This window comes from Heptranchias perlo, chromosome 8 (assembly GCF_035084215.1).
Source record: "Heptranchias perlo isolate sHepPer1 chromosome 8, sHepPer1.hap1, whole genome shotgun sequence".
Taxonomy (NCBI): Eukaryota; Metazoa; Chordata; class Chondrichthyes; order Hexanchiformes; family Hexanchidae; genus Heptranchias; species Heptranchias perlo.
In genome coordinates this window covers 80,863,555-81,007,733 of record NC_090332.1, presented here as the reverse complement: position 1 = coordinate 81,007,733, position 144,179 = coordinate 80,863,555, and the positions used below count along the sequence as shown (strand labels likewise).

At 44.1% G+C, this 144,179-nt stretch overlaps 1 protein-coding gene and 1 long non-coding RNA gene across 2 annotated transcripts in view; both read left to right on the top strand.

Annotated features, from left to right (window-relative positions):
* Positions 1-39,121: 39,121 nt before the first annotated feature.
* LOC137324251 (uncharacterized) lies at positions 39,122-113,293 on the top strand. Its single transcript, XR_010963571.1, has 4 exons — positions 39,122-39,185; positions 39,738-39,842; positions 41,226-41,332; positions 112,756-113,293. It is a non-coding gene; the product is annotated as an uncharacterized lncRNA (long non-coding RNA).
* A 26,123-nt stretch (positions 113,294-139,416) lies between these two features.
* LOC137324747 (complement component C1q receptor-like) overlaps positions 139,417-144,179 on the top strand; it is a 6,023-nt gene continuing 1,260 nt past the window's right edge. The window contains exon 1 of the mRNA XM_067989414.1: positions 139,417-144,179. This exon is cut by the window's right edge and continues 1,260 nt beyond it. Within this exon, the coding sequence (XP_067845515.1) occupies positions 139,978-141,858 (1,881 nt within the window). The 5' untranslated portion in view covers positions 139,417-139,977 and the 3' untranslated portion in view covers positions 141,859-144,179.

The following is a 144,179-nucleotide window of genomic DNA, read 5'->3' as shown; positions in this document are numbered from 1 at the left end:
GTACCACTGAACTCAATACTCACCCCCTCCACCACTGGCGCACTGTAGTTGCCGTATGCACGACTCACAGGATATACGTCAGCAACTCACCAAGGTTACTTTGACAGCAGTCCCCTCCCCTGTGACCTCTACCACCGAAAAGGACAACAGCAGCAATGTCATGGAACATCTTCGCCTCCAAGTTCTCCATCCTGACCTGGACATAAGTTGTCGTTCCTTCATTTTTGCTGGGTCAATATCCTGGAATTCCCTACCTAATACAATTATGGGAACACCATCACCACAAGGACTGCAACAGTTCAAGGAGAAGGCCCATCACAGGCTTCTCAGGGCAACTAGGGATGGGTAATAAATGTGGCCTTGCTAACGTCGCACGCATACAGAGAACAAATAAGAAATAAACATATGATTGCCACCTCAATTAAATATGCCCACCCATTATAGAGCAAAAGCTTCTGCCGCCATCTCAAAATCATGGCAGAAAATTGGACAAAAATACAATGTAACAGATCCCTTCTTCAATTCCCTTCCCCACTCACCATGGATGATATGAAGAGGAAAATCCAACTAAACCTGTAAAACTGAAACTCAAGTTTCCAAACAGAATCTTCAGTGGGATTGTAACTTCCTATAGTCAAAAAACCCCCCCCACACTAAACAGGAATGGAAAGACTTGTCCTAACCACAGTTGAAAACATACAAAAACAATTTACTTTCTTCTTCCCCCCCACCTCTCATTTAACATTGGCTGGGAATTTCCTAGGAGTTGCTCCTGCTCCACTGCCATAACTTCACCAGAAGAGCAACGGAGGTCCCGTTTACTGGCAATTAAATGTACGAGATTTAGAACGGAGGGCAGGAGAAACCTTTTCATGCAGTGAGTTGTGAGACTGTGGAATACACTTCCAGAGTTACTGGTCGAGCCAGAAACTATGTCAACATTCAAGATTAGATTGGATGGGGGGTGAAGAATAAGGGGTTGAAGGGATATGCGAACAGGGTGGGTCAATGTGACTAGAACTATTTGCTGGAGTGGAGGTTAAACTGGTTGGAACAAATGGCCTGTGTCCATGTTGAAACTTCTACGTAATTTTCCATTTCTTTAGCCAGTCCTGTGTGACACACCATCCCTGGAGAGAGAAGGAACAACCTGTTCTCAGACCTTTGCGTAAACCACTCTCAAACTCAGTAATCACATTGTTTTCCGTATTGTAGTCTTATATTGCTTAAGTAAAACTTGTTCCACAAGACTATGTGGTTGTAATGAGCCAGACTTATAATAGTGTGTGCAGTACATTCTCGGCAACATTCCTAGAGATTTTCTTTAATGTGTCTATTTATCTGGAAGCTGTGGTTAGGTGATGTAACATCAAGAACAGATGGTTAGGAATGTATTACAACATTGTAATCTACTCAAGGGAATCAGATGCTGACGTAACTTGTAAGAGCAAAGTGTAAGCAGTTGAACTTGTCATTCAACCTCTGAGTGTTGCACCTTGTGACACATTGTCAGTCATAGAATCATAGAATCGTAGAGCACAGAAGGAGGCCATTTGGCTCATCGTGCCTGTGCTGGCTCTTTGAAAGAGCTATACAATTAGTCCCACTCTCCTGCTCTTTCCCCGTAGCCCTGCAAATTTTTCCACTTCAAGTATTTATCCAATTTCCTTTTGAAAGTTATTATTGACTCTGTTTCCATCTTCCTTTCAAGCAGTGCATTCCAGATCATAACAGCTTGTTGTGTAAAAAATGTGGCCTCATCTCCCCTCTGGTTCTTTTACCAATTACCTTAAATCTGTGTCCTCTGGTTACCAACCCTCCTGCCAATGGAAACAATTTCTCCCTATGTACTCTATGAAAACCCCTCAAAATTTTGATCACCTCTATTAAATCTCCCCCTGACCTTCTCTGCTCTAGAGGTAACAATTCCAGCTTCGCTAATCTTTCCACATAACTGAAATTGCTCATCTCTGGTACCATTCTAGTAAATTGCCTCTGCACCCTCTCCAAGGCCTTGACACCTTTCCTAAAGTGTACAATACTCCTGCTGAGGCCTAACCAATGATATAAAGGTTTAGCATAAGTTCCTTGCTTTTCTACTCTATTTATAAAGCCACGAATCCCGTATGCTTTTTTAACAGCCTTATCAAGTTGTCCTGCCACCTTCAAAGATTAGTGTGTGTAAAACCTCAGGTCTCTCTGTTCCTGCATCTCCCTTTAAAATTGTACCATTTAGTTTATATTGCCTCTCCTCATTCTTCCTTCCAAAATGCATCACTTCACATTTCTCTGCATTAAACTTCATCTGCCATGTGTCTGCCCATTTCAGATTGTCTACGTCCTCCTGACATCAGCTACTATCCTCCTCACTGTTTACTACATTTCCGAGTTTCGTGTCATTTGCAAGCCTTGGAATTATGAAATCCCATGCCATGCCATGCCACTCCATTCCAATCTAATCCTCTTCAATCTATAAAGTTGATGATAGCAGCACAGGCAGTGTGTCAGAACTGCATAATGTGGGAATTTGTGGAAAACGAGACTGTCCTGGATGACCACACCTGTGGGAAACCTCTATGTCTTGCGTCACTTTGCCTCAGAGTTATTGAGTTGGAGGATGAGATAGGTACACTCCGACACATGAGGGGGTGGAATATCTGGATAGTTGACTCCAGAACACAGCCACAACAAATAGAAAGATAAAAATACAGGAACAGGGTTGTGAGACTGACAGTCAGCAGAGTAGGGGATCCTGCTGCAAACAGAGAAACAGGAAGCATAGAAACTGGCCTTGTCCAGCAGGTATTATTAACTGGCTATCTGCGGGGATAAGGAAAAAGGCTGCAGAAAGCATAACCAGAATGGTACCCAAGGCTTCATGGAGCAGGAGGCAATTCAAGGGGGAGAGCAGAATAGGAAAGCCATAGTCTTAAGGGTTTTGATCATTAGGGGGATAGAGGCAATCCTGATTGAGAGTCCAGGAAGTGTGTCGCCTTCTTGGTGCCAGCGTAAGGGATATATCAAAGTGGCAGAAAAGGAACTAGGAAGGAAGAACCATTGTTGTGGTCCATGTGGGAACCAACAACATAGGAAAGAACAAGGATGAGGTCCTTCTAGAAGTAACAGGAACTAGGAGCTAAATTAAAAAGCATGACCTTGAGGGTAGAAATCTTAGGATTACTATCCGAACTATGTACTAATTGGCAAAGGGATAAACAGATCAGGAAAGTAAATGTGTGGCTGAAAGACTGGTGCGGTAAGGAGGTGTTCCAGTTCATGGAACACTGGTACCTGTACTGGGATAGGAATGACCTATACTGCTGGGACAGATTGTATCTGAACCGGGCTGGGACCAAGGTCCTCGCAGAATGGATAAATAGGACTGTAGAAGGAATTTTAAACTAGTAAAGGGGGAGGGGGTCGCAGGGTTTGAGTGGAAATAATAATAACCTAAAGATGAGAAAATGAAGGGATGAGAGCAAAGGTCAGAGTATAAAAAGATTTTAAGATAACATAAATCATCATGGAACAGAAAAGGTTATAGGAATTCATCATAAAATACCCGTTAAAAATGAAGCAGGAGTAATGAAAAATAAGAGCATATTAAATTGCCTGTGTAGGAAGCAACCTTTACCAGGGGAGATGGGGATTCAGCAGCTAAAGGATGAGACGTTAAACCGAGGCCCTGTCTGCAATCTCAGGTGGATATAAAAAATCTCATGGCATTATCTCGAAGAAAAGCAGGGGAGTGCTCCCTGGTGTCCTGGCCAATATTTATCCCTCAGCCAACGTGACTAAAAGCAGATTATCTAGTCATGATCACATTGCTGTTTGTGGGACCTTGCTATGTGCAAATTGGCTGCCGCATTTCCTACAATACAACAGTGACTACACTTCAAGAAGTACTTAATTGTCTGTAAAGCGCTTTGGGACGTCCTGAGGTCATGAAAGGCGCTATATAGGAACCTGGACGAACAAAGCCACCATGGGAATTAGACCGAGGTGATAGGAGATGGAGGCACTACCTCTGCAGGACTGGTGAGAGGCTGCATCTGCAGTAGGACAGGATTAGAGGGGTGAAAATTCATTATAAATGTAGATATAGGAATTTAAAATGGGGAAAAAAAGTTGACACAAAAAGTGTGACAAAAACGTAGCAACAGGAAGTCAAGCAGTGCAGGCAGGAATTATACGCAGGAATTACATTTTTAATATATGATAGATAGACATGTACTCATTTCATCTTTTATCTGTAGACTTTTGGAACGTACTGCTTGTGCAGTTTTCTTACCTTTGCTAATAGGCATTAGATGTTTCGGTAGGTTATGACTGACACTTGTGAAATGCAAGCTGGAAGGGACGCCTCCCAACTGTTTTTTGTGCTATGTTGAAAGGAAATTGTATTGCTGTGATTAAGACAACAATTGAGTTCAATTGACAGAGTATCATATCCTTCTGCTGTTTCTAATCGAAACGATTGGGTGTGGTGAGTGGCTTCAGGAGGACATTACACATAGTAAAGTACACTAGGTTTAACCGTCAAAACCTCCTTTTACACAATTCTGTTTCATTTCCTACACTTTGACTCATTTCCCAAGCACCTCAAGTTCACGACATTGGAAGAAGCCCAACTTTTAATAATGACCTCCTCATTTACAATTGCTATTTTCAAGCTACATTTCTTTATGTTGTCTGACAAAGAGCTAAAATCTCCTGCCCAACCCTCATTGTGTGTGTCTGACCAACTTTAAGTAGAAATATCTTCCTCAATGCGGAGCATTTTCATGCCCAAGTAATTCAAATATAGACTGATTAAGGGGTCATCCACAATTCGTTTTATTATCTCAATTGTTCAGAACACATATTGGGAAGGGAGGGGAGAAGGACTATTAGGGTGGGACTCTTAATCTGATGCAGTGTTCTGGCTGCCTTACTGTCTCATGATGCTTTATGAGGGTTAGGGCTTAATTAGGAAGCATGGGAATAAATAGATAGGCAGACAGCAAGATGAAATATAACATCAAGGAAACGATGTGAAAGATCAGAGATCAAGAAAGGGGAAAAAGCTGGCAGAATTGAAGAAAGAATAAAATAAAATAAAGGGAAGTAGGGATCGAGAAGGAAGAGAGAGATTAATAGTGAGATAATTTAAAAGTCAGTTTAAGAAGGAGAAAGCAAGAGCAGAATAGAGGAAACCTATAACAAAAAACAAATAAAGGAAAACTAAAGAAGAAACAAGAGAGCAAAAAAAAAGACACAGAAATATAATTTTATGGCTCACTCATATCTGGGATGTTTGAGGACAGTGTGAATTGATATCTTTGACCACATTGCCTGCTCTTAGGCTCGCGCATGTCTACTTAAGTATATGAATAGAGCTCTATTCACTGGGTTTGTGGGTGAAATTTCTTATGTTAGAAATGAGCTGATGGAGGGAATCACAAAGAGTAGAAATTTAAACGTGAAACAGCAAGCTGTCTGAGTAGATGTTAACCATTGCATTCTAAAAAAGTTGACTTTGTGCCATTGTAGCTGCCGTGCAGCACTGCAGCGTGAGGCCAGTTTTACCACACAGGCACTAACGGGTCGAGTTTCCATTAGTTGTATCAGTGCAATCCAGGCGGAATCAGCCGAACCAGTGCAAACGATCAGGTAATTTTAAATATGTGAGTTATGCCCAAACCCACTTACGCTCATGTTTCCTGCGATCTTTCACACTGGTTCAAGATTCAATTTGCCCGGATCAGGCCCAGCCCACAAAACTGGCCCCGCTCCTAGGTCGAAATTGCGAGATTCGCAAAATATAGTTCTATAGTCTTACAATCCTAGTGTACTGCAAGGAATCAGGGAAAGGAATGCCACACTTGGATAATTTGCTAAAATCTAGTGAGAAACTGATCAAGACCCAAGGATGAAACAGGAAAAGTTCATTAATAAACCTCCCTTTTTCATAGCTTAACCCTTCTGACCTGCCTTCTCAACATACCCCTCAATTTCTTCTTTCTCCAGATGCACATCTAATTTCCTCTTCAATGTTTTAATAATGTTTGCTCAAAGCAGCCAGCAGTGAAGAGAAAAAGAATGGTCAAAACCCAAATTTATCAGTACATCAAAACTCTTTAAACCTTTAGTCCTTATTAGCTCAATCAAAGCTGGATAATTGTACACCAGAAGCCATTCTATTATCTCTTAAGATAGTGGGCTAAATCTTGCTGGTAAAACAACAGTGTGTTAACGACACCCCCCGTTATTTATGGGCAAATCAACCAGCAAGATTAGGGGATTAAGAGATACGCCGTGAGTTACGAATCTCCTGAACTTGCTGGTCAATTTACGTCTCCCCGTTATTTTTAAGAACTTGCTGGATTTGCACATTAATTGCCTATTAAACTCGCTGCAGAAAATTAAGGCTGGTAATTAAGACCATAAATACCCTTTAAACGACGTGATCATTGTTAATGCAGTGCCAATCAACCTCTCTGGCCCAGAATGGGAACAATTTAAACTGTGGAATCTCATTCCTTCAGGTAGTGAATTATTGTCCTTTGAGATTTAAAAAATTTAAAATGCAAAATTTAACTCTTACTTTTCCTTTCTGCCTCTTTTTTCTCGCTCTCTTAATCCAATCTTTCTTTCCCTCTCTTTATTTTTCTTTCTGTACCTGATTTTGACCCTAATTTACCCTCCTTCTCCATCGTTCCTCTGGTTTTTTTCTCAATCCTTAAATCTCACTGGTTAAGGAGATAGACTGTTGGTCCCGTCGTTCACTAAGGTCCCAGATGTCCCATTGCCGTCCCCGTTATCAGCTCACACTTCTAGCAAGTAGGTGCAGGTAAAAGTCTAACTAACAGTGTACACAGTGAGTTGACCAGCTCCAGTAAGATTTGGCCCAATTCATTTTCAGGGATCTGGTTAACATATTATCCTTTTACCCCTGAGCTCTGCTTCAAATCCAGCCCAGGCTGATGTGCTGAAGGGTTCTTGTATTACAACAGTGACTACACGTCAAAAAGTACTTCATTGGCTGTAAAGCGCTTTGGGACGTCCTGAGGTTGTGAAAGGCGCTATAGAAATGCAAGTTCTTTCCTTTTTTCTCTTTCGTTCTTTCACAGCTGGCTGTAAAGGGCCTCGATGCTAATGAGTTTGGGTGATCTCAACAAGGTTCCTCCTGGGCACGGTTCCGCACCACAAAAATTTGTTCATAATTGGCACTGAATTGTAAATCTCACAGAGATGCCAGGAGGAAATGCAAATATCACCATGTTGTACTTAAGGGCATTCTTTTGACATTTGAGCAAAGGCACATTGTTGGAGGCAGTTGTGGCCTGTGCTGCATCTGACTTGGGGGTGCTTGATACCGGATAGCTGAATTAGGAAATCATTCTACTCGCTGCTGCGGATATCCCTTGCCTTGTAGAGCACAGAAACTTCAGCAATAGCGTACCTCTGTATTTTAGCTTCAGATTGCAGCTTAATGTGCAACTTTACAATCAATCTAGAAAACAATTGATTAAAATGTAACTAAATCCCAGCGCTCTCCAGTTATATTAATTATCGTGAATGTTCATCTCAGATGTTTCTTATTTCTCTGATTAGAACAGTTTATCATTGTTTATTTGAACAACCTGGATTGTCACAATTCCTGTGAAGAATTATGTGCAAATAATGTAACTGATGGCTCAGCATTCCTGTCTAAAGCCCCCTACCTTGCTTATATATCAATTAATAAAAATAAACCTTTCAAAACATTTTATAATTACTTGTCAGCATACCCTTCCTATTTGGAACATAAGTATGCCAGCGTTTTTCAATCTTTTGGCTATCAAAATTAATAGCGGAGGAAGAAGCAAAAATGTAATTTTAACAAGTTTAAAAGCTGGGCTAAGTAGAAAAAAATTTGACATTACAAGAGCAAAAATGAGAAAGAAAAGAAATGACTGGGGAAGCAGAACAAAATGTTCATGTTTTGCTAGGAGTGTCAGCTGTGGCTCAGTTAGTAGCAGTCTGGCCTCTGAATCAGATGGTTGTGGATTCAAGTCCCACTCCAGAGACTTGAGCACAAACTCCAGTGCTGCACTCTTGGAGGCGCTGTTATTTCAGATGAGGTATTATACTGAGGTCCTGTCAGGTAGATGTAAACGATCCCATAGTGCTATTTTGAAGAAGAACAGGGGAGTTCTCCCTGGTGTCTTAGCCAAGATTTGTCCCTCAACCAACATCACTGAAACAGATTATCTGGTCATTATCACATTGCTGTTTGTAGAACCTTGCTGTACGCAAACTGGCTGTCGTGTGTCCAACTACACTTCAAAAGTACTTAATTGGCTGTAAAGCGCTTTGGGGCATCCTGAGGTCGTGAAAGGTGTCAAATAAATGCATTTCATTCTTTTTATTTTTAATTAAAATTGTTAATTTCAAATATTAGTATTCATATTACAGTAATAAAACCTTAGGCATAGACCTAATATGTTTTGAAAATATGGAAAAACATTGGATTTATATCCGGCACAGGCACGATGGGCCAAATGGCCTCCTTCTTTGCTGTATCATTCTATATAGCACTTCTTCTTGTCCTCAGAATGTCGCAAAGCAGTTCATAGTCACTGTCATGTAGACAAATACAGCAGCTAATTTGGGCACAGCAAGATGCCACCAATAGCGAATTAGATGAATGAGCAATTAATCTGTCAACAGAGTCAAGCTGACATTTTATATTAAAAAATGTGTAGTTTCTGTAACAAAGTAACATGTTTGCTATGTAGTGTACGGTGTACAACATATGTTCAGGGAAATATTTCAAATTATTATGCATATGAAGTGTACCAAAGTGAAGCCTGATGATGTAAGCTTGAAAGCTAGACAAGTAAGGCTGTATACATCATTAATACCTTTGGATGGTTCATGACAGAGTATGTGGCCTATTCTGTCTACCAACTGAGTAGCTTGCATTGCTATTGTTTTATTGCAGACTTCAACCAAACTAGATAAGGGGCCGGGAGAAAGGCTATGGTGAAAACCTAAGTAACTTTAAGTGGATGAATGCCTCATATCTCTGATGGCAGGTGATACTGAGCATCAGCATTTGCCTAAATGAAGGTAAGGAATGAACAAGTAGCTGATTTTTAGACTGGAGTGTATGCTTTGAATGTAAGAACAAGTTTTTGTTTCCAGTTTTGTCTTGTAGTAGAGATTACTTTTTTTTAAAATTCGTTCATGGGATGTGGGCGTCGCTGGTGAGGCCGGCATTTATTGCCCATCCCAAATTGCCCTTGAGAAGGTGGTGGTGAGCCGCCTTCTTGAACCGCTGCAGTCCGTGTGGTGAATGTTCTCCCACAGTGCTGTTAGGAAGGGAGTTCCAAGATTTTGACGCAGCGACGATGAAGGAACGGCGATATATTTCCAAGTCGGGATGGTGTGTGACTTGGAGGGGAACGTGCAGGTGGTGGTGTTCCCATGTGCCTGCTGCTCTTGTCCTTCTAGGTGGTAGAGGTCGCGGGTTTGGGAGGTGCTGCCGAAGAAGCCTTGGCGAGTTGCTGCAGTGCATCCTGTGGATGGTACACACTGCAGCCACTGTGCGCCGGTGGTGAAGGGAGTGAATGTTTAGGGTGGTGGATGGGGTGCCAATCAAGCGGGCTGCTTTGTCCTGGATGGCGTCGAGCTTCTTGAGTGTTGTTGGAGCTGCACTCATCCAGGCAAGTGGAGAGTATTCCATCACACTCCTGACTTGTGCCTTGAAGATGGTGGAAAGGCTTTGGGGAGTCAGGAGGTGAGTCACTCACCGCAGAATACCCAGCCTCTGACCTGCTCTTATGGCCACAGTATGAGGAAACACTTAGGAACATGATGTAAACTCCCTTCTCAATCATCAGGCGAACAGTCAAGCAGGTTTATAGGGACAGCCCATGGTTGATAATCCACTGCTCCGAGAAACTGATCCTCTGGAGGATCCAAATACCATCAAGCTGCCTGCAATTTTTTGAGAAATATGATCAATAATTAGCTACTATTTTGTTCCATTACTATTCCCATGGCTTTTCTTGAGGTGAGTCAGAGGAAACACCTAAAAGATGGCATCTGAACTATAACAGCTAAAGTGTAATAGGAAGTATGATACTTACAGAAAGTATGTGCTACATGCAAGATTTTTTATGTAGATATATAAACGATAAATCACTACTTTTTAATTGAATACTGTTAAGCAGTTCATTTCGGCAAAAATCGGGAGCCCGAGGAAGCCAAGGTCAAAAGGGAAAGGTCCCCTGCATAAAATTAGCCCTGAGCAGGGGCTTTGGAAAACCGATGCTGATGCTGGGAGGGAGGGGTTAGGCCGGGGGCTGTTGAGGTCCAAGAACTCCTTGTGGGGCCTGGTATTGGGGGTGGGGAGCTCTCCTGCCCCTCCTGGACCACAAGGAGTCCACAGAAAAGTGATTTTTTTAAACTTACCTCGGCCTCTTCTGACCACTCCGCGACTCACGCCGTGGTTCTGCTATCCGAGTTGGCCCCGTGAGAGCCACTCCGAGTCCAGAAGTTAAAATGCCATCGTGGCTCCGATGACGTCTTGTCATAAAGTAGGCCATCGCCAGCCAGTAAAGATGGTGGGAGAGCAGCAATGTGGCGTGACAACCCCCAGCATCTTAACCCCACCCTCCCCCACACACACACACACACACACACACCGTTCCTGCCAAGCGGGGGAGTTTAAAACCTACCCCAAAGTATGGCCCTTTGGGAATGTTACTGGCAGTCATGGAACCATACCATTACTCAACATCTTCAGGGAATAAAATGGACAAATCATCTCAAATACATGGACAAAAGTATGTATTTGTCAATAAATATGAACTTTATTGCCTCTTGCGCATCCCCGATTTTAATTGCTCTACCATTGGCGACCGTGTCTTCAACTGCCTAGGCCCTAAGCTCTGGAATTCCCTCCCTAAACCTCTCCATTCTCTATCTCTCTCTTCTCCTTTAAGACGCTCCTTAAAACCTACCTCTTTGACCAAGCTTTTGGTCACGTGCCCTAATATCTACTTATGTGGCTCAGTGTCAAATTTTGTTTGGTCACACTCCTGTGAAGTGCCTTGGGATGTTTTACTACGTTAAAGGCACTATATAAATGCAAGTTGTTGTTATTTAGAATAAGTAAGAAGGTTGTAATTTAACTACGGATTTGTTTGATGTCCTAAACCACAGCAGTGAGGCTTTAGGGATGTCGACTGAAACCTGAGATTAAATGACTACCTTTCACTTATTTGTACATCCATTAATTTTAATAATGGAAATGGTCTGACTCATTTATTTTTAAATAGTGAAAAATACAAATAAATTATTTTGGGTCATAATTTGCTGTAGCAAGGCATCTAACAGCGTCTGCCATTAGTTAGATTTGCCCCTGCACGTTTAGGTTTTAAAATTTTTTGCGTTGCAAGTTGCTGAAAGTGCGAGCCAGTAACATCGCAGCGAGAGAAACCAGGCATCTGCGACCTTAGTGAACAGGACAAGCAACTGTGTATTTCCTGAAGCAATCAGATTGAAGGATTGTGAAATAAACAGCACAAGGACTGAGAAGGAAGTGTAAATTAGAGTGGGTGAATTCAATGTTAAAGAGAAATAAAGAGAGGGAAAGAAAGATTGGATTAAGAGAGAGAGAAATTAAAACATGAAGGAATGAGATTCCACACTTGTAATAGTTCAGTGCCAGAGAGGTTGATTGACAGTAATTAACAATTATCATGTCATTAAGAGAGCACTTAGACTTGAAATGACAAGACTTAACTTTCTGTAGCGAGTTTAGTTGATATGTACGGTGCAAATACAGCAACTTCACGCCATTCAATGCACGTCAATGGTGAGGCAGGCAGCACGATCCCGTTTTCACAAAGCTAACAGCGGAGCGGTGCAACTCGAACAGCAACTTTTAGATATTCACGCATCGACCCCTCGCCTGAAGTTGCTGTACCATTTGCACATAAATAATGGCGAGTGCCATTAGCCTCACCATTGTTTTGACTGCAAATTGTGGCCCATCAATTGAAGAGCGTGAGATGCTGTTGTGAATAACACCACCAGATGGTGCTATTTAGAATTATTTTGCAGTTGAGAAGCTTCGTTATGGAGTTACAGAATAACTTCTACAAGGAGTGGTGAATATGCTGAAAGATCCGCAATGAAATGGCAATTATTGGAAACGATGGCAGGAACCTGAAAACCAAACTTCAAGAAAAGACCGAGCGGGAAGGGGAGAAAGTCATTAAAATTAGGGATATTGCATTAATAGTATGCTGCTGAAACCCTCCTTTAAAGCGAAAGAGATAATAGCGACAACTGTACTTATTGAGGTGGATTTTGACTCTGTGTGATAGTGTAAAATGGATGGTAACGAGTTGGCAGCCCGTTTTACATCTCTCCCCACGTGGCATCATTGTGATGAGTATGGTATGGTTCTACTCATCCTTTTCTCTCTCTCAAACCTTAGAAAAAAGCTTCGTCAGAGATCGGTAATGCAGATTGTGTCCATTAAAACCAATGTAACTGTGGCTGCATAATGCCATTGCTTATTAGTCTACTGTGCCTTCCTGATTTCATTCTCTGATCACCCCTCGCAATCACGTACCCAGTTTATCCCTCAGTTGGCTGTGGTCTCATGGTATTACACCAGGGTCCCTAATTTCCTTAAGGGTTCCACTGGAATCTCAGCCTAACCCCAACGGGATTCCAGCAGAATCTACCAGAATAAAGGAGGGACCCAGTTAAGCCTGCAGAGAACTTCCAGTTGACCTTGAAAGAGGCGGAAAATCTAACCACCCCTCACAAGGGAAGTGAGGCTGAGCCAGGGGTGGTGACTCACTATGTCAGGAGATCCTATCTCCGCAGCTCAGGAGGTTGCCGATGCGTTACTGGAGGCCCCGGTACATTGAGAGCGATGAACTGGCCTCGAGATGAGAGCAAGTGGACCCCATCTGGGGGCAGGGTGGGGGGTGGGTTGTGTTGTGGGGGGTAATGGGGCTCAAAAAAAATTCAAGTGGCCTGGACCCTGAAGAAAAGGTGGATACTTTTTCTTCCAAAAATTGGGATCAGCCCCCTTGCAAACTGTAGCAGGGACAACTAGATGAGAGAATACAATGGAATGCGAAATCTTTTAATCAATCAAAGGCGGCCAGATTTGGTGGTTCTTTCCTGCTCCTGAAAACTCTTATGTTGACCTTCCTGCCTTTCTGAGGTTACAGTCATTTAGTTCTCCTTTCCCTGTTGTTAGTGGTTGTTTATTCTTTCTTTTCCCCTCACTTCATTAAACTGTTGTTTATTTTTTTTTTATTGCAGAAGATGCAGATTTTATTTTCCCTGAGAAGTTTAATTTAAGAACTGGCAAAACATGAAATTTGTGCCAGTTTAATAGAGACAAATGGTTTACATCTGCCGCTGGCCTCTAGAGAGATACATGGAAGTTTCCTTCTTTTAGGAGCTGCCTGAATGCTCATTTGCATATCCATTGGTGTAAAACCAGTGTAAAACTGGTGCAAGTAGCTGAACCAACAGAAATCTTCTGTGCAGCCTTTTAATTTCAGCCTGCGCTATTCATCAGAACACTGCGGGAGAAGAAGGTCAGGCAGGAACATTGGTTGCTTCCTTCATTTCTCTGGGAAATTACTTCACTGCATGTCTTACCAATATTTTTTTATTAAACTTGGACAGAACTATGAATATTCAAGTGATGCCTGTGCCCAGATTGTAGCAGGACATGGCACCAAGCCAGAGGTGAAGAATACACATCACTCATTCAGACCTCCAAACCCTGCTGGAGGACATTGAAGGCAAGACAAGCAGACTATTGAGTGTGGGTGCCACAAAGTCACCCAGAATGATCACTTGTGCCACCTGGAGGGAGGTGGCACTGCCACTGACTGCCAACTCCCTCACCCCCCAGGACTCCAGACAATGCCGCATGAAGTTCCACATCTTTAGCGAAGCAGGGAAGGCAACACACTGCTCCCTTTTCTTCCTTGGGCACTGGCGCACTTGTTACCCTCTTAAAGCAACACTTCCACAACTAACCCTTCATCGTGCTCTCTGGTTGAGGGCACCTCCAATTCCCTGCCCTGCACTACAGCTACAAAGGTCTCCTAACACACAACAATTGCCTTGCACAACACCAATACCCCTTCCTCCACTTTAACACCCTCACATCCCCCCACATCTCTTACTGCACCGCCCCCATGTCATTTATCACACACTCCTTAACAGCCAGCCTTCGCCTCATTTACTTATCGCTTTGCAGGAGAAATGAGTGCACAATGCCCGCCAAAGGCAGGCCACCGGAGGAGGCATCCCCACCTTTAACACCCTCGCCTTCTTTAAAGAGAAAGCTATGGAGCTGGTGGGGACTTGTTTGACTCTTGTTGTGGGAGATTCTGAGGTCAACGGCATCTTGCCAATTCACGTCACTGACTGAGCATCCACACTGTTGCCCGAGCAACCCTGTGAAGCACCAGACAACCACAACCTTCCACTCCCTTCTCTATCGCCTTAATCCCAAGGGAGTGATGCTCACCCAATCTTACCTTCTACCCTCTCTGCTTGCAGATCCACCACAGCAACTGGCAGCGCAAGCAAGGAAGATAATGGTGAAAAGGATGATGAAGACCAAGCCATCCAGGAGTCGCAGCTGTATGTTGACGTCTCTAAGGATAGTAGCACATGCCAGGCCTCCAGCCACCCCCCTCAGAGCGCCATGCCAATGGAACATGGGAGGCGAGACCAGGCTTGTGCAGGAACACTCTCCAGAGCTGCAGCCCGCAGTGGTTCCATGTCAGGAGCCAGCTGCCATGGGAGGTGCACTCCTGCTCCTCTGGGCCCCACAAAAATAATTCAAGACTTGCCTTTAGAACTGGCACTGCATGCGTTCTGACCAGTTCCTACCTAAAATGGCAATCGGGGTCCTATTTATGACATAGGACGTGGATTTCAATATATAAAAAAAGGGACCTATCGCCTGAATCATTTTGAGGTCGCTACTGCCTCGTTAATGCCAGGCGAGGGCACTCAAGATCAACCCTATTCCGTGCAAAAGCACGGTCTGCTGGTGTAAAAGGCCTCGGGGGAAACAGCTGAATGCACTACTGCAAGAGGGAGTTGACAAAATGCCTTTCCTTGATTCCCCATACGTCTGAACTGCTCTTGTGTGAACCAGCCTGGCAGTCAGAAAATCCACCCCCCCCACAATGTGTATTGCGACTAATGTGGTTCCTGCATTTCGGTAATTATAAAAATGATTTAACTTACCAACTGATTTATTTTTATGATCAAAGTGTTAGCACACACCGGTAAACGTGTTCATATGTTCTGTAAGTACACATTTGGTGGAATAAAAATGACCCATTGAGGGATTCACTGAGCATAGTACAATGAGCACAAAACTAGATGTGGTTTAAAAGGCTTTAAGGCGGCATTTAATTCCTGGCCGGAACGGATGACAACCCTGCATGGGGAATCTTGATCAGAGGCCTGGCAGATTTTAACTGATGGGTTTTATGGACTACCACCGATCAACTGCTACCCATTTCGGGCGGAAAACAGCAACTGGCTGGCGCACGTGGGGGGAGGGGCGTGGTGCAAAGATTGGTGGCCTAGAGGCCAAGGTTGTGAGGGTGTCACGGCTGGTGGGGGTGGGGGGGTGTGGGAGGAGCCTGGGGCAGCAGAGGCCTGGACTTTCCTTGTAGAGCCCAGAGAAGCACTTCATCTTCTCCTGGCCCCACTAAGAAAAGTTTATTAATTTACTATTAGCAGGCCCCATTAACTTCCTGGACAGGTTCACCTAATGAGGCACCCATGGCGAGCGACCTGCTCAAGAACGGTTTAAAATGTCATTGATTTGCATTTGTTAACGAGACTGCAACTAAAACCAGCAGCCAATAAAGGGGAATCGGCAGAAACGGAGCGGGGAATGGAGCCCCTCCATTTTAACTGCCCTCCAGACTAGATGCAGGGAGGGTGTTCCCGATGGCTGGGGAGTCCAGAACCAGGGGTCACAGTCTCAGGATACGGGGTATGCCATTTAGAACCGAGATGAGGAGTAATTTCTTCACCCAGAGGGTGGTGAACCTGTGGAATTCTCTACCACAGAAGGCAGTGGAGGCCAAGTCATTAGATGTACTCACGAAGGAGATAGATATATTTCTTAATGCTAAAGGGATCAAGGGATATGGGGAAAAAGCAGGAACAGGGTACTGAGTTAGACGATCAGCCATGATCATTTTGAATGGCGGAGCAGGCCCGAAGGGCCGAATGGCCTACTCTTGCTCCTATTTTCCACGTTTCTATGTTTCTTTCCCGCCGATCGGGGAAGAGTTAAAATTCCCTCTTTATTTTTCGGAAGGTGTTCCAAACTCTCTCCCATTATCACTGTGCCAATTTTATCCCGACACTTTCGTGCTTAAATCGTCATTAACAGGAAAGAGCAGGAAAATGCTATGCTGCATTGTCATAAGGTTTGAATTTACAGTAATGAGTCTCAGCATGTTTATGATTCACTCCTATTGAAAGGCATTGGTTAAACTGTAATTTGTTTTAATAAAAACCGAAAATGTTGGAATTGTACAGCAGGTTTGTCAGCATCTGAAAAAGAGAAAAGTTGGGTTTATGTTCCAGGCGAAGGCCATTCATCAGAACTGAGATGTCATTTCCCTCCATATACTGACAGATTTGCTGAGTATTCCTAGGATTTTCTATTTTTATTTCCATCTGTAACATGCAGAGTTTTTTCTTATTAGTTCTGGTATCATTTGTTTTGGCAAGACTCCAACATTTCCAGGTCCAAATAAACAATTAGGTAACCATTTTAGTTGAAACTGGCTGATTGATGAAAGCATTCTCTATATTAATGATAGGAATATTGCATAGTTCCATTGTTTATGGTACAGTTGGGTATATCATCTGTCTTTTTGAGTGAGGCAATGGTTTATGGAGGGAACCATCAGGGATTTGGGTAATGGAGTGGAGCAGACAAGGACTCATTGGGAATTGTATCGTTGGAAATGCTGAATTTATAGGATACTGGATGAATGTATCTGTCTGGGCTGAGGTGGAGCATTATGCTTGGCTATCTACCTTTGTTTCCACATAAACAGAACAGCATACTACCAAAGTTAATGGCCTTTTTGTAGTCATACAGCAATATTGTCATAGGAGGTGGAGCTGGCCGAAATCCATGACTGGTTGAGTGTCCCAAACCCTCCCAACTACTTTTGTATAGACAATAATGACAGCTTGCTCCCGCTAATCTGTATGGACCTTGATCAGTGACTGTAAAACAATTGTGTAAGGAACTGCCTGACCTTTACCAGCTATACCCCAGTGGTGATAGTGTTGAGATCTGGAACTCAGCAATATGAGGGAGACATTGAATCAGTGATACCATTCAAATCTTCCCAGTCAAATTACTTTATTATTTTAAAACCTCGGATCACATCCTCACCCATTCTTCTTTTCTCTGCTGGGAACAAATTGAATTCCCTCATCTCTCTTTATAGTTTTGTCATTATAAACCTAGGACCTCCCACTTTTGGTTGTCCTTGAATTAGCCTGTAAGAGCCTGTTTGGATTTTACATTTAATTTGGAGTTTGTTCCAGTCATCTGGAGAACACATGCACACATCGAAACCTAGTCAAGGATGGTGGAAAGCACAAAGGGGAATGAGTAGAAAATAGCTACTTACTAAAATAAACCCGAACTGAAAAGCCGACATAAACAAAGTACTCAGTATTTAGGTGCCTGCTGCTCAATCAGAATTAATTAAACCATGTAGTGCAAATGCTTGGATATAAAATTACGAAGTATCAAACAATAACAGAAGAGCAGCACAGTGAAAAAAAGATTTGCAGACATTCTGAACGACCTCTGACCTGCTGGTCCTTACTTTGTCACAGAAATCTCCACAATGTTGCAGTCAAAAATATAAACACAAATGTTATCTTATCTTGTACCTTTGATCAGTGAAAGTCAAAGGGAATGCAGCCAGCATAACATTTACAAATGTCATCCTCCACAGGAACTTTGAGTATTCTTTTATTTTAAAAGTGGCCTTTAAGCTCATTTAAAGGATTTCATAGAATGATAGCCCTCGATGTTAACCGCCCCCGCCCCACGACGGGCGGGAGAGGGTCAATTGGGATCCTGATTTGAAATTTACTGTTACTGCACGGTTTCCCAGGGGTCGGGAAACTCGGCAGTGAAAAGGAGTCAGGAGTGGCTGACTCCCAAAGGCAAGTCCCTCTTTCAGCAGTCTTTGTGGGCCAGGAGGCCTGGGGCCCGTCAAGGAAGCCTTCGGCCTTCCCCAGCCCCGATTGCCGACATCCCCCCAACCCTCCCGATCGTGGGCCTCTCCCCACTCCTGATCTCAGGCCTCTCCCCTCTCCCAATGGCTGGGGACCGTTCCCAAGGATCCCCGGTTGCGGCCTCCTGCCGCTGGTGTTCCCTCCCACCCGGTGACCAGGCTGTCCATTTGGCCGGTGGGCGGGCGGGAGACGGACCTACAAAATATTAATGGCAGGACCTCCGTGTCTCCAGCCTTGCCGGGTTCTTTGGCCTCAACCGCAATCACCCTACCTCATCGTAAATATCAGCGCCATGGAATCGTACGGTGCAGAAAGAGGCCATTTGGCCCATCGTGCCTATGCTGGCTCTTTGAAAGAGCTATCCAATTAGTCCAACTCCCCAGCTCTTTCTCCATCGCACTGCGATTTTTTTCCTTTTCAAGTATTTATCCAATTCCCTTTTGAAATTTACTATTGAATCTGCTTCCACCACCCTTACAGGCAGTGCATTCCAGATCATAACAATTTGAGGGCAATGGAGGATGAGAATCCTTAATAATTCTTAGCAAAATATGAACGCTCCATCTAACAAAAGGAGTTCCAAAAGACACGTACACAAAACTTAATGGAACACTCTATTTTAAACTCTAATAATTGTAATTACAATTTAACAATTTGTACACAAAATATTATGCAATGACTTAGCATTTCATTATGATTCTGCATTTTAAATCTACAGCATTTAGCCTATGGGGATCGAGTTCACAAGTCTATGCTGCTGAGAGGGAATCTCGCCCATCAGAAGATTACATGAGAAATTCCAACCAATTGTGGGCAGCACATTCCTGAGTCTTCAATACATGCTGTCAACAGGCAAGGCTCCCCACCAGCCAATCATAGAATCATAGAGCTCACAGCAAAGAAGGAGGCCATTTGGCCCATCGAGTCCGCACCGGCTCTATGCAAGAGCAATCCAGCTAGTCCCAATCCCTGCAAATTTTTTTACTTTCAAGTACTTATCCAGTTCCCTTTTGAAGGCCGCGATTGAATCTGCCTCCACCACCCCCTCGGGCAGTGCATTCCAGATCCTAACCACTCGCTGTGTAAAAAAGTTTTTCCTCCTGTCACTTTTGGTTCTTTTGCCGATCACCTTAAATCTATCTCCTCTGATCCTTGACCCCATCCGCCAATGGGAACAGTTTCTCTCTATCTACTCTGTCTAGACCCTTCATGATTTTAAATACCTCTATCAAATCTCCTCGCAACCGTCTCTGTTCCAAGGAGAACAACCCCAGCTTCTCCAGGCTATCCACGTAACCAAAGTCCCTCATCCCTGGAATCATTACAGTAAATCTCTTCTACACTGTCTCTAAGTCCTTCACATCTTTCCTAAAGTGCAGTGCCCAGAATTGGACACAATACTCCAGTTGTGGTCGAACTAGTGTTTTATAAAGGTTCATCATGACTTCCATACTTATGTCCTCTATGTCTCTATTTAAAAAGCCCAAGATCCTGTATGCTTTTTTAACCGCTTTCTCAACTTGCCCTGCCACCTTCAATGATTTGTGTATATATACCCCCAGATCTCTCTGTTCCTGTACCCCTTTTAGAGTTGTGCCCTCAAGTTTAAATCAGGTTCATAAGATCAGCCCAATTCGAATACATGGGAATATCAGTGTTATTAATTTAATACTGGAATAAGAAGGTTATCCATCCACCTTTGGGGGTTGGGGATTGCGTCTAACTCAAGAGGGACATATCATGGGATGAGTGTGTCCTCCCTGTGAGCTAGAAGCATCCTAGGTGAAAAGAATTTGGGCAGTCTCAACATCATTTGAATACTGGGCACAAAATTGCCCTGAAGCACAAAACTGCCCACAATTTGGCTCAAAGTAGCATCAAAATTGATGATCTCACTCAGAGAAGCTGTCAAGATGGCTGCGTAAACAGATTTTAAAAATCCATACTATTGCTGTTGGAGGTTTCCATCAGAAGTTAGGGCAAACCACATTGTTGTGGTTGCTGTGGGTTGCCCCAGTGTCATCAATAGAGAAACACATTTGAATGCGCCCCTTTGTTTTAGAGGAAGTACAGCTAATAAAAGAAGTAAAAGGAAACTTATAAAACAAAATCATAATGTTATTGCGTGTGTTTATTCGACACTTTATTCCATGTGGTACCCACCGGTCACGGAAGGCCTCAAGTGTACCGATGAACATCGCATGCTCCCTCTCCAGGGCCGGGAGCATCTGATACTGACGCTGGGAGACGTTTTCCTCTGTGTGCTAAGTCATAATTCATTTCCTAAGCTGACATTATAAACCAATGAATGCTTAGTAAACTATATTTTCTTTAACTTTTATAGAGGATAAGACCATAAGAGATAGGAGCAGAAGTAGGCCATTTGGCCCTTTGAGCCTGCTCCGCCATTTAATGAGATCATGGCTGATCTGATTTTTACCTCAACTCCACTTTCCCATCTTTTCCCCATATCCTTTGACTCCCATGCTGATCAAAAATTTGTCTTCTAAATTATATATATATATATATATATATATGGGATATATGTTAATGTACCCTTGGTGTCAAAAAACTGCTCCTTCCTCAGAATTAACTTCCCTTTCCTTCATGTCTCTACAAATTATACAGGGTAAGAAGGAAAGGGAGGGAAAATGAACAGTAAATTAGTAATAAAAACAGAAAATGCTGGAAAACACTCAGCAGGTCAGGCAGCATCTGTAGAGAGAGAAACAGTTAATGTTTCAGGTCGATGACCTTTCATAAGAATTTTAAATTCATATTATTTTATGTTTCTATTTCGAAGCAAAATCACAAGCATGAAAAGCACCAATAAAAATCTAAATTAGAAAAAAAGGAAAATAAATAAATATTGTAACATTTTAGGATTATTGTCCCAGCGCTCCTTTTAAATACTAGGACAATTCCCACAAATTATGGAGCAGAACAGTTTATAATTAAGCGCCCAACCCTTCGAACACTCCTACTTTACCTAACTAAGAGACGCATCAACCCATCCATCTTTGCATTGGGCTACCAGGGAATACCTGTTGTATATTTTTGTAGTACACTTTAAAAGGAAATAAAGGATTACCCCATTCTACTTGGCTGGAGGAGAGAGGGCGCCAGAACTGAAGGAATCTCTTTCATAAATAATTTCTCAATTCCAGTATTCTAGTAATAAGTAACCAAAATGGTCCCATATTTGACCTCAAAATCAGCATCAGGCACTCCCAGGTCAGATATACCACAACTACACGCAGACCAATGCTTTCTGTTTACTCGCATTTCAACAATGTGCTTTGCCCTTAACCTCAGATAAAAGTGCTCTACAGCGACAGTATGGCTTCTCCTACTTCACATACAGCATGACGATGGCCACTCGGAGTAAAGTTGCCAACTTCTTGGCACTTTGAGCTAAATTGTAGGCGGTTTCACTCCATGGAAAAAGAATGATTCAGCTGCTGAAGTTGTGAAACTTTCTATTTGCATATCCCAGAAAGTAGGTGATGCAAATAAGAATTTCCTTGCCAAATGATTAGATTAGGTGTGCTGTTTAATTAGAGTTGACAACTTTTTCCAAGTCCAAACTGAGATAAGGGAGAAGGGCAGGGGAAGTGGGTGGGGCAGGGTGGTAGGACCCTGCCAGGAGTGCTGATGTCCGCTTTACTGTTGATCATATTTCATTGACGCACTTAAAGTTTTCTACCTTTGCATTGTAAAGTAGAATGGATGTCCGTTTTAAATGGACGACTATTTGCTAGTTACATTAAATTGTTGCTTTTAATGTTAGAACATTTTTTTTGGTTCCATAATTGAGCAAGTTGTGAGCAAGAATTCATGAGAAATTAGTGTTTTATCCTTACAGTCTCAGAATAGGATATCGGGGAAGAAGTGTGAGAGCAATACAAAACTCATCTTAACCATATCGTAATTCTCATTATTGATGGAATGTTGAAGCTTGGGTTTAAACACTGAATATTGCTCGGTTATCATTTATTCTAGTATCATGTTGGGATTGTAACTGTACAACCAGCTTCAAACATTATGAATAACGAACTTGTTTCTGTGGATTTAGGCTGGCAGATATACTTACTTTTTTTTTATTCGTTCATGGGATATGGGCGTCGCTGGTGAGGCCAGCATTTATTGCCCATCCCTAATTGCCCTTGAGAAGGTGGTGGTGAGCTGCCTTCTTGAACCACAGCAGTCTGTGTGGTGAAGGTTCTCCCACAGTGCTGTTAGGAAGGGAGTTGCAGGATTTTGACCCAGCGACGATGAAGGAACAGCGATATATTTCCAAGTCAGGATGGTGTGTGACTTGGAGGGGAACGTGCAGGTGGTGTTGTTCCCATGTGCCTGCTGCCCTTGTCCTTCTAGGTGGTAGAGGTCGTGGATTTGGGAGGTGCTGTCGAAGAAGCCTTGACGAGTTGCTGCAGTGCATCCTGTGGATGGTACACACTGCAGCTACTGTCCGCCAGTGGTGAAGGGAGTGAATGTTTAGGGCGTTGGATGGGGTGCCAATCAAGCGGGCTGCTTTGTCCTGGATGGTGTCGAGCTTCTTGAGTGTTGTTGGAGCTGCACTCATCCAGGCAAGTGGAGAGTGTTCCATCACACTCCTGACTTGTGCCTTGTAGATGGTGGAAAGGCTTTGGGGAGTCAGGTGGTTGAGAGGTTGTGATTGTCAGCAAGAATGATGCAAGAGACAGCCCACGAGACCGACCAAGGGTTAGTGCACGAGTTAAACCAGAAGAACGTGAGGCAGAAAGTCAGTGGATTGTTAACCTCTTACCACGCAGAATGTTGGGGGAGAATTAACCTTTCAGTGTTCATGTAGCAGAAGAATTGGCCATTCTGAATTTCGAATTGTACTATGGATTAAAAGATTGTATGCATCTCCAGCTGTAAACCTGTACGGTTTAAAGTGAATAAACCCTTTAGTTAGAAAAGTTTAAAGTCTGGTTGATCTCACCTCTAATTACCCTAAAGAGTTAAGAGAATAAAAACAAATAGATTACTGTATGAACAATTAACATACTGAAACCCCTCTCTCTACTATTTGCACAGAGGCCTCAACCCACTTATTTTATTTAAAACATATCTGTTTTCCATTCCGTGGGGGGAGTTTTAAAGCCTGAACGGGAAGCCATCAGTGCATGAGGGATGCCTGGCAGGAGCTGCAGGGGGAGGCCTGGTCCATTTTCATGGCCAAGCCTCATTGACATCCGGCTGGCCAGCTGCCCACTCCAAACGGACATCCAGAGGCAGCTCGCTGGATTTGGGCCTACGAAGATCGGGTGGCCCAGAGACCACCAGGCTGACAGTCAGTGGGGGGAGGGGGGTTTCAGGAGGGTTTTCCAATGGGAAGGGCAAGCCTGGGGCAGCAGTGGCTCCTCCGGGCCACCCCAAAATAAGTTTGGCACTTACCTTACAGGTCTCCGCTTGAGTCAGGTTTTACTGAGAGGGGAATCCGCACCAGGCAACGCACTCAGTAGGCAGTTAAAATAGCATCTGGGTCTTATCTAACACATAGGACCCTGATTTGCATATATGATTACTGTTGTAACACTGCAGATTATTTGTTAACAGATTGCAGACTAATTTCAGCTGGCTGAATAACAAATTGTCTGCTTTGATTGGCCACATTTTTCCTGGGACTTCAATCTTCCACTGAATGGTGCCTCAGCCACCCAAGAAAACAGTAGCGTTAAAATAGTCACAGGGCAGGAAACGTGCGGTAAGTGTAGCACTTGGATTTTAACTGTCATTCCGCCCGGTTTCCATTGGGTGGAGGGAGTTAAAATTCCCCCAATATCTTAAAATGTGATGATGTTAATCACTAAGGGCTTCAATGAGCTATGAACAATAAAGCAAATATCAGAACTCAATGCATTTCATGGTGTAATATCAGGGCTGTATTGTTTGATTTGTGGGAGTCATTAAGTGATTTACCAAATACTGAGCACTATGGTTGACAGCAATTGGCTAATTTCCTGCCTGTTGGCTAATAAAAGTTCCAGGAGTTCACAAGTCATGTGTACGGTGAGTGTTTCAAAAAGGAGTGGGAGAAATTAGACGGAATCACTCATGCTGATGTAGTAAGGAAAAGAAAACCAAGCAGATTACATATAAACTGACAATTCCTTTAATCCTTCTGATTTAGATGTTCTGTTTCAGATTTCAGGCAGTGGGATTTTAACCTAAAGTCTGAATTCATTCCAAGTGTGTTCTGTAACCTGACACAATTGACTGGCTGTGGTAAGCAGAGTGAAAGACTTTACGAAACAGATATCTTACTACCCACTGAAAATTGCAATGACTAAAGCTTCTGTCAGTAACAAGAAACCGATCTTAAAAACCTCTTGCTTTTATATGCAGCATTTTGAGAGAAAGAGTTGTGACTAAAAGGACAGATTTTTTTTAATGTAGAGACTGCCATCATTTGATATAATTCTTTGGGTCATAAATCCAGTGATATTTTGGATTTCATTAATCACTCCAATGACTAAGTTATATTTAATGACATTCCATTCAGTAGGAGATTGAAAAACCAGGAAAAATGTGGTCAATCAAAGCAGACAATTTGTTATTTAGCCAGCTGAAATTAGTCTGCAATCTGTTAATAAATAATCTGCAGTGTTACAACAGTAATCATACATCTTACAGAACTACAGTTCTGATGAAGGGTATCCACCTGAAATGTTAATTTGTTTTTTCTCCTTTTGGATGCTCACTGACCTGATGTTTATTTCCAGCAGTTTCTGTTATTATTACAGAACTATACACAGTCAAACTCTGATGTCGTGGTGTTGGTTGAGGGATAAAGGTTGCCCAGGAGATGTGGATAACTCCTCAGCTCTTCTTAGGATAGTGATATAGTATCTTTTATGTCTACTCGAGAGGGCAAATGGGACCTTGGTTTAACATCCCATCCTAAAGACAGCGCCTCTGACAATGCAGCTCTCCCTCACTACTGCACTGAAATGCTAACCTAAATTAGGTCTCCTGGAGTTGGACTTGAACCTACAACCTTCTGACTCAGAGTTGAGAGCACTATCACTGAGCCAAGGCTGAGACTTAAAAGAGAGAAAGGGAGGTTGAGAGAGAAAGAGCTAGAAATAAAGACAGACAGAGAGAGAGAGAGAGACATATACACAACAACTTGCATTTAAATAGCACCTTTAACGTAGAAAAATGCCCCAAGGTGCTTCACAGAGGTAAAATTTTTAAAAATGGACACCAAGCCAAAGAGGGAAATATTAGGAGGGGTAAGAGGTGAGTTTTAAGGAACCTTTATGCCAATTGTTTTAATTTCCCCTGGCTGGGGGGATCCAGAACGAGGGGTCACAATCTCAGGATACGGGGTAGGACATTTAAGACTGAGATGAGGAGAAATTTCTTCACTCAGAGGCTGGTGAATCTGTGGAATTCTCCACCACAGAAGGCTGTGAAGGCCAAGTCACTGAATATATTTAAGATGGAGCTAGATAGATTTCTAGACACAGATGGCATCAAGGGGTATGGGGAGAGAGCAGGAATATGGTATTGAGATAGAGGATCAGCCATGATCATATTGAATGGTGGAGCAGGCTCGAAGGGCCGAATGGCCTAATCCTGCTCCTATTTTCTATGTTTCTGAAACTCCCCTTTGAATTTCACTTATGTGCAATCAGTAGTATGCTCCCTACACTCAGTTAAATCTGCAACTACATTTATGCATAATTGTGATAATGCACTGCCCCTCAGAAAATTGGGTGCAAATAGTACACTTCCATTCGTGTCAGTGCAAAACCCATTTCTAACCATTCAGGTGTAAATTGCACCCATATTTGGAGGAATCTAGGCTAATGTGGCTTCCTACCCTGCCCCCACTTTGCCTTGGAAAGTTTTAATGAACTGCCCACTGTCACTTGCATATGCATTTTTTTCTTGTTTGCTCTACTTCAAAGTTTGAACTTGTAGGGAGAGACTTACGGTTTGGGTGGCAAACGGGCGCGATATCGGCAATGTGCCCACAGTGCCCGTCAACGTGGCAGTCGAGCAGCCGGGAAAATCGGGCGGCTGTAGCACGCAGCAAGCCAGCAGGTACGGCCTGTCGGGTGAACGGATGCCGGGTGGGGATACGAGAACGGACCGGCTGTGGGCCGGAAGATTTTTATAGGGCCCAGGGGAGCACTCCTACCTCTTCTGGCCCCCACAAATGTCTTCAAAAATAAACCCTCCACAAAAACTTAACTTTTTGGAGACATCTCCAGTGGTCCCTTTAAGGATCGCCAATTAAACAGCGCTGGCACGCACCCCGCAAGGTCTGCTCATTTCTTTTAGAAAGTTGCAATCGGGGGGCCTACAATAGGCGTCGGACCCCGAGTTGCATAACTGAACAGCTGCTGCCTGTTTTGGTTGAGTGGGCACCCATTTAAAGACCCGTCTGAAAGTTAATTCAGTACACAGTTTTATGCCATTAGCAACATGGATCATCTCACTGAGGATGTTAATTAGGATAGTGGCAAGCAAAAACCCAAGGATTAATCCTTCTGGAACTTCACTAGTTTTCACTCCTTCCCATCTCAAAAACTCCCCGGTTACAATTTCGCTCTGCCTGTTATTACCCAAATAATCAGTTTCCAATGCTACAACCTGTAATCTCTTGCGAAGGCCTGGTCAAACTATTTTTTTGAAGTCCTAATATATCACAGCAGAAAACTCCGCGACTACATTGATTTGACCATCTGCAATGAAAGAATGACTCAAAGAAGGGGGGGGACAATTAATCATTGCCATTGTGGATGAACATTGATGGAGCATAAAATATAGGCTGGCAGGCTGGAGTGGTAGGAATCACTAAATTACAGTGCTTTCACTTCCTGGGATTAAATTTAGATTATTAATCTGAATATAACAGCACACCTATTCACAAACAGCAGTCAAGTATTAAGTGGTTGCTCCTGGACAAATGCAGGAACTAATAGTTGAAAAGTAAGGAGTTGAACAACTGCAGAGGCTCTCCCCTAAAGTGCGTTGCTGCTAAAGGGATCAGGTCGAGTGAAGTCTATGTGAGGTGCGTTCGTTCTTTGGTGCAAAGAAAGGTCGATTTATATGGACATTTATACAAGAATGGAATCGATTCTGCAGTTCTGTGACTGCAGCAATAAAGGTAACTAGGGTGATGCTATAAAGTAAAGCCACTGATTGGATTCGGCCAAGGCTTTTATTCCCTTCTGAGATGGATAATTCAGGCATCAATTTTCTTCTCTGAATGAATATCAATTTTCTTTTTTGGTTAAGTACATTTTGTTCAGTATTTGTGATTGTCCAATTCTAATTGGTTATTTTCCACTTCCATTATTTCCGATCATGTTCCACAAAAGGCTATTCTTTCCCCACAAATTTCGGCGCAATTATATGGGTAGAAAAAGCACTACCATGAGCAGCGGTTGCCATGGCGTTTTCACACCCAGACAACTAGAGCTCCCTCAAAGGGAGACGGTCACAAGAAGAGAGAGACCTAGGCCTAAATTTTAACTTGGAAAAATGGGAGGGTTGGGGGCAGGGGGGCAGTAAAAATTTTAAAAATCTGAAACCCGCGCATTTCCGGTTTTAACGGAGGTGGGACAAGGTTGGGCGACCAACCCACTCTTAGGAGGCGGGTCAGTCAGTGAAAGCTTTCAAGAGGCTTCGGGCCTCCATTTTTACAGCTGTTTGGTTTATACCCCCTGGGTTCCCTGGCCTTCTACTTCATGTCATGTCAGAGGAGGCAAGAAGGCCCAAAACAGCAGGAATGTACCTTTATAGCACTCCCCGATGACCCCCAATGACCCCAGCCCCAACCTCTGATGACTCCAACCCCGACCCTCCCGATAACCCACGGCTCCGATGACTCAAACTCCGATAATTCCCCAACCCTGACCCCCAATGACTCCCGACCCCAATTACCCCTGACCCCCCGATGATCCCCGATGACTCCCAACCCCCCGATGACTCCCGATACTGATCCCCAATGACTTCTGACTCCCGATGACCCTCGACCTCAAATGACTCCCGACCTCCCCAATGACTCCCCTCCCCAACCCCACCGATGGCTCCTGACCCCCCTCCCCACGACCGACCCCCACCCCATCTAAGACTTACCTTCTCGCATCCGTTTCCTTCCTCTTCTCCTGTCCGACCGAGGCCAGCCTGTCAATCTGGCTGGCCTGTCGGGCGGGAAATCGACAAAAAAAAACCTACTCCTAACCCGTACTTCCGGGTTTCCTGTCAGGAATTTCCCTGCCTCCCACCCACCCTCTTCCTGGCTCCGTGTTCAAATTTAGGCCCTAGCTTTTTTTTTCAATTTTGTCTGCAAATAATGTCACAACAAATCAACATTTTACATACATTTATATGGATTTTTTTGCTTTTTTTATTGTTTTTTTTAATTGGGAGTTTTATTGTCTGGGTTTATGGGATCGATTTTAACTCCCGGGCAGGAACACGGCCTACTGAGTGGTGGGCTCGCCCGGGATCAGCAGCGGGGTGGCAGGAGGCTGCTGGCAGGGACCAGGAGGGGAACGGTCCCTTTCACTAAGGTAGGTGGTAAAGTGGTGTAGGGAGGGGAGGAGAGTCTGGAGGCCATCACTGTCAAGAAAGGGAGACTAAAGCCTGGGGCAGCAAAGTTCCTTCTGACCAGCCACGAAACTACAGAAAAGTTTAAACAAACCTACCTTGCTGGGCCTCTTCTGGCCAAGGCTCCTGTTCACGACAGGTTTGATCTGACAGGAAAGCCACACAGGCTTTGGAGTTAGTATTGCAGTCAGCTCCTGAACTGCATATTTAAACAAGGACCCCACCAGCTTCCGGCAGGTGTCCTTGGTGCCTGTCGACAGGATCGAGAGGGACGCTACCAGTAGCTTCCCGCTCCATTTTAACAGACTCCCCACCCCCCCCCCCCCCCCCCCCTCACCCCAACCCCTGGCTTCTGCCAGGCGAGGAGGGCTTAAATGTCCCCCTAATATCTTCTGCCACCAACTGGTACCATTTTGGTTACCAAATCTTACTATAGGGTTGAATTTGAAATGACCACCTCGGGCAGGAGATGGCCCGATGGTAGCAGTCAGAGGCCTCATTATCATTCCTTTGGTGAGTTGCTCGCAGCTGTACCATAGACCCCAGCCAGTGCAGGTAAGATAAAGGGAGGGGGGGGGGGGGGGGGAGGAAGGCAATCCCAGGGGTGAGCCTCGAGGAGAACGATTTTTGTGAGGCCAAGATGAGCATTCATGTTCTTCCTGGCCATACAAAAATTGTCTTAAAATCTCTTTTACAATTTTTCTTTGAGCAGCCTTTTAAGGATTGCTGCTTAACGACACAGGAACATAGCAACAGGAGTAGGCTATCCAGCCCTTTGTGCCTGTTCCGCCATTCAATTAGATCATGGCTGATCGGTATCTCAATATCTACCCGCCTTGGTTCTGCAACCCTTAATACCTTTGCCTAACAAAAATCTATCAATATCAGTTTTGAAATTTTCAATTGACCCCCAGCCTCATCAGCTTTTTGTGGGGAGAGAGGTCCAGATTTCCACTGCCCTTTGTGTGAAGAAGTCCTTCCTGACATCAATGCTCCCTGAACGACCTAGCTCTAATTTTGAGGTTATGTCCCCTTGTTCTGGACCTCCCCGCCCACCAGAGGGAATAGTTTCTCTCCATCTACCCTATCAACTCCTTTCATCATCTTAAACACCTCAGTTAGATCACCCTTTAATCTTCTATACTCAAGGGAATGAGTCTGCTGTTGAGGCCGCTCAATGCCAAGTACTAACAGGCGGAGCCTGCAAGGTGTGCGCTCCACCCATTGGTAATTCAAAATTGCACCGGTGTCCTGTTGATGTCATCGGGCCCTGATTTACATGGGCTAATGAGGTTCCCACCTCGTTCCCGTTTCAAAGCCCCCACCAAAATGGTGGAGAAATGGATGTTGGCGGGAACTGGGGGATAAGTGCTGCACTGCCATTTTCAGCGCTCTACTGCTCTTGGCGGGGGGGGGGGGGGAGGAGGGATGGGATGGAATTGGCCCCAATATGTTTTTGCAACATGTCAGCAGAAGGGAAGGTGTTGTACACATTAAAGATCGCGAACCAGAGTTACCATTTTATCAACTGGCAAAAAGAAAGGATTTTACTGAGAGATTATCCATTGTGGAATTTTGGAGGTTTATCATAATATAAATTATGATCATAATTTCACTTTATCTCAGCTCAATAGGGTTTGGGAGGCACGACTGGCTCATTTCCAGGCATTGGACTGCAAAATGATTCAAACTGAATGGCTGTCTGAGCAAAATAACTTTAGGCTGGAATGAAGCCCTGTTTCTTGTCATTTCACACTTATTTTATTCCCCCTCCCCCCTCCCTTCAGGCAGGAAGAGTGAAAGTAACAACAGGAATCCACTCAGTTGGCAGCATGCCAAGGAAGCTGCCCTACCCTCTGTCACTGCCACCATCAGCCTGGGCATGAACGCAAACAAACTGCGGCCACAATTAGAATCAGCTTTTGGCAAAACAAAATCCAGATCGAGACTTCAATCAAAACCTTCAGGAAAGCGTAATGTAACACAAACAGACTTGCCCTGTTTGATAGCTCCTTTCAAACAGCATGTCCCGAGCACTCATCCACTTCCTGTAACTGGGATGCAGGAGCCACTCTGCATAATAGGTCATTTTTTTCCTCAACAAGGTTTCTCAGGCTGCATGGACTCTGGCATATATCACAACAGGCCACTTGTGAGCAACACCTCACAGCTGGCTCAACAAACTCACAGCCCAAGGCCTGGGTAAAAATGTTTGAGGTTTGGGTGTCAGCCTCTAAATAGAGCAATGGTCTTTTTTTTTAAAGCAATAGATCTGAAATTCCGTTCCAACCCTTCTTGGCCGGACAAAATCTCCAGCCCACTTCCACCCTATTTCCCTAACCGCCTATTTTTTTGCAAGCCAAAACAATGAATCAAATCCATCAACAAATGTAAACAGAAGAACAGTCCTTTTTAAAAAAAAGAAATGTTAATGCCAAGAATTCAACAAATCAGAGCTATTTAATGTAGTTATGAAATATTAAAATATTTTACAATTTTGACTCTGACAACAAGATTAAAAATATTAGGACTTGCACAACACCAGGTTATAGTCCAACAGTTTTATTTTAAATCACAAGCTTTCGGAGCTTTCCTCCTTCGTCAGGTGAGTGAAGGGTTCTAAAAACGCATAGCATATATAGTCAGAGAACAATGCCTGGTGATTACAGATAATCTTTCCAACTGCCCCCTATCACATCTCGGCTGGGAGATGATCACAGCAATCAAAGGTGTCGTTGGTGTTCAGACAGGTTAGCCACGGAAAACATTACATCCCAGTATACTGAATACACAATGGGTCAGATTACAAAGACAGAGAGAGAAAGAGACCCGAAAGGCAGAGAGAGAGAGAATGTCCAGTTGTATTAAAAACAGATAACTTTTTTTCGCTGGTGGGGTTACATGTAGCGTGACATGAACCCAAGATCCCGGTTGAGGCTGTCCTCATGGGTGCGGAACATCCTATTTGTGCAACATTCCTAAATGTTGACCATTTTACTGTCTAAGTCATGGGTTAGATTATTTGAATCTGCTGTTATTGCTTTGACATAGACATAGAATTACATAGACTTTAGAGCACATAAACAGGCCATTTGGCACAATCGGTCTATGCAGGAGTTTATGCTCCGCACGGGCTTCATCCCACCTCACTTCATCTCACCCTATCAGCATGTGCTTATTTAGCTTCCCTTAAATGCATCTATGTTATGCTATTTAATTGAGGTGTATAAAATTATGAGGGGCTTAGATAGCGTGGATAGGAAGGACCTATTTCCCTTGGCAGGGAGGTCAACAACCAGGGGGCATAAATTTAAAGTAATTGGTAGAAGGATTAGAGGGGAGTTGAGGAGAAATTTTTTCACCCAGAGGGTGGTGGGGGTCTGGAACTCACTGCCTGAAAGGGTGATAGAGACAGAAACCCTCATCGCACTTAAAAAGTACTTGGATGTGCACTTGAAGTGCCACAACCTACAAGGCTATAGATCAAGGGCTGGAAAGTGGGATTAGACTGGATAGCTCTTTTTCGGCCGGAACAGACACGTTGGGCCATTTGGCCTCCTTCTGCACCATAAATTTCTATCATTCTATGATTCTTTTCACCTTAACTTCTCCATGTGGTAGCATGGTCATTTACAGTTTGGCAAAGGGAGATTACGTTGTCATTTACATGGTCTCACTGGCTGGTGATCAGTGACAGACATTTCAAAATTTGGCCACTGTAAAACATTTTTTTCCCCACAAAATTTCTCATGGACTGGAAAAAAATAGTTACAACGGGTCCTTGAGCCAGCCTGACAACCAAATGAACCACATTTTTTGAAATGGTGCAGGAGGTTTGACAGGCCCTAAATCGAAGAGCTGAATTTTTCTTAACTTTAGGAGGGCGTTTGTCCTTTCAAAGGATTTCATCCTGCTCCTTTCTTTTTCCCTGAGATGCCATGGACTTGTTGCCAGCTGAGATATTGACCACGCAATCTGTTCTAAAATCTCTACTTACTGGTCTCTTTTTTTTACTTGTTCTTAGGATGTGGAAGATGCTGATAGGGCCACATTTCTAACCTATCCCCAGTTAGTGATGGGCCTCCTCACCACTTTTCCTTCACAACTTAGTGGCTTGCTAGGCCATTTCAGAGACTATTAGAGTCAAGCACTTAGAATCACACATATGCCAGACCAGGTAGGCTCCCTCCTCTGAAGGACATTCATGAACCAGTTAGGCTTTATACAACAATCCAGCAGCTTTAAAGCTCATTTTTTTGGGTGCAAGCCACCAAGTTACCAGATTTATTTAAATTCAATTTAACAATTTGCCATGGTGGGATTTAAACTCATGACTTCTGGTTTTGCTAGTCCAATACCACAACCACTGTATCACCATACCCAACTTGTGCTAGATCCTAGGAGACATATGGGAAATGACTGTGTCACCAGTGTTCCTACCTGATCTCTGTTCTGTACTTACCCAAACCATCGCACTCCCTCAAGATTTACATGTCACCATAGTGGGAATAGCAAGCTCAGAGGCACGTTTTACTACCACTCCATGGAAGATTGTAATGGAGAACCGGTGTACAATACTGTCACCATAAGAAAGTTTATTTTGATGAAAAGAAACATGTTATCAAACCTTTATGGAACCCACTTTTTTGACAATTAGCAAAAAACGGTCGAGAGATGGTGAAACTCTTTAGATCAACATAATTCACTAAGAGAAACTGGGGTTGTTCTCCTTAGAGCTGAGAAGGTTAAGTGGAGATTTAATAGAGGTGTTCAAAATCATGAAGGATTTTGATAAGAGTAAATATGGATAAACTGTTCCCAGTGGCAGAAGAGTCGGTACCCAGAGGACACAGATTTAAGGTGATTGGCAAAAGAACAAGAGGGGAGATGAGAAGATTTTTTTAATGCAGCAAGTAGTTATGATCTGGAATGCACTGCCTGAAAGGGTGGTGGAAGCAGATTCAATAATAACTTTCAAAAGGAAATTGGATAAATACTTGAAGGGGAAAAGTTTGCAGGGCTATGGGGAAAGAGCAGGACTAATTGGATCGCTCTTTCAAAGAGTTGGTACAGGCCAGTTGGACTGAATGGCCTTCTGTGCTGTATCATTCTATGATTGAATGAACATAGAGAGATCTTGGGTTAATGGCCTGCAAAAGCACTCGTGGTCCACATCCTCGATACTGACATTCATTAAACACATGGTTATATTTCTACCCTCTCCCTCTTTTATATTTTTTTTGTTTTACTGGTAAAACTGATAAAGAATCAAAAGACAAATATCTAAATTTCAATTTTGAATGCACTGTACGAACACTGATTACAGACTTGGCACATGCTGCACAGGGCAGGGGAGACCTTTCACAGTGTGTACAAGGGTATGAAAACATCACCACCCAAAAATGATAACAGAATTGAACAATGGCAAATTCCTGGACAACTTTGGTACATATAAATGCTGATCTATTGAAAACATTCACTCTATTATTTATTTTTATTTAGTGGGTCGAGAACAATGAATGATGAATTCCAACTGATCTGTTCTGATTAATATTTCTATGCAGGAGCGAATTGCTGAGTTATGGTAAAATTAAATTTCACAGTGGGATATCATAGTAAATTATAATAAATAACAGAAAAGTTAGTTATAGCTAAAGGAGGATAAAGTGACAGGACCTGACGAGATACATCCAAGGCTCCCCTGGGACCTACAAGGCCTCCTTCCCTGATTGTCTCCCAGACTCCCTCCCAGCGACTTACCTTTGGTCCCATTCGTCATCCAGCTGCCATTTGCCCACTGGTTTGGGGCAGGAACCTGAATGAGTCTATGCAGATGAGGCCCAGGATTTAAAACCTCCGGGGCCTCACATTGCCATGGTAGGGGCAATTTGCAACCCAACTCGGCCCCCGCCCGCAGCCCCCATCCTCCCCTCCCCCGGCCCTGATCGCAGCTCCGTCCACAGCCACCATCCCCCCACCCCCACAGCACCCTCCCCATTAATATCAGGGCCAGGCCAGACTGTTTCTATTGTTTGAAGGGCCTAGAACGAGGGACTATAGATATAAAATTAAATGTAAGGGAATTAATAAGTTTCATATCTGCCATATGTTTGATAACAAAAATGTAGCCAACACTTTCTTCCCCAGGGTGTGTTGTGTAAACATTGTATTTTAGTGTCTTTCTATTTTTAGTTTTAATTAATTGTTAAAAAAAGCATTGTTGACAATACTTTTTACATATTAAGCTATAAAAGCAAACAGAGCATTAAATGCCCATTAAAATTGTCCACCAAGAACACCATTTGGGTACAGATGACCCTGCTCAGAACAACTCAATGCCAAATACTCGACTATAATTATGTACTTGTTAAAGTCGACAGCTTCATTTATTTGAAACGTGGGAAGCAGCTGTTCCACAAGCAGCATTTTACCAGCTGCATCAAAACTCATTAGGAGGGAGGCTGACAATTCATTTTAGACTCACCTCTTTACTGCCAATACCCGTAACAGACCTGCGTGATATGTTAAAGGAGCTTCCAGCAGACTCACTTAGCAATCCAATAATTTATCTTTAGAGATACTTGAACGAAGAAAAATAATGTGATTTGAACTATCCTAGTGGTTCCAATTGTAAAATGTGCTACCTAATGTAGAACAAGCCACTGAGAGCTGGAAGGCCCTGCATACATCCCTGGTCTATGGTGAGTACTGACAAGGTAGCAGTAGGGCCTCAGGTTATCTCATCTCAGCTGGTGAGGGGGTACAATTAGTCTCAATACTCCTGGGATGGAAGATCAAGCAGTTCCCTTTTATCCTAAGTGACTCCCATGAGTCAAAATTGGACCTTATTACAGGTGCACCCAAACTACACCTGAAAGAGATCCAACCCGGGACATATTTCAGGCGTTTCTGGCGGCTGCCTAAAACAGGTTTAAGTCCCTTACATAGGTAGATGGGGGGGCTTAAGGCCTGGTTTTAGATCCCTTTAGAGAAATTGGCCTGCAATTCAACCAATTTTTCTTAGTTCATGTATCTCTAAAGAGAAATTGGCCTGCAATGAGTGGGGCAGGCATCAGGCCTAGTCCTCTTAAGATTCTTCACAGCCACTAGCAAAAGATTAGTTTTTTGGAAAAAAATTCTGAAAACGTTGCTGTGGAGCCAGGAGTGCTCCCCCCACGATCGGCCCACACCCACCCAGTCACATTACCGCTAAACCCCCCATTTCGGGACTTACCTTTGGGCCACTGCCGGCGAGGCAAGCAGCCTGACATTCGCGCGTGCAAAATGGGCGAGCTGCACGCGAAAGTGCCAGCAACTCACCCAAATTTAGCATATCGAGTTACATCAAAACTACAGCACAGAAACAGGCCATTTGGCCTAACTGGTCTGTGCAGGCGTTTATGCTCCATACGAGCCTCTTTCCTCGTGAGGCCCGAGGCCCAATTTCGGGCAAGCCTCGGGCCTCCTGGTTGGGGCGCATGCTCCGTATGCCCCCAAAAACAGGCCATAACCAATTTCTACCCCCTAGTTTTGGATGAAGACAGGATCAGACTCAGCTGCGATGCCCCCACAATTAAATAACCTGTCAACACTCACAGATGAAGAATGGTCACTTGGGCGGGTTATCAGAGGGCATTTGGCACCATGGAACCATACTTAAGGAGTTAAAGGAGAGAAAAATAATATAATGAAAACTTCCTTTTAGCTCCCTGATACTGCCCAGTGTTGCTATTGTTATTCTTTCAAGTGATAACCAGTGCCACACAATTCTCATGAAATATGCCAAGTATAGATTCCAGCTTCACATTGATTGACTTTTGTCTTGCTAGGTATCTGTGCTTCTAGTATCCAGATCTGCCTAATCATGTATTCAGAAACCTTGCTTATACAACCAGCTTCATACAGGTGTGCAAAACTGTGCTTTTGAATCCAGATCTGGACCTCCAACCAAGTACCTTACTTTTCATTCATTACTGTGTCAAATGCAAGGAAATATCACAAATCCATTTAATTAAAGCTCATGCCTAGCACACAACCATAGCCTCTCGCCTTTCAATGGCATCGCACCTGAAAGTGCCACACATCCAAGCAAAATGTTAGCATTGGTTCAAATAACGTATTTGTTAAGGGTACCAATCAAGTATCCAACTGGCTAAATAAGAATGAATCAAAACTAGCAAAGACACCAATCTGGAACAAGTAACTTTCAGAGGAATGAGCAATCAAATCCCTCATTTTTGTTTTCCAAACTACCCCTTTGTAGAAATACATAAAGAGATACTTGACCATGTTAATGTAGAAATGCATGAACAGTTACTTGACCATAGTAAAGAAGAAATGCATGTTAACTCCTTGGCTCCCATAATGGGGTAGCTACAGCACACACACACAGAAAGACACAATTGTGTAATTATGTTTAAGCCTTGGTATGTTGATAATTAAGTTGGCTGTGCAGGTGCTTAGTACTGTCTGTCCCCCCCAAGCAGATAAGGGTATTGCTGACTATAAAATATAATGAGAATACAGTTTCTTGAGAGGCCATGTGGCCTTGAGACTGACTTCAGCCCTACTGATAACCAGCTTTAGAATGTAGGGAGGATAATGTGCTCGGGCCTACGAGGCCTACATGCCAATATAGGAATGAGCTATGGACGTCCAGAGGGGGCAGGCTCACTACTTGATTGACCAACTACCTGAACCAATAAAGAATGTACATGTATGCCCATATTCTATGACAGGTGGACATTGCTAATTAAACTGTATAAATGTGAACTGTTTCCTTTGTTCAGTGAAGAGGTTATTCTGACCATTGTTCAGAGTACAGCTTCCCTTGTATACAAGTCAATTAAAGTAAAACTTTTCCCTTTGTGATACTGGTCTGAGTGTGTTAGTGCATTGGTATAGTGTTAAGTTTCGACACCTTCACAAACCAAAAAAACCCGACCAAGTCACTCATTTCTTCACGCTGTCTTAGGCTGCCATTCTACATTCAGCAAGAAATAGCAGAACAAGCAGATGACAAAATACACAGTTCTGACAATAAATCACTACATTTTCTCGTAAAATTGCTTAATTGGCAATTTCACCTGGGCTGTGGGCGCTGGGTATTTCCAGCTGCTGTGGACAAACTCCTTGTTTACGAGAGAGAGGTGCATCATGGATGTGTCTTCTGCAGTGGTCTATTTGTGGATTCAGGTTATGATTTTCATAATTGTCTGTGCTCTGATTCCCTGGCAGCCCGGTGCTGGCTGCTCATTTGATTTGTGTTCAGAAAGGTCGGAGGAATGCATACAAGTTCCGTGCCCACCTCTTGAAGGAGAAATTGGAGTTTCTTCCTGGTCATAACCGTTCATGGGGCAGCAGTGAGATAAAACCAATGGCTCGTACCAAGTGCGCATGATGTGGTGCCAAAGAGATTTTGAATGATAGTTAAGAGAGGACTCCACACTGTAGGGTTACAACCTTTTAGTGAGTCAAAAAACATTGGCAAGGGTGGGCAATACAAGAATTGAATTGATGTCCGTGAAGTATCTGGATTAATAATTAAACAAAAGTTTACATATCAGTCTTGTTAACAGCCCAGGCCACACACATACATCTCCCATGCCATGCGCTGTATGTCTACCATGTATAACAAGCTTGCTGCATTCTTTTAAGTTGCTGGCATCCTCTAGGATTGGCATCCTAGAACAAAAATTGACAATAATGTGGTAGTTTCAACTATACATCACTGTAAAAATGGATATTTATATCTTTCTTGTGCTTTTGGATACTTGATTTATTTGCTGTTGGCAATGATGGGAAGACATGAAGCCATGTTAGAAACTTAGGAGAATATTAATTTTAATAGTCAATTCACAAAACAGGACTGAATAATTTAGCAGCTCTCGACTTATTTGTGCTATGTACAAAATTACATTATAGGTGCAGTTTCAAAAATAGTTAAATTAAGGCTTTGTTAGAATATTGTATACCTTTTTTGACCTCTTTTGTCATCTCAGTTTACAAGAAGTTTCATGGTGACAGAGGCACCAACTAGACTAAGCAAAATGCACACTCTTTCCACTTTCAATAATAGTTTGAGGAAGTAAGTCACAAGCTAAGCTTTACATATTAAATAAAGCCAAAGTTATTTATCTCATTTTCTGTTTATAGAATCTTGCTGTACACCAACGGACTGCCACATTTGCTACTTAACAACAGTGACTTCACTTCACAAATAATTAATAGGCTGGAAAGTGGACATCCTGAAGGTATGATAGAAGCTACATGTTATGTTTTTCTTAATGCAATGCACAATATAGGGCAGATTTCCCTCTCATCTGGGCATTAAATACTCTTCTGGGCAGAGCACATGCCTGTAACAGAGCCTGTCCAATTTTCCATACAATAATCTAAATGCTGTTTATTATATTCTAATATAGCAACAACAACTTGCATTTATTTAAGCACCTATAAAGATAAAAACATTATAATTAGCTTCACAAGAGGGGTTGATGCTGAACAATGAGAGGAGAGATTAGGAGTAGTGATTGAAAGGTTGGTTGAAAAGATGGATTTTAAGACGATTTCTAAAGGTGGAGGGAGAGGTGGAGAGACAGCAAGGTTTGGAGAGGGAGTTCCATAGAGCAGAGCTGAGGCAGCTGAAGGCTTCTTGTCAAAGAGACGGGGGGGGGGGGGGGGTCCACAGAAGCCCAGAGTCGGAGGTCTGAAGGGGATATAGGGCTTAAGGGAATTGTGAAATGAGGTCATCAAGGAATTTTTTATTTGAGGATTTTATATTTAATGGCCTAAATTTTTACTAGGAGCTGGGAAGACGATGGGGTGGAGTTCCTGATCCGAAACCTGGAATTTCGGGTTTCGACAGCCTCAGTCGGACAGGAGAAGAGGAAGGAAACGGATGCGAGAAGGTAAGTCTTAGATGTGGGGGGGTCAGTCATGGGGGGGGCTCGGGGTCATCGGGGGGTCGGTGGTCATCAGGAGTTGTCGGGGGTCATCAGGGGGTCAGGGTCGGGAGTCATTGGAGTCAGGGGTCATCGGAGGTCGGGGGTCATCGGAGATCAGGGTCGCGAGTCATCGGGGGTTGGTAGTCATCGGAGTCATCGGTGGGGGGGTCCGGGTTCGGGAGTCATGAGGGAGTCGCAGATCGTGGGGGGGGGGTTGGAGATCATTTTGAGGGGGGCTCGCTGCAGGTAGGTTTGTTGGGCCTGGGGGAATCACTCCTGCTCATCCGGGCCCACAAGCTCTGCTATAAAGGCACTCACCTGCACTTTTGGGCCTTCTCGCCTCATCTCACGAAGTAGAAGGCCCGGAAATCCCGGCCCCCAGGGGTTAAAAAAAAAGCTGTAAAAATGGAGGCCTACAGCCTCCTTGAAAGCTTTTAGTGACCGACCCGCCACCTGAGAGTGGATTGGTTGCCCGCCCCTCGTCCCGTCTCCGTCTAAACCGGAAATGGGTGGGTTGGAGGCGGGTTGGGGGTGGGTTTTAGATTTTAAACATTTTTACTGCCTCCCCTGCTTCCAACCCACTCATTTTTCCGAGTTAACATTTAGGCCAATGTCTTTTGTGACAGGGAGCCAAAGGTAACGGGTGATGTTAAGGGAGATTTACTGTGGGACAGGATTATGGCCAGCTGAGTGTTAGACAAATCAAAGTTTAAGGAGGATGGAAGGCAAACAAAAAAGACATTGTAGTAATTGAGAGAATAACATGGATCAAGGTTTGGCAGCAGAGGGGCTGGGTGGAGAAGGGGAATGCTGCAGAGGTGGAAATTCAGGGTCTGATGATGGGATTGGAAACTTATCACAGATCTGAACAGGACATCAAAGCTTTGTTGTTTAGTTCAGCCTGAGCAAGTAGTGAGGAAGGGGAGGGCGTCAGTGGCAAGGGAGCAGAGTTTGTGGCGGGGTCAAAAACAATGGATTCGATCTTCTTGATGTTCAGTGGAGGAGTTTATGACTCATCTTTCCTTTAATGTCGGACAAGCTGCCTGACAGTAGGTCGTCTCACATTATGCTGCCAAACTATCTTTAAAATGATAAATATCATCACATAAAAGAATTAATTTCTTTATTTGCAATCAAAGAGTAAAATGAAACATAATATTTGGCAAATACTAAAAGCACAATTATAAATATACACACAGTGAGAAAGTCTGTCATGGATCAATTATCCTTTGTAGCAACAGCTTCAGGGTTTCTGATAAATGTCAAGCAAAGTTTCATTTGTGAATGGCAGTCTCAGCCTGCTTTTTCTCCTTGTAAATCTGACGTATCAATGTTTTCCTCGAGCAGGGAGTGAAACAGAGCCCTTTGCTGAAGCAGGAAGGAAATGACACTCGAGGGTCTCCATGGCAGTGATAAAATTGGCATTTAAAAAACAAAGTCGCAAGAACTATCTGGTAAGAGTATAGTTTTCTTCGATAAAAAGGGGAAGTACTTTGAACATAAAGGCACTCCCCTGCACTTTCATTTCTCTTGAGTACATAGTTTTGATTGATGCCTTCCTTGGAACAGAGGGCTAGTCTTCTCTTGGCAGACGGTATACAGCTCAATTCTTGAGTAATATCAATCTGCAGGTTATTCATGTTACCACTCACATCAATGTTGACAGTAATCAATTATCGCTGAACATACAATCAGGGAGGGTTGTAGAATTATTCATGGAACTCCTAAATTTTCTTTTTCTTTTTAAATGGCAGTGGGGGTCATTAAGCCTTTGGGTGATAGTGTAAATATTGGATATTGGATATACATCTCTCACGATTTTCATTTTTGTTGACTTCAATGTATAATGGCAGCTGATTCAATATCAGCCATTTTACACTATCACCCAAAGTCAAAATTACCTCCCCGCCCCCCCACAACGAGGACAATAAGAAGTTGGCCTTAGTTGTGCGCCACTGCGTTTTGACAAAAATAGTCTCACATCTCTCCAGCACAGGTGGAGTCCTGTACTCAGTACAACAAAACTCCAGCCGTCTAATGATACGGGAGGTTGATGACAGCAAATTTTCTTTGTTGCAATCCAACCACTAACCAGCAATTGGGCCAGACATTCCTCCGCCTGTCTCTGCAACTAATGGGTGCCCATATTTTGGGGTTAAATGCCACCAAAACACCGCTCAGTAATCTTTGCATATCTTAACATAATGATTTGTGAGTGGTGCGTGCTGACCAATGCAGTGAGCGGTGATGGTGATGGGGGCAGGGGGGAGAGGAATTAAGCTTTTTGTTCTGATTATTATTCAGTGTATTTGACTGTTAGATATGGATTGACTTGTCTTTGACTGCTATGGGACTCATGGTCGAATAATCTGCCAATACTAATTGTCCAGCATCACACATATTGAATGATCACCTGAGTGAGGCACCACAGGACTACTGAAACCCTGACATAAGCGGCTGCCTCCTGGAGAGTGCATGCGCACAAAGAAAACTGGAGAAGAGGGAAACAAAAAATGAATGTTGATGCAGTGAATTTCTCGGACCAGTGTTATTGACAGGGCAAAGCGGGCCCCTTCATATGCATCGACATCTTTTTATTTTTAAAACTGTTAACGGCACAGCAGGCCTTGTGAGTTTCAAAAGTTTCACTTAGTGATGCTCGCGAATTTTTGTAAATTTGCTGGTCACCTTGGAAAAGCTTCCCATACTTCTAGTAGTGAGGCACTTTGCTCATTTCTAGGGCATATACCAAGAAAACACCGCCCATGTTTTTATTTTCTGCTCTGTCACTGAAGTCACGTGTCTCTCAAGACAAGAGTGACATCAGTGTATTAAACCCATTATCCATCCCTCCTTCACTCTCTGTCTAAAATATATTAAACTTCTTGCAACTTCATGTGCTTAATATTGTCATGCTTTCTTACTTCCTGTGTTATGATTTTGTCGCACCTTCTGACATGAGTAACATCTACAAAGTGTTTGCATTAGTTTTACTGAGTAAAGCTGTACATGACTCCATTGCAAACTTAGCTTTCAAGCCTATCAGCCTGACATCCATTCTTGGGAAGATGCTGGAAGCGATCATAAGAGATGCCCTTTATGATCACTGGGAAACAGAAGGGGCCATTAGAAATACACAACACAGATTCTGAAAAAATAGGTCGTACCTAACAAATATGATAGAGTTTTTTGAGGAAGTCACTAGGGTAGTGGATGAGGGCAATTCGGTAGACATTATCTCCCTAGACTTTCAGAAAGCCTTTGATAAGATACCTCACACTAGGTTACTTCACAAGATATCAGTAGAAATTTGAAATACTGAAGTAGGAATTGGCTCCAATCCCACAGCCAAAAAGTTGTAGTTAACGGATGTGGTTCAACCTGGAGACATGTTACTAGTGGTGTCTCCCAGGGATCGGTCCTAGGTCCACTACTCTTCACTGTCTTTATTAATGGCTTGGACAGTGGTGTTGGGAGTATGGTAAGTAAATTTCCAGACGATACCAAAATCTGTGCAAGGGTTAAGACGGTAGAGGAGTGCAATCAAATCCAAAAAGATTTAGATGTGCTGGGAAAGTGGACCATACATTAGCAAATGGTGTTTAACTTAGATAAATATAGTGCCATGCATGTTGGTAGGGCCAACACAGAATGCACATATCATTTGCAGGCAACAATAGTGAAAGAGGTTGAGAGAGAATAAGATCTTGGTATTATTGTTCACAGATCACTGAAGGTTCACGACCAATGTAGAGAAACCTTAGCTAAAGTTATCAAGGTATTGGGTTGTATTAATAGAACCATTCAGTATAAATCAAAGGGCAACATTTTGATACTATACAGGCCGCTGGTCAGACCGCATCCAGAGTATTGTGCCCAGTTTTGGTCCCCCCACATGGTGAGTGATATAGTGCCCTTGGAAAAGGTTCAGAGAAGAGCTACAATAATGATTCCTAGCTTAAAGAACTTCAGATACTCAGATAGGCTCAAACACCTTGGTCTATTAACTTTAGTAAGGAGTCACACAACACCAGGTTATAGTCCAACAGCTTTATTTGAGTGACTTCACCTGACGAAGGAGCAAAGCTCCGAAAGCTTGTGATTTCATATTAACTTTAGAGCAGTGTAGACTTAGAGGTGACCTGATAAAGATCTATAAAATAATTAAAGGGCTGGATACTGTCCCTATTTATAGGTTATTCCAGTTTAACAGATTGGGGAGGACCAGGGGACATGAGTTTAAACTGTGGAAGAGTAGGAATAGACTGGATGGTAGTCCTTTTCCCAGGGAAATGTGAGCATCTGGAATACATTGCCGGCTGGTGTGGTGGGTGCGGACTCTCTGCCTTCAAGAGTGAGCTGGACCAGTTCCTGACTGGGGCAGAGATCGCATCACATAGAAGGTAAGTGTCTTTATAGATAACGCTTGGCCCATGTGATCTCCTGGACTGGTTTCGATCGCCTGAGGTGGGGGTCAGAGAGGAATTTTCCAGAGTATTTTTTCCCTTATTAGCCCTGGGTTTTTTCTCTGTTTTTTTTGCCTCTTCCAGGAGATTACACGGCTGCTGGGGTGGGTGGGAGGTAGGAAGGGTGAGAAGAAGTGTTTAGTCATGACAGACCGGCCGTCATAGTGTGGGGCGGGCTTGATGGACCAGTTGGTCTTTTCCTGCCTGTCAATTTGGTATGTTGGTAATCCTTGTATACTAGGCAGTGCTGTTTCCATTCTTTGATTCTAATACTTCTCTCCTCGAGAAGTTTCTTCCCTCCTCACTGCAACAAAGTTGAAGGTATTTCAATTTTGAAACAGCCTCTAAATTATTTCATAATGATAGCTTTAAAATATTTTAAAATGATATTTCCCAGGTTCAACCAGTTGACGCCACCGCAAAAAAATAAAAAAATAACGCACTGTCCCTGTAGCTGCTGGTTGCTTCGTGCATAAACAAAGAAAGCAAGCATTTGGAAGATACTTTTACTTTTGTTTCTTGGTGTATAAAAGGTCTTGGAGAAACTAAAATGGGTACCGATGACCAACAGATTTTGTGTCACTCATTTCTTGCTTCAGTTCGTGTTCATGTTTCTATGTACAAGGCACAGAGTTTCAGGTGATTTCTTTTTTTAAAAACTTAAGATAAAAATCGAGTAAAAAAGTAAAGAAATAATAATTAACTGATGAGAATTACTGATTTTCAGATTCATGGAAAAATAGCCAGAATTGTGGAATTTGACTCCCAAAGCACCAGTAAGGCTCCATGATTACCATCTATAATATATTAAAAATGGGAGTGATCAAAATATTCTAATGGAATTGCATCTATAGGTGATGCTCTGAGGGTCAAGTTATGTGTTTAATGAAGTGGGACCACCCTAACGTTATGTGACAACCTGCTGGGCCATTCCCCAGCCCTCCAGACATTGGATAGTGGCATCTATCCTTGTGCTTAAATTCATTCACCCTTCCGCAGTTGACATGTGGAACCAATTCTTCAGCTTAAATTCCATGCGATCGGCAAACATAAAACTTCCGAGAAATTCTCCAAATCACTTTTTCAACTGATGCTGCAAACGGCAGCATGAAGATCTGGCAGCAATTGAGCCACTCTTAAAAGTCCTTGATGTGAACCACATCAAGCTGTAAATGGATGGCCTTGACCGTCCATCCAAAACTCACTTGGGTGAGCAATGTCGACTCCCCTGTCAGATAAAACCTGACGGCTGCCAGATCCTGGGCCAGAAGAGGCCCAGAAGGTAAGTTTGAAATTTATTTTCCAGGTTTTCTTTTGGGGCAGGAGTGCTCCTCCAGGTCTCCCTTGAACCAGACTGCCCCTGATCGTGGCAAGACCACTCCCCACCGCTCCCCGCCCACCCTCCCCCGGCCCCGATTGGTGACAGACCTCGCCCCCCCCTCCCCACCTCGATTCCAATCGCAACTCTGTTCACAGCCCTTCCCTCCCGGTCGCGGCCCTGAGCCTCAAGCCCCGATCCCCACGGTCCCTGGCTGTGGCCTCCTGCTGCTTGCTTGTGCTGCCAGAGCCTCCACGTCTCCAGTCTTGCTGGGTCCTTTGGCTGATACGACCTCCCCCGCACCCTCCCCATCTCCCCATTAATATCGGGGCCTTAATGTCCAGGGGGCAACTGGAGTTGGGCAATAAATACGTCCCTGCTAGCATTGTCTACATCCCAACAACAAAAATATCTAAAAACTGTGCATTTAATTCACCCTGGTGAAACAAATCCTCTATCTGCCGAACATCAAGCAGAAACTGGTAAATACATGAACTTTCACCAATTTTGATATCCAACACCTGCACCTCTCCAACCGGGATAAAGTCCAACTTTCTGCAACCCCACCCAACCGAAATGGAAATGGCCCTGGCCAAGTGAAGCCCACCCCTTCCCTATTTCCCGATGCTCCTCCTCCGCCCCTTATCCCCTCCTCTTTCCTTGTCCATCTCTCCTCCTCTCCCTTTCTCTCTGTCCACACCCCACTGTGAAGAAAATGGGCCCTGGCCCATTGCAACCCCTTCCCATGGAGAACAAAATCAGCTTTGGCCCAGTTTGGGCTTTTCTCAATCAAAGTGTGCTGGCACAGTGGACTGCCTTAAAATGAAGGCATTGTGACAGGTTCCTGGGAGACTGAGCATTCACTTGCATTATGCCGTGTCGCTGGTCTCAAATGATCTGAGAGCGGAACCTCTCCTGTTTATATAGTTTGGAGCATTGAGCATAGGGCCATTTGGCTGCAATCTAGGAATCCTGTCATTCTGTAAAAAGCAGGAGCCTGTCATGCTTCTATGGATGATCCAATTCCCTTTTGAAAGTTACTATTGAATCTACTTCCACCACCTTTTCAGGCAGTGCATTCCAGATCATTACACTCACTGCATAAAAAGTGTTTCCTCATATTGCCTCTGGTTTTTTTGCCAATTACCTTAACTTATCCTCTGGTTACTGACTCATCTTCCAATGGAAACAGTTTCTCCTTATTTATTCTGTCAAAACCATTCATGATTTTGAACACCTCTATCAAATCCCCTGTTAACCTTCTTTGTTCTAAGGAGAACAACCCCAGCTTCTCCAGTGTCTCCACATAACTGAAGTCCCTCATTCCTGGTACAATATGGTCAACCAACCTTTTTTTTTAACATATATTCCCGTTTAACCTTTCTAATCTCCCTTTTCACCTCCACACTACACTTCCCAGATCCCTCACCACTTTCATCAATTAGGTCTAACTTTATCAGATGCCTCCTTTTTGTGTTTGCTTACTTTAATCTCTTTATTTATCCATGGAAGTCTTTCTTTGATGGACCTCTTTTCGCCTTATAGGAATCTATTTCTTTTGTACTCAATCTTTCTCGTATTTGTACATTTACACTACTGATCCATCAACCTGTTTACCCATTTGCTAACTACTCGGCCCAGTTAATTTGGGCCAGACTATCTATCTTGCTGAATTTTGCCTTTTTTCTAGTATGGCACCCTTATCTTTTTGTCTCTGTCTTTTTGTATATCTTCCACTTTTCCCATCCCTCTGTCTCTCTGCCTATTTCTCCGTGAATGTTTCTCACTCCCTCCTTTGTCTTTCACCTCCCATGGAGACCTGGAACCACAAGGGCACTAATCCTCTCACCGATGCAGAAGCAGCCATGTTTCTCCCTGAGTACCAAAAGGAGAGAAGGAAAGAGAGGGCCTGGGCCTGCAGGCTAAAGCCAGGAGGAGCTGGGGCTTGGGAGGGAATGAGGGACCTTCACCTCTTCTAAGATCCTCTTCTACCCTGGACTTGATGGTCTGTTGCTGTTGCACTGAATCGGAAGAAATGGCTCCCATCAGTACTGGTACATCTGGGAGCTCCTGCAACAGATGTGGGTTCCGAGCCTTGAGCTGGAAGGCAGCTGTGGGCGGCAAGTGAGTTGGGACCTGAACTGGGAGGGAGCAGGGACTAGGAGTTTGGGATTGACGTCGGGCATGGAGTGAAGGGTCTCTCTTTTTCTGTCTCTGTGTGTTTCTCTGTCTCATCCATCCAGGAGGGGCTGCAACAGATGTCTGGGTGACATGGAAACTGAGAGCCAGGGTCTGGGATTGAGCAGGGGCACAGGCCAGGATTGAATGGGAAGCGCAGAGCATGGAGCAGAGATCTAGGTAGGGGAAGGGAGTGGAGCATTGGCCCTGGATAGGGAGTACAGCACCTCTGGGCTGGGAAGCCAAACCCCACTGAGCTGGGTGGCACTGCTGAGTCAGGGAAAAATCTTTTCTGAGATAGGGAGAGGAGCACTGCTGGGCCTGGGAAGAGAACCGCTGGGTGAGGGGGCCAAGTTCTACAGCGCTGGGTAGCACTGCTAGGTCAGGAAGCACAACACTGTTGGGCCAACAACAGTGCACTGTGAAATTTCCCAGGAGCTAACGTGTCAGCCTTGGAAATGGAATTTTTAGAGCAGTCTGTTTCTGGTAGCTCCAGGAACTGAGGCTGTTTGAAAACTTGACAGGGTCGTGGCACGAATTAATGGCCCCTGGAGTGAGCTTCATTCGCAAAGTGCCAGTGAAAGGATTAAAGTAAACGCTTTCAAAGTTGTCGCAAAATTAATAATACAATTAACTTACCAATATTTAAGAAGCTTGGCAGTGATGTGAAGAGACAGTAAATCAACTTCTAGTAGCACAGGAGGATGGTTGTGGATGGCTGCCTTTACGCACATATAACTATTTTTATCAGACTGCAAAGGATGTGGAAACAATCCAATCCTTAAGTGTTGCAAGGTCAACGACAAACTCCAGAGTCAAATTTGAATCCAAGTTGATCTGAGTTAAGTCAATTTGGATTTACCAGAATTTAACCATATCGGATCAGCTTTGTTCATTCAGATAAGTACAGCTCCAGGCATTGCAACAGGAAATACATGAAGTTGTCTTTGAACTAATTGTATAGTTTGATTAAAAAAAAAATCCAAATTTACTCGACATCACTCAATCCTAGTTATTAATTGGAAACACAATAAAATGCAGCAAGCAGACTGATGGTTTAACATTGTGGCCTTGAAATTGCACCCGTTTTTCAGGCGCTAAACGGCCTACTGAGACCCCAGGGAGCACGTGCACACTTGCGGCCGGAAGTGCACCGCCTGCAATATTGGGTAAGGACAAATAAGAGGCGTCCTTTAGTCACGCCTGAAGCATATGCAAGTAAGGGGCCTAATGCCTGTTTGAGGTCCCCTCTCCAAGATTGGTTTGCACTGAGGTAGCCCACAACATTGCTGGCTGCACTTAGGGAAACCAGCCCTACGGATCGCCTACAACAAAGAAGGTAAGTAATTTACCTGAATGTGGAGCCGGGAGAAGCAGGAGTGCTCCTCCGACCGCACATTTAACCCCCTTCAGATAGCTGCCGTTCCTGACCCCCGATCCTGGAACCCCCCAATTCCCGGACCCCCAATTCCCGGACTCCAGATCTGCGACCCAGGCCCCGATCCTCAACCCCCAGCGCCAAGTTGCTTCGTCCGACCCGATCCTGGACCCCCTTACTTGAGGGTCCCTGCGATGCTAGGCCCAATTTTTCACCAGTTTTCACTAGTGGGCATGACAAGCCACACTGGCTCCATTACATTGAGGACCGAGGCCCGATATCTGGGGAGCCTCGGGCCTCACCACCCTTGGCCCCCCCTCGCCCCCACCCCATGCACCCGAAAATGGGCGTGGCTGAATTTCTGGGCCAATATCTTGTGCTAAGTCTACAGATAATATAAGCAAGGGTAAAATTCAAAAGCTGGAATACCATGAAGAAAGATTTCCTCCGTACACTAAGTGTAGCAAAACCGTAAATGCATTTATATGGACCAGCTTTATGATGTTGCTCCACTTAGTGCATAGAAGAAATCTTCCCCCCTTAATTGGAATATTTATGTCATAAAGTTTTTTAAAGGATATTCAGAATACTTCTTATCATAACGCATCGTTATCAGCGAAACTTGACAATAAATACAACTCACGTATCATACGGTTCAAAAGCATTAAATCACCTGCTGTTGCTTTAAAGAAGTTCATTAAAATGTGAATTAAACATTAGAGTAGTAGAGAATTATAGAGATGTCATGTTTGGGGGTCATGCATTATACATATAGTTGTTGGTTGAAATATTGTAATTAAGGCTGCTTTGCTGTTCTGAAAATGGTTAGTGTTCTGCTTTTTCAGTGCTTTTTCATACAGTAAATAGGGCATCTGGTCGTGTTTGTTTTAACCCATTTCTGCTCCGATGATGTCCTTAAGGACTAACGAAGATTAAATCTTGCCATGGCACATTTTCCGCCTCCTACTTCCTTTCATTAGGCAGAAAAGTAAGCAATGGTAGAAGCTGACTCACTTCCTCCTTATCATTTCAGAGTGGTTGCTATTGACGACTTTTTCCCAACATTTTATCCTTGGAACCAATAAAAACAAGTTTTAGGTGAACAAATCAGAACTCTTGTACTGTTAGAAGCATTTGGCAGTTTCTGTGTTCTCTCTCTATCTATCTCTCTCTCTTCCATGTTCTATGTTTGAACACTGTCGTGTCGATGTTTTTCAAGTTTAAAATTCAAAATCATTATACTTAATGGAATGCTACATCCCTCTTCTCAATATGAATACTTTTAAGTGATAAATTAATCATTGAAAGTAGTTAAAAATATCGATTAAATAACACTACTGCTTTGTCACTTTACATAAATCATTGTTACAAGGTCATTGCAGGTTGTTCTTAACAGTAAAAAAGATTTTGCAATAACCAAAAACAAAAACTTGTGGTAATTGTTTTAACCAGGAAGTCACATTTCCAGTGTTAACATCGGCAACTGCCTCCACAACCAGTTACTTTAGTTAAGAGAAAAGTGCAGAACATGTCACAATGAAATACACTTTAAAGAGGGAAAGCAAATCTATCAGACCACTGTTCCCATCACCATCCCCATACCCACACCTCCGATTGGATGTGAGCCCTTCCTATAATAGTGCTGGTGTCCCAATGGAGGGGTGGGGGGCGGGGGGGATTTTCAACATTGGCGGGCATGGTCAGGCTTCATCTAAGTATTTTGGGATGAGCTGCCAGCGCTCAGCGAGCCCACTGAGGAGGGGTTGGAGAATCTGGCAGCTTCTCTGTAGAGCCAATCCAGAAGTCATGCCCTGAACAGTGGAGGAGATAATCTGGGGAGAGCCACTAAATGGCCAACATTGGGCCTGAAGATTTCTGTGGGGTCAGGAGGAGCTGGTTAGGGAAAGACAGAAAGACAGAAAGAAAGAAAGAAAAACAATGAATATTTCTATAGCGTCTTTCACAACCTCAGGATGTCCCAAAGCACTTTTCGGCCAATGATGTCCATTTTGGAGCGTTCTCACTGTTGTAATATAGGGAAACATGGCATCCAATTTGCTCACAGCAAGGTCCCAGAAACAGCAATGAGATAATGACCAGATAATCTCTTTTAGTGATGTTGGTTGAGGGATAAATATTGGGCAGGACACCGGGAGAACTCCCCTGCTCTTCTTCGAATAGTGCCATGTGTAAGATGGGCAAGGGACACGTGTGTGACTCCCATTGGTACAATAAAAGATGCGGAATAAGCATTGTCTTTTTAAGGGTGACCTGGAGGTCACGTTCCATCAGCAGTAATGTCCAATGGTTCAGTTGTTGCGACAAAACCAACATGTTACCGGGCTTTAGTAGCAAGTCCAGAGGTGTGTGGGGAGAATGCAACACCAGAGTCTGTAGTCCGGTGATATAAGTAAATGCTTGACTGCCCAGAAGGTTGCGGGAAGGTGTTGCTCACATGGGTCGAATGTCTTCTCAACTCCAGTCAGGATGCGGGATACATAAGCGATCGGTGTCAATCGGCTGTGCACCTCCTGGCACAATACAGCTGCTAGGCTTACGGATGTGGCTACCATTTCCAGGTGAAACGGCTGATTAGAGTCTGGAGAAATCAAGCACGTAGCCTGCACAACCGCTTGCTTCAGCTCGGTTACTGCATCGGTATGTTTATCCATCCAATCCCGCTGAACTGAATCATCATTTCCTTTGAGTAAGTTGTACAATGGCTTAGCTAGTTCTGCAAACTGTGGAATGAATGATCGTTGGTACCCCACCAGCCCCAGAAACGATCAGAGAGCCATCTTTGACACTGGCAATGGTAGCCTCTGTAATAATCTCCACTTTGTGGGTGTCAGACATCTTTCCATGGTGCGATAAACTGATCCCCAAAAAAGATACCTCCGATTGTAGTAGCTGAGCTTTCTTGGGATTGATTTTTAGACCGGCCGACCTTAGTTTGCCCAGAACATCCCAAAGCATTATCATATGTTGTTTACGTGTCCTGGTGGCAATCAAAATCTCATCCACGTATTGTAGAACAGACTGAGTGAGATCATCCCTTCAGTATAGATGCCATACACTTGTGGAAGGTTGCAGGGGAGTTATGAAACCACTGTGGCAAACTTGTCCCGGTATATTGTTGGTTGTTGAAAGTAAAGGCGACCTTATACCGATCCTGCGGGTGGACTGGAACACTCCAGAATCCATTGGAGATATCGAGGATCGAAAAGATCTCGGCCGTCCTCGGAATCTGTGCCAGCAACGTGGGTGAATTGCTCACAACAGGTGCGCACGAAGGTGTGACTGAGTTCAATTTCCTGTGATCAATTGTTCATCGCCAACTACAATCTGGTTTCTTTACTGGTCAAATTGGTGTGAGTGATCCCTGAATGGTCCCTGATGGATCACATTTTGCTCTAGCATAGGGTCAATTGAAGCCTGTAGATAAGGATAGCTCTCAATGGGAATTGGATATTGTTTACATTTACAGTGGGGTGGGCCGTTAACCCTTATTTCCTTGTCTAGCCTACCACAATCTTATTTATGTTTACCCATCACCCCATCCATCTGTCCAAGATTGCTTGAATGCCTGGGTCAGAATGAGTGAGGGGAGAGTACGGTTCAGGTTTCTTAATTGCATGCACGACAAAAACATTGGATATAATCGCGGAAGACACATTACGATGTAGTCCTATTGCATCTCTTATCCATAAACATTGGTTAATATAATCAATCAATATCCCACACCAGGTTAATGCATAGCCCCCTATTCATTGGCATGGTTATTGTGACCAGATCAGGTATTCGCATCTGAATACCATCTATACTCAGATCAATATGAGTCAATTGCATATATTGCTGTACAGAGCCGTTAAAGCCTTGCAGTGAATGAATAACCCCTGTGGCTCCTGCAAAGTCAGAGGTGTGTAAAGTATGTAAGACAGTGACATTAGAACCAGGATCCATTAATAACGACTGCTGTGGGTCCCCTTTGATCACAGCAGTGACAAAAGGCCGATTGTCACGTGTCCTCCGGAACATTAGTACCGGATATTTATGGAGGCCAGAACCCCATCATTGTGAGCCCGGACGAGTTGGCTCGCCTTCCAGCGCTGGCGCTGAGGCCCGGACTGAATGAACCTGAGGGAGGCCAGCTCCAGTTAATTGCTGAGTAGCCAATAACGCAATTAATTTGTCCAATTTTTGATCTGTGAGGGACGGACGTGGGGGTTTGTAGGGAGGAGAGTGGTTGGACCTCGGTCCTGGACCTCCGCCACCCCCGGATCGAGGAGGTGCAGTTCGGCAATCTCTCGGCCAGTGTCCCAGTTTACCACAGTTAAAACATCCTTCCTCACCAGGGCGATTTCTGTTCCCTGGTCCGGCCCCATAGACCTGTTGCCTACTCTAACCCCTGCTGCGTACACTAGCCCCTTTAGGGTACGGACTCTCAACCATATGGACCTCAGACTTCACTTTGGGCTTTGCTCCGGTATTACCCCCGGCCCAAAGGCTCATACATTCTGATATGCCTGAAGTACAACCCCCATGATTGCAGCCCAAGTACTGTTTTCGTTCGCTACTACCCCCAGGGCTATTTTAACTTTCGGGGTTAACTTTGAGAGGAACAACTTCTTATATCCCTCCTGATTACGATGATTGGTCCCTACTGGGGCCAGCAGCTGGAACTTAACATACAGCTCATGCAATCTTTGCTCGAACACCTGTGGGTGCTCTTGCTGTCCCTGATTACATTTACCAATCGCATCATAAACATCGATCTGACCGATTCCTAATGCTGTAAGAATAGCAGTTTTGATGTCTTGAGAATTAGTGGCGGCGGTAAAGACCACTGGGTCCAACCGTGCCTTGGGGGGTGATTTTAAACCCCAAGAACGGGTGGGTTGGGAGCGGGTGGAAGTTGAAAATAGTTGTTTTTTTTGGGTCGCGACCGCAACCCGGCTTTATTTCCGGGTTTAACGTCAGCGCGGAAAAGTACAGGCTTCCCACTGGGAATGCAAAGTCCGAAAATTTTGCGGTTGTGATCCAAGAAAAACAACTATTTTCAACTCCCAGCCGCCCCCAACCCACCCGTTCTTGGGGTTTAAAATCACCCCCTTGCAGTCCGTACACAAGCCATACAACCTATGTGCTTAAGATCTGGATCGCCAAGTTCAGGATGACCCTGGATGAAGACCCCAAATGTCTGAGTGAGCTCTAATGGGTCCCTTCCGTCTTTAATTGGACCTACCTCTTGCGCCATTGTCTGTTGTTCTACGTGGGTGATCGGGCGATCCTCCTCACAATTACTCATTACTTGACCCGCTGGATTAGTGTGGACTCTACGGTACAACACCTCTACCTGGTTCTGTACTCTCCCTTAGCATCATCATCATAGTAATGATACGCCACATCCTCCAAAGCTCCCTCATTAATCTCAGCACCCTCATCACTTCCAAAACCACAACTTCCCCGGGTCAAAAGCAAAATACTGCGGATGCTGGAAATCTGAAACAAAAACAGAAAATGCTGCAGAAGCTCAGCAAGTGAGGCAGCATCTGTGGAGAAAGAAACAGAGTTAACGTTTCAGGTCGAAGACCTTTCGTCACTTTGTTTCTTACAAAGATTACCGTGTCCTTGTTTGCCTCAATTAAGTGTGGATTTCCTCCCATTCACTTGATTGATCTTTGTTTGTTATTTATCAAGTAACAAGGTCAAAGGCCCTTAAAGTAATGCAACAGTTAACAGGATTATCTTTATTTCCTTTGTTTGATAAAAGAGAGCTGGTCAAAATGTTTTCTTTTTTGTACTTTCCCGGGCAAACATGTGGTCTCGAGTGACAACATTTGCATCTACACAATAGAAAATCAATGGCTAGGCAGGGACATATTTTGACGTTCTTTAACAATTACCTTGTACAGGACATTTATTGCTGACAATTGCTCGATTACAGACTGACCGTCTCAATGAATGACATCTGTTCCCTGATCAAGAGAGATCTCTTATCAGCAGAACTGCTGGTTCTTGTGCTTTTTATATTCCATTCTTCTATCTGACCCATTGTACACTGAGCATTTTTTAGTATAAGCTAGTTACTTTTATTCTCTTACAGTATTATCTTATTCTCTTACAGTATTATCTTACACATGGGATCTATTACATCCACCTGAGAGAGCAGATGGGCCTTCGGCTTAAAGTCTCATCCAAAAAATGACACCTTCAACAGTGCAGCATTCCCTCAGTACTGCACAGAAGTGTCATCCTAGATTATTAGCTACCCAGATAGGTTTAAAGAGCTATACTATAGAGAAGTGTGGACCCAGGGGCGATTTGATTGAGGTGTTTAAAATAATGAAAGGACTAGATTGTGGGCACACTGACAAATTATTTCAGTTAGAAAGGTTCAGGAGGACCAGGCGTGATGTGTATAAATTATGTAAGGCAAGAACGAGGTTAGATGTTAGGCTGTCCTTTTCCCAGAGAATAGTACACCTATGGAGTAAGTTGTGCGTATGGTGCTGATTCTGCAAAGGAGATCTGGACTGGTACCTGGCATAGGCGGAGATCGCATCGTACAAGAGATAGGTCCAAACAAAGAGGTCGTGGACATGGTGAATGTGGTCTCCTGAACTAGTTCCCATAGTCCATAGGGATCAGAGAGGAATTTTCCAGATTTTTTCCCCTAATTGGCCTTGGGTTTGTGATCTGGCATTCCCCTCCCCCAAGAGACTACATGGCAGCTAGGAGTCAAGCAATCTCTTGGCACGATGCATGAGGCATCACAATTCTATGGGACAGCCTAGATGGACCTCCTGGTCTTTTCCTGACCGATGTTTTCATATGTTTGTATGGGTCCCAACAAAACTCCAACCTCTGTTGGGCCTGCTGCACCTGACTTTGAGGCCCCAAGACTGCTGTTGGGCCGAGGATTTCTTAATCAACCTCCCCTCCTTACTTGTGCGATCGAGCAGTCCTTCCAAGGATTTCCTCCCTTTAAGTTAGTTCATTCTTTGCTGTACTTGTTTCAAGCGTTCTCTCTCAGATACACATAAACGCACATAGATTCAATCATCGCTGTCACTCAGAATATATTGCAAAATAAATAAGCAATGCAAAATTTCAAATACAAAGTTTCAGTTGTCACATTAACTCAATGTTCAATGATCGGATGTGTAATACTCACTGAATAACTTCGCTAAGGCATAAAGAGAAAATGTACTGAACTTTTTAATTGCATGGGAGACTGCTGGGATCAAACTGAGGAGCTGCAAAGATGTTGATCTCCACTCCGTGTAAAAGCTGGCTGAAGAGCTACCATGCCTGTTTTCCAAGTAGGTCTTTTGCGGCTGGAAAACTCAACATGGCAGGTCTCCAGCAAGCTATTTTCTGACTATAAAAGCTAGGATTTCATCACTCGGGGATTATAAAGGAATTTTGACAATGTTAGTACTTTTTTTTTAAGTGCTTTTATCTCAGTGTGGCGGTCTTCTTCAATCAAAAAGAAATAACCTTTCTTATTCCCTCTGTCTTCAATCAATTTTTGACTATTTCTGACTTTTTCTATTTGATGCACTCATTGATTTCAGAAACATAACTAAATTAATTGAAGTAATCGTACTGGAACAATGAACTTCGATTGGAAAATACAATAAAATAAAAATAAAACAATGGCTAAAGCAACACATTCTTTTCTGTAAAGTCCTAGGCCCTGATTTTGACCCAACTCACCCGACGGGTACAGGGCAGGTCAACGGTTAAAATCGCAAAAATTGACTGACTGCCCCCTTCCCGCTGGAAACCCACCGACTGCCATTTTAACTCTGGAGCTGACGCAGATCACAAACGAACCCGCCAGAAAGAGGAGGGTGCCTCGTGAATAAATTCGAATAGGCATCAGATGATATCATTTGGACCCTGATGCGATTTTAACTGGGCGGGTCAGAAGTCCTATCCAGCAGCAAACCTGGTAAGTATAAGTTAGCGGGATTGGCTTTACAAACTGACTGACCTGACTGGAAGCTGCATTTAAAGGAGCACTCACCTACTTAGGTCATTAGGATCTGTGTGCCACTGTGAGTACTGCCTTTCCAAGGCAGTTCTGAGCTTGGAGTTTGCTCCTTTCTGTGTTTTCCCCCCTTACTTACCCTCATTAAGCACTCACTGCTTATCATGGGTGCCGTTTTTGCTTCACTCCTTTGAATGGACACACAGCTGGAGAAAGAGGAGCAGAAGCAGTAACCTGAACAACCAGGACAAGCAGCAGCTGGGCCTGTTTGAAGACAGCAGGTGAAGGGAGCTGCTCCTGGAAGGCATTACCCAGCCCAAAGGATCTATCGGTCAAGATATTTCTGAGGAGCAGTGCAGGAGGAGGCTGCACTTCACCAGGCAGGCTGTTGCTGACCCATGCAGCGTGTTGCAGTAGGAACTGCTGCCTGCAGAACGAAAGGGCCACGCTTCGCAACTGGCTTTCAAAGTCACCACCTCCTTTAACTTGTTCACCACAGGCTCCTTCCTGGCTACTACACACATCTCCCAATGTGCTGTGAACAGCTGCATCAAAGAGGTCACTCATACGCTCCTTGACAGAGCAAACCAGTACATTACCTTCCATTGGACGCCAACAGCCAGAATGAGAGAGATCTGGGACTTGCTGCAGTGGTCGGCTTCCCTCGTGTAATAGACTGCACTCATATAGGTATCAGGGCACCAGAGGACAAGCTTATGTGAACAGGAAGAGCTTCCACTCCAAGAATGTCAGAGGGTGGCTGCTAGGAGACAAGGGTTACCCCCTCCACACCTGGCTGATGACACCCCTCTACAACCCCAACATGCCTGAGCAACACAGGTACAATCAGAACCGTAGGACAACCGGGAACATCATAGAGCATAACATTGGCATTTTGAAGCAAAGATTCAGGTGCCTTGATTGCTGTGGGGGTCCGTACAGTATGGCCCAGACAAAGTAGACTGCATTATTGTACTTTGCTTCATTCTGCACAATCTGGCAATGCTAAGGGGATTGGAGTTGGAAGAGGCACAGCAACAAGACGAGGCAATGTCAGACAAGGAAGAAGTAGATGAAGGCGAGGGAGAACCACCAGACGGAGAGCCAGCAGAACGCATTACAGCCAGCGAGGTCAGGGAGTAGTTGATAGAGCACTGCTTTCAGTGACCTCCTCAATTCCCTTATCTGAAAAGTCAGAAAAAGCTCTCAGCATTGACAGTCTTTGTCAATGACCCCTTCACCCCTTCCTTGATTCTGCATTAAAGAACAGTGAAACTATTCAGTCAACCTTTAGGTCAATGACTGTCCGACAATGCAGATCAAGAAGCAGTAATGAGAAGAAACTATAGATCAAAGTTGTAAATGTAATAAGGTGTTGATTTCAATTCCAAACATAATGTAGTAGTGAATTCTTTTGTCACCCAAGTGAGCAACCCATTGGCCAGGATTTTAACCCGGAGCCGGGAAGGGGGTGGGGGGGGGGGTCGAATCATGGATGGAAAACCCAGAAGTACGGGTTTCCTGGACGTCCTTACGGTTTTGACTTAAGGACGTCTTTTATTTTTATTGTTGGTTTCCCATCTGACTGGCCGGCCTGATTGACAGTTTGGTCTCAGCCGGACGGGAGCAGAGCAAGGAAGAGGATGTCTTCAGGTAAGTGTTCAGGTAAGTCTTAGATTGTATGGATGTGGGGGTGGGGCATGGGTGGGCATCAGGGGGCGTGGGGACACAGTGAGCATGGGGGCCACCGGGAGCGTGTCAGTAATGGGGGAGGGGGTCAGTCATGGTAGTGGGGGGGATTGGGGGTCATGGGGGTGTCAGTCATCGTGGGGGCGATTGGGTGTCAGTTACCGGGGGGTTAGTCACCAAGGGGCGGGGGTCGGGGTCAGGATCCAAGGTCGTCGTGGAGGTCCACGATTTTTGGGGGTGTCTGCGATCGTTGGGAGGTGGGGGGCACTGCAGGTAGTCTTGTTGGGCCTGGGGTGAGAACTCCTGCTCCTTCGGGCCCACAAGCTGCGCCAGAAATGCACTTACCTGGAGTTTCGGGCCTTTTTGCCTCCTCTCGCCCGGCGTGAAGGCGAAGGTCCAGGACTCCCGGCCCCCAGAGGTTGAAATCGCTAAACCTTTCAAAATGGAGACCCGCAGCTTCCTTGAAAGGTTTTAGTGACCAACCTGCCTCCTGAGAGCAGGTTAGTCGCCCGCCGCTCGTCCCACCCCGGTGAAAACTGGAAATGGGCGGGTTGGAGGTGGGTCTGAAATTGTTGCAATTTTCAATGCCCCCCTGCACCCAACCCACCCGTTTTTCACAGTTAAAATACTGCCCATAGTGTTTTCCTTAAAAGAAGGTTTACTAACCCTGTTACTCCTATGAGATACTTGCCCAGTGGCTTCAGCAGAGCTGGTGGAAGGCTGCTGTTAGTCATGAGCAGACCCTTGCGATCCTTGTGGCCAATAGTTTCTGGGAGCTCGAACCTCTGAGTGCATGGCTGCAGACTGCAGATTTCGGCTGCTGCCAGGGCAGTCTGGCCCAGCTGGCATTCTGACACCGTGGCTGGTATTGGTTGAGAGGGTGGCGAGGAAGCAGGTGTGCTGACACCTAAGAGAGGACAACTCGTGCCCCTCCCGCTGAACCGTTACCATTCCCATGGGGCTGGTGCTCAGCACTTCCAGTGATCTGAGGGAGAGCAGACTGCAGAAGATGAGTGCTGCATTCAAAGCCCCTATCCACTCGCTCTCGCTCTAGCAATCTCTCTAAGGTGGACATCTGCCTCTCCAAGGTGGACATCTGCCTTTCCAACATAGAGCACAGTTTTGAGCCCAGAGTCTGTATGGCAGCCATTTGAACTTCCATCAAAGCTGCAAAGACTGAGACCATTGATTCCTATTGTAAGGATCCAGATGCAGCATCCCTGGAGATGGTCACACTCACCAAGGTAGACTGCAGGGTAGTGATGCCTTGGGAGATGACACCACACAGGCTGGAAGCAGACTCCTCCACACCCTCAGCCATGGTGGTGAAACTCATTAGCATGCCTTCCAATACCTGGTATAAGTGCTAGTGCGAGGCAAGTGGCCGTCTTCTCATTGCTGGGTCCCTGAAGTCCTCATCTCTGTCTTCCTCAGCAGAGCTGGGAGAGGACCTTCCCCTCCAGCGAGCTGTCTCGTAAGCCATCCCTGCCACCAGTACCTGCTGCTGATCACTAGTGCTGGGTGCCATACAGAGACCCCTCTTACTCACTGTCTAACCCAGCTGGGGTGCCAGTCTCTGGTGATTGGAAGTGATGCAGCACATGATGATGCTTCCATAGAAGGGTCCGCCTCCTTTGAGTGTCTTCATTGTGTGCCGGGGCTACTGAGATTGTATCATTGCATGATGCAACTACCAGGATGGTAGCAGGCGAACCAGATGGACCGTGGTCTTTTTCCGACCAATAATTCCTATTTTCCTATGAACAGATAATTCAAAAAACACGGTTAATGTTGAGAGAGCAGGATATCTATGAATACTGGAGTGCTCATTACAAAGGTGAACACTGTCAGTCAATCAATAATGATATACTGGTACTTCCTTCAGTTGAATTTTTTAAAATATATTTTTTCTAGAAGAATATATTCATTTTATTAAAGTGAATCATGGACTGACAGCATAGTTCAAAAGCTGTGAGATTAATCATGCTCTATTGGAAATGGAGAGCCACCCTAGATTTGACAATAAAAGCAGCCGTATCCTTGGAAATGTTAATTTTAATAAGGCATTCTTTGCTTGTTCAATTTTTAAAAGTTACCTGCCAGCAATTTAAATTGGGGACTATTGTTAAGCATAACAATAACTGTTTTACAAAACAACACTACTGATCTTCTTTTAAATCCAGTTGCAATCTGGATTTCTGACCTCACTGGTTACTTATGGAATTCTGCTGAAGTCAAAAAAATTAAAACAGTCATAAATATTGGTTCATTGTTCACTCTTTTCAATATCCTTTCCTGGTGCAGAATCCTCTTTCTAACAGTTAAATTTCCTATTTTGGTATGGATAGTCCAACTCACCCTGTTTATCATAATGTCTTGGAAAGGAGCTCATGTATGTAACTTGATTGGAATTCCTATTTGGATAGAAAGGGACAACGGGATTTATAAAATAGGATATGGTCACATACATGTGTAGCTGACAGTATAAATCAAGCACATCGCTGTCCCTAAAGACCTACTAATCTTTATCCTCTCGGGCCCTATTCATAAAGCTTATGTAAATTTATAAATAGGAACTCACGCAGATGGATGTAATTAAGAAGCAGTGTTTTTGTGCAGAACTAATCTGTGGAAGTGGCATTTTACAGAATACAATTTTTAACATTCATTTGGAGCCTTGCTAGTGCTAATTAATATGCAGCTGCTGTTCATGATGCTTTGTGGGTCAACAAATTGTTAATTAACAGGGATTACAGGGGAAGTCCAGTTTATTGCTCTGAAGTGATACAAGTAGCACACAGTCTTGCAATTACATAGAATTACATTGTGTTGCCTTGAATTAACATGGCCATTTATTTAGTTCAAGAACATATACTCGCTTCACCCCTGCCTCCGCTCAAGATGGTATCCACATCCGTTAATTGTTTTCCTGGACCAAACTAATGGCTAAGCAATTTTACTAAGCTAAGAAGTGATTTAGTAAAAGTGGACTGGAAACAGCTACTTGAAGGAAAATCAATGTCAGAGCAGTGGGAGGCATTCAAGGATAAGATTCAAGGGGTGCGGAGTAAACATGTTCCCACAAAGAAAAAGGGTGGGGCTACCAAATCTAGAGCCCCCTGGTTGCCAAGGAACATACTGGGTAAGATAAGGCAGAAAAGGAAAGCTTATGTCAGACACCGAGAACTCAATACTACAGAAAGCCGAGAGGGGAATAAAAATTGCAGGGGTGAAATTAAAAAGGAAATTAGGAAAGCAAAGAGAGGGCATGAAAAAATATTGGCAAGTAAAATCAAGGATAACCCAAAGATGTTTTATAAATACATTAAGACCAACAGGATAACAAAGGAAAGAGTAGGGCCTATTAGAGACCAAAAAGTTAACCTATGTGTGGAGGCGGAAGATGTGGGTATGGTTCTTAATGAATACTTTGTGTCTGGCTTCACAAAAGAGAGGGACGACGCAGACATTGTAGTTAAGGAGGAGGAGTGTGAAATATTGGATGGGATAAACTTAATGAGAGAGGAGGTATTAAGGAGATTAGCATCTTTGAAAGTAGATAAATGTATCACAGGCTGTTAAAAAAAAGCAAGGGAGGAAATAACGGAGGCTTTGACCATTATTTTCCAATCCTCACTGAATACAGGTGTGGTGTCGGAGGATTGGAGGACTGCCAACATTGTACCATTGTTTAAAAAGGGAGCGAGGGATAGACCGAGTAATTACGGGCCAGTCAGCCTAACCTAGGTGATGGGCAAATTATTGGAATCAATTCTGAGGGACAGGATAAAGCGTCACTTAGAAAGGCACGGAGTAATCAAGGACAGTCAACATGGATTTGTTAAGGGAGGGTCGTGTCTGACTAACTTGATTGAATTTTTTGAGCAGGTAACAAGGAGGGTCGATGAGGGTAGTGCATTTGATGTAATGTACATGGATTTTAGCAAGTCTTTTGACAAGGTCCCACATGGCAGACTGGTCAAAAAGTACAAGCCCATGGGATCCAAGGGAAAGTGGCAAGTTGGATCCAAAATTGGCTCAGTGGCAGGAAGCAAAGGGTAATGGTTGACGGTGTTTTTGTGACTGGAAGGCTTTTTCCAGTGGGGTTCTGCAGGGCTCAGTACTAGGTCCCTTGCTTTTTGTGGTATATATTAATGATTTAGACTTAAATGTAGGGGTCATGATTAAGAAGTTTGCAGATGATACAAAAATTGGCTGTGTGGTTGATAGTGAGGAGGAAAGCTGTAGACTGCAGGAAGATATCAATGGACTGGTCAGGTGGGCTGAAAAGTGGCAAATGGAATTCAATCGGAGAAGTGTGAGATAATGCATTTGGGGAGGGCAAACAAGGCAAGGGAGTAGACAATAAATGGGAGGATACTGAAAGGTGTAGAGGAAGAGATGGACCTTGGAGTGCATGCCCACAGATCCCTGAAGGTAGCAGGACAGGTAGATAAGGTGGTTAAGAAGGCATATGGAATATTTTCCTTTATTAGCTGAGGCATAGAATATAAGAGCAGGGAGGTTATGCTGGATCTGTATAAAACATTGGTTAGGCCACAGCTTAAGTACTGTGTACAGTTCTGGTCACCACATTACAGGAAGGATGTGATTGCACTCGAGAGGATACAAAGGAGATTTACGAGGATGTTGCCAGGACTGGAGAATTTTAGCTATGAGGAAAGATCGGATAGGCTGGGGTTGTTTTCTTTGGAACAGAGGAGGCTGAGGGGAGATTTAATTGAGGTGTACAAAATTATGAGGGGCCTAGGTAGAGTGGATAGGAAGGACCTATTTCCCTTAGCAGAGAGGTCAATAATCAGGGGGCATAAATTTTAAGTGATTGGTAGAAGGATTAGAGGGGAGCTGAGGAAAAATGTTTCACCCAGGTAGGGGTGGTAGGGGTCTGGAACTCACTGCCTGAAAAGGTGGTAGAGGCAGAAACCCTCAACTCATTTAAAAGGTGCCTGGATGTGCACCTGAAGTGCCGTGACCTACAAGGCTACGGACCAAGTGCTGGAAAGTGGGATTAGGCCTGGTGGCTCATTTTCGGCCGGTGCGGACATGATGGGCCGAATGGCCTCCTTCTGTGCCATAAATTTTCTAGGATTCTATGATTTCTATGATTCTAAGCACTTTAGGAAGTACAAGCTAATTTGAATGACCATTTTATCCTTTATAATGAGCACTCCAGTATTCAGAGAAGTGCTGGTCTCTCAGTATTAGGAACATAGGAACAGGAGTAGGCCATTCAGCCTCTCGAGCCATTTCCACCATTCAGTGAGATCATGGCTGACCTGTATCCTAACTCCATTCACCCACTTTGGCTCCATATCCCTTAATACCCTTGGCTAGCAAAAATCTATTGATCTCAGATTTAAAATTATTAATTGAGCTAGCATCTACTGCTTTTTGTGGGTGAGATTTCCACACTTCTACCCTTGTGTGAAGAAGTGTTTCCTAACTTCTCACCTGAATGACCTGGTTCTGATTTTAAGGTTATGTCCCCTCATCCTAGACTTCACCACCAGCGGAAAACGTTTCTCTCTATCTAACCTATCAATTCCTTTCAAAATCCTAAAAGCCTCAATCAAATCACCCCTTAAACTTCTATATTCCAGGGAATAATAGCCTAGTTTATGTACTCTCGCCTCATAATTTAACCCTTGGAGCCCTGGTACATTCTGGTGAATCAGCGCTACACTCTTTCCAAGGCCAATATATCCTTTCTAAGGTGCAGTTCCCAGAACTGCATACAGTACTCCAGATGTGGTCTATCCAGGGCTTTGTATAGCTGTAGCAAAACTTCCTCCCCTTAGAAGGATGAATGTAAGGAATCTTACAACACCAGGTTATAGTCCAACAGTTTTAACAACCTGGTGTTGTAAGATTCCTTACATTTGTCCACCCCAGTCCATCACTGGCATCTCCACATCTTAGAAGAATGAGAGGGAATCTCATTGAAACATATAAAATTCTGACAGGGCTAGACAGACTGGATGCAGGGAGGATGTTTCCCCTGGCTGGGGGGTTCAGAACGAGGGGTCACAGTCTCAAGATACGGGGTAGGACATTTAGGACTGAGATGAGGAGAAATTTCTTCACTCAGAGGGTGGTGAACCTGTGGAATTCTCTACCACAGAAGGCTGTGGAGGCCAAGTCACTGAATATATTTAAGAAGGAGCTAGATAGATTTCTAGACACAAAAGGCATCAAAGGTATGGGGAGAGCGCGGGAATATGGTATTGAGATAAAGGATCAGCCATGATCATATTGAATGGTGGAGCAGGCTTGAAGGGCTGAATGGCCTACTCCTGCTCCTATTTTCTATGTTTTCTATGTTATATTCTAGCCCTCTAGTTATAAAGGCTAACATTCCATTACCCTTTTTGATTATTTTTTTGTACCTGACTACCGCATTTTAGTGATTTGTGTACATGGACCCCTAAATCTCTTTGGACCTCCACTGTTCCTAGCTATTCAAAAAATATTAGGATTGATCCTTTTTTGGTCCAAAATCCATCCCACTGACCCAGTCCTATACCGACACCACACTAGAATGAGGTGATTTCTGGAAATCTGAAGGATTTGTTCCCTATGAAAATGTGGTATGACACCAGGGAGGCGATTTTAACCCACTCCACCCTGCAGGGGCAGAGGGACCTTTAAAATGAGCTTAGTATCTTCCCGCCCCATTCCCATTGGAATCGCACTGGCCACCACTGTAGCTGCGTACTGCAGTTAGGTGATTGAGGTGCCTGTCGAAAACAGGCAGGAGCCTCGTGAATTAATGCAAATTGGGGCCCTATTACAACTATGGGACCCCAATTCGATTTTAATCCAGGCCTGAGTGGTGAAACTGCCATGGCTTTCCCGCCAGGTGAATGCAGGTAGGCAGCTATTGGGAAGGATGAAGTGGCCCTCCAAGTCTTTATGAATGCTCCTTAGGACCCCACAAGGAAAGTCGTGGCCAACCCTGCCCTGGACTTCCCCCTACCCTCCCGTGAGACCCTCCTGAAACCCCCTCCTATTTGCTGGCGATCTGTCCCTTTGATTCTGGCCAGCGACCTCCAGCCTCCCGAACTTCTTCTCTTGCCGAAATGGCCATCTTCCCCTTTACGTCCAACTTGGGCGGGCAACTGACCAGTGGCATGCAGATGAGACAAGGGAGTTAAATACCCCAGGCCTCAAACTTAAGCTTGCAAGCGTGATTTACACTCGCCTGCCTGCCTGAAACGCACTGGAGGTTAAAATCCGCCCCCCGGTTTAAAATGAAAAGTAAGGTTGCTCATTTCCTAGATTCCAAACAAGATTTGTAGACATTAGGCTGGATCTTGCTGGAAAAACAACGGTGTGTTTAACGACACACGCCATTATTAATGTGCAAATCGGCCAGCAAGTTCAGGGGATTGAGAGGTACATTGTGAGTTGCTCTGCTGTTTGCTTCACATAAACATCTCTCCCTTAGCCTCTCCATTATTTTTAAGAACTTGCTGAATTTGCACATTAATTGCCCATTAAATTCGCCTCAGAAAGTTAGGGCTGGAACTTAAGAGTGTAAGTACCTTTTTAACAATGTGATAATTGTTAATGCAATTCCAATCAACCTCTCTGGACCAGAAAGGGAACAATTTAAATGGTTCAATCTCATATCTGCATGTGGTCAATTGTTGTTAGAAATTTAAAATTTGTCAAATTTTTATTTATAAATTTTTTTTATTACTTTTCCTTTCTGTCTCCTTTTTCTCTCTCTCTTAATCCAATCTTTCTTTCCCTCTCTTTATTTCTCTTTCTGTACCTGATTTGACTCTAATTCACCCTTCTTCTCTGTCTTTGTTTCTTTCTCATTCCTTAAATCTCATTGTTTAAGGAGATGGACTGTTGTTCCCATGGTACACTAAGGTCCCAGATGTCCCATTGCCCTCGACACACCATTATCAGCTCACACTTCCAGCAAGTTAAGGCGCAAAGATTTTTCGAGCTGAAGGGTACAGAAAAAAGTCTAGCTAATGGGGCACGCCACGAGATGCCCCACTCCTGCAAGATCAGGCCCATTATGTCATGTGTAACCTTGATTGCCATATATATCAATATATTAAATATTGCTATGTATGTCTCACGCTCCTTATTTGGGCATCATTATTCTGCGACAAACTGTCAGGCCTGCAGCTGCACACATCTAATACTAGATGGAACTTCATAAGTTCCAGAAACTGTAGGTCTTCCAAACCCACACTTACAGAAACTCTAAAGTACTCTTAGCGAAATATGCTTTTCTATGGGGAATGTCATGGGAGATCCCACTAGTGGACAGAATAAAAATTAACTACTGTTAAAGGGCTTAAAAGGTTTGAATTATAAAGGAAATTAGAATTCAAACATTTAAAGCCAGGGAAGTTCATTGTGAGGAAGGGTAGGCATTAAGTTTGTGTAGAATTCATAGCTTAAATAAAGAAAGACTTGCATTTATATAGCGCCTTTCATGGCTTCAGGATGTCCCACAGAACTTTACACCCAATGAAGTACTTTTGAAGTGTAGTCACTGTTGTAGGGAAAAGCGGCAGCCAATTTGCGCACAGCAAGATCCCACAAACAGTAATGAGATAATGACCAAATCATCTGTTTTAGTGATGTTTGTTGAGGGATAAAATTAGCCAGGACTCCAGGGGAAAATCCCTTACTCTTCTTCAAATAGTGCCATGGGATCTTTTGCTTCTACCTGAGAGGGCAGACAGGGCCTCGGTTTAGCATCTCATCAGTTTGGCAGACTCTCCACAGGGCTGGAAATTGTCAGATTAGAACCTCAAAGTAGGGTCAAAAATGGTGGTGTATTGATTGACAGCTGGGAGAACTGAATTCTAACCTAAGGGCAGCATGGAACTGATTTGAATAGCTATGTTTGACAGTGGAACAAGCAGGAAGTGTTAAATGGATGATACATGGTGCACATAACATGAATGTAGCAGGAAAATTAGTGAGGTCAAGGAAAGGGCATCAAAATCAATCAGTTGATCAATGATTGACAGCTGGGCTTGGGGTTCTGCCACAAAAAGGACATGGTAACAGAGAACATGAGTTAAGTCAGCAGACAGCAGGGACCGAAGTGAGTACATAAAATGAAGTGTCATAAAGCATACCGACAGTTCAAAGCAGGGACATGCAGTGCAGCAGCAGGAATGGGTTAAACTGAACAGGAAACCAAAGCCCTCTGGAAACACTGCAAGCTTAGAATGATATATCATTAAAAATGTCAACAAGGGAGAAGCATTTAAATAGCACTGGAAGGTCAGAGCATGGTATGATGGAGCATGAGAGTGGTCAGAATGGGACACAGGAGAAAAGTTATTGATAATGAGAAAGACTTCTGTGAGTGATGACAAGTTGACATCAGTAAGAGAAGAAAAACAAAATGCATTTTAGCTTACAACGTCTAGGGGTACAGATCCAAATTTAATCTGGGATTTGGTTCCAGAGATCCTAAAATTCACTTATTCATAAAACTGTAGGGTGAACCTCAATCCTTTCAGCTAGCAATTGGTTTCTCCTAAACTTCTAGGGAACGAAGATAAATTCGTCACAATATACTACCAGAGATAAGAGCCGAGATTATCCTCACAGTAGCGGTGTCCGCCCATCCCTTCATTACTATCACTCATGCATGGCAGGTTCCTGGCGGGATTCCTGTCTTGAAGAGGGAGCCCGCCATTTCCTGGCATGTAGTCCCAGCGGTGATGCAATGGGACCACTGCTGCAGCGTACAAAGAGGCAACTGGACAGTTAAAGGGGCAGGAATGCCCCGAATATCGAAAGACTGGTATGCTGGTAGGCCTCGGAAGAGATATAAGAAAGTAAGTGGGGCCAGAATCGAGGAAGAGGAGGCTAACGCAAAGCCCTCTCCCTCCATAGAGATACCTGGGGACCATTACTGCCACTTCCCAGGACCTGCCACCACCTTGCCCGTGGGAGGTGGCGGTAACATGGGTGGACGGGAGGGAATTTTATGGGGTCCTGGACCCCGTTCCCTGCCGCCATTTACGTGAGGTGGCTGGGGGAGTAAAGGCCAGCAGCGGTCCTGATGATTTCGGGCGGGGTTGAGGGGAAGGATGCCAGCCAACATATACAGTTGCATACTTCCCAAATGATACAAGAGACCAGATCCCGCCTTTGGCCCCTCATCCCGTGCACACCAATAAACTGGAAGGAGACGGGAAAGCATCATAGCTCAGATCCCTATCTCTCTCTCCTTGAAATGTACACGCTAGAATGCCATTGAAAACCAATATATGGGGGTAATTTTAGCCCGGAACTGGGAAGGGGGCGAGGGGATCGAATTGCGGATGGGAAACCCGAAAGTACTGGTTTCCCGATGTCCTTACAATTTTTGAAGTAAGGACGTCTTTTATTTGATGGTTTCCCATCTGACAGGCCTGCCTGATTGACAGGCTGGTCTCAGTCGGACAGGAGCAGAGCAAGGAAGAGGTAAGTGTTCAGGTAAGTCTTAGATTGGATGGATGGGGGGGATGGGGGGTGTTGGGAGGGTGCATGGGGGGGCATGAGGACATTGGTGGGCATTGGGGGCATCAGGGGGCATTGGCAGGCATGGGGGCATTGGAGGTTATGGGGGCATGGGGCATTAGAGGGCATGGGGGCATCAGCGGGCATAGGGGTCACCGGGGGGGGAGTTAGTCATTGGGGGGATCAGTCATCGGGTGTCAATCATCAGGGTGGGGTCAATCATTGGGTGAGGTCAGTCATTGGGGGCAGTCAATCATCGGGGAGGTCAGTCATCGGGGGGGTCAGTCATCGGGGGGGGTCATCATCGGGGGCGGGTCAGTTATCAGGGGGGGTTCAGTCATTGGGGAGGTCAGTTATCGGGGGGGTCGAGGGGATCGGGAATCATCGGGAGGGGGATCGGGGGTCATCAGGAGGAGGATCAGCAGTCAGTCACCGAGGGGGGGGGTTGGGAACGGGGGTCATCGCGGGGGTCACAATCGTTGGGGGAGGTCGCGATCGTTGTTGGGGGTTGCGATCATTGGGGGAGATGCGATCATTGGGGCAGCGTCAGCGATTGTTGTGGGGGTGGGGGGTCACTGCAGGTAGGATTGTTGGGCCTAGGGGACGCACTCCTGCTCCTCCGGGCCCACAAGCAATGCTATAAAGGCACTTACCTGCAGCTTCGGGCCTTCTCGCCTCCTCTCATGTGGCGTGAAGGAGAAGACCCGGGAATCCCGGCCCCCAGAGGCTAAAATCACAAAACCTGAAAAAATGGAGGCCTGTAGCCTCCTTGAAAGGTTTTAGTGACCAACCCGCCCTCCTGAGAGCAGGTCGGTTGCCCATCCCTCATCCCGCCTCCGTGAAAACCGGAAATGGGCAAGTTGGGGTCGGGTTTGGAATTGTTGCAATTTTTAATGCCCGCCCCCGCCCCAACCCACCCATTTTGCCAGGCTAAACTCATGCCCCTAGTCTCCACTAGATCGCTACGGAGCATCGATGCATGGCAAATTGCTAAAATCTGGACACATACAAGATTAAAGAAAGCATAGAACGAAGAAAAGCCAATCCTCCCATTGAGCTTGGTCTTTCCCTGGACCATGTACAGCCTACCCTCATAGGTCTACCTCCAGTGCTTCACAAAATTTCCACCATCTTCCATTTGTTGTCTCTTAATATTCCCACTTTGCTTCCTTGATTGTTCCTCCCCTTACCACGGTCAACAAGTAATGATCAGTTCCAGTTTATCGCCAATTGTTTAAAATCACTTCTACTTTCCTATTGTGTACGGCAGATTATATTCTTAAGCAGTGCAGTCCCCCACCAAGCTCCACAAAACGTCAAATTCACATCATCGGAGATCATGCCTTACCTTTCCACAGGAGACCCAGATGTTATAGTGCTGAGCCTGTTTCCTCATTACGTTCTGCTTCTTTCCTGTTCCGGGAGGGAAGTGGGCAGGGAGCAGCTGCCATGCTCCAGAAAATCCTGCCGGCTCTAAGATAAGTGTATGGAACGAGGTTCCACGGAGTCTTGTGTTGGGGAAGGAGGAGCAGTCCGGGGCAGGGGAGGCCTAAACTTTCCTTGTAGGGCCCAGAGGAGCACTCTGGTGGGATCTGGGCAACTTTCCAGCAGGTAAGTAACAGGGGGCATTTTAACTGCTCAACCCCCTCCCAGTTTCTGCTAGGTTAGAGTTAATATCCCCCCCCCCCACCTCCTCGAGAGGTAGCAGAGACCGCCCACTGCTGTAACATCACATATCGGTACTGCTGGGCTGTGTAGCACCTTCCATTCATAAGGTCACTAAAAGTGAACCTCATTACATTACAGGAAGAGGAGTGCCGAGTTATATTGGATAACCCCCGAAACCTGGCGCGGGGGTCATGGTGAGCGATTAACCCATGCCCGGTCGTTGAGATGCAGGCAGCACGTAACATTTGTGCTGCCCGGTGATTTACTTGATTGCTGCGTCCAGCCAGCACCAACAGCGGGAGGCCCCAATATCGTGAGTGGCTAGCACCATTTAAAGGCAGCCTGTACCTCTTAAAGGGGAGGTGCAGTGTGGCTGCAGGAGGTGGTGGAAGTCAATTGGCAAGTGAATCTGTGCTGCAATATAGTGAAGCATGGTGATGATGGGAACTCTGGAGTTTTTAATGAGCAACAACTGGGCTACTCGACCTTTGCTCAACGGGACTCTGATATTTGCAAAAAAATATAAGAGTCTGATCTGAGATCAGACATCGTACATGTAAAACACAGATGCAGGTCCCGCCCCTATGTTTACAAACTGTTGAGTTATGTTAATAAAGGTTGCGCACTACTAAATCCCACATCCTCCAATCTGCATACCAGACCCCACCAATCTGCCAATCTGAGTTTGTACCGGGCCTGTGAGAATGCACATGCACCAAGGTTCTCTGATGATGCACTAGAGGCCTTGGTGCAAGAGGTGGACAAAAGGAGGGGCATCCTATATCCGCAGGGGGGCAAGAGGCCCTCCGGACATATGCTCCCGAGGTAGTGGGAGGCAGTAGGGGACAAAGTCAATGCCAGGCGCATAGCACCACAAACTTGGATGCAGTGCAGGAAGAAGTTCAATGATTTGACGCAAGAGGTCAAGGTGAGTGAGGTCAACTGTCAAGTGGCATCTCCTACCAACTGCACCACTAGCCACATCCACTGCTCCACACACTACACCTCCCATCACCCACATACCAACAAACTCTTTCAATCAGTACTCAACTCTTCCAATCAGATGCTTCCTCTCACCCTCACACATTACCACAGTTGCAAGCTGCACACCCACAACTCACAGGTCGTACACACTGGCACCTATTCAATCATGACCGCCACATCACCCAACCATTTTGCAGGACACTCACTGACACACGTCCCGCTTTCTTGCAGGAGAAAGTGGTGCATAACAGGAGGCCACTCATAGAACATGAACCTGCTGTCCTCTCTCAGGATGCCAGCATTGCTGGTTGGTCTGTGACCTAATTCCATATCCCTTAATAACAAAAATCTATCAATCTTAGATTTAAAATTAACAATTGAACTAGCATTGATTACTGTTTGCGGAATAGCGCCAAACTTCTACCATCCTTTGCGTGTGGAAGCATTTCCTAACTTCACTCCTGCAAGTCCTGGCTCTAATTTTTAGTCTATGTCCCTAGTCCTAGTATTCAAGTATAGGAGACCTTCAAAAACAGGTACAAATGCACCATCAGCCAGAAGCAATAATCCAGCAACTAACCTGTAACTCCTGCTCGATCCCTTTAAATAGCGCTGATGGGGTGGGGGTGGGGGTCTTCCATGCTGTTTAAGACCTGTTCAGCTGTGCGAGGTTAAGACACTGCGTTGGCTGGAGCATTGAGTTCCAAAATCGCATTGTCCCTTTAAATCAGCATTGCACACTGATCTCCCACATAGTCTCCTTACTTTACATGCTGCCGACGCTCGTTATCTGCGCGTGTGTGAACGCCTTTACCAATATGGCATCTGGCGCTCGTCACGCTAGAATCCTGACGCCATTTTGGTCCTTAGGAATCTGCGTAGCGCCTACACAATGGGCACTACACGGCCCAATTTAGAGCCCGGCAGGCAGTTTTAGAAGATTGACTAAGATTATAACAAACAATGACTGACAGACATTAATGAGCTTACAGATACCTCATTTAAAGTTGTTGTGATTATTCAGTAGTCTCGGTTAATAATTAATATCATATCAAGAATGATGACAATGAGGTTATATGTTTATGAAATAAATTTGAGTTGGAAGATCTTCTGATTTAGTTTCCAATAGCTTAATTGTTGATATTATGAGTTACATACAATATTTTTGTATATTGAAACTCAACTGACAAATGGCTTTGCACTCCATCTAAGGCCTGTATGTTCTCTTCTTGGAGTCACATCTCTATCATTCATTTTGCACTCCCTCTCTAGTTTATTTGTTGAACTTTTCTTGCAGTTTCTTATCAGCTGGCAAGTCCATTCCGAATCGGAAGCAATATGTTGGTAAGGGGGGGAGGGGAGGAAAGATAAATGGTAGAGGACAGGAAGAGAAGTGAGAAGCATGAGAAGAAATACTGAAACGTAAGCAATTGCAGTCTACCCTTCAAAAATGCAGTCCACAGTTAATAAAAACCATGGCAATGAGGCATGTTACAGAGAAAAGCAGCTTCTAGCCAAAATGTCTTCAAGTTTGTCAACAAGATTAATTTACGTTTATTTTTGATATTATTTTACATTTTATTGTTAATAAAATAATGGGTATGGTATCCCAATTTTATTCGATACATTATGGAATAAGACTGTGGTACCATATCCATTATTTTATCAACAACATGCCACCAATGCACACTGAGACCCATTGTACTATCTAGCCTTGCACGCGATGTCCTATACTACGTTACAGTTACACAACAGCTCATGTATCTCATCACTGACCAAACTTTTACGTTAGAGGAAGTAGCGTTCAGGAAATAATACTTGGCGATTAGAAGAATTTGTTGGAATCACTCACGTCCTCACATGCTGTCAATGTACGAATTACAATGTTGTCAATTTGAGATAAAGCTTCCTTGATGCCGTGGACGTGACTTACTCCTGTTCATTTCTGTTAAGTTAATTTTAACCTGTTTGAAAAAAGTTGAATCTGCTTTTCATAGCACAGTGTAACTTCCGTTATTCTTGCTCCAGTTATCTACTTTCCCAAACGTCTGTTAACATTTTCATAGGACAAAGCCTTGCACAAGACGTTATCCTCATTGCAATTTGTTATTTGTATTGGATCCTCTTCATCCTTGTGCGTAGGGTATTACTGCATGTCTGTGGATGATCCAAAACTTTTTGTAGCTAAGCATTGGCAAAGCCAAAGCAAATCTATTCCACTCCTGAAAAACTCCACACTCTGGCCCTTCCAACCCATCCTCCCTCTCTCGTTACCTGCTCAAATTCAACCTGATGGTCTACAAACTCAGTGTCACGCTCAACCCAAAATCAGCTTCAAATCTCACAACTAGTGGATCACTAAGACTGTCTACTTTCACCTCCAAACTATCACCCACCTCCACCCCTAACTTATCCCACTGCAGCTGAAACCCTGATCCACGCCTTTACTGCCTCCAAGCTTGATTTTTCTGATACCCTTCTCGCTGGCCTTCCAAGCTCCATCATACATAAACATCCAACTCATCCAGAAGTTCGCTGTCCACATCCTATCATGCACTCCACTCACCCATCCTTGTCGACCTCCCAGTCACTCATCCTGCATCAATTTCAAAATCTTCTTCCTCGTCTTCCAATTCCTTCATGGCATCGGCCCGCCCTACCTCTCCAACCTTTCTCCAGCCTTCGATCCCTTCCTACACCATTCATCTTCCAACGCCCTTTCTTCTGCTCTACCATCAGTTGCAGAACCTTCACATGGAATGTTACAGCCCAGAAACAGACCATTTGGTCATTGTCTATGCCAGTGTTATTCTCCACCCAAGCCACCTGCTATAATCCAACCATCCTGCTCTGTCCTCATATCCTTATGTGTTCCTTTTTCTGAACAATTATTTGAATCCCTTTTGATAGAATTTATGTCCATGTTCTAACTATGCCCTGTATAAAGCAATCTTTTCCAACCTCCCCTTTCAAGCCTTTTTTTGATTATCTTAAATTTGTGTCCTCTCAATTCTGCCTCATCAATCAGTGGAAGCAATTTACCACAATTTACCTTATCAGAACTCGTCATAATCTTGCAGGCTTCTATCAGGCCACTCCTTAACTTTTTCAACTGCAGTGAGATAAGTGTGAGGCCTCGATTTTAATCCCCACCACTCCCTCCCCACCCACTCCCAACGGGCAGGAGAGGGTCGGGGGGGGGGGGTTAAAATATCGGGATCGGGGAACCTGACCCAACCAGCAGAAGGCAGGCGGGGGCCTAATTAACATTCCAAAGACATGGCCTGATTACACCAACGGCGCCATGAATTAAATTTAACCATGAGTGAGGGGGAGGCCTGCGTTGTGGGATTCCCGGCAACAGGAGGTGCCGACTGGCCAAGGTACGTGCTATAGATCTGCTCCCTTTAGTACTCCTTGTGGGCCAGGAGGAGCAGGACTGCTCCCCGCAGGGCTCACAAGGAAGCCTTCGGCCTTCCCGAACCTGGATCGCGGCCCCCATTGTCTTCTCTCCACATCCCTTCCCCGGCCCCGAACATGGCCCAGAGCTTCCATGTAGTTCTCATTGCTGGGGCCATCCCCACGGCTCCCCGACTACGGCCTCCTGCCACTTGTTTGCACTGCCGTCCAGGCTGTCAATCTGGCTGGCTGTCAGGCAGGAGTCTGCATCAGATTATTTAAATGAGGCCCCGCCGTTAACATCAGCAGGGCCTCCATGTCCTCAGCCTTGCCTGGTATTCCCCGCGCGATCGCGCTCCCACGCACCCTCCCCGCCTCCCCGTTAATATCGGGGGGCCTAATCTCTCAAGCCGCTCTTCATGAAAGTAACTCTTCACCCCTGCTAGCATGCCAGAGAATCTACATTTGCAGTTTTTTTATTGCTTTTAGACTTTCGTGCCAAGCATTCTAAGTTAAGAATTTTAATATTTTGTAGAGTATAAGTTAGATAAATTTTTGAAAGGTTATAATAGCAGGACAGTTGCAATCAATATTGTGTAAATCTTGCTGGGTGTGGGAGTTCCTGGATTATTCTGAGCCTCCAGCTGCATTCATACGTTGAACAATCTCTGCTTGTTGTTATTCTATGCCTTTGGGATTCGAGTTTAGCTGCCCTCCCCCGACTTGTTGTCCTTGGAACAAGTATTTATATTGAAAACTTATTTGCCAAGGCAGTACCCTCGGGGAACCCTACAGTTTCTTCCTTCTTCCCTTCCTACCCACTTCCAATCCTTATCCTCTATTAAGGTGTCAGGTTGTGGGTTCAAGTCCCACTCCAGAGACTTGAGCACAAAATCTAGGCTGACATTCCAGTGCAGTACTGAGGGAGCGCTGCATTGTTGGAGGTAAGACTTTAAACCAAGGCCCCGTCTGCCCTTTCAGGTGGACATAAAAAATCCTGTGGCAGTATTACTGAAGAAGAGTAGGGGAATTCTTCCCAGTGCCCTGGCCAATATTTATCCCTCAACCAACATCACTAAAACAGATTATCTGGTCATTATCTCATTGCTGTTGTGGGTCCTTGCTGTGTGCAAATTTCCCTACATTTCAATGCTGACTGCACTGTACTTTATTGGCTGTGAAGTGCTTTGGGATGTACTGAGGTCATGAACGGTGCCAAATAACTCGAAATTCTTTCCTTCTTTCTTCTTAATAGCTTTTGTACATTTATTGGTCATAGGAATTGAAGTTCAGCCAAAAAAGCTGTAATATTTTGCAAATTAAAGAAAGAATGAACTTGCATTTATATAGTGTTGTGTCACATCCTGGAGATGTCCCAAAGTGTTTCACATCCAATGAATTACTTTTGAAGCATAATTGCTGTTGTTGATAAAAAAATAAAAGTTAACCCTGATTGAGACCAGAAAACATCAATAAACTGCCTGCTCTGTAGTATTTTATATAGTCTATAAAGTTTGAATTTTACAATCTACCATATGCTATTAATTGGGTACTGAACCACATTTACTCTCATCCTTTCTCTCCAATGAAGTAAATAAGGTGGCACTTTTGCCTCAAAAGGGTCAAGAACTATTGAAAGACATGAGCCCTATTTCGCACTGGGAGACCGCATGATTTCAAGTGAATTTGAGGCCATTGGCAGCAGGAAATCTGCCCAAGAGATGGTCGAAGTGTCTAAAAAGATAAAGCGATTTGATAGAGTAGATACTGAGAAACTATTTCCTCTAGCAGGGGAATCCAGAACAAGGGGGCACAATCTTAAAATTAGAGCTAGGCCATTTAGGAGTGAAATCAGGAAACACTTTTTCACATCAAGGGTAGTGGAAATCTGGAACTCTCTCCCCAAAAGGCTGTGGATGTGTGGGTCCAATCAAAATTTTCAAGATTGAGATCAATAAATTTTTGTTCGGTAAGGTTATCAAGGGATATGGAGAAACGGCAGGTAAATGGACTTGCAGATCAGCCATGATCTAATGGAACGGTGGAACAGGCTCGAGGGGCTGACCAGCCTATTCTTGTTCCCATATTGCTATGGCCGCTGTATCCTCGGAGGTGATGGCAGCTGTTGAGTACACCCACCCAAATATGGACATGCCTATTCAAATAGCATGGTAACAATGGAGTGATATCATACGTCACAGTTTCCATCATTATCACCATAGCAACGCTGAACACCAGAAATACCAGCATGTTTCTGACACCCAGCGTTGCTATGGTGTGTGGGAGGGGATTTTAATTTTAAAAGGGCATTGTTACGGAGTACAATTGATGGAGTGGCAATTAATTGCATTTCACAAGCACACAATTTAATTTGTTTTTAAAATGGATCCCCCTCTTCAGCCGTTCCAGACAGCAAGCCCAGCTCCACTGAACCCAGAAAATCTATCAGGGTCAGCAGCACAAAGACTGTCCAACCCACTTCATTGTGGAGTTTCCACCAAAGTGGAAAATCCTGGCTATGGTTTTCACTGGTGCCTTTGATGGTAACACCATGGGGCCGATTTTCAGGTTGAGAAGGATGAGGGGGGATAGTTTACCGTGGTCACAGTCACATAGGATGTGTGACTCTGGTAAGGACCGTTTCAGTACTGTGTAAGGGACGGAAACCTGATTGGAGGAATTCAAACATGGAGTTGCGGGAAAGATGGGCATGGATTTGGGAGGCGACAACACGTTCAAGGACTTTGGAGAGGAAAGGGAGGTTGGAGATGGGATGGTAGTTTGCAAGGACAGAGGAGTCAAGGGTGGGTTTTTTGAGGAGGGGGGATGACGGCAGATTTGAAGGGGAGGGGGATAGTACCTGAGGAGAGGGAACCGTTAACAATATCTGCTAATATGGGGGCCAGAAAGGGAAGTTGGGTGGTCAGCAGTTTGGTGGGAATAGGGTCGAGGGAGCAGGAGGTGGGTCTTATGGTCAAGACGAGCTCGGAGAGGGCATGAGGGGAGATAGGAGAGAAACTAGAAAAAGATGCGAGTTCAGAGCTGGGACGGGGGGAACGTTAGGGGAAATTTGGTTTGGTGGGCTAGGGGAAGGGAGGGAAGTGACAGAGGCAGCTGGACAGATGGTCTCAATCTTAGTGACAAAGAAGTACATGAGCTCCTCACACTTTTCGTTGGAGGTGAGGGTGGAGGGAGCAGGAGTCTCTGGAACTAAGCCGCACCCTCGAGTGCCTGTCTGTCGGGCACCATGTCCCGTTCTCCCATCACTCCTGTGTTCACTGACCTACATTGGCTCCCGGGCCGGGAACACCTCGATTTTAAAGTTCTCATCCTTGTTTTCAAATCCCTCCATCGCCTCGCCCCTCCCTATCTCTGTAACCTCCTCAAACCCCTACAAACTTCTGAGATCTCTCTGCTTCTCCAATTCTTGCCTCTTGCGCATCCCTGATTTTAGTCGCTCCACCATTGGCGGCCGTGCCTTCGGCTGCCTAGGCCCTAAGCTCTGGAATTCCCTCTCTAAACCTCTCCGCCTCTCTACCCCTTTCTCCTCCTTTAAGATGCTGGTCACCTGTCCTAATATCTCCTCATGTGGCTCGGTGTCAAATTTTGTTTGATAATCGCTCCTGTGAAGCGCCTTGGGATGCTTTACTACATTAAAGGCGCTATATAAATGCAAGTTGTTGTTGCTGTTCTTGCTGGTGGAAGATGTGTCTGTTGCTCGCCAGCAGGCTGACCAAACCCACTAAGTGGTTTTACACTCTTTTAGTCTGCGTGCACGTTCCCCAGCCACTGAGGAAAGTTCAGCAGCCAGATACAAAGTCATGATTCATGACTTGAAAACAACGGTGTGTGCACAGCTGTCGTTATGTTCGTTCTGGCTGCACAATGTAAACATACCATTGCATACAGGAAATCTCTAGAAGCAGGCCTATCAAGTGCTGCTCCTTTGAAGTTGACTAAACCTCATTTTGGTTTTAAAAATGCGACCTGTTCTGATGTACGTCACCTTTAAAAATAAATACAGCTCCAAGCATTATAATGGGTTTGCAAGCTTTGTCACTCATACTGACCTAACATTTCCCCCCCGTATTGTCAGTTCAATGGGAACACCTGTTAGATATTATGATCCTTTAGTAAACTGTTACATTCTCAGTGAGTGACATAACTATTTTTGTCACTTCTGGTGATTCACATTATGCTACGGTTCCACAGTCTTCCAGTACCTCGCCCAGATACAAATTCTTAATCTGAGAAACTTAGTTAGTGAAGTTTGGGTTGCTGTTCGACCATGTGGGCCATTTAAGTTGAGCTTGGTGCTGATCCTGTGCGTGAATGTCGAGTGAGGACAGGATCAGTAGGGACTATAGATAGGCACCAGGAGAAGGAGTGCTTTTAGTGGGCTGCCAGGAGCTTATTCACTCCCTCCACTTCTCTCTAGTAACATGATGTGGAGATGCCGGTGATGGACTGGGGCGGACAAATGTAAGGAATCTTACAACACCAGGTTATGATTTTAAAATAAAATTGTTGGACTATAACCTGGTGTTGTAAGATTCCTTACATTTCTCTAGTAACATAGTAAAGTAAGTGAGGAGGTATTTTTCCCCTCCAGGGTACCCAAGACCTGCTGAAAGACATAGGGGTAGATCTTGTTTCAATATGCAAGAGCCCCCCGCCTGTTTTGATGCTTGTGAAAACCTGGAGGTTAAAATGGTGTGGGGGACGGGGTCAGGAACGTAATGCATAGCAACCAACCACCATTTTAACCCCTCATCTGCACATTTGCGCTAGGCAGGCAAGGTTAAAATCAGAGCGTATGTCTTTTTCCAGATCTCTCTTTGCCCCTCTAATCATCCTCTTAACCTGCTTCTTTACTGTCTCATATTCATCCCAGTAAATCCCTTCTCCTTTCTCCCTACAGGATTTGTACAGGCCATTTTTTCCTCTTCATCTCACTTTTACTTTGTTTGTTAATCCATTCAGGGTCACGTTTGCTCGATCAGAACGTGTTGGTCGGGGGAATGTATTTATTCTGCACGCTCAGCATTATACCATTAAAGCTCAGCTAATTCAACACAGATCAGGGTTGAAATGTGGGATTGTCTTTAACAGTATGGTGCAGTGATACACCAGGTGATCCATTCACCGACTGAGCCATTGGGGGATCCCAACAAGCGAAGGGTGTGATTGCAACAGAAGACTTTGAGCCATCTGAATGAATCATTACCTCTTTGTATGGAATGAAAATCTTCAATTCCTTCATCGATGAATTAAAACTTCTTGAAGCTGAATTTCATCATGTCGTGAAATTTCCACATACCAGTCAGCAATGCATAAATCATACATGAAGGGTTCTGGCATGCTGGTACAAACAGAATAAATCTCAGAATACTGCTCTGAAAAATGTCACTAAGATGTGATAAAATTATTTGTGCAAAATATTCAGGCCTTTCTTGCCTCAATTGACAATTTTTAACCTGATTGACAGTCGCTTTTTTATTACAAGTAAATAAATCTAATTTTATTTTGCATCTGATAGATTCAGATGGCAGACTGGTAATTGTGTTTCATAAATCCATATTTTGTGATATCCACATCTGTTACTGTTACTGTTAGGGGTATCATAAACTATTGTATGTCTCTCGCCATGAAAACATCGAGCAGATAAGAGAATAACCCAAAGAAACAGCAACGCCAGCAAAAGTCCTAAATCATTCTCAAGAGCCTCCATAGAATTGTAATATGAAAGAATAGGCTGTAAAACACAAATCATTCTCTCAGATAAAATAGTCTCTAGTGCTTATATCCCCTGTATGATTCACACATGAACCACATACTAGATCTAAAACAAGATGGTTCTTCACCATGTATCTTCCCACCATATTCCTCTGGGTACTGCAGTCTAGTGATGATTACTCTGGTTTAGCAGCTCTAGATAAATATCATCTTTTTACAGACTAAACACGCGGCTTTCAATACTCTTGATTTTCTGCAGGTCTTCTCGAATCATAATTACGGGGGGTGGGGGAGGAAATAGAAGAAAGAAAAATAAATACATTTATCTAACACTTTTAGCACATTCTAAGATGTTCCAAAATGCTTCACAGACAATGAATTACTTTTTGAAGTGTAGTCACTATTGTTTTCTAGGCAAGCACAACAGCCAACTTGCACACAGCAAGATCCCGTAACCAACAAATTAGGGCAATGATCAGTTCACCTGCTTTTGGTGGCATTGGTTGAGGGAGAAATGTTGGCCAGGACAATGGGAGGATTCTCTCTCTCCTTCTTCCGCGAGAGAAACTACAAAGCTGTGATTTGTTGGCACATAAGAGGCTTGAAATTGTAATTGTAAGGAACAGAGCGAGAGCCGATGACCTCAGGAGTGAAACTCCAATCACAAGGGAAATTTGATAAGCGTACTAGCTGATCAAATAGTAACAACACAAGTATTTTTATTAGGTTGAATCATTTGTTATTCTGTTAGAAGTAGGTTCAACTTAAGATATTACGATGTAAGAAACGATTTATTTTTCATCTCGGAACACCTAGTGAATCAAAACAAGGCCATGATTTCCAAAGCAATAGAATATGACTCACTTCCAGTGGATTCTGATTTTGTAGCAATGTAATCTAATAAGATTTAGGGTTGGTACTTGGGGTGGAGATCCCCTATCAGTACATGGCCGGTGGGGTGGACAGATCCCTGGGGTCTACCCACCTTTCTCCGACACATTCCTGGGCCATGGGAGCATACAAGGCTACGGACCAAATGCTGGAATATGGGATTAGAGTAGACAGGGCTGATGGCCGGCGCGGACACGATGGGCCGAAGGGCCTCTATCCGTGCTGTATAACTCTATGACTCTATGACTCTATGACCTCTTTGACAGATTTTCCATGCTTCCCTTCCCCCTCTGCTATTCTGCTGAAACCATTTACATCTCCTCTGGACTCATCCTTTGTTTCTTTACATGTCCCATTACCACCTCCTTTTGCCTTGCACCATCATCCCTTTTTATCATTTAATCACTCCTGCCCTCCACCCTGTTCGTTCCTCTCCACCACCATCTCCCCTGGCTCTATACTTACTTAAAAGCTGTTAATCCCTAACATCTTCCAGTTCTGATGAAAGGGCATCGACCTGAAACGTTAACTCTGTTTCTCTTTCCATGGATGTTGCCTCACCTGCTGAATGTTTTTTTTCCAGCCTTTTCTGTTTTTAATCTAATAAAACTATGCAAAATATTAGTTGAGAGATATGAGGCAATTTTACCAACTTTAAGCAATACCAGTAATGTGCATTACAGTTTTTCGAATGATCTTTCTATTGAGGAACTTGGGAAGTATTTTACCTCAGCTTTTTGGAAAAAAGAAAATGATTCAGCTATATTTTTGACTCTTGCTTTTAGTCCCTTGTTTTATCAAAGTAGATCTTGAAAATATTTGAAGTTGATAATGATTAGGCATCAATCTAAGGAATCACAGATAAAACACCAAGAACAGAAACCAGTCAGACCCATTGCTTTTGACTCCTACAAGAGTGCTCTTACCAGAGTAATTTCCATTATTAGAGAATAAATGTGAGGGAGTATGGAGTTTGCACAGATGACAATGATCGCACCTGAGTTTAATCTCCTCAAATTGAAGGGCTGAATCCAGACTTCAAACTGAAGTAGTTGAAGATAGTAATTTATTGCCTCTTCTAGCTTAAAGCAGACATATAATTGATCATTTTTCCAAGTTCTAGTATTAAGAAGCCATTGTGGTTAGCGCTAACATGACCGGCAGTCAGTACCTCGCCGAGCTTCCCAATATTGTCCCATTTTAAAGCAATAGACATATTAGTGCATCTTGCTAACTTACAAGACCAGAATGACAGTACATAGAAAAAAATATTACACGACATGATTTACCAGTATTTGACTGAATAATAGTTTAACATGGCCATTCAATGTCCTGTCATGATTTGTGAGTCTTGATCACCGGTGAGTATATAACAAGCTTTACACTAAAATTAACCTTAAAAAATGTCACCAACCTCATAATTCGTGGTGACTCAGAGAATTACAAATATAGAATTACATAGAATGTGCAGCAGAAAAACAGGCCATTCGGCCCAACTGGTCCATGTTTATGCTTCACACGAGCCACCTCCCACCCCTCTTCATCTAACCCTATCAGCATTACCTTCCATTCCTTTCTCCCTTCCAGCACAGGCACGATGGGGTGAATGGCCTCCTTCTGTGTATCCTACTATGTATCCTACTATGTGTTTATCTAGCTTCCCTTTAAATGCATCTATGCTATTTGCCTCAACTACTCCTTGTGGTAGCAAGTTCCACATTCGTGCCAGACAAGTGCCAGGCAATGACCATCTCCAACAAGAGAGAGTCTAACCACCTCCCCATGACATTCAATGGCAATTACCATCGGCAAATCCCCCACCATCAACATCCTGGAGGTCACCATTGACCAGAAACTTAACTGGACCAGCCACATAAATACTGTGGCTACAAGAGCAGGTCAGAGGTTGGATATTCTGTGCCGAGTGACTCACCTCCTGACTCCCCAAAGCCTTTCCACCAATTACAAGGCACAAGTCAGGAGTGTGATGGAATACTCTCCACTTGCCTGGATGAGTGCAGCTCCAACAACACTCAAGAAGCTCAACACCATCCAGGACAAAGCAGCCCGCTTGATTGGCACCCCATCCATCACCCTAAACATTCACTCCCTTCACCACCAGCGCACAGTGGCTGCAGTGTGTACCATCCACAGGATGCACTGCAGCAACTCGCCAAGGCTTCTTTGACAGCACCTCCCAAACCCGCTACCTCTACCACCTAGAAGGACAAGGGCAGCAGGCACATGGGAACAACACCACCTGCACGTTCCCATCCAAGTCACACACCATCCCGACCTGGAAATATATCGCCATTCCTTCATCATCGCTGGGTCAAAATCCTCGAACATCCTTTTTATAATATGGAGACCAGAATTGCACAATGCTCTAAGTGTAGTCTATCTATGGCTCTATACAAGTTTAACATTCAATTCAATTCAATTTTTCAATTCTATCCCTCTAGAAATGAACCCCAGAGCTTTGTTTGCTTTTTTATGGCCTTATTAACCTGCATCACTACTTTTAGTGATTTGTGTATTTGTACCCCTAGATCCCTTTGTTCCTCTACCCCATTTAGACTCTTATTTTCCAAGAAGTATTTGGCCTCCTTATTCTTCCTACCAAAATGCATCACCTCACACTTAACTATATTGAATTTAATTTGCCAATTACCCGTCCATTCTACAAGTTTATTAACGTCTTCATGTACTTTGTAGTCATCTTCCTCAGTATTAACTAATAACAGCCATGTTTATTTGTTAACCATAAACACCCCTAATTATAGATGATTATATTATTGGTAGTTGAAGGGAACGTGCAGCATAGATTCAACAGGCTGATACCAGAGATGAGAACCTATAATGATGAGGAGACACTTGAGATACTGGGACAATTTCCACTGGAACGGAGAAGGCTAGGTGGAGATTTATTAGAAGTTTTTTAAAATTCCTGGCCTTGAAATTTCGCCGAGGTTCTGCCAGTCTCTTGCCTTAACTTTGGTGGGACTAGCAGAATCCCCAGGGAAAGAAGGAAGACCTTTGGAATGACTTTAGCTCGCAGCTGGGAACCCAGCACATCTGTAGATATTCACGTGGGGAACCTGGAAGCTGAATGAGTGCGCGCAATCTGTAATCGCAACTCAATTAAAGGTGAGTATTTGTGCGTCTGGGTTTCCCACGTGGAACGGAAGGGAAAGGAGCCGTGAGTCGGAGTGGGGGGAGGGAGGGAGAGAGAGATTGTGGGCCATGGAAGAAATCGGAGGGTTGGGGGGAGGTGGGGGAACGTGGACGATGTCGGGTGGGCCTTGGAGAAAAATAAAGGAGGGTCCACCATTGGTGGGAAGGGGGTCCAGCGTCGGGGGGGGGGGCGGGTCCAGCATTGGTGGGGGGGTGTCCAGAATCGGGGGGGGGGTGGGGAGTCCAGCATTGAGGGGGTACGCCGATCACGGGGGTCAGATCATGCCAGGCGAGCTTGTTGGGCCTGAATGAATCACTCCTGCTCCTTTTTTTTATTCATTCGTGAGATGTGGGCGTCGCTGGCAAGGCCAACATTTATTGCCCATCCCTAATTGCCCTTCAGAGGTGGTGGTGAGTCGCCTTCTTGGCAACTGAGTGGCTTGCTAGGCCATTTCTGAGGGCAGTTAAGAATCAAACACATTACTGTGGGTCTGGAGTCACATATAGGCCAGACCGGGTAAGGACGGCAGGTTTCCTTCCCTAAAGGACATTAGTGAACCAGATGGGATTTCCCGACAATCCGGTAGTTTCATGGTCACAATCACTGATACTCGCTTTTTATTTCAGATTTTTTTATTTTAATTAACTGAATTTAAATTCCCCAGCTGCCGTAGCAGGATTTGAACTCATGTCTCTGGATTATTTATCCAGGCCTCTGGATTACTAGTCCAGTAACATAACCACTATGTAATGTAATTGGAGCTGTGGCCAGTGTCAGCGGCGGTCTGAGTGACCACCCCCGCCCCCATCTCCGGGCCACTGGCAGTGCAATGGATCCGGCCCTTCCCGCTTGCTTTCATCTGACGTGAATTGGAAGCGATGGGAAACCCGAACAGGTACGGTTAAATTTATTTGACATTTTTAATACACGAAAAATTCAGTGCCTCGGTATTGCAATGAGGTACATTGCCCTTTTAAATATCGGCCCACCTGCTTTAAGTGGGGACTGGATTTCCGAGTTTTTGTTGTGCGCGCATCCAAACGCACCTGGGTTAAACCCGGAAGTGGACGCGTTGGAGTCGGGATGCGGTCCCACTCCAAAAATCGACTATGTTTACTGCCCACTCACCCCCAACCCACCCGTTCTTGGGGGTTAAAATTATCCGCCTGGTCTCTGCCATTTCTGCCAGTTTCTGCATTGTCTTTTAAGAGGCAGAACTTCTGGCTGTCCACTACAAGGCAAATGAAGGGGTAGGGACAGGGAGGGGGACTCTCTAAACAGTAAATGACCCTGAGTGAGGACCCGCTGTTTCCTGGCAAGGACCCCAAAGAGGAGAATTTTTATTTTTAAAAAATTACTTCTTGGTTCAGCTCCCTAACTTGAGGGGCAATCGGAGCCATGCCAGCATCAGCGGAGGTCTGGGCGACCAATGCCCCTCCACACCCCCTCACAGGCAAGCGATCACCTAAGTTTCCTGGTGCGTGTGGCAGCTAGGTTCCAAAGAAGTATCTAAAGTGGCATTTCCACCCACTGGCCCATGCAAGTGAAGTCACCTCCCACTGACCCTGCAAACTCAGGCAACGGTCAGTGCTGGAGTGTACAAACCACGGAATTTCTCAGCCATGAAGAGTTTTGGTAGGTTTAATAGGCAAAGGCTACTTGTTTTGGTTGGGAGTCAGTGATGAGAGGCGATCAATGTCTAAATTGTCGCTATGAGACTAAGACGAGTGGCTGGAGAATTTTCTTTACGCAGAGATTTATCTGAGCATTGGATGCTTTCCACAGGACCTAGTTGAGGTAGATGCCATTACATATTTTAAGGGAACATTGGATAAACACTTGAAGTAGAGGATGCTTACAGGACTAGACAGAACAGAGCAGTGCAGTGGAATTAGGGTTGGATTGCTCTTAGCCGGCATAGACATGATGGGCTGAACACCCTCATTCTGCGCTGTAAACTTCTATGGAGAATGAAAAGGCAGAACTCACAGGGAGACATCAATAGAGACGGAGCGCCTATGCCATTTTGATGGAAAACACAGTGGAAGCAGCAACAAAATCTCATGTAGTAGACAGCGCTCAATCCACTATCAGAATGGTAACAGAAGAAGCAGTCGCCAGATGGATTATAGAATCAGGGATGTGTAATGACTCAGAAGGTGGTCATTTAGCTCATTGCACCTGTACTGTTCTCTGAAAAGGCTGTCCACATAGTTCCATTATCCTGCCCTTAGAGGCAGATGGTACCATCATGAAACTAATAAAAGCAATTAGATGATGTGTTGAGCACAGCCACCATCATTATCATTTGGGGAAACTCCTTTATACGCCCCATTATTTTCTTTGCTAATGAAAACCACTCTGGTGAGAACACTGTTATAGGAGCTCAGTTGGCATTTAAGGGGACGGTAGCATAGTGGTTATGTTACTGGGCTAGTAATCCAGAGGCCTGGACTAAAATCCAGAGTCATGAGTTCAAATCCCACCACGGCAGCTGGCAAATTTAAAAATTCAATTAATTAAATAAAATCTGGAATTAAAATACTAGTATCAGTAATGATGGCCATGAAACTACCGGATTGTCGTAAAAACCCATCTGGTTCACTGATGTCCTTTAGGGAAGGAAACCTGCCATCCTTACCTGGTCTGGCCTATATGTGACTCCAGACCCACAGCAATGTGGTTGATTCTTAATTGCCCTCTGAAATGGCCTCACCACCACCTTCTCGAGGGCAATTAGGGATGGGTAATAAATGCTGGCCTCGCCAGCGACGCCCACATCCCGTGAACGAATAAAAAAAAAAAAATTTAAGTACATAATCAAGGCTGATACTCCAGTGGAGTGCTGTATTGTCAGAAGTGCCATCCTTTGAACGAGGCATTAAATCAAAGTCCCATCTGTGTTCCAGTAAATGTGAAAGGTCCCATGGTACTATTTAAAGAAAAGCAGGGAGTATTCCTGTATTCCTGATCAATATTCCTCCTTTAATCAAGAACAGATTAAGTGGCTATTCATCTCATTGCTGTCTGTGGGGTGTTGCTGGTGCAAAATAGCTCTGTGTTTGCCGACATAACAATTGTCAGTGTGAGGTGTTTTGTGATGTTTCAACAATATGATGAGGCCTGGTGTAAATGCAAGCAATTCCTACCTGCTCACTAGCTGTCATTAAAGGTGTATCTGTGATTCCTTGGGCGTGTCTATAAAAACTATATTCATTCTTATTAAGGAGGGGAAAGGGACTTGCATTTATATAGAGCCTATCATGACCTCAGGACGCCAAAATACTTTTGAGGTGTAGTCAATGGTGTAATGTAGGAGAAACAGGTGCGAGACGATCTCTTGTGATATTGCTCACATGTAGTCTGGGGTCTAGAGCATGGTTCTGATATTTAGCATGGTCCCACTCTGGCCAAGGAATGGTGCACAGGGGGAAGACAAGAGAGCAGAACATAGTGGGGAGAGGGGTGGGGTGACTTTTGATGGACTTAAGTTGGTTTGGGTTAAATTGAGCCCACATCGGTTTGTCCCTCTTACTTTCTACATGATCTTTAAGGATGCATTTACACTGCTAGTTTAGCCTTGGAGCAAAGCGATTTCAGCTTCGCACTGGCAGTGTACATCACAATCAGAGCCGATGGATATCATGGGGGTAATTTTAACCCCCAAGAATGGGTGGGTTGGGGGTAGGTTGGAGGTTAATATAATAGCTTTTTGGAGAGGGACCGCATCCCGGCTCCAACACGCCCACTTCCGGATTTGGCCCAGGCGCATTTGGATGTGCGCGCACAACAGACACCCAGAAGTCCCGCCCCCACTTAAAGCCGGTGGGCCGATACTTAAAGGGGCAATGTACCTCGTTGAGATAGTTGAGGTACGTAAGTTTTTGCGTATTCCAAAAGTAAAATGAATTTAACCTTACCTGTTCGGGTTTCCCATCGCTTCCGATTCATGTCAGGTGAAAGCAGGTGGGAACGGCCGGATCCACGAGGTGAGTGTCTTTATTGCACTGCTTGTGGGTCCGGAGGAGCAGGAGTGATTCATCCAGGCCCGACAAGCACACCGGGCGCGACATGACCCCGTGATCATCCGAACCACACCCCACCCCACCCCGACCCCTGATGCTGGACCCCCCGATCCACGCCCCCCCCCCACCCTCCAATTTGTTCCAGGGCCCACGATCTCTCTCTCCTTCCAGCCCCCCTTCTCTGATTCGCGGCCGACAGGCTGCCAGCAAGCCCCCGAAAACGCAAATACTCACCTTCAATTGAGTTGCGATCGCAGATTGCGATGCACTCATTTGGCTTCCGGGCTCCCCAAACAAATATCTAGGGGTGGGCTGGGTTCCCATCATGGCTCGTAGCACAGGAAAGTGCAACACCTTCGGGGCAATAGTCTCACACCATTTTGGTTCGACATCGCATGAACTGTAAACCCAGTGTCGTGCCAAACCTGATTTATAAAGTGCTCAGGGGGGTCCAGTCAACCTGTGGGGCCCTTTGTAAACCCACCTAACCTCACTGTAAACATTTAGAGAGCAGGGATTCCCTCTGCCTATTTTTTAAACATATATAAATGTTTAAATGTTGGGAAGAGGGCTCTGTCTATGCTGTAGCCAGACATGCACACAGTTCTTTCCTGGGCAAGACAGTACTAGCCAGGCAGGAGCCAGGCAATGTAAACACTGTTCTGCCTGACTGGAACCTGCCCTGCAGCTATTGGTCTCAGATGTGTAAATTTACAATAATATAAATCAAAAGTATGTAAAAATGTATTTTGTTAAGTTACTTGTATTGGGATGACTTAGTACGGCGTCCTTAAAACCCCCAAATATTCAAAATATCAGTAACTACATTTTCTAGGATGATTAAGCTATATCAATGGTTTGAAGCTGTTCTCATATTTTGTTTGTTTTGAATATATGTGATATCCCTTCTATATTAATTACACAGCCAAATATTCACACCATTGCACCCAGTGTTACTGTTTGAAACATTTCACCATTTTAACTTTTTTCTCTGTGGAAATCAATTTGATTTGGCTAGATCAACATCCGTTGCTCATATGCGGGACATACAGCAAAGAGCTTGACAGTAGAGGCAAGTACCCATATAATGTTACAAAGTGTTAAGTGAATAATGGATCAGATATAAATTGCTGTTGAAACTGAGACCTTTTGGTAATCTGCTCTAAAGACAATTGAGGAAGTCATCCCAAAGACTATTGGTGGCATCTGGTTGCAGTTACCAAGGGCTTTTTGGCTGCCTGTAATCAAAGTTACATAATGCTTAAGTGTTTTAATAATTTGCAAACTATCACACTTGATGCTCTATTATCAGGCTTGCTATTGCTGTTATTTAACAGCTTACATCAGGAGTTTTTGCCTCGGCTGAAAATTTGTTTGCAACGAAATGCTGATTTGTAAAAAAGTCTTTTTTAAGTCCGATTTTATTTTTTGCCTTTTTAATTTCTCCTTTTACCAAACATTCTGTAAATGATAACATATATTTTTTTATATATAAAGCTCTTGGAAAAAAAAGTTAGGCCCAGCAGTACCACTGAACTGTGTACCGAGAAAATATTGTGAACCAGTCAAACGAAAAGGACCTGGATTTTCCTCATCGGTGGGGTTTCTGCTGAAATTGGAGTGAGAATGGGATTTCTGGCCACCACTGTACCCCCGTCCCAGTTAGGGCCAATTAAATATTCAGGATGGGTTCCCAGCGCTATGTATAACTTCCATTGGGAGTCTGTCACTGTGTGAGTGCAGGATATCCTGTGCATAGAATCATAGAAAGGTTACAGCACAGAAGGAGGCCATTTGGCCCATTGAGTCCAGCTCCATGCAAGAGCACTCTTGCTAGTTCCACTCCCCTGGCCTATCACCATAGCCCTGCAAATTTATTCCGTTCAAGTATTTATCCAGTTCCCTTTTGAAGGCATTGATTGAATTTGCCTCAACCACCCACTCTGGCAGTACATTCCAGATCCTAACTACTCACTGTGTAAAAAAGTTTTTCCTCATATCTCCTTTGGTTCTTTTGCAATCATCTTAAATCTATGTCCTCTGGTTCTTGACCCTTCCACCAATGGGAACAGTATCTCTCTATCTACTCTGTCTAGACCCTTCATGATTTTGAATACCTCTATCAAATCTCCTCTCAACCTTCTCTGTTCCAAAGAGAACAACCCCAGCTTCTCCAATCCATCCACGTAACTAAAATCACTCATCCCTGGAATCAATCGAGTAAATCTCTTCTGCACCCTCTCTGAGGCCTTTACATGCTTCCTAAAGTGCGGTGCCCAGAACTGAACCACTGTTTTATAAAGGTTCATCATGACTTCCTTGCTTTTGTACTTTATGCCTCTATTTATAAAGCCCAGGATCCCGTATACTTTTTTAATCACTTTCTCCACCCCTCCTCTTACTACCCGTTTACTGTTTACATGTCTATAGAAGACTTTTCGATTCCCTTTCATGTTGGCCACCAGTCTATTCTCATACTCTCTCTTTGCCCCTCTTATTTCCTTTTTCATTCCCCCTCTGAACTTTCTATATTCAGCCTGGTTCTCACTTCTGCTATCAACATTTTTAACCGCTTCCTCACTGAATTGTGTACATATACCCCCAGGTCTCTCTGTTCCTGTACCCCTTTTAGAATTGTGCCCTTTAGTTTATATTGCCTCTCCTCATTCTTCCTACCGAAATGCATCACCTCGCATTTTTCTGCGTTAAATTTCATCTGCCATGTGTCCGCCTATGCCACCAGCCTGTCTATATCCTCTTGAAGTCTATTACTATCCTCCTCACTGTTCACTACACTTCCAAGTTTTGTGTCATCCGCAAATTTGGAAATTGTGCCCTGTACACCCAAGTCCAAGTCATTAATATATATCAAGAAAAGCAGTGGTCCTAGTACCGACCCCTGGGAAACACCACTGTACTCCTCCCCCCAGTCTGAAAAGCAACCGTTCACCACTACTCCCTGTTTCCTGCCACTAAGCCAATTCTGTATCCATGCTGCTACTGCCCCTTTTATTCCATGGGCTTCAATCTTGATGACAAGCCTATTATGCAGCACTTTAGCAAATGCCTTTTGAAAGTCCGTATACGCCACATCAACTGCATTGCCCTCATCTACCCTCTCTGTTATGTCATTAAAAAACTCTATCAAGTTGGTTAAACGCGATTTGCTTTTAACAAATCCGTGCTGGCTTTCCCTAATCAATCCACACTTGTCCAAGTGACTGCTAATTCTGTCCCGGATTATAGTTTCTAAAAGTTTCCCCACCGCCGAGGTTAAACTGACTGGCCTATAGTTATTGGGTTTATCCTTACACCGTTTTTAGAACAAGGGTGTAACATTTGCAATTTTCCAGTCCTCTGGTACCACCCCCATATCTAAGGATGTTTGGAAGATTATGGCCAGTACCTCCACAATTTCCACCCTTACTTCTCTCAGCAACCTAGGATGCATCCCATCCGGACCAGATGACTTATCCACTTTAAGTACAGCCAACCTTTCTAGTACCTTCTCTTTATCAATTTTTAGCCCATCCAGTATCTCACTTACATCTTCCTTTATTGAGACTCTGTCAGCATCTTCTTCCTTGCTAAAGACAAATGCAAAGCACTCATTTAGTACCTTGGCCATGCCCTCTGCCTCCATGAGTAGATCTCCTTTTTGGTCCCTAATCGGCCCCACACCTCTTCTTACTACCCGTTTACTGTTTACATGTCTATAGAAGATTTTTCGATTCCCTTTCATGTTGGCCACCAATCTATTCTCATACTCTCTCTTTGCCCCTCTTATTTCCTTTATCATTTCCCCTCTGAACTTTCTATATTCAGCCTGGTTCTCACTTCTGCTATCAACTTGACATCTGTCATACACCCCTTTTTCTGCTTTATCTTACTCTCCATCTCTTTTGTTATCCAGGGAGCTCTGGCTTTAGTTGCCCTACCTTTCTTCCTCGTGGGAATGTACCCAGACTGTACCCGAACCATCTTGTCCTTAAAGGCCGCCCATTGTTCAATTACAGCTTTGCCTGGCAACCTTTGATTCCAATTTACCCGGGCCAGATCTGTTCTCATCCCACTGAAATTGGCCCTCCTCCAATTGAGTATTTTTACTTTAGAATGATTCATGTCCTTTTCCATAGCTATTCTAAACCTTATGATACTATGATCGCTGTTACTTAAATGTTCCCCCACTGACACTTGCTCCACTTGGCCCACCTCATTCCCCAGAACCAAATCCAGCAATGCCTCCTTCCTTATTGGGCTGGAAGCATACTGGTCAAGAAAGATCTCCTGAACACACTTGAAAAATTCCTCCCCCTCTTTGCCACTTATATATTAGGATATATATTAGTCAATATCAGTCTATATATTAGTCGATATATATCAGTCTATATTAGGATAGTTGAAGTCCCCCATTATCACTACTCTATGGCTTTTGCACCTCTCTGTAATTTCCCTGCAAATTTGCTCCTCTATATTCTTCCCACTAGTTGGTGGCCTATAGAATACACCCAGTAGTTTAATGGCACCTCTATTATTTCTCAACTCTAACCAAATAGATTCTGTCCTTGACCCCTCAAGGACATCCTTTCTCTCCAGCACTGCAATAATCTCCTTAATCAATATTGCCACCCTCCCCCTCCTTTCTTTCCTTCCCTATCTTTCCTGAACACCTTGTATCCAGGAATATTTAGTACCCAATCCTGTCCTTTTTTGAGCCAGGTCTCCGTTATCGCCATGATATCATATTGCCATGTGGTTATTTGCGCCTGCAGCTCACCAACCTTGTTTACCATGCTTTGTGAGTTTACACACGTGCACTGTAAACCAATCTTAGACTTTCTTTTACTCTCTCTTAGTCTGATCCTACCTAATACTGTACTATTTCTTATTCTAGTGCTATCTTTCTCTCCCAATCCTTTGTACACCTTTTTTCTCCTTTCCAATGCTACATCCTGGTGCCCATCCCCCTGCCAAATTAGTTTAAACCCCACCACCCACAGCACTAGCGAACCTCCCCGTGAGGACATTGGTCCCAGCTCCGTTGAGGTGCAACCCGTCCGGCCTGTACAGGTCCCCTCCCTCAGAACTGGTTGCAATGCCCCAGGAAACTAAAGCCCTCCCTCCTGCACTATCTCTCCAGCCACACATTCATCTGCTCTATCCTCCTATTTCTATACTCGCTAGCACCTGGCATCGGGAGTAATCCAGAGATTGCTACCTTTGAGGTCCTGTTTGTTAATCTCTTTCCAACTCCTTAAAATCTGCCTGCAGGACCTCATCTCTCTTTCTACCTATGCAGTTGGAATGTTTCAGTCACTGCACCTGTTTAAAGGGGCAGGCCAACAATTTCAAGAAATTGAGAAGCCTTGGAAAATAAAGTCCTGCTACAAATAAGTTATAGGGAAGGGCAGGAAGCAGAAGAAGAGCATTCATTGTCAAAATCCTGGAACTCCCTACTTAACAGCACTATAGGAGCACCTTCACCACATGGACTGCAGTGGTTCAAGAAGAAGGCTCACCACCACCTTCTCAAGGGCAACTAGGGATGGGTAATAAATGCTGGCCTTACCAGTGATGTCCACATCCAGAGAAGGAATAAAAAGGACGTCCTGGCCATGGAGAAGCTGCAGAAGAGATTCACCACGATGATAAAAGGAATGAGAGGCTTTAGTTTTGAGGAGAGACCAAAGAAATTGGGACTCTTTTCATTAGAACAAAGAAGATTAAGAAGACATCTGATAGACTATCATGAATTTGCTCAAAGGGGGCTCTGATTTTAATTTCAAAGGGTCCATACTCAAAACGTTAACTCCCCTGTTCTCTCCAAAGGTGCTACATGATTTGTTTCATTGTTTCCAGCATTCACTGTTCAGTATGACAACTTACATTTATATAAAGCCACTAACATAGAAAACGTGCAAAGCACTTCACATGGGCATAAAGAATAACAGACGCTTAACCGAGGAAGGCAAGATTAGGAGTGATGAAAAGCTTGGTCAAAGAGCTGGGTTTTAAGGAGGGTCTTAAGGAAGGAGGGGGAGGTGGGGAGGTCTAGGAGAGCACAGTCACCAACAGTGAGGGGGGGTCCAGAAGAGGCCAGTGTTAGAGGAACCAAGAGTTTGTGGAGGAGGAGGGAGGGTATTATAGGGCTGGGTGAGATTACAGTGATAGGGAGGGGTGAGGCCATGGAGAGGTTTAAACAAAAAGATGAGAATTTTAAATTTGAAATGTGGGGCTGGAAGTAAATATAAGTTCAGTGAGCATAAGGGTGATGGACAAGCGGGACTTGGTGCACAATAGAATATGGGCAGTGGAGTTTTGGATGCCGCAGCCAGGGGAGGAGAGGCCAGCGGTGGGCGGGGCGCGGGGGTGGGGGGAATACACACCGGTGATAGGCCTCATAGGAACATAGGAACAGGAGCAGGCCATTCAGCCCCTCGAGCCTGTTCCACCTCACCTGCTGTATTGCCCAATTGTAGGCAGGATCCCAGTCATTATCACTTCTTTCAATAACATTTTAATATCTACCATAAACAATATGTAAAAATGCTGTAATCTTCTTTAGTTCTATGGTAATTGCAAACCTGCAGGGTCCTGTCCCAAAGTATGACTCTTTGTGTGAAGAGTTAAGGAAATCCTAGTGGCATTTGTGGTTTTCAATTGTAATAGTTACAGAACTAACTAACAAAAGCAATGACAAACAGATACTTGGTTACAGCACGTAGTTAGAGCTTGACAATTATTTGACCTTCATTTGCCTGTTAATGTGCCTGGTACATAATTGATGCAATACTGTTAGATTGTGAGTCATACTGTTGGGATTCAGTCAAAGTGATCCAGTTGACAGTGTTCCACTGAGTAGCATTGCATTGAGCAATTTAGCAGTCCTCCACTGTGCCAACTGTAGGCAAAGCATAGGAACTGCATTGAGCACCATCACCAAAGGCTGTTCAGCAGAAGGGACCACTCCTGTAAGCAAGCCATTGCTCATAACAAACCATAGTGTGACCTTATACACCCAATAGGGGTAATTTTGACTTTGGGCGATAGTGTAAAACAGGAAATATCGATTCAGCCGCCCGTAGTATTTTTCTCCTGACTTTAACTCCATTAACTTCAACATAATTTGCCCGCTCTACGTGGTGGCTGGCATAACCAAGAACATTTTTAAAACGGACGGAGGGAATCTTCATCCTCCGTTACTCACATCGCGGTAATGATCCCAACGGGAAATGACCGACACTTGATTTTATACTTTTATTATTCCAGAACTTGTAGTACAAAATGAGTACCAAACCATGTTACTGCAAGACTGCACTTGTTTTTCAAAAGCAAACAGAGCGTGAATATTCCTTGGTCATCTTCTAGACTGAGCTGTTTTATGAGTGGTGGAGGTTAAACGGCCCTAAATATTCAATTGTAAACAATTTTACAACACCAAGTTATAGTCCAGCAATTTTATTTTAAATTCACAAGCTTTCGGAGACTTCCTCCTTCCTCAGGTAAATGTTCAGGAGCTCCTTGAAGCCTACGCATTTATACATATAGAACAATACATGGTGTTTACAGACTGCCCCTGCAACTGCCCGTTGCCAAGGCAATCACCGTGTTCAGACAGAGAGGTGTCACCTGCAGAACCCCCGAATACACATTCAACAAAAAAACAAACAGGAAAAAAAACAGAGAGAGGCAGAAACATCCGGAAGGCAGAGAAAGCCAGCAAATGACCCATTATATCAAAAACAGATAACATTTGTTCGCTGGTGGGGTAACGTGTAGCGTGACATGAACCCAAGATCCCGGTTGAGGCCGTCCTCATGGGTGCGGAACTTGGCTATCAATTTCTGCTCGACGATTTTGCGTTGTCGTGTGTCTCGAAGGCCGCCTTGGAGTACGCTTACCCGAAGGTCGGTGGATGAATGTCCATGACTGCTGAAGTGTTCCCCGACTGGGAGGGAACCCTCCTGTTTGGCGATTGTTGCGCGGTGTCCGTTCATCCGTTGTCGCAGCGTCTGCATGGTCTCGCCAATGTACCATGCTCTGGGGCATCCTTTCCTGCAACGTATGAGGTAGACAACGTTGGCCGAGTCACAGGAGTATGAACCATGCACCTGGTGGGTGGTGTCCTCTCGTGTGATGGTGGTATCTGTGTCGATGATCTGGCATGTCTTGCAGAGGTTACCGTGGCAGGGTTGTGTGGTGTCGTGGACGCTGTTCTCTTGAAAGCTAGGTAATTTGCTGCGAACGATGGTCTGTTTGAGGTTGGGTGGCTGTTTAAAGGCGAGTAGTGGAGGTGTGGGGATGGCCATAGCGAGGTGTTTGTCCTCATTGATGACATGTTGAAGGCTGCGGAGAACATGGCGTAGTTTCTCCGCGCCGGGGAAGTACTGGACGACAAAGGGTACTCTGTTGGTTGCGTCCCGTGTTAGTCTCCTGAGGAGGTCTATGCGATTTTTTGCTGTGGCCCGTCGGAACTGTCGATCGATGAGTCGAGCGTCATATCCCGTTCTTACTAGGGCGTCTTTCAGCGTCTGTAGGTGTCCATCGCGTTCCTCCTCGTCTGAGCAGACCCTGTGTATTCGCAGGGCCTGTCCATAGGGGATGGCCTCTTTGACGTGGTTAGGGTGGAAGCTGGAAAAGTGGAGCATCGTGAGGTTGTCCGTGGGCTTGCGGTAGAGTGAGGTGCTGAGGTGCCCGTCTTTGATGGAGATTCGTGTGTCCAAGAAAGAAACTGATTCTGAGGAGTAGTCCATGGTGAGCTTGATGGTGGGATGGAACTTGTTGATGTTATCGTATAGTCTCTTTAGTGATTCCTTGCCGTGGGTCCATAGAAAGAAAATGTCGTCGATGTATCTGGTGTATAGTGTTGGTTGGAGGTCTTGTGCAGTGAAGAAGTCCTGCTCGAACTTGTGCATGAAAATGTTGGCGTATTGGGGTGCGAATTTGGTCCCCATGGCTGTTCCGTGTGTTTGGGTAAAGAACTGGTTATCGAAGGTGAAGACATTGTGATCCAGGATGAAGCGGATGAGTTGTAGGATGGCTTCCGGAGATTGGCTGTTGTTGGTGTTGAGTATTGATGCTGTCGCAGCGATGCCGTCATCGTGGGGGATACTGGTGTATAGTGCCGAGACGTTCATCGTGGTGAGAAGTGTTCCTGGTTCAACTGGTCCGTGGGTACTGAGTTTTTGTAGGAAGTCTGTAGTGTCGCGACAGAAGCTGGGGGTTCCCTGTACGATGGGTTTCAGGATGCCCTCGATGTATCCAGAGAGGTTCTCACACAGGGTTCCGTTGCCTGATACGATGGGACGTCCGGGTGTGTTGGCTTTGTGTATCTTTGGGAGGCAGAAGAAGTCTCCCACGCGGGGATTACGTGGGATGAGAGTGCGTAGGATGCTTTGAAGGTCTGGATCGAAGGTCTTGATCAGTTTGTTGAGCTGGTGGGTGTGTTCTTTGGTCGGATCTGCGGGTAACCGTCTGTAGTGTTCCTGGTTGTCCAGTTGTCCAGTTACTCTACCGCAAGCCCACGGACAACCTCACGATGCTCCACTTTTCCAGCTTCCACCCTAACCACGTCAAAGAGGCCATCCCCTATGGACAGGCCCTGCGAATACACAGGGTCTGCTCAGACGAGGAGGAACGCGATGGACACCTACAGACGCTGAAAGACGCCCTAGTAAGAACGGGATATGACGCTCGACTCATCGATCGACAGTTCCGACGGGCCACAGCAAAAAATCGCATAGACCTCCTCAGGAGACTAACACGGGACGCAACCAACAGAGTACCCTTTGTCGTCCAGTACTTCCCCGGAGCGGAGAAACTACGCCATGTTCTCCGCAGCCTTCAACATGTCATCAATGAGGACAAACACCTCGCTATGGCCATCCCCACACCTCCACTACTCGCCTTTAAACAGCCACCCAACCTCAAACAGACCATCGTTCGCAGCAAATTACCTAGCTTTCAAGAGAACAGCGTCCACGACACCACACAACCCTGCCACGGTAACCTCTGCAAGACATGCCAGATCATCGACACAGATACCACCATCACACGAGAGGACACCACCCACCAGGTGCATGGTTCATACTCCTGTGACTCGGCCAACGTTGTCTACCTCATACGTTGCAGGAAAGGATGCCCCAGAGCATGGTACATTGGCGAGACCATGCAGACGCTGCGACAACGGATGAACGGACACCGCGCAACAATCGCCAAACAGGAGGGTTCCCTCCCAGTCGGGGAACACTTCAGCAGTCATGGACATTCATCCACCGACCTTCGGGTAAGCGTACTCCAAGGCGGCCTTCGAGACACACGACAACGCAAAATCGTCGAGCAGAAATTGATAGCCAAGTTCCGCACCCATGAGGACGGCCTCAACCGGGATCTTGGGTTCATGTCACGCTACACGTTACCCCACCAGCGAACAAATGTTATCTGTTTTTGATATAATGGGTCATTTGCTGGCTTTCTCTGCCTTCCGGATGTTTCTGCCTCTCTCTGTTTTTTTTCCTGTTTGTTTTTTTGTTGAATGTGTATTCGGGGGTTCTGCAGGTGACACCTCTCTGTCTGAACACGGTGATTGCCTTGGCAACGGGCAGTTGCAGGGGCAGTCTGTAAACACCATGTATTGTTCTATATGTATAAATGCGTAGGCTTCAAGGAGCTCCTGAACATTTACCTGAGGAAGGAGGAAGTCTCCGAAAGCTTGTGAATTTAAAATAAAATTGCTGGACTATAACTTGGTGTTGTAAAATTGTTTACAATTGTCAACCCCAGTCCATCACCGGCATCTCCACATCCTAAATATTCAACACATAGATTGCGGTGAGCTCCAGTATACATTGCTTGTATATGAAATGGTTGCCGCTTTTTTGTACATGTTATCTGTATAATGGGCCAGATTTTGCTGTCAAAATAACGTTGAGGTTGGTGGCACTCGCCGTGATTTATGCGTAAATGGTATAGCAATTTCAGGCGAGGGGCAGATGCGCAGTTAAGTGCCAATATCCAAAAGTTGCTGTCTGAGTTGCACCACACCGCCGTTAAGCTTCGGGAAAATGGCATCTCGCTGCCTGCCTCACCATTGAAATGCATTGAATGGCGTGAAGTTGCTGTATTTACGCGGTAGATACAAACAAAACTCGCCACAGAAAGTTAAGTCTTGTCATTTCAAGCCTGAGTACCCTTTTAATGACATCATAATTGTTAATTACTGCCAATCACCCTCTCTGGCACTGAAAATTAATTATTACAAGTGTGGAGTTTTATTCCTTCAGGTATTAATTGTTCGTCGAGATTTTAAAATCTAAAATTAATTTTTTTTTACATTTCCTTTCTGTTTTCTTTTCTCTCTCTTAATCCAATCTTCTTTCCCTCTTTTTATTTCTCTTTCTGTACCTGATTTGACATTGAATTCACCCCCTGTAAATTACACTTCCTTCTCAGTCCTTCCTCTTTATTTCTCAATCCTTCAATCTCATTGCTTAAGGAGAGACCCTGTTGGTTGCCCTGTTCACTCAGGTCCCAGATGCCCTGTTTCCCTCACTGCACCATTATCAACTCGCACTTTCAGCAACTATGTGGGCAAACATTTTTTTGAGCTGAAGGGTGCCAGGAGCAAGTCTAACTGACAGCAGATGCCGTTAGATGCCCGGCTACTGCAAATTCTGGCCCATTATTCTGCAGCTCCCCTTTTGACACTGCTTTAATTGAAAATTTTTACAACCTGGATGTGACATTGACGCAGCGTGAATAACGATCCACATAAACTCCTTACAGTTATCCCTGTGAAATCTGACAGAGAGAGAGAGAGAGGGAGAGAGAAAGTGTTACAAGGGGATGATTTCACTAAGAACAATCGGTGATTAAAAGTACCAGAATCGTGAATTACAAAGAACGAAGGGGAGATTATCCTTGTAAACATGCCTGTTGCTTTCTCTTGCAATGCTTTAGATTTGGAGATTGTAAACAATTTTACAACACCAAGTTATAGTCCAACTATTTTATTTGAAAACCACAAGCTTTCGGAGGCTTCCTCCTTCCTCAGGTGAATGTGGAAATGAAATCCTCGAACCTATCGCATTTATAAATCACAGAACAATACCTGGTGATTACAGACAGTCTTTCCAACTGCCCGTTGCCAAGGCAATCAGAGTGTTCAGACAGAGAGGTGTTACCTACAGGGCCACTGATTTGGAGATCAGAGTAAATGAAGCATGCTGTGACAGCTGGGGAATGCAACAATACAACCGTCACAGGAGTTAATGACAGGTAACCCACACCTTAATGAGGTGGAAATAGCAGCTTCAACAGGCCGAAATAGTCGGCACGCTGAATACAGTTTAAGCGACGCCTTTGTAATTAACACCTCTGGTGATGGCAAATGGTTGGCGCCATTTTCCTGATATAGGCAGCTGTCCAGGATAAATGGGGACGGTGTAAGTGGTGGGGACTGTAATACGTTTAACGTGGTACTCTCACAAGTCTTGATATATGTAAGGAATCTTACAACACCAGGTTATAGTCCAACAGTTTTATTTGAAAATCACAAGCTTTCGGAGCTCCGAAAGCTTGTGATTTTCAAATAAAACTGTTGGACTATAACCTGGTGTTGTAAGATTCCTTACATTTGTCCACCCCAGTCCATCACTGGATCTCCACATCAAGTCTTGATATGTCATAGTTATCAAAAGTGGCATTCTTCTTAATGGTGATAGCTCCTTTTACAAAGTGGATTTTCAATCTCTTTTTTCATGAAGGCAACGACCCTTTAAATTAAGATTTATTGGCATAAACCGAATTTGCGGAGGGCGGGGTGGGGGGGAGCGTAGAACTGGGTGGTAGAAATTGCCACTAAGTTGGTCAACTCATCTCAGAGAAGCCATAACATATCTCGTACCCTATGGGCAATGAAAAGGCACACTGGTCACATACGGGCTGCTCATCAAGGATTTAGGCTAAAAGAATACTGGATTTTTGAAAGAGTGTTTGACAAACCCTTTGTGGTTTAGGGAGGTGGAACAACCAAGGACCATTTTCATCACAATGAAGCCACAAAAATAGAAAGAAAGAAAGAAAAAACATAAGAAATAGGAGCAGGAGTAGACCATACGGCCCCTTGAGCCTGCTCCACCATTCAATAACATCATGGCTGATCTTCTACCTCAACTCCACTTTCCTGCCCGATCCCCATATCCCTTGATTCCCTTAGTGTCCAAAAACTTATCTATCGATCTCAATCTTGAATATACTCAACAACTGAGCATCCACAAACCTCTGGGGTAGAGAATTCCAAAGATTCACTTCTCTCTGAGTGAAGAAATTCCTCTTCATCTCAGTCCTACCCCTTATCTTGAGACTATGACCTCTCGTTCTAGACTCTCCAGCCAGGGGAAACAGCCTCTCAGCATCTACCCTGTCAAGCCCTCTAAGAATTTTATGTGTTTCAATGAGATCACCTCTCTTCTTCTAAACTCCAGAAAATATAGGCCCATTTTACTCAATCTCTCCTCATAGGACAACCCTTTCATCCCAAGAATCAATCCAGTAAACCTTTGTTACACCCCCCTCTAAGGCAAGTATTTCCTTCCTTAGGTAAGGGGACCAAAACTGTACACAGCACCCCAAGTGTAGTCACACCAGACATCTATATAATTGCAGCAAGACCTTCTTACTCTTATACCCCAACCCTCTTGCAATAAAGGCGAACATACCATTTGCCTTCCTAATTGCCTGCTGTACCTGCATGTTAACTTTCCTGTGATTCATGTACAAGGACACCCAAATCCCCCTGGATACCAACATTTCTTAGTCTCTCACCTTTTAAAAAATATTCTGCTTTTCTATTCTTCCTACCAAAGTGGATAAGTTCACAATTCCCCATGTTATACTCCATCTGTCACCTTCTTGCCCACTCACTTAACCTGTCTATATCCCTTTGCAGCTTCTTTGTGTCCTCCTCACAGCTTACTTTCCCACCTAGCTTTGCATCGTCAGCAAACTTGGATACTTTACACTTGGTCTCCTCATCTAAGTCATTGATATATATTGAGAACAGCTGAGGCCCAAGCACTGATCCTTGCGGCACCCCACTAGTTTATAGAATCATAGAATCGTAGAAAGATTACAGCACGGTTACAACCTGCCGACCCGAAAATGACCCGTTTATTCCTACACTGTTTTCTGTCCGTTAATCAATCCTCAATCCATGCTAATATATTACCCCCAATCCTATGAGCCCTAATCTTGTGTGACAACCTCTTGTGTGGCGCCTTATCGAATGCCTTTTGATATATTACATCCACTGGTTCCCCCTTATCTACCCTCCTAGTTACACCCTCAAAAAACTCTAATAGATTTGTCAAACACGATTTCCCTTTCATAAAACCGTATTGACTCTGCCTGATCATATTATGATTTTTTAAGTGCCCTGTTACTACATCCTTAATAATAGATTCTAGCATTTTCCTTACTACTGATGTCAGGCTAATTGGCCTGTAGGTCCTTGTTTTTTCTCTCCCTCCTTTCTTGAATAGCAGGGTTACATTTGCTACCTTCCAATCCACAGGGACCATTCCAGAATCTAGGGAATTCTGGAAAATCAAAACCAACGCATCCACTATCTCTGAAGCCACCTCTTTTAAAACCAAAGGATGGAGGCCATTAGGTCCAGGGGATTTTGTCGGCTTTTAGAAAGAAAGAAAGAATGAAAGGTGGATACCATTACATCATTTATATCATTGCGGCACACACATGCAAACAAATGAAAATGATTTTTCAATACTTTTCAATGAAAATGGTGCCCCTTTAGAGAAATAGTGAGTCAGAGTAACAACAAATTAATAAATCTCCTTAGTTGGAAATATAATAAACCTTTGATGATGATGTAACCTTTAAGTGATTGCATACATTATTGACCAGGCAATTTGGATTAAATAATTATAGTCTTTTGAGCAAGTGATATAATGTGACATAATGAGCCAGGTTGCTGATGAGACTAATCTAGTCATGTCATTAAGCAATAATTTAGCAATGCTTCACAATGCAATTAAGATAATTTTTTTTGTAGAAATCCTTTTTTTAACATTGCAATGTTGTGTTTACATTGCATGCCCTACATTTTATTCATCTGCAAGGAATTACCTTATTGAATATGCAACAAACAACTTGGATTTATATATTTTTTTCGTTCTTGGGATGTGGGCGTCGCTGGCGAGGCCAGCATTTATTGCCCATCCCTAATTGCCCTTGAGAAGGTGGTGGTGAGCCGCCTCTTTGAACTGCTGCAGTCCGTGTGGTGAAGGTTCTCCCACAGTGCTGTTAGGAAGGGAGTTCCAGGATTTTGACCCAGTGACCATGAAGGAACGGCGATATATTTCCAAGTCGGGATGGTGTGTGACTTGGAGGGGAACGTGCAGGTGGTGTTGTTCCCATGTACCTGCTGCTCTTGTCCTTCTAGGTGTTAGAGGTCACAGGTTTGGGAGGTGCTGTCGAAGAAGCCTTGGCGAGTTGCTGCAGTGCATCCTGTGGATGGTACACACTGCAGCCACGGTGCGCCGGTGGTGAAGGGAGTGAAAGTTTAGGGTGGTGGATGGGGTGTCGATCAAGCGGGCTGCTTTGTCCTGGATGGTGTCGAGCTTCTTGAGTGTTGTTGGAGCTGCACTCATCCAGGCAAGTGGAGAGTATTCCATCACACTCCTGACTTGTGCCTTGTAGATGGTGGAAAGGCTTTGGGGAGTCAGAAGGTGAGTCACTCGCCGCAGAATACCCAGCGTCTGACCTGCTCTTGCAGCCTCAGTATTTATATGGCTGGTCCAGTTAAGTTTCTGGTCAATGGTGACCCCCAGGATGTTGATGGTGGGGGATTCGGCAATGGTAATGCCGTTGAATGTCAAGGGGAGGTGGTTTTAGCCTCTCTCTTGTTGGAGATGGTCATTGCCTGGCACTTGTCTGGCGCGAATGTTACTTGCCACTTATTAGCCCAAGCCTGGATGTTGTCCAGGTCTTGCTGCATGCGGGCTCGTACTGCTTCATTATTTGAGGGGTTGCGAATGGAACTGAACACTGTGTAATCATGAGCGAACATCCCCATTTCTGACCTTATGATGGAGGGAAGTTCATTGATGAAGCAGCTGAAGATGGTTGGGCCTGGGACACTGCCCTGAGGAACTCCTGCAGCAATGCCCTGGGGCTGAGATGATTGGCCTCCAACAACCACTACCATCTTTCTTTGTGCTAGGCGTGACTCCAGCCACTGGAGAGTTTTCCCCCTGATTCCCATTGACTTCAATTTTACTAGGGCTCCTTGGTGCCACACTCGGTCAAATGCTGCCTTGATGTCAAGGGCAGTCACTCTCACCTCACCTCTGGAATTCAGCTCTTTTGTCCATGTTTGGACCAAGGCTGTAATGAGGTCTGGAGCCGAGTGGTCCTGGCGGAACCTTTCAGATAACAAAATGTCACGTGGTGGTTCACAGGAGCAGCAATGGGGAGAAGTGAGGGGAGTGGACCCAAAGGTATGTCAAAATGGTGGAAGGCTTTTGAAAGTAAGAAAAAAGGTAGCAAAAGGAAGGGGTTTAGGGAGAAGTCCAGAGTGCAGGTATGGTGACAGAAGCCATTTAAACTGACCGCTTTGTTGTTTTAGTGTTAATATTGCCAGTAGAGTTCCTGATAATCCAGCACCAAATGATAAAGCAATAACAACCAGATTTATTATCTATGAAAACTATTTTACATACAGCAGCTCACTGCTCGCTTACAACTGTCATCCCTTAATTGCAATATCAATGCATCACTTAATGGTGTTAATGGGACATTTCTAAATTTGCAGACTCAAACGAACATGTCATTAAATTCCCTTTCATGTCAAAGGTTTCTTATCAGTCAAGTTACAATTGCTTAATTTTTTATACTTTTCTTCAAAATTACATTTACTAAAGTAGTAAAGCAATGATGAAATCTGTGCCTACTATTTTCTTCATTCCATGATATACACACCAGATTGCCTCCACACTGAATTCATTAACCATGCCGCAGTATGTGAACACTCTGTCCTCAAAGAGTTCTTTATTTTGCTTCAGTCTCTTAAAAATAGTTCAAATAAACAAATAACGTCAAAACAAGATATATATGGTTTCGGTTCTTGAATTTTTCAGGCGCTACATGGCCTCCTAAGGCCCCAAAATGGCGGGCAGAAAGTGGCACACACTTCCAACTGGAAGTCCGCCGCCCGCCATATTGGGTAACAACAAACAAGAGGTGCCCTTTACCCATGCCTGAAGCAGGCTTTAGATCCTTTGCATATGCAAATAAAGGGCCTACGCTTGCTTCAGGTCCCCATTGCAACATTGGTTTGCCTTGAGGCAGCCATCGCCAGAGCTGGTGCACTCAGGAAAAACCAATCGGAAACATCGCATAAATAAAAAGGTAAGTATTTACCACAATCGCCATCCCGACTGCTGCCGCTCCCGGTGCCGAGATCCTCGACCTCCGACCTCCAGGTCCTGGCCCCGACCTCTGATGTCCATCCCCCTCTTCCCACAGCCCCAATCTCCAGCCCCCCCCCCCCAATCTCCCTGCTTCCCCCCTGACCACGACCTCCAGGCCCCCCCCCAATTCCTCCCTGACCCCTGCGCCAACAGGTCCGAGGCCCCTAACCCCCAAAGCAACAAGCCCGAAGACCTGACGGGGTTCCTGTGGCCCGCTGCACCCAAACTTTGAGCACCTACCTTGCCTCCTCCAACTGCACCGTCTTCATTGTAACGAGGTCCAAGTCCCAATATCCAGGATACGTCAGACCTCACGGTGGGGAGGGGGTGTCCAATAATGGACGCTCCTGAATTTAACCCCCATAATGTTATAGTGCAGGAGTCATTACAAATCTACAGCCACTGTTTTGAGGCTGTAGTGAAAACAAACATTGTATTAGGTTGTACACCTAGGATGAAACAAAGAACAACATACTGTCCCTGTGCAAGACATTTGTTAGACCCCACCTGTAATACTTTTTCAGTTGTGATCCTCTCACATGTTGGGAGATATAGAGGACCTAGGACAGGTTCAGATGAGGGTCGCTGGATTAATACCTAATCTGAAACCCTTAGCAATCACGATATGCTCAAGGAGCTCGTAGGCGTAGGACTAGGTTAGACATCAGGAGGTTTTTCTTTTCCCGGAGGATTATTAAGCTTTGAAATATGGTGCCAGCTTGTGCAATAGATGCAGATTTGCTGCAAGCATTCAAAAGGGAGCCAGACAGGTTCCTGGAGGAGGCCAATACTGCTGCTTACAAAAGGTAGGTGGGATGATGGGCGATGTACCTCGTGGTCACTGTTATCGCCAGGAATTTTTGGCCGCCTTCAGGGGTCAGAGAGGAATTTACCAGAAATCTTTTTTCCTTGCATTGGCCAAGGTTTTATTTAATCTGTCATTTTGCTTCTCCCAGGAGATTATATGGCTGCTGGTGGGTAAGAGGTGTGGTGAAATGGGACAGACTCGATGGATCAGATTGTCTTTATCTGTCTGTCTTTTCGTACGACCTTATCAATTCTCCCATCAGACAACTCTGACTCACCATAACTCTTTTCTCTCCTGCTGAGTCCCTCTACCAACCCGTTTCCTGGAAATACTCCTACTGAGTTGCGTGTTTCTCATTGTATCCAAAAGTTCCACCTTATCTCTTTCACTCAGTACAATGACACTTGTATTTTAAACCTCCAATTGAGCATTGAGAAGTTTACATGAGGAATAAAAGGTACTTTTTTAAAAGTAGTCTGACATCTGAAGTTTTTTTTCTTTATAGCGTCACATTAGTGCCTCACCTACTCTATGTTTAAAACTTTCTTAATGAACCCTAACAAATCATTTTTTTTTTTCATTTACAGTTGACAGCTTCGTGGCTTTGCATGTATCGGCTGTGTTCCAGAATCTGCTTACGTGCATCCTGAATAGGTAGTTTCCCCCCAGAAACCTAAGTCACGGTGACAGTCATTTTATGGACCATTGGAGATTTCCCTCATCTCCTACCTGTTGTGGAATCTGACTGTTTCATCAGCTCCCTACAGATAAAATGGCCTATGGGATTGCGACTGTGGCTCTCATCATTCCTGCAGCGACCACTTTGAAGAAGAATGCTGTGGGCTGTCAGTTTTCCCAAGAATTCCATGCAGTGTTCTGTCAGTATCTAGTTGTGAGAATGCTTTCGTGATCTGATCAAGAGGGGAGAAGACTACATATTTAATTCAAACTGCATAAATAGGCTTTCTGATCTTTGTGTTTGATTTTTTTTTTCCTTTATTTGGGTCCAAAAAAAATCAGCTCAACTGTGAGAAAATGTGTACTCTATTGAGTCTAAGAGAAATCACTGTTCATAATTAGAAAACTTCCTGTTTAATCCTCAAAACAATTTTGAAGGAACAAATGAGATATTTTAAATAATAACGGATGACAACTGTTTTGATAAAGTGTAATGCGGAAAGGAATGGACACAGATCATAAGCTGGATCCTCAATGTCGCTGCTCCATAAAACTTTGTTCAATCATCTGCATGTAACTCAGGTGGCTGAAAATGTGCTCTACATTGATGCTGCCCATCAGCATGGAGCGAAGATGAAGGGCCCTCTGCGCCAAACCAGAAAAGCAGCTCGAAGCATCACTCCAGCACCTGGAGTGTGCAGATGTTGATGTCTTTTATCTGGTTTAACCCAAATTTTAGGATCTGTTGGGAGGTGAGGTAACCACAATCAATTTGTTGGTAGAATTAGGTTTCACACTAACATCAGAAGATTTATCCACTTACCTTCCATTAATTTGTACAATTAAATTCTATAGTCCACAAAATAGTGCAGAAAGGGCACTGCCTCTTTTGAGTTGCATAAGAGCAGGTTCCCTCGAATTATGAAGCTCTATATTATGACAAACGCAATAATAGAAAGAAATACAGACTTGCATTTATGTAACGCCTTTCACAACCTCAGGACATCCCAAAGCGCTTTACAGCCAATGAAATACTTTTGAAGTGTAGTCACTATTGTAATGTAGGAAACCACGGCAACCAATTTGCACACAGCAAGGTCCCAAAAACAGCAATGAGATAGATGACCAGATAATCAGTTTTTGTGATGTTGTTTGAGGGAAATATTGGCCAGGACACTGGAGAGAACTCTCCTACTCTTCTTTGAATAGCGCCATGGGATTTTTTATGTCCACTCGAAAGGTTTAACATCTCATCCGAAAGGTTACACCTCTGACAGTGCAGCGCTCTCTCAGTACTGCACTGGGAGTGTCAGCCTGGATTGTGCCCTCAAGTCTCTGGAGCGGGGCTTGACCCCATGATCTTCTGAGCCAAGCCTGATATCTACTCACTTCAGGCTGGAGGTTGGCATTGAATGCTCCTTTCTAATTTTACCTACACCTGTATTCCCTTTTCCGATTTTATTTACCGGCAAACCAAGAACCGATTCTCCTTTATCGGCTTATAATATTGCTTCCAAAACAATAGTGAAACTTCCTGAGGTAGATGTAGTTTTCCCAGCAATGAACGAACTGTGCACTTATAATGCAACCACGTCAAATTCCAAATCGAAACTTTTTATTGGCTGGAAAACTGGCTTTTAAGACAAGTTTTCAGCCTATGAAAACTTGTTTCTCTTTTTAAAAAAAGGTCACCCCGCCTCCAAAATGGATGCTGAGAACAGAGAGGGAAAGAAAAAAATTAATTAACTGTTTAGAATTTTTTTTTAAAGTAGGGAATCTTACAACACCAGATTATAGTCCAACAGTTTCATTTGAAAATCACAAGCTTTTGGAGGCTTTCTCCTTCGTCAGGTGAGTGTGGGATTCCCTGAAGGTTACCGCATATATAGTCAGAGAACAATGCCTGGTGATTACAGATAATCTTTCCAACTGCCCGTTGTCTAGGCAATCAGACAGAGAGACATTACATACAGTGCTACTGAATATACAAACGGTCCGAACCCAAAGACAGAGAGAGAGAGAGAGAGAGAAAGAGAGAGAATGACCAGTTGTACTAAACACAGATAACTTTTTTTTCGCTGGTGGGGTTATATGTAGCGTGACATGAACCCAAGATCCCGGTTGAGGCCGTCCTCATGGGTGCGGAACTTGGCTATCAATTTCTGCTCGACAATTTTGCGTTGTCGTGTGTCTCGAAGGCCGCCTTGGAGAACGCTTACCCGAAGATCGGTGGCTGAATGTCCTTGACTGCTGAAGTGTTCCCCGACTGGGAGGGAACCCTCCTGTCTGGCGATTGTTGCACGGTGTCCGTTCATCCGTTGTCGCAGTGTCTGCATGGTCTCGCCAATGTACCATGCTCCGGGGCATCCTTTCCTGTAACGTATGAGGTGGACAACGTTGGCCGAGTCACAGGAGTATGAACCATGTACCTGGTGGGTGGTGTCCTCTCGTGTGATGGTGGTATCTGTGTCGATGATCTGGCATGTCTTGCAGAGGTTGCCGTGGCAGAGTTGTGTGGTGTCGTGGACGCTGTTCTCCTGAAAGCTGGGTAATTTGCTGCGATCGATGGTCTGTTTGAGGTTGGGTGGCTGTTTGAAGGCGAGTAGTGGAGGCGTGGGGATGGCCTTAGCGAGGGGTTCGTCGTCATCGATGACATGTTGAAGGCTGCGGAGAACATGGTGTAGTTTCTCCGCTCCGGGGAAGTACTGGACGACGAAGGGTACTCTGTTGGTTGCGTCCCGTGTTTGTCTTCTGAGGAGGTCTATGCGATTTTTTGCTGTGGCCCGTCGGAACTGTTGATCGACGAGTCGAGCGTCATATCCCGTTCTTACGAGGGCGTCTTTCAGCGTCTGTAGGTGTCCATCGCGTTCCTCCTCGTCTAAGCAGATCCTGTGTATTCGCAGGGCCTGTCCATAGGGGATGGCCTCTTTGACGTGGTTAGGGTGGAAGCTGGAAAAGTGGAGCATCGTGAGGTTGTCCGTGGGCTTGCGGTCGAGTGAGGTGCTGAGGTGCCCGTCCACCCCAGTCCATCACTGGCATCTCCACATCATTTTGAAAGTAGGAAAGCATGTTTTGAGTGGGTAGGATAGGCAAAAAAAGGGGTGAAACTGATGTTGAGAAAAAGGGAAAAGTAGGGAATAAGGAAGGAAAAGGGATGACTGGACAACCACAGACCAGTTGCTTATTTTTAATTTTTATGTAGGTTTGTGTTTTGCTTGTTTAATAGTTTAGGCTAGCATTATATTAATAATACTATCCTGATGTTTGACTAACTTTTCGGTTCTATCCTCAATGTTTACATCACAGTGAGGGTAATTTTAACTTTTATCGTCAGGCGAAAAGCGAATGATTGAAGTAAATGGAAAAAAAAAATCTGGCAGGGTGTAAAACCGGCTGCAGATATACAATCACCCATTTTCACCCCGCAACAAAAAGCTAAAATTAACCCCAGTGAGTGAGCTGGGAAAAAAAAAACAAATTTGATCAACGTAGGGAGACAGCAATTTGCATGAATTGCTTTAAGGACTAAATCACTTAAAATTTGCTTTCTTGACCTCTTACTCTGGTCATTAATATTGTCAGTCTTTGCAATGCATGGGCCCGTCATCCGCAAGTCAGTTCATTTTTGTCCTTTTCTTTTCAATTATTATTTTCCATTATTTTTGGAGTATACAAAGTTGAGGAGTCTACAGGAGAATTTTCCACAAAACATACAGATGGACATATTTGCAGTCATGATGACACGTAGTATAATGGACAGCTATTAATCACATACAGTTGACATGCAGTAGAATGGACAGCTATTAATCAGAAAAGTAATTGAGCCTAGGTTCTTCCTAGAAAAAACAGAGCATTCTTGAGCAGCTTTGGTGTGCTCAAAAACTTACACTTTCTTAACCAACTGCTCCAATTGCAGCACTGTAAACAGATATCATTTCAATTTTTATAATAGCTGATCTTCAGCAGGCAACAAAATCATAAACTTTAAGTTAAAATAATGAGTTCTCATTTCATGTTCTCTGATACATTTACTGTTAGCTATAGATCATCATGATAAATAAAGTCATTACTCTCCATACAGTTCCAAGACAGAGGAGGAATTAGACAACCAGATGCTTTATGGCCTATTTCATGCTGTTATTGTTTTCAAGAGATTTCATCTGGAATGTAGCTTTTATAGCAGACTCATGTGACTGCCATTTTGATAATCTTGGCTCTAGTGCATTGTCTTATCTGTTGTAAAATTTATGGCTAATGTAGGCAGAGTTTCCTTCAGTCTTGCATGGGAACCGCTCTTACAAAAATATGAGAACTCACAGCCTGTGAAAATGCAAGCAGCACAAATAGTTCCTCTTTATACTTGGCTGACAGCAAAATACTTTAATGTATTTTAATGATTTAGGATAGAAATTCTGATAGGTAACATTCCTGTATGTGCTATTTTCATTGTTTGTTTCTATGCTTACTTATGCCTTCAGGAACATGGATAAAGGAGTGTATATTCGCTTCAGGATGGATGACAACTTGTACAATCTCCGCCGCCTGCAGTCCAAAACCAAGACCTCCAAAGTACATGTTCGGGTGCTCTTGTTTGCAGATGACCGTGCCGTTGTTGCCCACACAGAAGAAGGCCTCCAAATCATCATGGACCATTTCTCAAATGCTTGTAAGAAATTTGACCTCACTATCAATCTGAAGAAGATGGGAGTTATATAACAGCCTGCTCCTAGAAAACCTTATGTGCCACCCAATATTACCATCGAAGGGGACACACTGTCTGCAGTGGATAGTTTAACCTACTTAGGATGCACAATGTCACGTGATGCACTCCTAGATGATGAGGTGATCCGCAGATTGTTTAAAGCCAATGGTGCTTCTCGAAGGCTCCGTGTGAGGTTATGGGATAAAAGAGACATTACTCTGGCTACAAAACTTAATGTTACAACACCAAGTTATAGTCCAACAAATTTATTTTTAATTCCGTTCACCTGACGAAGGAGGAAGCCTTTGAAAGCTTGTGGAATTAAAAATAAATTTGTTGGACTATAACTTGGTGTTGTAAAATTGTTTACAATTTACAAAACTTAAAGTCTACAAGGCAATACTTAAAATATCCTTACTGTACGTGTGCGGTATCTGGACCACTTACAGGCGCCACATCAGAAAACTCAATCATTTCCACCTAGGTTGCCTCAGAATGATCATGAAAGTTCGATGGTGACACAAGAGGTCCTCAGAAGAGCAAATATGCCAGGCATAAAGGCAATAATAATAAAGGCACAGCTAAGGTGGGCTGCTCACCTAGTCCAAATGCCTGGTACTAGACTACCGAAGAGGGTATTCTACAGTGAGCTGAAACTCGATCAATGCTCTCATTTATTCAAAATGAGAGTTCAAAAGTTCAAAAGATATAAGGATTGCTTAAAGACCAACCTTAAAAAAAAATGAGGCATCTCAACTTACACATGGGAACATAATGCTTGTGACAGGAAAAAGTGACAAAAGATGATTCACGGTGGCACGACAAAGCTTGAAGCAAGTCGTATCCAGCTAGCCAAAGAAAAGAGAGCAGAGGGAAATGAAGGAAAGATCAGCTCTCAGGTCAATCTGACATCTGATGTCCTGTGTATGGGAAAACATTCCTTGCGAAAATCAGACTTTACAGTCATAGGAGGACCTGTATTAAATTATAGATGAATCAAAGGCTGTCATTGACAATGATGGACAAACCATCATCATCATCCTTTTCATGTAGTTATTAAAACCATTTAATAATAAATGAGTTAAATGAGCACACACAGGGAGGTACTGCGAGCATGTCAAGTGTATGTACATGAAGTTTTCTAATCATTTTTTCTGCCATAAGTGTTTAACAGCAATATGATTGTGCAAGACATTAGAATAGCAAACTTTGGAGCTGTGAGAAGGGCTTGAGGAAGATTAAGTGGGAAATGGATAAAATAACAAGAAAAACTGAATATTTATAAAGGGTGTGGAAAGGAAATATCTCCCAATGTGAAGAAAAACGAAATATAACAAGACTGAGACCACAATGGCTCAAATACTTTAAGGGAAGCCACAAATATTTTAAAATAACAGTGGTGCCGATTTGGAGTTGTATAAATTTAGTTGAGGATAACAGAAAGGAATTTTAAGGGAGGTAAAAGCGATGCAAATTTTAGATTGCACAGAGGTATTGAAAGAACTTTACATAAGGAAATGTAAGCAGTACTTAAAGAGTAAAAGCTCAGAGAAACTCCTTAAGAAATAAGTGAGGTAGAAATATCAGAAAGGATTAGAAAAAGCATAGATTCAATTCAAAGTACAAGATAATGACATATAGATAATAAATAAAGCTCTGTTTGAGGGCTAATGTCTAGTTATGCTTCTTCTAATATTGTAAAAATTGCTGCCAACAAATTTTATTATGTGTATAAGAAAGACTGAGAGCACTCAAAAGGGATTTGGACCAATTAAGTGGATTCAAGAATGACAGTTGGATTTTAATGTAGATAAATGTAAGGTTATGCACATTGGAACAAAAAGCATGTAGACACAATGGGGTGGAATTTCCTGTGGGGGACTAATTGTGAAGTTACACCAGAAATCACGCCCATTCGTGTGCCTATTTTTGTCTATTTACACTTAAATTTCCTGCCAATCTCATTAGTATAAACTGGAACATAAAAATGGGCATAAACAAACAGCAATTAGTGTAATCGGGTCCCAAGGAAAGCATCAAACTCACTCTATGTATACCTTCTTTAAGTATCAAAATTAGAGTTTCAAGCCTTCTAACTATCATTCATGCAAATTAGGCACAATGGCCTGGCGTTGCTGTATGATTGCCGCCCAGATATCAGCGTAATCTGGGCAGAATTGAATGAAATAGTGCTAAAGATGGCGGAATTTTAGGCGTGAGTTGCGCTGCTAACCACTTTATGCTGGATTATCCGTGATCTTTTACGCTGGTTCAAAAGTCCATCCGCCCGAAGCAGGCCCTGCCCACAAAACTGACCACGTCCCTGGGTCGGAATAGAAACATAGAAAATAGGAGCAGGAGTAGGCCATTCGGCCCTTCGAGCCTGCTCCGCCATTCAATATGATCATGGCTGATCCTCCATCTCAATACCATATTCCCGCTCTCTCCCCATATCTCTTGATGCCTTTTGTGTCTAGAAATCTATCTAACTCCTTCTTAAATATATTTAGTGGCTTGGCCTCCACAGCCTTCTGTGGTGGAGAATTCCACAGGTTCACCATCCTCTGAGTGGAGAAATTTCTCCTCGTCTCAGTCCTAAATGTTCTACCCCGTATCCTGAGACTGTGACCCCTCGTTCTGGACCCCCCAGCCAGGGGAAACATCCTCCCTGCATCCAGTCTGTCTAGCCCTGTCAGAATTTTATATGTTTCAATGAGATCCCCTCTCATTCTTCTAAACTCGAGTGAAAACAGGCCGAGTCGACCCAATCTCTCCTCATACGCAAGCTTCCGCTAATTGCGCCTGTTTGGGGGTGTTCATCACATCACGGACAAGGAGTGCCAAGAGAGGCACTTACCTTGGAGAGCCTTCCTTTCACAGCCAGTTAAACCCGCGCAGTAGCAGTGAATTTCAAATCAGGCTCCCAATTGCACTGCGGGAGCCTGATTTAAATATGTTAATTAAGCGTCCCGCCTCTCCACGGCGAGACACTCGGACACCCCGTTATCCACTGCCGTAAAAAAGGCGGAGCGCGCGTGCAGTGCGTGTTGGGGTCGCGCTCCACGTACTTAACTCCTTAACCCTCTCCCGCCCGTTGTGGGCAGGGAATAATATTGAGGCCAATGAGCAGAAAGTTGACAAACCTCAGGCAATTCTTCAAATTCAAAGGATTTCCTCCACACAGAATATTAGCTATTTGGAAAAGATGCTACCGAAAGCAATTAATACGCTGTCGAGTGACATTTTGAAAATAGGTATTTCTCACAAATACATTTAGGGTTTAAAATGGCATTTGCTTAAAGAAATGCCGCTGCCAAGCTAAGATACGGAGTCTTACAACACCAGGTTATAGTCCAACAGCTTTATTGGAATCACAAGCTTTCGGAGCTTTCCTCCTTCGTCAGGTGAGGAAGGAGCAAAGCTCCGAAAGCTTGTGATTCCAATAAAGCTGTTGGACTATAACCTGGTGTTGTAAGACTCCTTACATTTGTCCACCCCAGTCCATCACCGGCATCTCCACATCAAAGCTAATATACAAGTTGGGAGAAAAAAATTCAGATACCAAGCAGGAATTGGAAGAGGCAAGGGAGGTGACTGAAGGACAGGTAGGATTTGAGGAGGTTTTTGAAAGTGGGGAGATAGGTAGCAAGCTGCAGGAGTTTTTATGAAAGAATTTCAGAAAACAGGGCTCTGATTGCTGAAGACTGTTTCATTGATGGTGGAGCAGGAGATGACATGCATTACACGGTAATGACCTGGATCATAAGTGATACGATTTTTAAAAGCCACTCCCTTTCGATTACAGGCAAATCCACGGGGTTTCTCCGGTGGAAGGTTGGCGGAATGCTTGGAGAGCCAGCGTAAAAATAACCGCTTGAGCTGTTTTTCCGAGGTCTTTAGTGATCTTCTGCTGAAGATACGGCAGGAGATCGGGGAAATTCAGGGCCATTGTGCCTAGAACGTTGCCAGATATTACAGCGCCTTACAAACCTGAATGAAATACCTACACTTTCTAACCAGTAGAGTATACAAGGAGATCACAATTCACAACCTTCCCATTCCTCCAGTCTAGGATCTCTGGAATGCAGGAAAGTATCTGTTTCAATGTGTAATTTTAAAAAATGTTTCTGGGGCCCATCCCCTTCAATGTTTTCCACAGATTGCATACACCACTGTTTCTGACACAAACATTTCCGTTAACTACAGTTAGAGTTGAAGTGAACCTATTTTAATTGTGAAACTATCTCTCTTGTTTGTTGGCCACGAGGTATTTGTTGGAATATTTACTGCTTCGGTCATTTAATCCCCACAGCGGACAAAACTATTTCCCTCAATTGATAAATAGCACTGAGGGACATGTAGCCTTTGTTCTGCAATTTAAAACAATAAGCAACTGAGAAAAAAAACAATTCTACACCAAAAATGCCACGGCAGCAAAAGGCTAATGGAACTAATGTGCATAAGCAAAAGGCAATGGTTAATAAAAGTCGAGTCTCTCACTATCGAGGTCATCGCAGGTCATTCCTCAAAAGCTGACTAGACAGAAATTTTACAAGTCGAGTACAAGTTGCAGTGTTCACACATTTCCTTTCTGCAGAATGTGCATCCTAAGGCCGTACAATGAACCCAGTCAATAAGGTAAAGGAAACGATCTTGGTTTGATCAAAAAGGCATTTGTCTGTGTCTATCATCAGAAGCAACTTTAGTGAAGCTCTTTTTGTGTATGCAGGCAGTTAGAAACCAGCTCGCTGCTACAGCTATTGTGAAGGATTTTTTGACTAGACAATTAATAACCTTCAGTTATCATTTCGAAATTACACATCCTTATTAATGAGAATCAAATGGGGCCATATTGTTAGAAAAAGAAAAAGAAATAATGTGTTTTTAACCCATTTTTGGTAATTAAAAAAAAAAATCCCATTCCAATTTTCTCTCCTTTTGCTGTGGTATACCAGCTACCTTTCGGTACTTCACTTAGTCAGTGCCAATTGACTATTTGACTATGGGGGGCGTCACAAATGAACTCGATCCTGTCCTCAGCTGAAGTCAATACACGCACTATCCACTGGACAACAAGGAGTGGACACACAGGCTGATTTTTTTACTTTTCAAGCTCTGGAACACTGAGACTAATTGTAGTGATTCTACTGTTAGCCACGGCCGAGGTCAATACAGAGCACAGATTGAACATGGGATGTGCATAAATGCATGGCTCTGTATCGCTTTATTTTTAGAGCAAGTCATAAGACAAGCCACGTAGAGCTTTTTATGTTTTGAAATGAGGAAGATTGATCAGTTTTGTATTTCCCTTGGTTAAATGTTGGCATTAATGAATGATGACTGAACTGAAATCCCAAAGTGACCCAAATTATTAAGCTAATAGGTAAACATCTGAAATTAACCCAAATCAGACCATATTGTGTCTGGATTTTATATCCCTTTAAAGCAATGTTGGCTGCTGCAGAGAGGAGTAATGTGTTTATTTTACAATGATGTGGAGATGCCGGTGATGGACTGGGGTTACACTCGCTCACCTGATGAAGGAGAAAGCCTCCGAAAGCTTGTGATTTTCAAATAAAACAGTTGGACTATAACCTGGTGTTGTAAGATTCCTTACATTCATTTTACAAGTGTTAGAACTTACCGTCTTCATGGAGGAATTGTTCATGAGATGCAAGCAATCAACAAACACATGGGAATGCTAATGCTTCCTCTTAGTTGCCCTGTGATACCCACATATTGATTTGCTGAGCCATAATTATTACAGTTTAACACTTTAGTAAACATACATTTACTCTCTGAACCCCCATCGGAAACTAAGGCCCCGATATTTACGGGGAGGCGGAGAGGGGGCGGGGACGACTGTCAGTGGCCGGGAAACCTGGAAATATGGGGAACGTGGAGGCCCTGCCGAATTTGAACTTTTTTCTATGTTTCGCACCCCAGAATGTGGCCAGATTGAGAGGCTGGCTGGCTGTCGGGCGGGAAGGCCTGCAGTAGAAGGCCCCAGCCAGGGACCGGAGAGGAAGAGGGAGGGAGAGATCGCGGGGAGGGGGGAGGGAAGGAGAGATCGCAGGGGGGAGAGATCACGGGGAGGGGATGAAAGATCGCGGGGTGGGGCGAGATGGCGAGGGGGGAGAGATCGCAGAGGGGGTAACATCGGATTGGGGGGGTCAGCCGATCGTGGAGAGGAGGTCGGAAGATTGCGGGGCAGGGAGGCCGATCACGACAGGTTAGCTTGGGAGGGTCCGGGGGGAAGCACTCCTGCCTCTCCTGGCCCACAAGCAGTGCTGGAAAAGCACTTACCTGCTGGATCCGGCAATTCTCGCCTCCCTTTAGTTGCCAGGTTTCCCGAGCCCTGGGAAGCCCGGCCTGCAGCCGGTTAATCTAAATGGCTGCTAAAATCTGAGACACACATTCTCAATAAGGTATTAAAATTACCGACCCGTTTCTCAAGAGCGGGTTAGTTCCCCCCCGCCACCAACTCCCCCACCTTGCCCCGGTTAAACCGGAAGTAGGCATGTTAGCAGCAGATTGGGGTCAGGATACTCTCTCTCGCCCATCTTGGAGGGACTAAAATTCCCTCCCTAACTGTCACCAATCCAAACGTACTGTTGGGGAAATTCATAGCTTTAGCTCAGTAACTGTTCTCTCAACAGCAGTAACTACACTTCAAAAGTACTTCATTAGCTGTGAAGTGCTGTCAGATGTCCCGAAGGGCATCACGTACATGCAAGTTGATTCTTTCTCCCCATCAAGGATGCTGAACATTATTGAACAATACATCAGATCACTGCAACCACACTACACATGCATAGAGACAGCTGCAACCTAGTGATTAACCATCACAGCAACACTCACCGAGTGTGGAAGATGTAGAACTATATTTGTTGAGGGTGTATTGAAGAAGCCGTGCCTGCGGGAGTGAAAGGTACTTTGGGCCTGCCATAAGTTGGAGTACAAAAGAGGTATTGGCAACGTCATAGCCACAAAGTACATTGTGACGAGTAAGAAGCTGGGAAGGATGGTGACATAAATGCCTTTATCTTCAACATCAGTCATGTGTCTGGCCTGAAGGCATTCAGTCTCCATGGTAACTGTTCAAAGACACTTTGCCTTAATCCTCCACCATCACGGAGTGATCCCTCCACCATTCTCTCTGAACAATCTGAAACTCCCAGTTGGATGAGACTCCTTCCATTGGTTAAACTCTTACCAGAAGAGTAGGGTAGAGGTTACCTCTACAGTTGGATAGCCACTGGGTGAAAAATGCAATCATATAGAGAAGACATTGAATTGCACTAAATCAGTGCCTTTGCCTTTATCCCATCTGTTACTGCAAACTCATGTCTCTACCTCTGCAATATTTTCCGTCTCCATCCCCACCTGATGCTGAAATCAAGGACACTTTCGTTCATGTCTTCATCACCTTTAGGCTTGACTTCTCCAATGCTCTCCTTACCAGCTTCTAAATTTCCACCCTAAACAAATTCCATATCATCCAGAACTCTGCTGCCTGCATCTATCCCATGATAAATCATCCTCATCTATCACCCTGTGTTTTGCCAACCTCCACTGGCTCCCCACCCCCCAATGCATAGGCTACAAATCCTCACTCTTATCTACAAATCCCGCCATGGCCTTGCTGCACCTTTGGCTCTGGAACTTCCTTCATTGCTCCAGCTCACGCCTTGCATTCTTCTGAATGTGGACTGGTGATAATGATCACTTGGGCAAGATCTCAGATGGTGACCAATGCATTTGGAATTGTTCTCCAGCAAAGTGTCAACACCCTCATGAGAGAGGTGAAGGGACAAAATTGACAGAGAAGTTTGAGGAGAAAAATTATGCTGTAAAGATAATGTGTCAGCCTTGGCTCAGTGGTACCACTCTCACCTCTGAGTGATGAATGTCATGGGTTCAAACCCCACTCCAGAGACTTGAGCTGACACTCCAGTACAGTACTGCGGGAGTGCTGCACTGACAGAGGTGTGTATTTTGGATCAGACATTAAACCGAGGACCCGTCTGCCCTCTCAGAGGTATCAGACCCCATGGCACTATTCGAAGAAGAGCAAGGATGTTCTCTCCAGTGCCTTGGCCAACATTTATCACTCAACCAACATCACTAAAACAGGTTATCTGGTCATGTATCTCATTGCTGTTTGTGGGATCTTGCTGTGTGCAAATTGGTTGCCACATTTCGCTACATTACAACAATTCAAAAGTACTTCATTGACTGTAAAGGTCTTTGGGTCATCCTGAGGTCGTAAAAGGCACTATAAAAATGCAAGTCCTTTACCCAATGCCCAAAACTTTTTATTTAAACTGCTCTGCATGTCCCCATCTTTTACTCTACCATCAATGGCAGAACCTTCAGCCATCACAGACCTGCTTTCTGGATTTCTTTCCCAAATCTCCTGCAGCTTGCTACCTATCTCCCCACTTCCAAAAACCTTCTCAAATCCTACCTCTCCTTCACTCACCACTCATCGAATTCCTGCTTGGTATCTGAATTTTTCTCCCAACTTGTATATTTACTTGGTAGCTGTACTTATTTGAGCAAATGCCATTTTGAATCTGAAATGTATTTATGAGAAATTCCTGTTTTTAATTCTCTTTTGTCTGGGATATCATCCAAGAAATTTGGAGCTACGTTTTGGTTGTGTTACATCAAAAAGCCAGTTCCGTTTGAGGCCCTTAGGGTATATAGCTAACCAGAGGGCTCCATTATAGCTTAAAGTCATGACCGTGTTTCAAGGGTTAATGCTCTGCTGAAGGTTAGTGCAGGAGACGCATCTTTTGTCTTGACATTTCAAAGAGAGTTATAATTGTAATCACTATAAATATACTGTTTGCATTGAATACCGTTCATTACAAAGAGGCTTCAAGGCAATTTAGACAAGTTGAGTGAGTGGGCAAATACATGGCAGATGCAGTATAATGCAGATAAATGTGAAGTTACCCACTTCGGATGGAAAAACAGAAAGGCAGAGTATTATTTAAATGGTGATAGATTGGGAAATGTTGATGTACAAAGGGACCTGGGTGTCCTTGTACACCAGTCACTGAAAGCAAACATGCAGGTGCAGCAAGCAGTTAGGAAGGCAAATGGCATGTTGGCCTTCATTGCAAGAGGATTTGAGTACAGGAGCAAGGATGTCTTACTATAGTTATACAGGGCCTTGGTGAGACCACACCTGGAGTATTGTGTGCAGTTTTGGTCTCCTTACCTAAGAAAGGATATACTTGCCATAGAGGGAATGCAGTGAAGGTGCACCAGACTGATTCATGGGATGGCAGGACTGTTGTATGAGGAGAAATTGGGTTGACTCGGCCTGTATTCACTCGAGTTTAGAAGAATGAGAGGGGATCTCATTGAAACATATGAAATTCTGACAGGGCTAGACAGACTGGATGCAGGGAGGATGTTTCCCCTGGCTGGGGAGTCCAGAACGAGGGGTCACAGTCTCAGGATATGGGGTAGGACATTTCGGACTGAGATGAGGAGAAATTTCTTCACTCAGAGGGTGGTGAACCTGTGGAATTCTCTGCCACAGAAGGCTGTGGAGGCCAAGTCACTGAATATATTTAAAAAGGAGCCAGATAGATTTCTAGATACAAAAGGCATCAAGAGGTATGGGGAGAGAGCGGGAATATGGTATTGAGATAAAAGATCAGCCATGATCATATTGAATGGCAGAACAGGCTCGAAGGGCCGAATGGCCTACTCCTGCTCCTATTTTCTATGTTTCTATGTTGCCTGTTTATGTTCAACACCTTCATTGGATTATAGCTTGAGTTCTGGTTGGCAGAGCGTATATTCTTCTGCCTACCAAAGATGAGACCACATCACGACATGCGATACATTCTGATAAGCTGGAGTACCGTGACAAGGATTTTCTGCAAAACCTTTGGGCCTTGCTGCATTTCTCTAGATGGGTAAAAGCCCACTCTGGAGTAGATCTTGACTTTGTGCAATCACTCTAAGTCCTCCATCTTGACTTTGCAATCAATGGAAACAAAAATGGGGAGAGGTGTAAAACAGGCTGCCGACTCGCTGTCACCCGTTTTACACTTTCACACAAAGTCTAGATCTACCCTTCTGATTGATAGGGAATAAGAGGTCCACTTACTGGAGTGGGAACGAACCCAAGAAAATATCTAACATAAAAAAAACAAAAATATAAGGAGGAGCAAGAACCATGGTTGATTTATACATCTCTAACCGGGCAAGGCAATGAAGTGTAATGACTCTCCCCTGCTAAGATCAGCTAATCAACACAGACTGGGGACTGAACCTGGAATCTTCCTGGTCTATATTGTGCAGCCATTCAATTGTTAAATTCACTGAATCATCAGAAGAGTTAAGGGTACAGCATTCTCAAGGAACATTTCTTCATTTGATTTTAATCATTTGTTTGTACAATATTAATTTTGTGTAAGATTCTGGATGGTTGGAAGTGAAAGAGGTAATAAGAGGGAGGGATAAAAGTGTAGTATGTCCTAGGGTTCCAATCCTGCTGTTCACTTAAGTGTTCTATCAGTGTTATGTAAAACACAGTATTACATTAAGTCTGCCATCTATCATTTCAATAATATAAACTGTGTCCATAGTTTAATGAAATCAGTGCCAATTGCATTTAGAAGTAGTGTTTGAATTAAATTGATTGATGATGAAGAGACGATAATATCATCAGTGCAGAATAATATTGAGACTTGACTGACAGAAGGGTGCAGTAAGATCATTATGGTGCAGCCCTGAAGATGAACAATAAATGCATTAACACCTGAGCCACTAACAGAAATAATTTGTTTTCTAAAGCTTCGTGATCTCAGGGACATTCAATTGTTGCTTCCTACTTCACAGAATACAAATGAATGTCTCCAGTCTCACAGCTACATCAGCAAAGGTGGTTCATTATATTCTCTTTCAAAGCTGCATATTATTGTTAAAAAGTTAGAGCTGCAGCCTGCCTCATTGTGCTGCTTATAAAACCGGAAAGATGCAGGGCATCATGGCATTATTTGCGCTCTTGATACCGTTTAAAGTATCCTTTTAATATCATTCGACAAATGTAGAAAGTAAGGCCCAGTAATTGGTGCGTGCCCAAAGTCGGGCACAAACCCAACTGCAACCGCGAGCCACCACGCCCAAACTGATGAACAGGAGGACCACGCGGAATTGGTCCTCTTGTGTCACCAGGATGCGACCGGCCTGCTGGGAATGCCAGACGCGCCCCAAGAAGAAGGCAAAGATTGGCCGCCGGGCCATTGACACCGGACCTATGGGGAGCCTGAGATCGGGAGAAGCGGCTGAGGGGTGGCCGGCAAACTGCTGCAAGAAATGTTCTACTTACCTTTGTGGTGGCAGCCTCCAGCAGACCATGGACCAATTTCACATAATAAGGCACTCGACTCCCGATTTGCATAGTCAATGGGCCTAACGCCTGTTTCAGGTGGGGCCCCTGGATGACTACAAGGCGCCCTAACCAATAGGGCGTGCATTTCCAGCCCAGACTGAGCACGTGCATGCCCCACCCCAGGATGGACCCTTCAGCACATGTTATTTGCCTGATCCCGTTTCTAGGCTTATGATTCCTTTTTGTCACTTAACTGGGTATAGAATATTAATCAGATTATTCACAAGAACTATTCATGTTTGACATAATCAGATCCAAACAAACGTCAATGTGGAAAGAATAGTTTCAGGTGTGGGCCTTTCATCAGAACTCTGAGTTATTTTTGTTGGTGTATTTCAAGAATAGCAATTAATCCTAATCACAGTAAACTGCTTACTGTGGAGTTATTCGGGTACCTACTAAACCCCCTGTCCTGGATGGAAAATATCACACTGTTAGATCACTTCCTAAAGGCTAAACTATTATTCCAGATTTATTTATAAGCGATACGTGGAAGCAAAAAAAGACATGGGCAAAATGTTAAACAATTTAATACTTAGGAGAGAACGGGAATCAATCATCTTTAGAAAGCTGCTTTTTTATAGCTTCTTGGAATGTAACAGGAGGCATAGTCTTAGGATAAGGGGTCAGCCATTTAAGACAGACGAGGAGGAATTTCTTCACCCAGAGAGTTGTGAATCTTTGGAATTCTCTTCCCCAGAGGGCTGAGTCATTGAATATGTTCAAGGCTGAAATAGATAGATTTTTGGACTCTAGGGGAATCAAGGGATGTGGGGATCGGGCGGGAAAGTGGAGTTGAGGTCGAAGATCAGCCATGATCTTATTGAATGGCGGAGCAGTCTCGAGGGGTAGGATGGCCTGGTCCTGCTCCTATTTCTTACGTTCTTATGTTAACAGCTACTTTGGATGAATCAATTGAGTCAGGTTTTTCTTTGATAGGCAGTCTGTAGTCTCAAGTATATTTTTTTGGGATAAGATGTTACACAGAGGAAACATAGGGTAGAAATTGGTCCTCAATGCGCCCATTTTCCAGGTGGAAAACGGGGGCAAAAATGACTAATTCGGCAGAGCTATGTCCTGCATCCCAAGGATACCTGAAATATGTCTGCCACCATATTGGCCTTGGATGATTTCGGGGCGTCCCGGGCAGCCGCCTTAAGCGGGCTTTAGGGCCTTGGTTTAAGGACCCCTCAGCAAAAGTGGCCAGCACTGAGCGCAGCAGGTGCTGGATCTGCTCTCTACTCAGGTTTTGGTTGGATTGCTGCAGCCTAAGAAGCAGCCACCAGCAATAAGTATTTTCTTTTTTGCTGACCTTCCTGAGGAGGCGGGAGGAGCGTGGGTGCTCCACAGCATGTGTCAAATTTGTCAACTTTTACATTTTTTTCTCACTTTTCCTTTCTGTCTCTTTTTTCTCTCTCTCTTAATCCAATCTTTCTTTCCCTCTCTTTGTTTCTCTTTCTGCACCTGATTTGACTCTAATTCACCTCCTCCTCCGTAGTTGCTCTGTTACTTTCTCAATCCTTAAATCTCATTGTTTAAGGAGATAGACCGTTGGTCCCTTCGTTCACTAAGCTCCCAGATGCCCCATTGCCCTCGCTGCGTTATCGGCTTGCACTTCCAGCAAGTTACGGTGCAAAAAAAATTTGAGCTAAAGGGTGCAGGAACAAATCTAATGAATGGGGCCCATCGCGAGATATCCTGCTCCAGCAAAATCTGGGCCAATATATATTAAAGACTTGGATGAAGGAATAAAAAGTTGTCTATCCAAGTTTGCAAATGACACTAAGTTAGGAGACACAGTAAGTAGTGTAGGTGGGAGCAGAAGGTTACAAAGGGGCATAGATAGACTAAATTAGTGGATAAAACTATGGCAGATGGGGAAATGGATTGTTGGGCTCTAAGATAGAGAAATTGGAATATTTTCTTAATGTGAGAGACTAGAAATTGTAGAGGAGCAAGGGATTTAGGTGCACACGTAAATAAATTTCTAAAAGCTGGTACAAAAACTAATCACAAAGGCTAATGAAATGTTGGCCTTTACCTTAAGAGGGTTGGAACACAAAATTGAAGAAGTGATGTTTCAATTCTACAGAGTCTTGGTCAGACCCTCTCTGGTGTATTGTGTTCAGTTTTGAGCACCGATCCTCAAGAAAGATGTATTGACCTTGGAGGCGATACAGCACAGATTCACCAGGATGATACCGGGGCTTAAAGGGTTAAATTATGAGGCCAGGTTGCATAAACTTGGTTTGTATTCCCTTGGGTTTTGAAGGATGAGGGGTGATCTAACTGAGGTGGTCCAAATGATAAAACGATTTAGAGTAAATAGAGAGAAACTACTTCCTCTGGCTGGGGAATTCTAAGCAAGGGGACATAATCTTAAAATTAGAGCTAGACCATATAGGAGTGAAATCAGGAAGCATTTCCCCCCTCCCAAAAGGAAGTGAAAATATGGAATTCTCTCCCCCAAAAAGGCTGTGGATGTTGAGTCAATTGAAATTTTTAAGACTGAGATCGCTTGATTTTTGTTAGGTAAGGGAATCAAAGAATACAGAGAGAAGTCGGATAAATGAAGTTGAAGTACAGATCTGCTATGATATAATAGAATGGCGGAACAGAATTGAGGGGCTGAACGGCCTACTCCAGTTCCTATGATACATCATGCTACTCCTGTCATTCCTGAAAGACCGAAAACACCGTTCTGTCAGATGATATTATTCAGGCTGAAGCTAAACATTTAAAATATTTGCACCATATTTAATAACACAGAACCAAAAGATATACAGCAAATAATTCACAATACACTGCTTTACTGACAAAACTACTTCACACTGTTCCAAAAACAAAAAAGTGTCCAAAATCTCAGAACCCTTTTTAGAATCTATGCAGATTGTAACATGGTGAATTCCTACCCTATGAAGTTCTGCCTCATCACTACAATGTGGAAACAAATGGTTGAAACAAGGAGCTGTGGAATGGAGAATGCCAGCCACGTTTACGCCGACCGCTCCATGCAGGCTTTTCCCACACCATATCAAAGGATTTTTTTTCTCCATAGGCAGGCAATTTGTCATTAATCAATTTTATTTTACAGTGTGAAAGATATTTCTCACCCTCCCCACAATCTGCTAATTTACAAGATGAGTCAATGTAACCTGTTTTCCCACAGGGAGCCTGATTTCTGTATCAAATAGCTTGCTTATCCTCAATCTAATGGCTTTGGGAGAGTGCAAACATGCTTGTACTTAGCCTTTCAAGGGTTTGAAGTAATTGGAATTACAATTAACTTGTAAGTATAGGCCATCAGTTGCACTGTGGGAGACTGACTGCCTTGATCCACCTCCATACCAATAAATATCTCTAGGCTGAGTTTGTGTATTCAGCTTGACTCCATCTCCCCTCACCCACAAAGGCAAAATAATTATTTACAGATAGGGTTAATTCTTAGAAACTCCAGGACAATCCTGGAGGGTTGGCAACCCTATTTACAGAATGTAACGAGCAAAAGTACAGTGTAAATTTGCAATATATTGACTTGCCTAAAATTCCATATAAAAAAAGATACAATATAAAGAATTTATGATCTGAATCAAGACAAGAGCTTTGCTTCTGTCACAACCTGATCTCTCTCCAGCACTGCCAATATCGTGAACTAAGAATCAGGGGGAACATAATTTATCCCACGTTAAATTTAAAGAAACATTACTTTTTTAAACTGGAGAAGTTCATAAAGATGGTTTAGTAAAATATTTTTTGTCTTGGAGCATGACCATTGACATCTTTAAGGTTCACTTACGTGGATTGATCAGGGAAAGTGCAGTACAAACCAGTCAATGTGTGCAAAATTAACATGCCTGCTGTGTCCTACCCAACTTCACCCTGAAAAGGGGCCTTGTCACAGAGCAGTTAGAAGAAGACAGGCACCATTGACCAGTGGCAGAAAGTGGCCCTGTTCAGGAACTGAAAGGCATTTCTGAACAAACAATCAATCAGCAAGGGTCTGAAGGCAGGCTCCAACAGATGACTTATTCACTTGGAATACCCAATGAAAAATAATCATCTTCACATATGTCCAATACCTCTGGCCAGTTGTACCATCTGTATGTATGGGGAAAATGCATGGACTGTATCTGTCCAAATCTTCCTCATGCCAAAAGAACTGGACAGATTAGGGGAGTATCAATGGTCTCAAATTTTATTTCCCTTTACCAAGTGTGGTGCAGGTGCTCAGTGTGTTTTACCTAGTGCTTCCTCTTTATTAAAGTACCCCCTAACCATTGCTTCCACAATGGGAGGTGGAAGTGAGGTCAATGGCTGCTGAGGTATTGTCTGCCTGTAGACATAGAGGTAGTTAGACATCCCCTTGCATTGGATCAGTAACTACAGCTATTACTGGTATTGATATTTTATTTTAAATTCACAAGCTTTCGGAGATTTTCTCCTTCCTCAGGCAAATGTTTCAAGATCTCCTTGAAGCCTACGCATTTATACATATTGAACAATAATACATGGTGTTTACAGACTGCCCCTGCAACTGCCCGTTGCCAAGGCAATCACCGTGTTCAGACAGAGAGGTGTTACCTGCAGAACCTCCGAATACACATTCAACAAAAAAACAAACAGGGAAAAAAAACAGAGAAAAAAAAACACAGAGAGAGGCAGAAACATCCGGAAGGCAGAGAGAGCCAGCAAATGACCCATTATATTAAAAACAGATAACATTTGTTCGCTGGTGGGGTAACGTGTAGCGTGACATGAACCCAAGATCCCGGTTCATGTCACGCTACACGTTACCCCACCAGCGAACAAATGTTATCTGTTTTTAATATAATGGGTCATTTGCTGGCTCTCTCTGCCTTCCGGATGTTTCTGCCTCTCTCTGTGTTTTTTTTTCTCTGTTTTTTTTCCCTGTTTGTTTTTTTGTTGAATGTGTATTCGGAGGTTCTGCAGGTAACACCTCTCTGTCTGAACACGGTGATTGCCTTGGCAACGGGCAGTTGCAGGGGCAGTCTGTAAACACCATGTATTATTGTTCAATATGTATAAATGCGTAGGCTTCAAGGAGATCTTGAAACATTTGCCTGAGGAAGGAGAAAATCTCCGAAAGCTTGTGAATTTAAAATAAAATTGCTGGACTATAACTTGGTGTTGTAAAATTGTTTACAATTGTCAACCCCAGTCCATCACCGGCATCTCCACATCATGGTATTGATATGGTAGACAGCTGAGTAACACAAATGAGGTTTGACCCTGAGAGACAGCTGCCAGCTACTGCCATTCTCCTGCTGCTGGGTACTCAATCAGCATGGCCAGGGATCTGTGTGGGAGTACTCCATTAGTCAGCAATAAGACCACTGAAGCCCAGCATTGTAGCTGTCTCAATCTGATTTCCAACATGAAATGAAATGAGGCAATACATTGGAACCTAAGGGGTAGATCTTGACATTGTGTGATAGTGTAAAACAGGTGATAATGAGTCAGCAGCCTGTTTTACATCGCTCCAGTTTTTATTTCCATTGAAATCGGGAGTGATGTATAACAGGCTGCCGACTCACTAACACCCATTTTACACTATCGCACAAAGTCAAGATCTGGCCCAAGGCAACTAGAGTTCCTGTCACAGCATTTGTTCATCTTCTGCTGAAACCCTCATCCATGCCTTTGTTACCTCTAGACTTGACTATTCCAATGCTCTCCTGGCCGGCCTCCCATCTTGCACCCTCCGTAAACTTGAGCCCATCCAAAACTCTACTGCCCATATCCTAACTCGCACCAAGTCCCGTTCACCCATTACCCCTGTGCTCCCGGTCCGGCAATACCTCAAATTTAAAATTCTCATCCTTGTTTTCAATTCCCTCCATGGTCTCAGCCCTCCCTATCTCTGTGACCTCCTCCAGCCCCACAACCCTCCGAGATCTCTGCGCTCCTCCAATTCCAGCCTCTTGTGCATTTTCATTGCTCCACCCTTGGCAGTTGTGCCTTCAGCTGCCTAGGCCCTAAGCTCTGGAATTCCCTCCCTAAACCTCTCTGCCTCTCTACCTCTCTCCTCCTCCTTTAAGATGCTGCTTAAAACATATTTCTTTGATCAAGCTTTTGGTCACCTGTCCTAATATCTCCTTATGTAGCTTGGTGTCAAATTTCATTTGATAATCGCTCCTGTAAAGTGCCTTGGGATGTTTTACTATGTTAAAGGCGCTATATAAATGCAAGTTGTTGTTGTTATTGAAGCTATGTCTAGGACCTTGGCCAAAGGTTGGGGGGGGTATGGATTCTGCTGCAGAAGAAGGCCCATAGTCTGCGTCATTATCTGCAGCTAAGCCAGACAGTTATACAGCACTGTACAAATTAGAGTTTTGCTCTCCTCCAGGGATACCCAAGCTGTGCAAACTGCTTGTCACACTCTCAAGTGACTACATGAACTGCTGATGCAGGACACCAAAGTGCATTTGCCGGCAGGTCTGAATCCCTCAGCTCAGCAGCTGAAAAAGTTCTCAGTCTGGGTGTTAAACCAGCAGGTTGTGGCTCTTCCAATTCCACCTGCACTTGCTCATCTTCACTCATTCTCTGTGCTTCACCAAGTGTCGTATCCTGCAACTGACTAACTGGCCTTCCCAGAGTGGATAAACCTGGGGTTGTGGTTGCCACGGTAGGAATAGGTGACACTGGGTGCTGTAAGGTGTTCGGTTGAGACTGCACATTGGGCTCTGCCACCTTCTGCACTTGGGTACCTACAGGAGCAGAACAACCATATAGTTTAGAAATGCTAGGTCATCGACCTGAAATGTTAACTCTGTTTCTCTCTCCACAGGTGCTGACTGACCTGCTGGGTATTTGCCAGCATTTTCTGTTTTTATTTCAGAGTTCCAGCATTCGCTGTATTTTGCTTTTGTTTTTATATGTTTTAGAATGCTGGTGGTAAGTCACCCCTTAAAACAGAATTTACATGACAAGACATTCTAATGCTTTACAAAGAATGTACAGCACAGAAACAGGCCATTGGCCCAACAGATCCATGCTGGTTTTATGCTCCATGTGAGCCTCCTTCCACCCTTCTTCATCTAACTCTATCAATATATCCTTCTATTTCCTTTTCCCTCATGTATTTATCTAGCTTCCCCTTAAATGCATCTACGCTAATCGTCTCAACTACTCCTTGTGGTAGCGAGTTCCATATTCTTACCATTCACTGGGTGCAGAAGTTTCTCCTGAATTCCCTGTTGGATTTGTTAGTGACTATTTTTGATACACTCGTGGGATAGTGCCCATTGAATGAGTGCCTATTTCAAGGTTTTACGTGGCTCGTCCACGTTGCAATATCTAGCTTCACCACAGCCAAGTTGGGCCGGCTGCTAGTGAATCGCAGGTACTAAAGGTGGGGAGGAGGGGTTGATCTGTGATTGGGAAAACAGACGTTACTGACAGGTTCACCAGGCATGGAATCCACCATAACGGAGAGACACGACTGAGCTAGTGTCGTTTGGTTAGCGGCATTGCTTGCCGAATACCCATGATCATCATCTGATGGTTGCACTTTATTACTAATTATCACACATCAGACAACGTACAATAACATAACAACAACGATTTAACATGAAATGTATTTACAGAGAGTCGGATTAGCGGCTCTTTAGTTGACCCATCAACTTTGTCATTTCAACGTCCATATAGCGTCTCTTGTTTCGGGAACCCCCTGCAGGGTTGCTTCTATTCTGATTTCCATACCCACTGAACTGGGGATTGAATGGTATATCGGCTCTCCTCTTGGAACGCCTTCCTCGAGGTTCTGTGGAGCTCTCTTGGACATCACCGGCTGAGAACTACTTTCGCGGTCCCCTGGTCTTCGGAATTGACTGACAGTCCGTTCTAGTCCAGTCTTTCGTGATTTGGTTTACGGCTGGGCACTTGTAGATCTTGACAGTTGCCATCCTCCATCTCGATAGAGGCTTGTGATGCTGGGACTGCAGGAGTCAGTCTAGATCCCTGGTTGGCTGCCACCAATCGGCGGGGAGGTTTTTTGCCCGGTACCAAACTCATCCGGCCATGAGTGAACTCACATATTTTTGTTTTAGAAGGTTCCCCTCCTGAGGGAGTGTGATCTCCGTCAGATCACCCTTTGTGCATTCTTTGAGCAGCCACAACAGCCACGTGTCGTGAGGAGGCTGGCGGGAACACGACTCACTGTGACCGAGAACACACAAGACAATCACAGTTACAGTAAGACGAAGACTTCACCAAATGAGTGCTAGTTGGGTCGCAATTTAACAGCAGAGCTGCACAACTACAGCTACCATCCTACTGTAACCGGACTTACCAAAACAAACACTGGCTGAGGGCAAGCCATTACCCCCAACTTTTGGTTCCACACCAGGCATCTGCCTGGGCTCTTGCCTGGACAGGTCAAGAGAGAAATCGCTTACCTCTGCGGATCTACGCAGATCACCCGTTAAGCAAGTTCTTTGAGCAGCCCATTCAGCCAACGATGTTATGTTGTTTCCAGCGGGACCACGTGGAGGCACGGCTCACTGTGACCGAGAACTTACAAAACTGTCACAGCTTCAGCAACCAGAGGGCAACAATCCGAGACCACCTACTAAGGCCTCGAAGGGAGTCATAGTTACTCCCGCCCTCTTATATTTATGGTCCCTAGTTCTGGTCTCCCCCGCAAGTGGAAACACCTTCTCTATGTCTACCCTATCAAACCCTTTCATAATCTTAAAGACCTCTATCAGATCACCCCTCAGTCTTTTCTTTTCTGGAGGAAAGAGCCCCAGCCGATTCAATTTTTCCTGAATAGGTATAACCTCTCAGTTCTGGTATCATCCTAGCAAATCTTTTTTGCACCTTCTCCAGTGCCTCTATACCCACTTTATAATGTGGAGACCAGAACAGTTCACAGTACTCCAAGTGTAGTCTAGCCAAGGTTCTATACAGGTTTAGCATAACTTCTCTGCTTTTAGAAAAAACATAGAAAATGTAGAAAAAATTATGGCACAGAAGGAGGCTATTCGGCCCATCGTGTCTGTGCCGGTCAAAAAAGAGCTACCCAGCCTAATCCCACTTTCCAGCACTTGGTCTGTAGCCTTGTAGGTTAAGGCACTTCAAGTGCACATCCAAGTACTTTTTAAATGTAATGAGGGTTTCTGCCTCTGCCACTCTTTCAGGTAGTGAGCCCTAGACGCCACCACCATCTGGGTGAAAAATTTCACCTCAACTCCCCTTTAATGCTTCTACCAATCACTTTAAATCTATGCCCCCTTGTTATTGACCTCTCTGCTAAGGGAAATAGGTCCTTCCTGTCCACTCTACCTAGGCCCCTCATAATTTTATACACCTCAATTAAATCCCTCTCAGCCTTCTCTGTTCCAAAGAAAACAACCCCAGCCTATCCAAGCTTTCCTCATAGCTAAAATTCTCCAGTCCTGGCAACATCCTCGTAAATCTCCTAGAACCATAGAACCATAGAACCATAGAAAAGATACAGCACAGAAGGGGGCCATTCGGCCCATTGTGTCCACGCCGGCTCGATGAACAACCAGATGCCCAATCTAATCCCACCTTCCAGCACCCAGTCCGTAGCCCTGCAGCTTTCAGCACTTTAGGTGCAGGTCCAGGCACTTTTTAAAAGAGTTGAGGGTCCCTGCCTCTACCACCAATTTGGGCAGCGAATTCCATACACCCACCACCCTCTGGGTAAAAAAGTTTTTCCTCATGTCCCCTCTAATCCTTCCACCAATCATCTTAAATCTACGTCCTCTAGTTCTTGAACTCTCTGCTAGGGGAAACAGATACTTCCTGTCTACTCTATCTGGGCCCCTCATAATTTTGTACACCTCAATCAAGTCTCCCCTCAGCCTTCTCTGCTCCAAGGAAAACAACCCCACCCTATCCAATCTCTCCTCGTAGCTGCAATTTTCAAGCCCTGGCAACATTCTTGTAAATCTTCTCTGCACTCTCTCCAGAGCAATTACATCCTTCCTGTAATGTGACGACCAGAACTGCGCACAATACTCCAGCTGTGGCCTTACCAGCGTTTTATACAATTCCATCATTACATCCCTGCTTTTGTATTCTATACCTCGGCTAATAACGGAGAGCATTCCGTATGCCTTCTTCACAACCTTATTTACCTGTACTGCCACCTTCAGGGACCTGTGCACATGCACTCCAAGGTCTCTCACTTCCTCTACCCCTCTCAATATATTCCCGTTTACTGCGTATTCCCTTTTACTGTTTGTCCTCTCTAAGTGCATTACCTCACACTTCTCCGGGTTAAACTCCATTTGCCACTTTTCCGCGCACTCCACCAACCCATTGATATCTTCTTGGAGTCTACAGCTATCCTCTTCACTATCAATTACACGGCCAATTTTTGTGTCATCTGCAAATTTGCCAATCATGCTCCTACATTCAAGTCCAAATCATTAATATATACCACAAACAGCGAGGGACCCAACACTGAGCCCTGTGGCACACCACTGGAAACGGATTTCCATTTGCAAAGACATCCATCGACTTTTACCCTTTGCTTCCTGTTACTGAGCCAATTTTGGATCCAATTGGCCACATTTCCCTGTATCCCATGGATTTTTACCTTTCTGACCAGTCGGCCATGTGGGACCTTGTCAAATGCCTTACTAAAATCCATGTAGACAACATCCACTGCACTACCCTCATCAATCCTCCTTGTCACTTCCTCAAAGAATTCAATCAGATTTGTAAGGCATGACCTTCCCTGAACAAATCCATGCTGACTATCCCTAATTAAATCATACCTTTCCAAGTGACAGTTTATCCTATCTCTCAGTATTGATTCTAATAGTTTGCCCACCACTGAATTAAGACTGACCGCCCTATAATTATTCGGACTTTCCCTCGTACCCTTTTTAAACAATAGTACTACGTTTGCAGTCTTCCAGTCCTCCGGTACCTCGCCTGTATCTAGTGCAATCTAGTATTTTCTCTAGTGCAATTATATCTTTCCTGTAATGTGGTGACCAGAACTGTACACAGTACTCAAGCAGTGGCCTAACTAGTGTTTTACACAATTCTAGCATAACCTCCCTGCTCTTATATTCTATGCCTTGGCTAATAAAGGAAAGTATCCCATATGGCCTCTTAACCACCTTATCTACCCATCCTGATACCTTCAGGGATCTGTGGGCATGCTCTCCAAGGTCACTCACTTCCTCTACACCTCTCAGTATCCTCCCATTTATTGTCTACTCCCTTGCCTTGTTTGACCTCCCCAAATGCATTACCTCACACTTCTCTGGATTGAATTCCATTTGTCACTTTTCAGCCCACCTGACCAGTCCATTGATATCTTCCTGCAGTCTACAGCTTTCCTCCTCACTATCAACCACATGGCCAATTTTTGTATCATCTGCAAACTTCTTAATCATGCCCCCTACATTTAAGTCTAAATCATTAATATATATCACAAAAAGCAAGGGACCTAGTACTGAGCCCTGCAGAAACAGCCTTCCAGTCACAAAAAACACCCATCGTCCCTTTGCTTCCTGCCACAGAGCCAATTTTGGATCCAACTTGCCACTTTCCCCTGGATCCCATGGGCTTTTACTTTTTGACCAATCTGCCATGTGGGACCTTGTCAAAAGCCTTGCTAAAATCCATGTACATTACATCAAATGCACTACCTTCATCGACCCTCCTTGTCAGCTCCTCAAAAAATTCAATCAAGTTTGTCAGACACGACCTTACCTTAACAAATCCATGTTGACTGTCCTTGATTAATCCATTCCTTTCTAAAAGACAGTTTATACTGTCCCTCAGAATTGATTTCAATGATTTGCTTACCACTGAGGTTAGACTGATTGGCCTGTAATTACTCGGTCTATTCTTTTCTCCCTTTTTAAACAATGGTACAACATTAGCAGTCCTCCAATCCTCCGGCACCACGCCTGTATCTAGTGAGGATTGGAAAATGATGGTCAGAGCCTCCGTTATTTCCTCCCTTGCTTCTTTTAACAGCTTGGGATAGATTTCATCTGGGCCTGGTGATTTATCTACTTTCAAAGATGCTAAACCCCTTAATATTTCCTCTCTCACTATGCTTATCCCATCCAATATTTCACACTCATGCTCCTTAACTATAATCTCTGCATCCTCCCCCTCCTTTGTGAAGACAGATGCAAAGTATTCATTAAGAACCATACCCACATCTTCGGCCTCCACACATAGTTTACCTTTTTGATCTCTAATAAGCCCTACTCTTTCCTTAGTTAGCCTCTTGCTCTTTATGTATTTATAAAACATTTTCGGATTTTCCTTAATATTACTTGCCGGTATTTTTTCATGCCCTTTCTTTGCTTTCCTAATTTCCTTTTTAATTTCACCCCTGCATGTTCTATACTCCTCTAGGCTTTCTGTAGTATTGACATCAGCTTTCCTTTTCTGCCTTATCTTACACTGTATGCTCCTTGTCATCCAGGGAGCTCTAGATTTGGCAATCCCACCATTTTTCTTTGTGGGAACATGTTACTCTGAACCCCTTGAATCTCTCCCTTGAATGCCTCCCACTGCTATCTGTCTATCAATTCTATCCGTCTAGAAATGAACCCCAGTGCTTGGTTTGCTTTTTTTATGGTCTGCATCACTACTTTTAGTGATCTGTGTATCTGTACCCCTAAATCCCTCTGCTTCTCTACCTCGTTTAGACTCTTATTTTCCAAGGAGTATGTGACCTCCTTATTATTCCTACCAAAATGTACCACCTCGCATTTATCTATATTGAAATTAATTTGCCAATTACACGCCCATTCTGCACATTTATTAATGTTTTCCTATATTTTGTTGCAGTCCTCTTCAGTATTAACCATACTCCCCAATTTGGTGTCGTCCGCAAATTTTGAAATTGTACTTCTGATTCCAAATCGTTTAAATATATGGTGAACAACAGTGGTCCCAGCACCAACCCCTGTGGAACACCACTTCCCATCTTTTGCATGTTTGAGTAACTACCTTTAACCCCTACTCTGTTTCTGTTTTGTAGCCAGCTTGCAATCCATTCTGCTACTTGTCCCCTGACTCCACATGCTCTGATATTAGTCATGAGCCTACTACGCAGTACCTATTGAAGGCCTTTTGAAAATGTTACATCTACTGCATTGTGCTTGTCTACACTTTCTGTTACTTCTTCAAAGAATTCAATAAGGTTGGTTAAGCATGACCTTCCCATTTGAAATCCATGCTGACTATTCTTTATTATATTTTTGGTTTCTCAATGTTTCTCTATTGGATCTTTGAGTATGGATTCCATTATCTTTATGTTGCATGTCTTCAGTGTATGGCTGTGAGTAGATGAATGAGTGAGTAAGGAGATAAAGAATGAAAAACACAGGATGTTACTAGCTTTAAACTTAGAGAAAGCTTCCAACTTAACCTCCACCACTCATTTTATTGCCTCCAGTTCCAGAATCATTAGGGCTCTCACCTTGTAAGGAGTCAAGCATCGTAGGTTAGGTGACCCACTCTTTCCCCGTTCTACATGCACTGCTGCCTGTTATGTGTGGCTTTCTCCTAAAACTAGATAGAAAAGGACATATGTTGGAATAAGGAATATGAGAGAACATGTGTGTTATCCAAATGCCCAGGCCTGCTGTCACTGCATGTGAATCTTTGAATGTCTATTATACAGGTACCTTGTACTGGCAATGTGCTTCATGTTTGATGTTTATCAAATTATTGAACCACAAGGCAAATGCATTGTATTAGTAGCAGTGCAGAGTGGCCTGGTAAAACATGGGTATGTCGGTGCATTTGGAAAGTGCATGTATAATTGCCACAGTCTTCCTGTAACAAGATTTCCAAAACTGCTTCCTTGAACAATGCTGTTTGGTTTCTTGGCCTTGCTGCAGCCATTTCTCCACCATAAGCAGTATAACCCCTTTTACAGCAAACAGCAACCCCTTAAGCGCTGATGTTGCCAGCTATTACTCCCCTTGACCATTGCACATTCCCAGTACATTGTACGCTGTGCTTTTAGAGCGCTGTGATAATATGGTAACAAGTTGTCCTCACTTTATAGTGTGAGATCAGCTTCCTGGTTTCTGCACTGGAGCCTCATCATTGGCTGTATAATGCCATCAAAACAAATTGATTTAATTAATGTATTGTAACTCACTGCCAGCAATCCAGGATCCTATATATAAGTTTAAGTGGAAAGAAAATTGCCAGAATGTAATTCACCTTCCAAATAATTATATATGATTCCACTCTACAGGAATAATTAATATAAGATTATTCCACTACTTTATTTGTTTTTATTTAGTAATTTGTGGGAAAAATACTTCTTGCTGAGTTCTGTAAATTAAGAGCATTATAATTCTGGTATGTTTATGTTGGTTAAACCAATAAACAGCTATAAACAGGATATGTGGTCTGTGAACATTTGGTTTGGAGGGTATTAATTATACCCTCCGTAGCTTTTAACTAATACATTATAATAAACTATTGCAACTTACCAGTTATAATAATTAGACATTTTTGAAATTCAGTTTAAATTGTGGCTCCCAAGACACATATGGTTTTATTTTGTATGACACAATAATGATTCTATATATAAGTTCTGAGACCTCACAGTATCATTAAATGTGGAATTTCATGTCCTCTGGGAATCCATTCAATCCTTAACAACAGCAAAACTTTTCCCAATCAAATCAGTTTGGGAAATATTAGTCTTGTTCTTATTAATAAGTAAGCACATCAGTCTTCCTTATTTGAAAACGTATTTAACTAAGGGAATTATCTTTAGGTAAAATCTACTTTTAAAAAAAGTTCCCATTCGCGCGCCTGATAGTTTAAGTATAGCGAGTACAGCTGTTTTGGCTGAGAATCGTTTAAAAAGTACCATTCCCACGACCTCGATGATAAAGATCGCAGGGGAAAGGGGGTTGGGGTTAGCCTGGGGGATTACTTTCTAAATGCATCTATCCATACTTTCACATTAACAGGAAGACTTTTGTTTCCCACAACGACCTGCTTTGCATTAACCGTGATATAACGTGTGCCAAATGTTTGTACCCACCATAACGTTAGGGTATGAATAACACTGGGGCTGGAGTTTCAGTCAATTTCTCCGAGAGAAAGACACTTACTTGAGTCCAGTCTCTTGTTCTAAATAAAACATCACTATGAAGCACTGAGATTTTTTTTTTCGATATGTCAAAACGTTCACTGTAAAGCCAAATGGCAGAAGACATGATCCTTCTGGAGGGGAAAGGAAGGTAATGGATGTTACAGTGCATTTAACTTCTTTGAAGATTTATCTTCGCTATTTTCCACGCTGGAATGTAAAGGAGTAAAGGAATGCTAACACTCTCAAGTGACTCCTTCCCTGCTTCCGCTGGAAGCGATGCTTATACCGTGGGAGAATCGTTTACAACAACACAGGATACATGGGGTAGAACCAGTGAGCTCGGTCAAAGGGGTATGAAAATATACTGCGGCACATTCTCAGCCAGTTGCCTCTATATTTGTGGCTGAGGCTTTATCGACCGTTTAGAGACCTTCAGACTCGCCTATTTTCAAATTGATTCCTGTGTTCTACCTTAAAGGATGCTCCTGTTGGTTTTACAGATCTTGTTTGCAGCAGTTAAGGGTCAGCTGTCAGTCCCCTCGCAAACAGTCTGCGGCAGCAATGCCTGCTACACCGTGCACATGGACAGAAAACCGTTCCACAAAGCATTGGAAAGTTGCAAGGCCAACGGAGGTAACCTGGTGACGGCGAAGGATGCAGAAGAGGCTCTGCAGATCCAGATGTTGCTGTCCAGTCTCCCCATGGCCCCATCGAGAAGCGGCAAACGAAAGTTTTGGATGGGACTCCAGCTGTCCCAGAGGCACTGTTACCAGCAGCACAAACCGCTGAGGGGTTTCAGCTGGACTTCAGGGGGTGAAGAGACCGCTTACTCCAACTGGGGCAGGGAGCCCCAGAGCACCTGCACCGCGCACAGATGCGTCCACATCGTCTCCTCCTCTCAAGGCAGCAGAAAAGGCGAGAACTTCAAATGGTCAGACGGCGTCTGCAACCTCGGCGTGGACGGCTACCTTTGCAAGTTCAGCTTTAAAGGGATGTGCCCGAAGATCAGTCTCAGCGGGCCAGGAACGGTCACCTACACCACCCCCTTTAACACAGAGAGCTCCTCGTTGGCTCTGGTACCCTTTGGTTCCCTGGCAATTGTGTCCTGTGAGGACAATGGGGTTTCACCTTCTCTGCCTTATGTTATGTGCGTGGAAAAAAGTCCGAAGTTGTATGGTTGGTCGATGGATGGTCACTTTTGTGCCCCTCCTTCTGGCTGCAACATTGACAACGGGGGTTGTGCCCAGGTCTGTGTGAGTGATGGGGAGAGGGATTATCACTGCCAGTGTAATAATGGCTACCAACTAGGAGACGACCAGCACTCCTGCGAGCCACAAGATCACTGCAAGGGCGACCCTTGTGAACACAGATGCGTCAACCTCTCGGTTGGATTCGAGTGCATCTGCCCCGTGGGCTATGAGCTGGCGGAAAACGAGAGAAATTGCGTGGACACCGACGAATGCGCCCATAGACCTTGCGCTCAGCTGTGCGTCAATTCAGCGGGAAGCTTCCGATGCGATTGCACTGAGGGCTATACAATAATAGCAGGGCAATGCCGGGATCTTGATGAATGCTCCGCGTATCCATGTGACCACATCTGCCAGAACACCGACGGTTCCTATAGATGCCAGTGCAGAGCGGGTTATGGAATCAATGGAAGTGGGCATTCCTGCATTGATTTGGACGAATGCCTAGAACATCCATGTGTTGGAATGTGCTCCAACACCGAAGGGAGCTTTGAGTGCTCCTGCAGTGAAGGTTACACATTAGGTGAAGATCATGTATCTTGTGTGCCACAGGACGTGCCTACATCGCTCACTGCCACAGTCCAAGACTTGAGCACAGATACAACAGCTGGAGACTGGAGTCCCACCACGCCAGCTGCTGTGATAGTCGATACCTCTGACTTGGGCACCACCGTTGAATTTTCAGAGACCCACGCTCAGCCAGAAATGCGAGGTGGCCCCACTACCGGGGAAGTAAGCGGACAGACCGACGGGGCTGTCGCAGACTTCAGTGCAGGGAGCTGGTCACCGACTCCTTTGCTAACAGTAACACAGCCCTCGGACACGGGCGGGGCTCCCAGCCATGTGAAAAACGATAAGGGCAGAGCGTGGCTGCTGGCGTGTGCCCTGGGATCTGTCGCTGCCGTGCTGCTTGTACTTTGTGTGGTGGCTTTGATACTGTGCCGACGCCACAGCTCAGCCAAGAAGAAGATCAACAGCGCTGGGGATTACTACAGCTGGGTGGAAGCGGCGAGGTCACCCTCATCCAGAGCTTCGGGCAAAATCACATCTGCCGACTTCAACCCTTCTGCCGATAAATACATTGAGATTGAGGCAAATCAGACCGAAGTATAGACTTGAGATCAGAATGAACGAGGTTTCATAACAGCTCTCAATTCCACTCGTGGTGAGATCCTTCCAAACTCCCGTACACCGTCAGAAAAATAATTAACCTGAATTAGGCCATTTAGGTTAATTTACAATTAAATCATTTTTGACGACCTTGAAAAAAAATTCGGTCAGGTTTGTTCTGTGTCTTTAAAAATAACGTCATGCATTCAAAGCAGCAACATACAACAGATTTATTTTGATTATCGAATGACTATGTAGATTTAGGTAGCCTGTTGAGGCTTGCTTTTACTTTCTAAAGTATTCCTTTGTCGGATCAATAGCCCCAGCTCAAGTGTGAACTTTATGCACAGTTATGCGAATAGCACTCTGTTTATGATGTTCTTGATAAGAAAATGTGGCCAAAAATCTGAACGAGTTAGAATTTTTTTTAGATAAAGCAACAGATTATAATAGTCCTATCACAGTATGGTCTACGCATCATCATTGGACGATGCTTTAAATGCATTATTGCTTTGTTTAACCTATCAGCAATTACATTAGGATGAACACAAGTGGATCCCCTTTAAAAGCATAATGCTGAGTATGCCAGATAAATACATACCTTGGATGTTAATATACTAAATATTACTTCCTCAAAATATTCACTAGAGAAAATATAAACATGTCCTCCCTAATATATTATAACCCAAATAATGAATGACTTTGATATAAATGAGATGCAAGTCCCAGGCCACTAAGACAGGCTCAAAACATGTAAACCCCCAGAGATATTTATCTCAGAGTATTAAGAGAGATAGGAGAGGAGATTTTTGAGGCGCTGTCAATCGTCAGGGATGATTGATGGACATGAAAATGGTCGCAGCGGATTGGAAATAGAATAATTTGGTGCCCATTTTTGGAAAGGCTGACAAAGCAGTAGCAAGCAATCACAGATCTTATCATTTGCAATAGTTGGTAAAATAATGGAATCAATTATCAGATGCAAGCTTGAGGATTACCTGTGTGACATTAATGTAATAAAAACTAGCCAGTATGGATTCAGAAGGGGAAGATCTTACTTAACCATCCTTGACTTTTTCTCACATTCCAAATAGACTTTGGACATCCCTATGACATAGTGTGCCTAAACTTACAAAATATATTGGACAATGTTCCACATAAAAGGCTACAAGTTATGCTCAATCCTTTCAGAGTAAAACAAGGGCAATGATAATAAATTGACTGAAGGGTAGAAAGCATCATGTACGTGTTATAGGGGAAATGTTAGAGTGGAGGAGAGGTGCTGATTTGAGTGCCCCAAGGACCATTATTGGGACTTCTACTGTTTCTAATCTATATTAATGATTTGCACTGGTAATCTCCATGGGGATTCTCATCATCTTCTGCTTTAACTTAAGTGATCCCTTAGATACAACACTCTACAGGAGCAAATAGTTATTAGGCATGGAATTGGTATTTTTTTAAAATAATCATTTCAAAACTCTAATAGAAATCTTTAGAAAACTGGGAGGTTATATTTATTTTGTTGAAACACATTATGAATTGTGCTAATTGGACATACTTTACAAATGTAGATCGACTCTGGAATTCCCTTCCCAAACCTCTCCGCTTCTCTACCTCTCCTCCTTTAAGACGCTCCCTAAAACCTACCTCTTTGACCAAGCTTTTGGTCATCTGTCCTAATGGGGCAGAAATTGCTCAGAGTGGCGAACCAATGGTGCTCGCCACTCCATAGATGTATACTAACCCACTAACTTACTGCGGCCTTTACTGGGTGCAATTCCTCAAATAGGGAGGCCAGGGTCAATTCAAGGGAAGCTAGGACCCTTGGGAGAAATGAGAGGAGCACACTCTCCCCTCTACCAATCAAATTGCAGCATTTTTGACAAGCTGCAAAACTATTTCTTCAGGCTTGGAATGTGAAATCCAGGAAGTGAAAGGTACAACATTAAAATCATTGTAAAAACAGTAATAGTCAGGGAAAAAAAGAGAGGGTAAGAAATTATTGAATTAAATAAAAGGAACAAAAGGGAAAAGTTAAAAAAATTGTTAATTTTATTTTTTTTAATGACCAGAAACTATTAAAATAAGGAGTAATGAGACTCCACATTTTTAAAAGTTAATCTTTAGTTGTTTGGCAGTCATTAAGACCTACCATGCTGTTAAAACTTAGTTTAGACCTGGTATTTTTAAGTATGACTGTTTAGCGGCAATATTACTTACTTTCCAGCCGGGCAGATGAGCAAGTTGGTCCTGGTTCAATGATTTCCCTGATTGCAGCATGCGATGTCCCTTTAATTCGAATCTGTCATATCGCTGGCGAA